Source organism: Fistularia commersonii, chromosome 34 (genome assembly GCF_037954325.1).
Source record: "Fistularia commersonii isolate RoL2024-O1a breed Wild chromosome 34, RoL_Fcom_v1.0, whole genome shotgun sequence".
NCBI classification, from domain to species: domain Eukaryota; kingdom Metazoa; phylum Chordata; class Actinopteri; order Syngnathiformes; family Fistulariidae; genus Fistularia; species Fistularia commersonii.
Genome location: NC_141317.1, coordinates 4,273,843 through 4,391,991, shown reverse-complemented (window position 1 = coordinate 4,391,991; position 118,149 = coordinate 4,273,843). Strand labels below are relative to the sequence as shown.

Here is a 118,149-nt window from a genome sequence, read left to right as displayed (position 1 = left end):
CACGGATTAGTTTCAATTCCTATACATTGTTTGGTGTTTGGACAACAAGATAAAAAGGAGGGCGCAATTTGTTTTTATAGATGAACTCTTGATCTGCGGTCAGTTGTACTTGGAAACCTCCAGAAGTCTAATCCTTTAAAAAGGGCTAGGGGGGGGACGATAATAACATGGGACTAAGGAGAACAATTAATCAAAATGCACAGGCTGGCCCTGTCCAAAGAGAGCTATTTTTCCATTTTTTCCAATTCTTTTATTTTGTTTATTTTGATTATTTAATTTCAGGGACTTTTGGAGGGGTGAAGAGGGCGCTGGGTGGAATTTTTTAATTTAATCTAATTTTATTTTATTGGTTGTTATGGTACTCAAGCATCCTGTGTGTCCAAGTGTCGTTTTCCAAAAAAAAAAAAAAAAAAAAAAATCTCCCCTGAGATGGTCAGCGTATCTCGGCGGAGATGTGGGCTGTCCCCCTGGCAGTTGTAGGAAGTTAAAGTGGTGACTTGCACAAAGGTATCCAGTTCATGGTCAGACACACACACACACACACACACACATGCACACACCAAATTCCTCATTGCCTAGCAACAATTCAATGCAGGAAACAGAGAATGGCTCTTCAGCTGTTTGTGCAGACAAGGAGGGTGGCTCACAAGTAGGCATCCCCACATGTCACTGCTGTTATTACAGCATCAATAATGTATTTATTTCCAGGGTTATTTCAAGATGCATCCCTCGATATTTTTATTTTCTTTTCGTTAAGGTTGGGTAGCTGAAGCCAAACCTTCTGAGAACAGATAGATGGGTGGTTCACGGACCATATCAGTTAATATGAAGCCTTTGTGTTGTAGTCAGCCTGTAGTACAATGACGCTGTCAAACCTCTAAGCATGTCCTATAAAAGTTGTATGACTGTACATATCGTCCGTTGTTTTATAATCATTCTAAGACGTCTGCAGGGATGTCACATGGAAATATTGTCGTTGATGTGAATATTTATTTGGTTGCTATTTTTTGCCCTTTTTTGACATGAATATTTGTTTAAAATCTATTTTGGAAATTGAAATTGCTTTGTTTTGGGTTTTTTTGCTGTGTTGAATAAAGCTTGCCCTTGTCTGGCACCATTGATTTCTCTTCTCGTATCTTTACATGCATTGCCGTGAATTTCCTTCACCATGCATATAGAAGTTGTTGTCTGCCTGACTTTGCAAAAATTCAAAACGATCATTATATCGTTGCAGACAATTCACTGGCCTCTTTGCATAAGGTGTCTTCCACCTTTTTACACAACTTTATGATACACAAGATTTGAGTAGTAGTGTTAAAGCAGTAAGTTAACTTCTCTCTATTACAAGTGGAGATCTAGTGACCATTTGTTGGAAATCTTGACTGTAACCCTCTGTTGCTCCGGCTCATCCCCTCATCTGTCTTCAGACACACCGCATCTGGTTGCCGCCAGCTGCAGAGGTGGCCGGAAGCGGCTGGAAGCCAGAACGTGGCCGAGGTGCTGGCAGACTTACCGGCTCAAGAGCCTTGACGCAACCGCCTCCTCCAGTTTCAGACTCCGGTACTTAATCTGCTCTAATGACGCTGAGTGGTGAGCAGCGCCGGCAAATTAAAGTAAATCTAATGCTGGTGTATGACACAGACACTCTTAGCATTTTGTTTCCTTTTTTTTTTTTCTCATATATTTCCTCCGGTCACGCTTGTCATGCGGGGTAAACGTCACCTTTCATACCAGTCATTTAAAATGCAAGACTTCAGATCTTGTATTCTGTTAGCGCTGCGATACTGGACGGTGTGGATTGCATTTACAGCAAAAAACTATCGATTATTTCTCGACTAATTATTCCATGTTTTTTTGCTAGCGGTTAAAAAAAAAGGGGAAAAAACAAACAGTGCAAAGATGAATCATGGGACGTCGTCACCTGAGGTAGAATCTGAAGTTGTACTCACGCACACCGGGGTGTGAGGACATGTAAATGGGCCACATACGCTGCTAGTCTTTCTGAATTAGGCCAACATCTGGACAGGCACGGCGAGTTCATTTGCCCACTCAGCTGTGCTTCGTTCCTCGAGGGCCCGTTGCGGAGAAATGGCACGAAGGCACAGTCCAGTAAGCTTTGAGGAAACGACCGTGCCAAGTCGGTAAGTCTTTGCCATACGCAGGCACATTGGAATGGCTCTTTGTGTCCCGGTCAAATAGTAGGTCACTTTGGCCAAGGATTACCGTGTTGCCATGGACAAAAGCTGGAGAGGAAAGGCATTTACCCACACAAAGCCAATTTAATGGGCTGTAAAGCCCGGTGGATTAATTCTAATTCACACACATTTTCATCTTATTGGATATCAATTTACATTCATAGCCGTGATAACAATATTATCTCGACGCTTAATTTAAAACAATAAAGTTCGAATCTAGTTTGAGGGGCGAAGATACACGATACCTGTATCGGGGAATGGGATGGGATTCGCAATGACAGCTTGGTATAATAAGCCACAGTTCACGCTTTTTTTCGGGGTCTGGGCAACGGCGCACAAAGGGCGCTGTAAGGGAAGGCACACAATCAACAGCCCTCAACGCTGCTGTATAATATTAACATCATGGTCTGAATCCTCAGATGACTCTCTGAAAGGACATAGCTGAAGAATAGCACAGTCCAGAAGTAACCTGTCCCTTTGTGTTTCCCCCCTTTATAGCGGTGTGTTTCAAATCTGTTATGCTCTGCTATGGAAAAAAAAACAAAAAACAAACAGCCAGGATGATACAACAGCTGCGTTCATGAAAAAGACTGCCTGTCACAACTCACATGTTTGGATAGACGATAATCTGAGGTGTCCAGCTCACCGCTCTCTCTCGCTCTCTCTCTCTCTTTCTCTGTCTCTCTCTCTTTCAGACACCACATTCTTTGCTGCAGTGCAGGGCGGCACAAACCATCCAAATCTGCTCACAGAGAGTGGTAACATGTGATAACATAAACACTTGTGTAAAGAGACTTGGACCGTCACTTGGGTGTAGTTGAGTTATAAAGGGTAAACATTGGCCTGTGAACATTTACAGATATCGTATCATATGTTATTGACACAAACTTGAAAAAAACACACATACATAAACCCACCCATTAAAGTGACCTATGCATTCAATTTGTTGGTTGTCACATCACTCAAGATACAAAAACAATTTCTCTACAACATACCTCTTGGTTAAATTACATTTATTTAACAGAGTTTTTTTTTTTTTAGACGTGAAAACTCACACCGAGGCACCAGTATTTCAATGATTTATTGTTCCAACCTGTGGCGTTGCTAAAAGGAATATGACAGTAAAAATAAATTTAGAAAATAACAATAATGTATTAAACAAATGTGAGAAAAACATCTGACTTGCTTCAAGAAATGAGACCATTTTAACCAATTTAACCCCTAAATTATTGTTGTAGTATCTATATATAGTTGTGAAAAGGAATATCCTTTATTTTTCCCACGGCCTGGATGTGTATAGGTTCATGGAAAATCAAGATGGTCCTCCCACATCATTGCTTACATGCTGAAGTCTTTAAATAAAGCCCTCGCCACAAACCGAAAAAAAAAATCCCTTTTTAACCCAGTGCACCTGCTTCTGTCCTGCACAACTAAACATTTGGTTTCTGCTCCTCCATGTGTGACCCCTGACCCTAATCCCCACCCAGAAGCCTGACCTAGTCTATGGCCCCCCTGCAGGTCCCTCTTAACCTCGTGTCTCCCTGGCAGCACCTCCAGTGGACTCAGTCAATGAGGGTAATTGTTCAGTGCTGGATACAATAAACACACTGGTTTCAACTTGGATTTTTAATTTAAGTCAAGAATCAAGACCGCATTCATCAGGATGAGCAAGGGGGGTATCTGTGACACCAGTTGTGCACATTGAGCTGATTTGATGAATTATTATATATTTCAATCCTCCCTCTCTGCTTCATCACCCCTGCCATGTGCTTGTCTAAGCCTATTTCCAATTACATTTGCGGATACAAGTTGATAATAAATAATGATGTGGTTGCTTTTAACATTGTGATTTTCCTGGTTTTATTATTAAGAAGCCTGGTTTTTAAACAGTTGCTGTAAAAAAAACCTTGATTTATTCTTTCGCTGAAATTTTGGATCCAAAAAATTTGAAGGAACGCATAATCGACTGCTTTATGCATTGCGTTTCTTTGTTATCACTGGGTAACTGCACACAAAGGCCAAACCCTGCTCTGCTGTGCACAATGTGACACAGTCTGAGCATGACAGGGTGAGGAGGAGCGATGGGTTGTACCCTAAAGACACGGAAACACAGACAGAAGCCAACAATGTGGATTCAGCAATTGGACATATTCTGTTTGTGTGTGTGTGTGTGTATGTGTGTGTGTGTGTGTGTGTGTGTGTGTGTGTGTGTGTCTACAGAAACCAAAATAGCATGGCAAGATTCAGAACATTGGCTGTAAGCACTGTCCCTTCAGCTGCACCACTGGAGATATTAGCAGGGTCCAGCGCTCTGTCCTTCATGCTAATTCAAAATCCAGATTTGGACAGCAGGGACAGTTATTGCATAAACAAAACACGGTGTGTGGTTTTACCACCATCACTGTATTATTTTTACTCGGGGATCATGTGCATAAACTCTAATTATACACATGTGAACTAATAATCCATGTCTGGCGTTGTAATTCATGGATGGACCTGCGCTGTGAGGCAAATAGGCACATTAGCAACCAGTGCATTCCTCCAAAGAGAGCACCTCTCCATCAGTGATCGGCATGCGTGTGTGCGTGCAGCTGTTGTCCTTAAGGTCCCCGCAGCTATGAAAGTAGTATTATCAGTGAAGGGGGTGGGATGGAAGACGGACAAAGGGGAGGCTGATGCTACTGCAGGCAGCACTCTGCTCATTTTTGTCTCTGCCACTCCTCTTTGGGAAACCATGGCTACAGGGGGGTGGTGTGTGCCTTCGGTGGTTTGAGGGAGTGTGAGGTGTGTGTGTGTGTGTGTGTGTGTGTGTGTGTGTGTGTGTGTGTGTGTGTGTGTGTGTGTGCTCGGGCCAGGATGCATGAAAAAAATAAACAAAAAAGACAGAGGGCCCTCCCATCGTGCAATAACTCTTGCCTCCGGGGGGGTTGGGCAGAAAGCACTCAGTTAAGGTTGAAGCGGGAAGGAAACCTTCACCGTGCGGTGGCTGAATTATAAGCTGACCGTTGAATTATTTCAAAATAAATGAAAAATATGTAATGTTTCCCTCACCGTAAGATGAACACTGGGGTGTTTTGGGGGGGGGGAAACACTGCACAAATCAGTGACAATGATCCATCCTGACAAGGGAGCTCTAAAAGCACAGACAACACACAAGCTCTCTGGGATTGTTCTTGCATGTATGTACTCAAAGAGCGGACTGATGCATGGAGCAAATGTAGATTACATAAGCGCTCCTTTGGGTCTGGGAAGTCTTTCCAGCCTTGTTACCCCCCGGGGGGAAATGATGATCGGACAGACGACCCTTGAGGATTCATATGTGAGGGCTCTCGTCAAAAGAGTTCACATTCGTAAATATGACTGACCGCGATATCGGATATTGATATATGACAGCCAGAGATAACTGGTAAAAATAATCGAGAAAGACCGGCAAGGAAGAGTATCTTATCACTTTTTCTCCCTTCTCTCCATGATCATGAAAACACAGATGATCCTCAGAAATAAAAGAAAAATATTCTTCATACCTTTAAAAATATGGAAAGTAGTTAGAATTAAAGGTGTATTTTTTGTTTTTTATATATAATGCAAGGTATGGTCTAGATCCTGGAATCCATTCTGTTACTATGCAACACGGCCACTCCCCAGATATTCCTTTAGTGGATCTTTATTCCCCCTCTGCCTGTGTCCTCCTTCTCTAAGCTTGTCTCTTTTACTTATAAAAACCTCGATTTCTTTATCCACTCAAGGGGAGGAGGTTCCATTTGCTGAAAACAGACCCGTTTTTTTGTCCGATTGCCCTCCTTTTTTTTTTCTCCTCTGCTGGTGATTGTAGGCAAGAACGCCAACATATAGCCAAATATTCTTGATGTAATAACAGAGGAAATTGAGGTTTAAATTATGTTTAGATATTACCACAAGGCACAAAATCAATAATGTTTATGAAAAATAATTCTAATATTGTGTATACTCTGACTCGGAAGGGGACTGTGAATATGAAAGTGGATGACTCACTGGTTTTCCTGCCATACGAGGACACAGCGGGCAGGTTTACTCACGCATGCACCACCTCTGCTGTAATTGCCTGATTCTTTTTTGTGCTTACTCTCATAAGACGCTATTTGAATTGCAGAGCGAAGTGTTTGTTTCTACATCAGGTGCCGCTGATTCATCTGGTAACTGTAAAATCATAAACGGCATCTTATGTCTTTCTACGTCAACAAACCAAATGTAAGGAAGGTCGTCCATCTCTGAGTATTTTCCCTGTTGTGCACATGCTTTTTACACTGCAATCTGATTTTAGAATTTCAGGAAATACAAACTAAATCCTGATCAGCCAAAAAAACGTTTGTTGTTATTTTGAGTCCGTCCCAATGTAACTCTTCATATATCTTGATGAATTTTTGTGACCTGGTTCATTAGAGCAAAGGGAATCAAGGATTTCTACATGTCAATAATGTTAAATATGAGAATAATATGATGATTTCCGATAATGTAGGTATATTTCTGCAATCAGTGTTGCATCCGACCAGCGATACATCATTTCCTAAACTAACAACAGCCAAAAATCATGACGCATTCTTAAGTGATTATTAGCTCGGCTTGAAAAATAAGAGGTAGAAACAATGGTAAAGTGTAGCATGGTGGCACAGTTATTAGCGCTTTGCACCTCTTAGCAAGACGGTCCCTGGTTAGACTCCTACTGGGCGCCTTTGTGTTCACCGCTTTCCTCCCACAGTTCAAAAACATGCAATAGCTTCATTGGAGACCCTAAATGTCCCCATTGCATGAGAGTGAATGGCTGAATGCCTCAGTATGCGATGTTCTCCATATGGCCTTGAGATGCACGGGTGACCAGTCCAGTGAACCCTGCCTCTCACCCAAATACAGCTGGGATAGTTTCCAGTCCCGTTGCGACCCTGACTGCAGGAGAGTGGCATAAATAAATAATGGATGAATACATGTAAAGAGTAAGTAGTGTTATCAGATTCTGTGCCAGTTTTGTAATGGGCCCACTGGCCCTGAAGTATGATACCGTAGTTGACCCCTGCGAAGGGATTTTTAAAAGCTAATTTCAGGTTATTGCATATTTGGATGAAATTTTTTAAACTTTTTTTGGTTTGTTTTTAATCGTTTTTAAGTTATCACAATGTATTAGATTGTTAAGTACTACAAGACTTCTGATTTTTCACACGCTGAATGAATTGGCCCATAAATCTATAAAAATACTTTTTTTCGTAGAAAAAAAGCACTGTGTCCTTTAGCTTGAAACATGAATAAAAATATTTACACCAGAGGAAAAAAAAAATCCAGAAAGCTATTACAGTTCCTCAGAATGCCAAAAAAAAAAAAAAAAAGCGATATTCACATTTGTAAAACGATCGAAAGGTTGTAGTAGTTGTCAAGACAGCCGACAGTAATTGCTCTTATAGAAGACAAGTCTGGGAAGCGGATGTTCAACACTGAGGATTCGGACGGACAGACTAACAAAGACTTTCCAAGACAGCTGGAAAAATACTTAGCCAGAATCCTATTTCAGCCAGAATCTTGTTTTAGTTCCACTTACTGACTGTTTCTCGGTTGCCTCCAAGGGGGTGTTGCTTCATTTAGACACTTAACATGATAATAGCATCATTCAAATTTGTAATGAGGTCATTACAGGACATTGTCTAGGATCTCTCACAGAGAACAGACAATCGAGCTGCTGTTATCAGAACCGGAGGGTCTGCGTTTTAAAAACGCAGACATGTTCATGTATATCCATGATACCGTCCGGGGCACCCTGTGACAAAAGCAATCGCGGCACGAGCACCCACACACCAACCCCTCACTATGCCGTTCTAAGGCAAACAACCCAAGGCACAGTGAATGAGCATGTCAGCGGTGTGGGCTGACATTCTGTCACACAAAGAGTGTGTAGGGAGGTAGAAGCCTCCTCGGCCTGCCCCTGTCCATTTGCCTAACAGAAGCCCTGAAATGCTCTGGCGTGTCCCGGATCATTTGAATACATTGATCGTGGGGTGCAGAGACTTTACGTAGCAGTCAACTTTGGCATTAAAAAAATGGGAGAAGATATAAAAAGCGCCACGTCTTCAAAGGTTCGAAAAAGTAGGCTAGGTATAGGGGAGTTGATCCTCATTTCAGTGAAGGGAGCATGCCCCACTCCCAGATATACAGGTATGTCTGATTGGGCGCCTTTAGCAGTAGATGATTAGAGGATGAGGAGGCAGGCAGGCAATATGCCAAAGTTCTACCCACAGCCTGAGACACACTAATTAGGGAGCACAGTGGGGAGAGGGGGCGAGAACAACCGCTCTGCATTGTCACATAATGATTTTCTTATCATCTCCAGTACAGGAAACACTGTGCATCTCTCGTCTGACGGGGAGGCACATCTGTGTGTTTCTCGAGAAGCGTCTCCCGGGCCGCTGTCTAGTCGCACCCAGAAACATGAAATCAACAAAGTCTTCCAGCTATTTTCAGACGGCGATGGTGAGCTGCTTAAACAGTGAGCGAAATCATTTGATCGAAATTACGGGAAGCAGACGCAGATTAGATTTAATCCATACAGCGAGTTTATATTTACAGCCATCCGTCTTTTTTCTCCTGATGGATGATTAATCCACCCCACTGTACTGCCCTCTGTAATCATCTATACATATTCATATTTGATTATGTTTTAGTAATTCTTCGCCCCTGTGTCCAGATGTCCATGTGGAAAGCAGGACGTACCTGCAAAGCGTGATAGTCAATTGCAAATCAGAAAATCTGGATCCAAAAGTGAGAGAGCCAGAAAGAGTAATTTTAATTGCATTGCACTTTATTGAAGATAGTTTCAATCACTTATTTAGCAATGCTGAAAAACCATCCTTTGTGAGGAATATCGAAAAATGCAGCCATTTCACAGTATGATACAGTCTCTAATATTTTACTGAACAGTGTGAATTTTGAATTAGCGGACATTATTTTATTTCAAATACTGTGTGTTGCTGGCTCCATTTTCTTCCGCTCGCAGTCCGTTCCGCTATCCTGAATGACAGTTGTTTGTTGTTTTTTTTTAAATTTGTGTTAAAATGACAAATACAAAAAAAAAATACACTGTGCACTTCTGTGCGTCCTTTTTAATTTAAACTGCATTGAACAGAAAGGACTAGCAGATTATCAAAAAGATACACACAATGTAGGACAGATAGTTATTAGGAAACAGAAATGGATGACAGAGGACAAGGGATGATGATGAGAGATGGATGAAATAGACTTATGAAATATGGGAGGAAAAGTGAATGGGGATCGGGGGTGAGACAGAGTGCGGGGGGTGGTGATACAGTTGACCAGATGGGGCCTGCTCTGCTTTATGAAAACGGCAGATGCCCTCAGATTGTTGGCTGCGGAAATGCCTCCAGCCGCGAGAACACAGAAATGCAGAAGACGCCGAGCTTCATAACTCTGCCTCGTGTGCGCTCTTTTCAACAGAAGTACAGTTAAAGATATTGTCTCCGCAAAGAATAACAGCACCTGGGATCGGAATGTCGCTCAGCCATGACGGGGTGAATTGCGAGATTAGAAAACGTACAAAAAGACATGTACTATTTTTAGCAAACAAATGCCTGTTTGGAATACTTGAGTTGCACTCGAGCAGAGGAACATTTATTCATTCGTTCATGATCTGCACAGCTTATCCTGCAGTCATGGTTCACGGGGGCTGCAGCCAATGCTGAGCTGTCATTGGGCGAGAGGCGGCGTACACCCTGGACCGGTCGGAGACGTATGACCATTATTTTGTTTTTGGACTCTGGGATGAAAACCCATGCAGACGGGTGAGAACATGCAAAGTCCACAAAGAAAGACCCGGAGTTGAACCAGGATACTTCTTGCTGTGAAGCAGATGCACTAAGCCCCCGTGCAGCACCGGCGTTTTAATCTGCAATCAAAAAGTCATATTTCAAGTCAGCGTGCTGAAAAAATAACTCGATAAATTAATAAATAAAAAACGACGTCTCTGTGTTGTAGAGGCAATTATGCCGCGGGTGTCGAAACATCCCCGAAAACCGCAGAAACACATGACTCATCGTCTCGGCAGATCCGGTGCTCTTCTCACCGACTTCTGTCCGGTGGGGTTTGGGAGATGCCACAGGACTCCAGGTTAGATGACACAGCTGCAGCCCCATTATCGCTCTCTAGTGGACAAAATGTGCAAAACACACCGAGATTTCAGAGCAATCATTTTAGTCTTGAGAAGCTTCTTTAACACCGCTGTGTTAACTGGGCTCTTATGAAGGCGTACAAATAGCTAAGTGTGTGCGTGCACACACACACACACACACACACACACGCGCGCTTGCTTGTTTTATAATTACGTCGGCTCGTGTCTCGTAGGATATTTTTGTTTGAAATCCCATTTAAAAAGACATGATTTTGAAGGCTTTGAATTCCCACGACGGCATGTAAACAACTGAACAGTTTGTTATATAAATGAATAAATGGTGCAATGACTATTTTCAGTGCTGGGTTTAGTGAATTATTGAGCTCCTCAGGAAGCTGGATGGTGGACCAGACTGACAGGAAATTGGTGTGAGAGACCCATCTTCATAATCTGTTCTGAGAAGAGAGGAGATCTACAACTACTCGCCCCCATTTCCTGTGAAACTCCAGGTGGAGAGACTCCGAAGCACAAAAACGAAGTCACCGAGAGGCCGAGTGAGGGAGCATCACACTGCAGACTTGCTGATGTCGACACAAACCTAAACATCGATATCTTAGCCCCTAATTATTATCACTGCGATAATTATATTATAGCAAATAAAGAAAACATGAAATCACAAAATCCGCAATTTTCCTTGTTTACAGTCCATCGGTGCAGTTCATCAATGTACTCTTCTCCCTGTCCTATCATTTTTTTCTCCTTTTTTTTCTTTTCTACTTCTTCTTCTTTCTTCAAGTGTTTGATATTTCCAGAAAATTTCTCATGTTGAACCTTTAACATCTTAATCAAATATTTGGTTCTGGAATTAGACAATGGCTCTTTGTCCTATGACAATATTTTTGATGGTTTTGATTTTGTCTGTTTTTCTGACTGAGAGCCTCCAACAATAGAAATGCAGTTCAGCCATTCCTTGGAGTCTCTCCTGGATTTATATAGAGACTTTTGGTTGCAGAAGTGCTATCACAGTCTGACTTACAATGATGATATTTGTTCTCCTTGGAAACAAGTGAATCAGCCATTTTCCCTCCCAGAGAATTTTTTTTTCTCTCAGTGCAGTCCAATACAGACTTTTTGGTTTCACTTTGCTGCTGGTCCAATTTTCTCTTTTGAGGTTCTTTTTACTTCCTCTTAAGGTTCAGGGCTCGCTGCTCTACAGCCTTCATGTTGTTCGGCATGTTCACACAACTTCTGCTCTGGTAATGGTCATGTACAAGTCTGGCTGAATCCTGGACCAGCTTCATGAACTTTAGATTTTCTCTCAACTGACCAGGTTGTTCATCATTACTGCATTCTGGGAAATCTGTTTCTGAAATCTGACCTGCTGCTGCCAGAGCAGGACCAAGATTCTGTCAACGGTCGCAACATCCATTCCATCTCCACCGTCTCCTCTCAGTGGTCCAATGACCGTCCAACTCAGAGTAGTCTTAATGACATTGTCTACACTGCAGGTGACTTGCAGTGGTTTCTGTGCCTTTGGTACATTGGTTCCAATCAACAGCTCAATTTTGGGGTCACTCTCTAGTAAGTGAACATCTCCTAAGTGTGGCTACTTCTGAAAATCCTTTTGACACAGAATATTTCCCTCATGCATTGGCATACACTACTGGGTATAGGTGTTGGGCAAATCACAGTATGTCTCCCCATCTCACAGCTAAGAACAACCTTCCTCTGACTAATTGTCCTTTTTCCTGAGAGGCTGAGCCTGTTTATGAGGTTTACTTTGCAGAAAACAGCAGTACTAACATAATCCAAGAGGGCATGAGTAACCAGTTACTTTTCTTGGATTTAATCTGCACTTGAACACTCGGAAGCTTGCAGTCACCAACTCCAGTGAGTCCACTGCAGTGCTTGGCTCTCTCTCTGTCACTGGATCCTTTTCCTTTGAGTGGCTGCAAAACATCATGGGGTGTTTCAAACTGCACACTTTACATGAGAGTGGCTTTCAACGGTCCTTGGTGACGTGTCGTATACACAAACAACCAAAGCACACTCCCTTTTTCCCTCATGCGATCGTCTCAGCGTGAACCCTTTCCTCCAATCGAGAGCAAAACTTAAAAGTGTATCCCTCCTCACAAAACAGAGTTTCCTGATTGATGAGATTCGTGTCTGGTCTCCTTCCCTTTGTTTCAGAGTAACTCTTCTCTCTGGTAGTCACAGTTGTGGCAAAACTACTTCCTTTTGGTGAAGATCTAGGTTTCGAGCTGGTTCGATTCGTGCCTCTGTTTAATGGTAGTAATGCATCTTGAATGTCCCCAAACGCCGGGTACGTTAGAATCCTTGCTTGGCTTTCGATGAATGAAAATATTATTGAGCGTATGCTGCTGAGTACGCCTCTCTTGTATTTCACGAGCAGTTGTCCTCCAACAATCTCTTCGTTTGTAAGACAGCTTTTTTACTATTGTCACCATATATAGCAGGCATATCCATTTCAAGCATGTACTGCACTTTGTTCATCGCATTCGATCGGCCTCTAAGAAATAAGCTGTAGTCTTGGAGGCCCTTACCTTCCTCAATGACAATGACTTATTCAAATAAGAAGCTGTGACCTTTTGTTTGTCTCCAAAATGTTCCTGTCGTAGGATTTTAGCCTGAGCATAGCCCTTGGCTGGATCCATATGTTGGCAGCTTCTTTCAAGGTCCCTTGGACGACCTCTGGTGAATTGCTCAAGGAAGTACAGGCAATCACTAGAAGTGTTGGACTTGCTTTCAACACTATTTTCAAAGGCTCTCATAAATATATGATACTGCGATGGATCACCATCAAAGACCTGAATATCTCTTTTGGGCAGGGATGAAAGTTGCTGCTGTTGTATCAACACCGACGTTATTTCATTCTGCCTTTTCAGAATATCAAAAACCTTGTTTTTCTCCCCATTGCCTACTGAAACTTTAGCATTGAGATTGGTCCCATGTTGCATCAGATCATTCTGGGCGCTGTATTGAGGATGTACTGGGCTCGGGTAGGTGGCGCTTTCAAGTAGGAGGCTGAAAGCGAGCAGCGTTGGTCCACTTATTGGATTTAGGCCTCGTCACCTGATCGCCGACTGGGATTTCTGATTGCTGTTCAAGTGTTTCCAGCCATTGAGGAATGAATGGGGTGACATCGATATTGAACTTCGTTTATGCTTGTTCATTTTTAAGGTAAGAGTTCATTTCATTTGACCGATCTGTTACACTGTTTTTAGAGCCACTTATGCTAGCAAGCCCTTAGCACATTCACTTTAGCCAAGTGTGAAATATCTTTGTCCAATTTGAGTTTCCTTGCGTTTCTGTGTTTGCTGCTCGTCCCTCCTCCCGTGCATGCTTATCCTCTAGAAGTTTTTGCTGCGCTATCAATGCACCTAAATCAACTTCTGTTTTAATGCGAGCACAGAAGGTGCCTGATACTGAGGAAGTCTTGCCACTTCCAGAACTTGCTCCACTTGCAGCACTTTGTGCAGACAGTTCACACTAAACTGTATAGATAACTCTGCTCCTACTCTCTATATTCAAATTCAAAGTACATATTTATACATTTCAGGGTTTTATGCTGTTAAATCTCTATTATCCTTTTACCTCAGTACCAGTAGATTGTATCTGCGTACACTTTATTCTCTATAGTTTGTTTGTTTGTTTGTTTGTTCATTGTGCACTCTATTATTGTGGTAGTCTCATGTCACAGAGGGAAAGCGATAAACGTCTTCTCGATTCTAGTATATATGGAGAAATTGACAATAAATCTGACTTTGACTTTGATTGTCTGCTTTGCACATTTGATATACTATCACCTGGCTTCACATCATCCTTTACGCCTTCATGAAATGCGATAGGGCGTGCGTCCTGTGCTGCTGCCTGTGGGATGTCATCCATTTGAAAGTGACAAACATCATTTGCTGCTGCAACCAAATCATTTTCAACAGGACTGGGAACACCTTCCTTTTCATCCAACCACTGAATTACATCCTTCGTAAATGTGATGCTGTCATATTCAATCATTGAAAACTAATCATGTTTAACAATTTCATCCTCAGGTAACAGTGGAATTATTGTTTGATGCAGGTTAACCGCAGGGTCAAGGAGCTGAGCTGTTTTCAACCAGGATTTCAACTCTCGTGCATTTTAATTTTGTTCCATGAGCTTTATCATTAAGCCTTTTATTTTGTTCTGAATTGTTTTACGTTCATTTTGTAGACTTTCAACCTTATTTGCCCAGGCCTTTGCAGTAAGTTTGACATTTCATTTAGCATCCACTGCTGCAGGCCCAGTGTTTTCCACTTGTTCATCGATTCCACTCAGTGATATGTACAGTGAACAACAGTTAACAATACCCCCAGCAAAGTTTCCGATTTTCCACCGATTGTTCATTTCACATCAGTTAGATGTAGAAAACACCACAGATAATCACTCTCAACAAGCAGGACAGCGTGCCTCTGAGGACTTTTACATGCAAGCAGCGCTCCCCAGTTGATGCGCTGTCAATCAAACTGTATTCTATCCAACATACACAGCATGATACAGTCCCACCGGGCTAGAGTCTCTTGTGTTGCAGTTATGCACTATGTGGCGTGATCCTTATGTCCACAAATGCCATTTGGGTGCAGATTTTTTGTTGACAAAGTTTGAGTGACTCCAAATCTCAAAAACAAAGTCACTGAGAGGCTAAGTGAGGGAGCGTCACACAAACAGCAGATCCACATCTGTGTTGGCCAACTTCTGTATTTATACCAACGCCAAAAAAACAAGCAAAACCAGGCTAGGCACAGCTTGCTGTTCCAAACGTTCAGTCCGTGGGTAGAGTTTGCAATTCGATTTGGGGTCGACAAAAATTACGTTCACCCAACTCGTCTCTGTGCAGCTGCCATGGTGAACAGGTGAATATAAAGCCCGTTCAATCACCGCTCCATGACCAAACTTCCCCGTGACATGTGAGAACGATGTCAATCTGACAGCTGATGTCAACACAAATATAAACATCATTATCTTAGCATATAGCCCCTGCATCCAGGGGCTGGACAGGAAAAAAGTTCATCATGCTCTGTCTCTACATTGAAGTGAATGGATAATTAATTGGTTTTAGAGATTTGTGTCTCAAAGGTCAATGCGAATGAAGATGAGCGATCACAATCACAATAATATGAAAATATATTATTGCTGATTCTTTAGTCCAGTATTTTCTGTCCAGTAGAAGTAAGATTTATTGACACATGCTGGGTCAACAGATAAGGCTGTGTGTAAAACATACATTTTTAAAAATTGAACCATTTGCCAGCCCTTTCGGACACGCATGTGAAAAACAAAATAATGCATACTAGATTAGTTAAAGCTTTGTCTTGGGAAAGCATTCTTATTGTAAACTCCAGCACCACTCTGTAAAAAGTTAGTGAATTATTATTTTCTTCAGCTTTCATTTGCTATGCCAGTTTTGTGTTTTTGCATTTATAGGGATTGTTCTGTTTTGTGTTGAATCTGCCTACTTTGGGGTAACCAGAACTTATCCAGACTATTTGATCAGCGGGATATTTGAGGTCAACTTGATAATCGGACTTATTTTCCATTTTGCTACACTGTTTGAGTCCCATGAAATTTGAGATACGGCTGCTGACTGAGACATCTGAAACCGCAGCTATGGCGTGGCGTATTGTGGGCCACCACTCAAGTCAGCCTTGTGGTGAATGTTGTTCCAGGGAATGACATTTTTGAGTCTTGTAGCCGCAGATATTTCAATGCTTAGAGGTGATTATTCCAGCAAAGACTCTTCTCAGCCGCTTTGGGACTTTCTCTCCCTCCTCGCAGGCGAGCGTGGGCAACAGTATGGGTACACGCCGGGGTCCCGGCTCTGGGGCCGTTACATGGTGAACAGCAGGCAGTGTCATCTTATGCATACAGAATATGATACGTGATACGAACAGATTTATTCATTTGTGATTTAGATGAGGTGTGTTCCAAGCAGACAGATATAAATAGTTTTAAAATATATTCAGTGTATAGAACATCAGTACTTTTATGGGCTGGGGTAGTTTCAAGTCTCTTGAAGAATTAGTTATGGATCGAGGGCCTGAAAAGTTCGGTAACCGCCTGAATTTGAGAGCTTGTAGGTTTCTTTAGTTATTGGAATTTAGCAGTATAAATTTACCAATGAATACTGGGAATTTTTTAAAAAGAAAGAAAAAAGATTAAATACACACATCCATGCCCATAATCATTTCACAAGCTTTTTGTTGTTGTTCTTTCTTTCCAGGCACAGATGACCACTGTGGAAAATGAAAATAAATGTTTTTGCCAAATCACTTTAACATTTAACATTTAATCATGTCTGTAGTTGTATTGCTATAAACTCCAACATAAATTGATTCCAGCCTGCCGGATAGTGAGGAACAAAGTTCGTTGTGTTGTTTTTATGATTTAAAATGATTTATGAATATATTTGAGTCAGAATCTCTGGTGCTGATAAAAAGGAACATTGAAAAGTTAATATTGAGAATTGGGATGTGATTGATTATTCTTATTATATCATTCACTATATGTGCATATTTTGGGGCAATCCAACATAATATGATATTACTTGGTCAATTGTGGGTGTGTATTCTTAAAACGCATGGCATTGAATGTGCGATGAGAACATCTTGTTCTCCACCAACCAAGCACCGTTTCCATGCTGACATTATGATGCATAAATGCATTGCTTGTTCAACTTAAAATTGCAATCCCGAATTGCAATCTACTTTCTTTTAAAAAAAAAAATGTCACGGAAAATGATTCTTTTCAACGCCGGAGGAACCATGGCTCTTTAGAAGGGTTGATGATGTTGCCACAGCTAATCGTTATGCTTCTATTCTCCATTTCTGTGACAGATTAAAAAGGACATGTGCTGCCCTCTGCAGGACAGACTTGAAAATGCCGCAGTAAAAGAGAGCCGGGTCCAGGTGAGTGTGTCGGTTTGAGGTTTAGTGGAGCCCGCATGGGAAACTACACTTGATGACGACAAACTGTGTGCTCGATATCAAACGGGTTCCCGTGTAGGTTCCGGAACCGGTTTCGGACAGACAGGCTTTCACTTTGACAGGAAATAAATGACTGGGACCACTTATTTTTAATTCTCCAACCAGTTTGCGTTCTCCGAGCCGAGAGAGCATATCAATACACCCCCATGACTTCCGGGTCCTGACGTCATGCCGTTACGTCTCGTTTGGTCTGTGACGTACACACGTTACAGTTCCACGCCATGTGGCGTAAACAATCGTCACCGATTGGTTCGACTCTAACGATAACTTCGGGAAGGAACGCTTTCAAGTTGTACAAGACTTATCTTTAAAGGTAGGTAAACTATTGCGTTGACCCTCCATTACAACTGTTTTCTGTCAAAATGTCCAAATATTTAAAACTGTGTGACCAGGATTGGTTAAAGTGAGTAACGAAATAAGTTCTCAACCAGTCAAAGTTTGAACAAATAAGAAAAGCATCAGAAATACCGTACTTAAGGGTTACTGGTTAATTACGATCATTGCCTTTAAAAATACATTTTTTTTGGTTAAACAACACTCATTTATTCGAAGTCATGGTATTTTAACATCCAAAAAAATGTCCCTCAAGAATCTAAATCTGCAACTTCTGGCTTCTGTGTTGACCACACACTCCTGTATGGAGGGAATTGCCAACGTGGTCCAAGGTTACAGTGTTTGCATTGATATTATGGGTTTCCTCTATCATACTGCTTTCCCAGATAATGATACTGTGAGAAAGCAGAGAAAGCAGAATCAGGACACGGGGTGGGGAGTTTTGGACAGCAGAAGTAGTTACCAGGGTTTTGAATACATCTATTGCTCAATGTTAATCAATCAATGTTTCATAGGGCATAATGGTTAAATTACCTTTTGAAACTTGTGATATCATCTTTGGGAAGTAAAAGACATTCAGGAAGATGATGAAACAAATTAGGCGCTAATGACTGCATTTTACCAGGTTTTTTTGCTGGTACTGTGCTCAGGTTCACATTCAGGGTTCAATAAATGTATCTGACATTTAGGTGTGGATTCTCTTGAGGATTGTAATTGTGCATATGGATTATTGAGAGGGTGTGTGCACGGTAGCAGCATCTCATTTGTCTCAGACTGAAAGAAATGGGTTGCTGTGGTCCTTTTGTACATATTCACACTGGTTACCTATGACAAAACAATACTTAGGTCTATTACTTGTTCACATAACCAAGCTTGTAGAGATTCATGAAATATAGGCCAAAATGTTATGCATTCTAGTTAAGGTAGTGAATGGGAAGAAAGAAAAATGTAGCAGGATTAGTAATACATGGTATTTTCAAGCAATATCCGCTCTGCATTAAGGACGCCCACAACTCTTCGCCTCAAAGTGCATTAGCAGAATCAAAATGACTGCATGAATCTTTAATAGTATCGGGGAAATACATCAGCTCAAATCTCAATTAGAACTGACAACCTAATCTCAAACTTTCCAAATGGACACAAGGTTCTTTTCATGCAGGGGCTCGTTCATTTGGGGCTGACAGTAAATAAATACTCTGGCCACAAATCCAAACATAACTTTTATTCAAGTATTAAAATGTAAAGCACATTATTTTTGAATATCAACAAAATACCAATCAAGACAGTCAAACACAAAACTCCCCATTTCACCTCAACAATCAATTTTTACTGTTTATCTTTCCAATGATCCCCTCTCCTGTCTCCTCGTGCTCATGTAATGCATAGAAATGTTTGCACAGTAGCTTTAGTAAACTACAATCCTGTGTCCCAAAAAGATTTCAGTTGGTCCCTTAACTAAAATATGATGGGGGAGGGGTGGGGTTGAAAACAGAGTGTTTCATGTATGTATTTGATTAATGACAAATAGATCACTAGCCAAGCAGGTTACTGAACTTAGCAAAGCACTTTCACACGGAGAGCTTATCAATTTTGGGGCGTTGGGGGCTCGGTATTGGAATTGCAGCTGCGTTCATGAAGGAAACACTAATTGAATACACATTCGAATACATATTTTCATGAACGGTGTAACATTTGTATACTTGTACAAATAATATTTGTACCTAAAGTCAGAAAGTATAGCTTGAAACGTAATGCTGTTTCCCTATCAAATGACATTGAAATACACCCAAAATGCTTACCATTCATTTGTAACATCATGCTTGATTTTATCAAAAGTGAATATCAGAAAGGCACAACAAAATGAGATCCTCACCCAGACAACCCCAAAGTATACTAATTGTTCCCACAGCAGTTTCTTTTGCTTTTTTTTTAAACTGTGTATCATAGATTATCTATTTAGATAAACATATTTACAGCAGTCGCTCCATTTTCAATGAGAGCGTTAGCAGGCATTTCTCCCAGTTTGACAGGGACAGAGGCATAGGTATTTAAAGAGCTTTTGTGCCTTTCATTTGGTTTAGTGGGTTATATGCCCTTAATATTTGACATCGTCATAAATCTGGTAATTAGATGAGCACATTACTAACAACCGGGGTAATGGGCTTAACACCTGGGAGACATCTTGAAATAACATTAGTGACCAGGGTCAAAAAACCCAGGGGATGTCCTATGTATGCAGTAAAAGGTGATGCAATGAGAAATCCTTTATAATATTCACCCCATTTAAATTAAATAAAAGAGGGAAAAGGTGAGGAACTCACACAAACAAGGAGTTCTCTGCAAAAATGACATCAACTTGTGGCCACCAAGCTAATAGCTGATTGCTGCAAGCAAAACCTCGTACTTCACTGAAAAACTGACTCCCTCGCCAAAGTGCCTGTGAGTGCTTTAGATTGCAATAACTTCAGAAAAAAGACATTTGTATGAGCAGTGCTATTCTGTTCTATTATCGGTGTACCATCCTTACAACAGTTTATCAAAAAAAATTCAAATAACAGAAAAATGAGGATAAAAAACAAAAATGTGTGCTTATAAGAAATAAAGTTAATCTGCAGAGTAGAAATAAACATTCATAAAACCTTATCTGTCTTCATAACAATAAACAATAAACATGAATTACTGAATAATATATGAATTACCATAAATCCCAACACAGCACAATGCTCTAAAACAAGTGCGATGAGATCTGTTCTACAGCCAACGGTGACAAGTCGAAGGCAGCGTAATACTAGAATGCACTCCACTCAAAGTATTGCCGGCCACATGTAGCACTGGGTCAAGCTGGATACGGAAGGAAAATGAACAGAGGTAAAACTAGTGGAGTGATGTCGGGCTCTGATGCAGCACCTGTCTGCTTAGGGCGATTTCTTCAGCCGTACTTTTGGGGAAACGGCAGTCTCGCGGACCGACCTGGAGCTGAGTCATGTCCACCACAAGGGCACTCAGAGTCCTACAATGTCCTGGAAGAGTCTGTCAGTCTCTTGTTGTCAGTCTGCCGTGATGCCTTTCTCTCTGAGCTCCTCTGTCACTCGCACCAGGTAAGTGGGGTCTGGGTAGCCAAAACTGTCAGGAGAAATAAAAAGGCATCACTGCGCCTGTAGGAGTTTAAGCAGCAGAGGTGCTGACTATCTACTGTCATCAACAAGAGAAAATTCACTTGTCAGGAAGTTGAATTGCATCTGTCAATCTCTCCTGAGCTTATTCCACAGCTGTTAAGTTGTTGTCGAAACTATATGCAGGATGACTATGTGATATTCATCTCTAGCAAAAATCCAGTACATACCAGCGAGGCCCGCCCCATACTGAGGTCTTGTGGTGAATGTCATTCCAGGTGATGACATTTTGCATGCCTGTAGTCATGGAGGTACCGATGGTGAAGATAAGGCGCTGCTCGAAGGCCCGGCGCAGCAGGCCCAGCACTCGGTTCCCCTCAGGGCTGTCAGGGAGGTAGGCCACACGGTCTGTTCCGGGATACCGCACACCTGGGTTAGGGTGTTCTGGCTGTTGGCATCAAAAGCAAAGAAAAAAAAATAGAATAATGGCATTGAAATACTCCTAAAAAAGAATAATCATGAAAGTGGATCAGAAGCAGCTGTGGTTTCACACTCACATAGCCTTTAAAACTTTCAGATCAACTCACACATGTCACTTTTAGAATTCAGTAAGGAGAAAGCTTAGTTCCGTGTCCTATTGATATTACCAGGGGTTTTCCTCTGTTATGCTTGACAAACAAAAATTATTTAAACAGGAAGCTGGAGTTTAAAATGGAAAATTACAACTCTAAAAGACTAGCATTTTACATCGACAAACTCAAGAAAAGACACAGGCGCTTTCACATTTGTTCATTGCGCAAAATGTGTCATGTAACATTGCTCTGCCTGTAACAGTAAGATGGGAGAAGTAAAGGAAGGTGCAATACAAAAGCACACATTTACCCCACAACACATATAAAAAGTAGGGTGGATGAAATCTTCCCCCTGTAAAACAATTCAATAATCTTAATCAGGTACATTTGAGCTTGATTTGCCTCATTATGGGATTTACAAGAGTCTTCGTTAAGCTGGTCAACTGACCATGAATTAAATTACAAACATATTTGAATGCAGTTGTAGGGAACACTGACTAAAAAGTTGTTTCTGGATGTTTCGTCTTACATTTATAACTTGTCAAATTATCTACCATTAAAATCTTTTATCACATTGTGCTTTTGTTAGTGGCACATTAGAAATTGCCCATCTTAAACTGTATCTACTGAACACATTTTCATCTGAAGCCCAATTTCCACAAGGGAAGAGAGGTAGAAGAAAGAAGGTTAAAGGTCTAGGCAAAGTGCTCCCGTCATTAAGGAAACAGGATCATTTGCTCAATCTGAGGTGATCCATTCCTCAGTTTTCTGGGTCCAGGTCTATTGAATATTAATTCATATGCATAGTTAGCTAGACATCTGAGGGATGGTTTTCTCCACATTAGTATATTTGATGTTTTCCAGCACTTATTTACCTACAGCTTGCTGCTTAAACATCACTGACGTGACAACATGTTATCCCTGGGATGGAGAGCACCGCATGCTTTAAGTAAACTCACCGCCTGTAAGCCGGGAGGGAAGCTGTAGATAATGCAGATACACCCATAGCCTTCATGACCAGGAAGCTCCAGATCAGGATCTCGCTCTACAATCATATTACCGTTGGAAGGCTGGTTCCCGATCAGCTGGCCGTATACCAATCGACACACAGGACATGCCTTCTTCACTTTAAAGGCTTGGTCCAGGCAGGAGTGGCAGAAGGAGTGGCCACACCTTTCAAGCGTGGTCTTTTCCACAATGTCCCCCATGCAGATTGAACAAGTGTTATTGTCCTCTGCCTCGCTGTGAGATGTCATACCAGAGTCCGTGTCTTTCCTCTGGGTTGCCTCGTGAAGCACAGAGCAAGCCTCCTCATCACCGGGCTTCCTGAACCTCTGCTGCTGCCTCTGAGAGCGTCGCGGCTGGGGCGGCGGCGGCTGAAGCAGGTTTCCCTCCCCGTTCGGCTCCAGGAGTCCAACGCAAGGCAGCAGAGCCCTCTTCCTCCTGGGACCACCCTCCTGTTTGCTCATTTCCTTGCGGGCACAGCGGCATAAGTCAATGAAGGCTTTTCGTGTCTCGCTGGAAATGGGTCCATCCATCACCCCGGCACCAGCGTTCCGAGAGCCTTCCACGGGCTGCAGCCTGACGGCGCAGCAGCCCCCCCTCTCTCCTCGCCTAATGATACCAGCACTCATCCCCTGTCTGTGCTGGAAGTCAATGAGCCAGGGCCTTCCAGCTGCAGCCAGGTAATCCCACACCGCCTGTGAAACCAGCACCTCATCACTGCCCTGGCCAGCACGCACACTCATTTCATCAGCGGAAACTGCAGTGGAAGACAACACACAGATTCATCAGCGCAGCACCATGTTTGAACAAAGGCATGAAGAAACACCACTTGCTCTAACTGTTGGTTGTTGAAGTTCTCCTAAATGGTGTCGCTATTTGTTGCATTTTTTTTTTTTTTTAAATCCAAGTTGGGTAATGTGTTTGTTTGGTTTTAGTCTCTTTTAGAATGCTTGACACAACAAAGCAAAAAGGTAAATATATAAATGTGTGTGTGTGCATACATATACACACACCTAACAGCTGAATTTGTTAACAGAATGTTATAATTTAATTAGAATTAATTGCAATGACAAGACGGATGTAAAGTAGATACAACAGCCAATATCGCGGCACTGCTGAGAAGCTATCAGCTGTTCACAGATCCAGACTGTAAACAAAGGAAACTAAATCCTGTCAAATCTCAGTCCAATGACAGCCACGCACACAAACACACACGCACACGAACACACACAGAGGCGCGTTGTTTTAAGGGCTGCGGGGTTACCTTGTGATCCCATAAATTCCTTCAATATCAAATAAAGCTTCCTGTTGAACAGAAAAGAGAGGGAGAGAGGCTGAAGGACTGGAACAAACGTTTATCTCGGCTGCTCGACGACGCGACGGCTTAGCCGTTCTCCGCAGCGGCCAAGGAAACACTACGATTTCGCAACATGAACCCGGACTTTGCAACGTCCCCCGCTAACATTTAGCCAAAGTGTTTCTCCCCCCTTTTCGATACCTCACCCTTCTCCGTAGCTAGTCGCCGCCTGACAGGGAGGTTTCGGGTCTGTATTTAAGTTCAAGAGCTCTCTCTCTCTCTCTCTCGCTCTCTCTCGAAGGAGGAGGAGGAGGAGAAGAAGGAGGAGGAGGCCTTTGTGGCGTTCCGGTGCAGTTTATCCACCAGTGCCTCGTATGCTAACTGTCAGGACATGATCTCCTGCTCGGGATTAGCTCTCCGACGAGCTTCTCCTCGGCGCCGCCGGCGAATATCCCATAATACAAATTCCGCTCCCGGGTCGCCGGTCTGGCTTCGTGTCCGCCGTCCGCCCTCGCCTCCCCTCCAATGTCCCCCTCCTCCCCGGAGCTAAACGTCTACCGCCGAAGGCGAAACGTAAACAGCCGCTTATCTGGCCCCAGCGAGGTGTCAGCGGTTGATACGCTCCGTCCGTCTGGTCGTATCTCCCGAGGCTCCGCTCCTGACCGCGTCCTCCTCCTCCTCCTTCCCCCCTCCCCGCGGCCCGAGAGACGGCGACAGGGTCCGCCGAGAGACCGGCCCGGAGAATGTGACCAGGAAGTTCGTCACCAGAGGTGACACCATAGGCTGACAAGTGGTGGCACATGTTTTGTTTTTATTCATGTATTTAATTTGGATGTATTTGATTTTATTTTTATTTTTTTTATTTTTGGTCGTGATGAGCAGCTTTCATGTCAACGCGACACTCAGCACACACTCGCTCATGCGGATCTGCAAATACAAATGGGGGGGCAGCACGTCTCATTGCATTTAATTTAAAAATCTTTTTTTGATTAACCCTCACTATATTGTAAAATGTTTATTTTACCAAAATTGCATTTGTGCACAGTGAGAAATACATGAACTTCTCCAGGAGCTGAAGTACATAGTTGACCAAACACTCTTGGATCTCTTCTTGTTTAACTTCTGACCATTTTACATTGTTTACAACTTTTTTTTTGTGATCCAAAAAGTAGATCGTGATGGATCAGACTCTGTGGAGCCAGTTCTTGATTCCCATTCCCCTGTGCTGAAAGGTGTCAATGTTTTTCTTTTTTTTCTGGCAACTTCACCTATCCTATAGTCAAGTAATACAAGCCCATTATATTGGCGCCAAAATGTTTTACCGCTTTTGTATGGCAAAGTGACTATAACAGAGTTAATCCTAAAAATAATAATCGGAAGAGGAAATGCATTCCCACATATGACCTTTTCAAATATGAAAGCTGGCATCCATGAAGTTGCAGTTTCACGATTCAAATTCTGTTCTCCCACTGTGACCGCTGCAAAGTAATGGACAAGATGTCTATCAAAAACGCTAAAGGGACATTGTATCCCTTTAGTTAGTTAAACTTTTTCTTGCACCCCTTGTAATCTTATAACTGGCATCATTATTTTCTTTCTTTCCAGTGTACAGTTCCTGCATGTTGAAAAGATGTGCTCTGAAGTTTCAGCCTCAGTGCAGTGAGTCCAAAGAGCTGCATTGCCTTGGTAAAGTTTTCCAGCAGTTGGCATCTCTGGTCATTTTTTGTTTTGCTCTTTTACTGCCAGCTTGAAAGCCTGTTCTCCACTAGTAATGATTCCTGTCAAGGTTGCCCAACTATCCTTCTTCACTCAATTACGACCGTTCTCATTTTTTCCTTTCTGCTTTCAAACCCTTTCCTGTGGAAAGTGGTAGTGGTAGATTCTCCCTGTCAGATGTGAGGAGATAAGAGCATGCAGGAGGCTGGACATGACCTAAACACTATTACCCCAGACACCAACATATATTTTTTTGCAGCAACCATACCCCAAATCCCCAAATTATGTTGTCTTTGCAGATGTTTTTGCATCTCCATTTTGCTTTGCTGGGTGTCCTTTGTATGAGTCACTTCTCTGTGGCGATGTGGTTAGTTTTTTGTTTTTTTTTGTCATTTTAGTAACAAAATAAATATCAATGCACACTCCTGCTGTTAATCCTGAGTGGCATGACAGGAACACAGACTTTACGCTTGAGAGCTGGCTGATTAAAGACAGTAAATGTGTTATCCAGCTTACTCTGATATTTCTTATACTATACAGCCCAACTGGCTGAAGCCGAGGTAATTTAGCTTTGCGGTGCATGTCTAAAAGGGGCTTAATATACTTGTAACTGTCCAGCCCCCCTTTGTCTGCTCCAGTTTCATCATGGTTTGTTTTTCACCTTGTTATTGCCTGCAGCAAATGTGCTACCCCATTTCACATTCACAGCAATGATTTCCTTTGTTGTAAATTGTCGATTTGTTCGTAAACAGTCTATAAACAAAATGATGTTTACAAAATATATATTTTATACTTTGTTTTATCCAGGTACCAAAATCATATATTTTAAGATAACCATATTGATGTTTACATCTGTCAATACAAAGAAAGCAATTGAATGCAGTAGCTTTTTTTTTTTAAAGAATGAAAATTGGTCTTGTTTTTACAAATTTCAAGTTCCCTTGTCTGTTAAAATAGATATGAAGTTGCATTCCCTTACTTGCACACCTGGGGCTTGGACACTGTATGATGGCCAGCTCTATGATAGCAACTTTTAGGTTATCCTTTCTTCCCTGGATTTGTCCAACACAAGATAATGTGCTTCGGGTCACATTATCAGTTGTAAACTTCGATGTTGATGGACATTTCAGACGTACGCTGTCGATAGTTTGTGGTTATCTCGATCCAGACAGAGTCCAATTACCAATCTGGGATGTAGTCGAAGTCAATGCATGAATTACCTGCACCTGCCAAACTGTGAAATGATTGTTCAGCATCATGCTATTTCTTCACAGAGACAGCTATTTAAAGTCATGGGCTTCCTGGGATACAGGATACTGTGATTTTCCTTCACAGAAGCACAGATCACAACGGCAAAGCAATTCCAATCTAAGATATGATGTCACCCCGCTGTTGCAAAATGACCTTAGACTGTGATGTGGGATGCCTGTTAATTGCTATTTTTTCCTTATCAGTGTGAGTGTGCCAGAGAATTATCTCAAAACGTGCAAAGGGCTAGTCATTTAACAATGGAATGAATTGACAACAAAACTCGAGTAAAAGATCTATCACATGTTAATCAGGCCTGTGTGGGTGTTTGTCTGGGGTTTCACAGTCCATGCTATTATGCTATTGAGTGTGAGCTTTCTGACCTGACCTCTTAATTTTGTATCTTTGAAGGGTGCGCTGTATCACCAACCTCAGCTCTTCACAAGCTTTTCAGAAACCTTAATGTCGAAAGAAAATCAGTTAGCATTCAGTTAAAAAAAATATGTATTGACTCAATTTTTATCCAGGTCATCTGGAGGTTTTTCTTGAAGCACTCTAGTCTAGCCACCTTGGTTAATCTTATGAGTTCAATTAAGAGACTGTAGCCTCAGACCAGGCCTCAAAGGTTTACTCAAACCTCCCAATTAAATGCTATAATATTCACCTCCATGACCAAATAGATAGCAAGCGGATAGTACATACCCGCCATCCGACATACTGGAGTTGATGACCAGGACTGTAAGTGACATCATGGCCCTAAATGATCCCTTCTTTCTGGATTGGATCTTTCTGCATTGATGAATCGATGAGCACGTATTTAATCCAGTATTTAATCCACCAAACTGAAAATTTTGCACCTGAAATTTAGTAGGATAAGATGGTAGAAATAGCTGATCTCGGATGAGCCTCTCTTTAGGAGAAGAACTTAAGCTCATGGATATGCCTTTGAATGCTTCTAAGATTTTGCAGAGGTTGGATTTGGCCTCAAACACTGCATTTTCTGAGGATTTTAGCCACCTAATCCGTAGCTTACATCCTGAAGAGCTTCACGAAAATCAACCTCGGCTCCACACCGATATAAGGCAAAAATTAATTTAAAGTGTTGCCTCTTTTAAATCTGGAGATGAAATTTCAAACTGTGGGACTAATAAAGGATTATCTTACTTTATCTTTCAGAGACAGGGATTCCTCGGGATATTTTGTTGAAAACTGAACACCGTATTTCTATAAAGCCTGGGGATAGCTGCCGTGCTGTGGAATCAATCAATCCTTGAGGAGCTGAACGTGTTTTACTCCAGATTTGATGTTACAAATAATTTCCTGCTTTTATTCATCCCACCAACGGTGAACCAAGTTGTTTGACTGTGTCACAACAGGAGATTCCTTTGGATCTATCAAGGACTAAAGTTGATGACGGGCCCTGGTCCAGAAAGGGTTCCTCGCAGGATACCGAATTGTCCTCCAAGTGTCTTGCGCCCTCGTTCACAAATGTTTTATTAAGTCCCCAGAGTGCCGTTTTATAGCTCTTAATTTCATACTCATCAAAATTCTAGTATCCAACTAACTTGTAAACCTTTTTCTTTTGCAATTTCAAGAACACAAGACTTAGCTACTTCTCTAAGACACTGATCATTTGTCAACATCATTGTACAGTCATCTAACCACTAAAAATGATCCCCAGCACATTTATTACACCATCAATCTCTGCTCAGCAATTTCAGAAGTTGCATGGCATTCTGAGCATCTTTTGCTAAACCCACCAACCCCTTTCCAATTTATCTCATCTTTCTCTGGTAGACACATTGTCCCAATATCTCTATCATTGATTGCCAGCCTTATACAAGCACAACTACCTCCAAGTATTGGACTCTATTGTCTCAGTGTCCTGCCTATGCTATTCACAAGGTAATGTTAACCAAAGTGTTCTAGGTGCTTTTTATAATTTTTTTGGTGTGGGTTGTTTTTCTTTTTGCAGGTAGAGTGCTTTGACTTGTGGGGAAAACCATAATGAGCCCAACAACATTCAAAGTACAAACCACTGACCGCCTTCTTTCCTACATTCAATCCATCCAGTAAAGCTAAGCCTTAATTCATGATTATGATCTCTGATTATAATTATAATTCTCATATACTAAGCATTTAAATTGTTCTGAGCTCAAAAGTAGGTCAAAAGTTCCATAATAGGCATATCTTGATTCTTTGGGTGTCTATTTGAGGGGTTGCAATGTACCTGACTGACTAACCCTGACTTTCACTGCAAAAAAAGAAAGATATAAATTGTCCATATTGTTGTTTAAAATGCAGTAACACTATAAAATATATGATTATAGTCCCACTGCTTATATGGAGATGGTTCGCAGTGGAAGCAATCCAGGGGTCAATCCAGGTGTCCCTGTCCCCGTTGATGGACTTTACCTCCTTATGGGCACCACAAGGTGTTCCCAGGTGAGATGGGATATACAGTATAATCCATTCAGCATATTCTGGGTCAACCATCAGGCCTCCCACCAGGTGAAACCCTTCTAAAAGGAGGTATATTCATAAGGTGCCTTTAACCACCTCACCTGCCTCCTTTCAACACAAAGGGCCTCTAAACCGAGCCTCAGCTGATTGTGCTCCTCAGTTTATCTTTAAGGCTTAGCCCGACGTCCAACAGAGGAAACTCATTCAAACACCTTGAATATAAGACCTCCTTTTTTCGGTCCCAACCTAGTTTGCGATCGTAGGTAAAGGGTAGAACATGAAATTGAGAACGTTGCGTTGTAGCTCAGCTCCTTCACAATGAAATGCAGATGCAGTGGCTCCATCACAGCGGCTGCTGTATCAACCGACCCATTTCACACGCCATCATCCCCCATTATTCGTGAGCAAAACCCCTGAGAAAATACCATGTATGAAAAATATATGTTTTTCCTGTTTGTCCACTCCTGCCTACCTCATTGCAGTATCTCTGGGAGAAGGGAGAATAATTTGAAAAACTCATAAAATCTATTCATCAATGTTGTCAGAGCTGAACTGAAAATAGAGAATAACTTTAATGTGTGTTTTGGGTTTTTTTTGTTGGATATATTGAATTCTTTATGTGGTTAGGATTTCCCATTGTGGATGATGTCAGAACACATCATTGCATTTATGCTAGAGCGGCTGGCGGAGACCAACTTTGCAGTGCTGCTAGATTTGAGAGAGAACATTAGAGAGACAGCGTGTGTCAAAAATAAGTCCAACTGAGTTTTCATCTGTCAGGTAGTACAAGGGATTGCATTACTGGCCAGTATTATTATTTAAATATAAATCTGGAAAAGGTCTGCTCGTGTGCCTCCAAACTGTAAAAGGGAAGCTTTGATCCGCAGTGTTGTGGGAAGTTAGGCTTTATGGGGGTTGGCATCAATGGAGTTTCATTACCGCCCCCATCAAGCTACTTTCTCCTTTTGTGCTCAGTGCGGTTAAAGCTGTATTTCAAGTCCAACTAGTCATCTGCTTTTCCTCTGCTAGTCTCCTGTTACTTTAATCATCTTTAATCTCTATATTTGCTCGGTTCCAGCTGCTTTCATATCTTGCCATCTTTAACAATTTGATGTCTATTTCTCCCAGCCACCTTACTCTTAAACACATATAACTTTGTAACAGCCGTACAGCGTACGATTGAGATAATTTTTTTTCCATTCAGAGTTTTGTCTTGCTGTCTCTCATTGTTTCAATACTTCTCTCTGAACTGATTTTTTTACTGCATTGTCCAGTTGTTGCTGCCAGTTTTAATGTGGTTTGTCAATGTTGTAGCCTCCCCCGACCACGTTGATAAAGTGCTCCTGTTCCTTTTTTGTATTCATTCTTCATGGCATCTTTTATATCAAATGAGGCCAGAACTTGCCTGTGAAAGTGGCCCTTTCCCCTCATTTATCTTCTTGAATTTATAAATATTATCTGATAGAAAAGATTCCTATGTCCCAAGGGTGTCGACAGAATGACGCAAAATCGCTGCAGACTTCTATATTGATGCAGTTTCCTAGTTGACTCTAGTGTATTTCTATAACCATAGCATACAACTCAACTGCACATGCACTCAGACAGTCCAATAATCCTCCACAAAATACCCCTTGATAGTGAGCGACAACAGTATCCCTCACGACCTTTTAGAAGAGACCTGTGTACTGTCTGTGAATTTAAACTCTATTGCTTCGATATTCAGTTTCTCAGCCCAAACAATTTGCCAGACTACAAAAACAGTTCTCCTTTTTTCAGCCACGCTGGATAAGTATCTTCGTGTCTTATCATAAATATCAAGTGATTGGCTGCCAATTACTTTTGTCACAAACTCACTGGTATTTTACCAGCTGAAACCAAGAGCACGCGTAATACGGCAGTTCCAACTCTTCCTCGCCCTTAAACCCACAGCTTGTTAAATTTCCTCACCACATCTCTCATGCTTATTTTCTTGCCTAAAAAAAGGCAACTTGCACTGATTTTCCTTCACCGCACACTTTTGCTAAATGACCGGATTCCTTGAAACAATTATAGTGCTTTGATTTTTGAATGTGAAGATATTTCAGATATTGTACACGCTTTCGGATTGCACGGTTTGTCAAAACTCTACAGACTCAATTTTCTTCATGCCACTTGACATTTTTTTCACTCAGTAGTCCCATTATCACCTGCACCTCACCCATACCGATGCTGACCAAAGATATCCAAAGATAATTACCATGCAACCACTTAATCAATATTCTGTTACACATAAAAAACCCTGACACTGACTTCTCACAGCACTTGTCATTTTCTTGGCCTTCTCCACATGCTCCTCTGTGTCATGTACCATTGGCAGGTTTTCAGATCCTAACACCCTTGGATAATACTCTTCTCCAGTGTGTCATCAGATAAATTAAGATGACCTCATCACCCCCTCGCCCCCCTTTCTCGCCAAATCTCTACCACTACCCCTGGTGACACCAACTTTGGGTCAATCTCTCTCACCTCACAATGCCTGCACTTATTTGTTGTATTTTTTCCACTTTCTCTCCCACCTGCAGTAACTTCTTCCTTGTTGTCATGTAACAAATTCCAACTGTGCCATTTTCCACTGTTGATGGTTTAAAGTCGGTTGAGAAAACAAGAACATGTTGCTTTGTTAATCACGCACATTATTGCCCTATTTGGTCCATCTCTGAGTAAAACACTGTGGAGAAACTTGTACTTGCGAATGTGGATAAGCTTGTGATTAACAATTAAACATAGTTTCATCCCATTTTCTAAAAATGGTCATGACTCTTTAAAAAAAAATTAAGGTTGTTTCAGGCGAAATGCCAGACTTGAGGTTTTGCTGGTACAATAATCTACTAAGTCTGGCGTTATCCTGAGCGTACCTCTTCTTTTCTTTTGGCCTTTCCCTTCAGGGGTCGCCACTTTATCCTGAGAGTATCTCAAGTCTCAATTTTTTATTCCGCTGTCTTCCTTGGCTCATTAAATTTGCCAGGGTTACTCAGCTCATCTTTCGCTTCTTTCACAAGCCTGAATTGCAGAAATGAATTCAAATTAGTCTAATCAATCTGAATCTCTCAGTTTGTTTCTGCAATAAAAAACAATGTATACAGGCCATTTTTATAGCACACATTTTATCATTGACTCCTGGCATTTTATATGCAATACCAGTTGTTTTGATATAAACATAAAGAGCTTCTTTTTCTCCTTCTTCTCCTTTCGGCTTTTCCCTTCAGGGGTCGCCACAGCGAATCAACCTTCTTCATCTAACCCTATTCACTGTATCTCCCTCTCTTGCACCAGCTACCTTCATATCCTCTCTCACTACATCCATAAATCTTCTTTTTGGTCTTCCTCTAGACCTTCTGCCTGGCAGCTCCAATTCCAGCATCCGTCTACCAATATATTCTCTATCCCTCCCTTTGTACATGACCCAACCATCTCTGTCTGGCTTCTCTGACCTTCTCTCCAACACATCTAACATGTGCTGTTCCTCTAATAGACTCATTCCTGATCCTATCCATCCTGATCACTCCCAAAGAGAACCTTAACATCTTCATCTCTGCAACCTCTGGCTCTGCCTCCTGTCTTTTGGTCATTGTAACAGTTTCCAGGCCATACAGCGTCACTGGTATCACCACTGTCTTGTACACCTTTCCTTTCATTCTGGCTGATAGTCTTCTATCGCATGGTACCCCTGACACTTTTCTCCACCCATTCCAACCTACTTGTTTATTAGTATTTCAGTAATTCCTGCAAGCCAGCATACATTTTGCAAGATGACTGGTAAGCCATTGGGCAATGCAGCCTCGGGGGGGTCATGGGCCAGTGTCTCCCTGAGCGAAACAGAGATAAGAGATGGAAAGGATGTACAGCAGGTCCGGGTGATTTACGATACAGAGGGAAATGTATTGACAGATCCTAGAAGAGTGATAGGAAAATGGAAAGAGTTCTTTGAGGAGCTGATGAAGGAGGAAAATGAAAGAGAGGCAAGGGTAGAAGACGTGACTATTGTAGACCACAAAGTAGCAGAGATTAGTAAAAGTGAAATGAGGAAGGCATTGAAGAGGATGAAGAGTGGAAAGGCAGTTGGTCCTGATGATACACCTGTGGAGGTGTGGAAGTGTCTGGGATGCATTCAGCTGTTTCATCCTTACACTGCGGCTCCGGGTGACTTAGGAAAATAAATTATAAATATTTAATTTAAGTGTATTTTATTTGTGTTAGTTCCTTATTTTAATTTTATTTCTAATTTGGAAAATTATTGTGATCTTGAAATATTCAAATAAAATTATATTTATTATTTTTTTGCCGCTCAAAATAAATGTCACACTCGCGGAAGCTGGTATACCTGCCAGCCAGTATAGTCCCAATTTGTAGATGCTGTGTGCAGAAGTTCAGGAGCAGAAGTCCCATTTACCAGGTAAAATATATATTCATGAAGATATTTTCCAAATATTTATTTTATTATTGTTTACTAACACAGTGATTTTTTTTCCCCAATTTATTTTTTAAATTCAGGTCAAGGCTACACTACACGCTTTGAAAGCCCAAAGCTCAAAATGTTCAAAATGTGTTCATTCCATAAATGAAATTTAATTTTCTCTATAGCACTTGGGGGATTTCATAAGCAACACACTACACACATGTTTAAACAAAGTGTAAAGGTAATAAAAAGCAACATATACAGTTGTACCTATAGTGGAAGGTACAAGGTAGTGGAAACTAGACTGAGAGCAGAAGTTAGCATTTGTGAATAGGAGTATGATTTCAGGCCTAGAAACAGTACTACAGATGCAGTATTTGCTTTGAGAATGCAAATGGAGAAGTACAGAGAAGGCCAGAGGGAGCTGCATTTTGTTTTTGTAGACCTAGAAAAAGCATATGTCAGGGTGCCAAGACATCAACTCTGGTATTGTATGAGGAAGTCTGAAGTGACAAAGAAGTATGCTAGACTGGTGCAGGACATGTATGCTAGCTGTGAGACAGTGCTGTAGGGATAACAGAGGAGTTCAAGATGTTTGCAGTGGTGATGGACAGGCTGACTATATTGGTGGACGAATGCTGGAATTGGAGCTGCCAGGCAGGAAGTCTAGAGGAAGACCAAACTGAAGATTTATGGATGTAGTGAGAGATATGAAGGTAGCTGGTGTGAGAGGAGGATACAGAGAATAGGGTTAGCTGGAGAAGGAGAGAAAGGAGAAGACTGGCCAGCCAATGGGGCTGTAACTCTTTGTCTTGATAACTATTTTTACTATTTTACTTTCTATTCAAAGAAGAAAAAGGGTTGTTCAGGCATGTGTTACGTTATGCTGAAATACAATGTTCATAAAGGTTTGTCATATTTTTTGGACTTGACATTTGAAGAAAATACCCACTAAAGAATGACTACAATGGAAAAGTATTTTCTTTTGCATCCTGAAAACCCATGAGCACTATTCTAGAGTTTCACACCAGTTCTTTTTCAAATCAAAAATTAAAATTAAAATATAATTAAACATTTATGCAGGTAGGAGTTGTGCTTGGCGAAGCAGTCTCATCGGTCGGTTCTACCAAGCGGTTCTTCCGCATGCGATGTCAGTCACGCCGCCGTAAGTGACCTGACCTCACGGTGGCGTTCATTCCCTGCGTGGGTACACAGTAGAAAAAATAAAAATAATAATTAAAAAAAAGAAAACAGCACACGTCGCGCACGTCGCGCACGTCATCCTATTCTAGAAGGCTCCGTTTCATCCGCATCGCGACCCGACGTGCTACGTCAACGTGACATCACGGAAAACTCGCGATGGTTTGCAGGACGACCGTCCAGGCTTTCTGTTGTCAACGTGAAGTGTAACTATTTAGGTCAGTAATACAGTTACCGGGCGTTACAGGTTTTAGTGTCAGTCCAGTGTCTATACAATAATTCAACGAGGGAGATAGCTTGCTAAAAGAATAAAAAAAATGTAAGTAGTGGTTTATTTTGTTACTTATAGTCGCCTCGGTTTAATTGTCGGATCATGTTGTGGAGGTACAGCTATTACTAGCTAACCTAGCTAGAGTATGAGAGTAGCACGGAGTCACTTGACGTGAACGACAGCGCCGATCCAAAAGCGCAGAATCATAAATGTACGGTCAAGGCCAGAAGGGCCGAAGTCTTCTTGTTTTTAGAGATGCTCTGCTATCCACGTGGAGCTAGATAATGCCAGTCATTTTGGCTGCAGGATAACGTTAGCAACGCAAAAGCATGGTGTCATCATTAGCTTGTCAGATTGAGCTAACTTTGGTTAACGCCAGCTTGCGGCGTCCCTGTCACGCACGTCGCTTTCTTCCGTATAGTGTCCTTTCCCCTCTTTACATTGGAAACCCATACATTTTACTTTTGTGTAATTATTTTGTGCTATGTACCCCCAGTTTAGCAACTACAACAGGTTGAACACTTATTCTCAAGTTTTCCAGATTTTACGGCACAGAGGTTAATACTACTACACTGTCAAGGCGAAACTGGGATATGTGTCCTACTAATGAAAAGACAAATCCACAACTACCATTTTTTAACAACTGCCATTAAACCGTATATTGTTAGATTTTTTGGGGGTGGTGGTGGGGTGGTTCTATTGTTAATTCACATCATCTCCTCTAAATCAGGCACACAGCAACGGCCACGTGGTACGACAGTCGCGATTGTGTTTTCGTGGATTTCTGTGTTAAGGACAGCAAAGGTGTGCAAGTACAGTTTGAGAAGACCAAGTTAAACTTCAGGTAAAATAAGTTAATGTCATGTAAAAGAAAATTACCAATGGGGCCCTGATTTCTTTGATCTCACATGTATAAATCAAAAATAATTTTTTGGGTTACAGCAGATGGTTCATAATTTTACAATTTAACCAAATGTATTTTATCTGCAGCTGTATCAATGGAAAAGATAATGTCAAGTTGGAGAACACAGTGGAACTTTTTGGGGATATTGATCCCATAGTAAGTTTTTTCACCTGCTTTTGTTTTTTTTTAGTCAAAAAAATGTATAGAGCCAGTGGAATAAAACTAATCGATATCCATTTCTCACACAGGAGTCTAAACACAGCCGTACAGACATGTGTATTAAGTGTTGTTTACAGAAAGTAGAGGCTGGGAAGAAATGGCCACGACTTATCAAAGACAAGAAAAAGGTGACACTACCATCTTGTTATTGGGAAAAAAAAATGGCAGAGCAATTTTGTTTTGATGGAAACCATTTATAGTGTTCAGACATTGGAAATGAACTTTACATAAATATTTTTTGGCATCAGAGTGAAAGTGTGATGTATTTTCCGACAGTGCAACTGGCTCAAAGTAGATTTCAGTAAGTGGGAAGACTGGGAAGATGACTCTTGTGATGAGCAGTCATATTATGACAAATTCTCAGAGGTACGTATATCGAATGTGAAGATCCTCTTGTTATTGCTTCAGTGGATTCTGAACATTGTTTATTGTGCCTTGGCCCTCCAGATGATGAACTCTGTTGGAGGGAATGATCTACCTGATTTAGATGATGAGGTATGTTTTTTTTAAACAAAAATAAGCATACTCATCCCTGCTGCAATTTTATTATTCTAATGAAGCAATATTAACCAACTTTTTCCTTTTTCAGCACGACAGTGATGATGACAGTAAGTATTTTTGATTTTTTTTTTAAGTAGTTAGACTAACAATTCGCAAGAGTCCTATGATGGGAAGCAGGGTAATGTACCGTCAGTTCTGAAGAAGATGAGCTGAAATGACACGGGCTTTAAATCAACTGCTCTTCACATTATGTGCTGGGAAACAGAATAAAGTCAAGTCTTGATTTTCATTAAGTTTTCCATTGCAAGACCCAAGGTCAACATTGTAGTCTGGATTAAGTCTAAATACATGGAAAATACAGTTTGAGGGTGACTAATTTTGTAGTTTTGTAGACATTACACACAGTTGAGGAAACTGTTTAATATTCTTTAATATGATTCATCTCTGAGGCTACGAGTGTCATTGTTGAGACATGGACTGTTCATGGAAGTTTCTCATCTTTGAAACAATCTTGTTTTCCTTTGTCTTTTATAACATCCTTGGTTTCTCTGACTTGCTTTTTCACTTAAAGTTTTTTTTTTTTATATAGTGACATTAATTATAGGTAAAGTTGAGCGATCTCACTGTTACAGAGAAGCTGACTCACAAAAATCAGCTTATGCTGATATGAGTAATCAGAACCACAACAGTCAGCTGATTCCTTCAATAAATGTTTATGAAAAGTAAAGTTCAGTGTGTAGTCTAGACTCCTTTTACACATCAGTGATTTTTCATCCCCCCCCCATCGCTTGATGAGCATGTACTGCAGTGTCAGGACATGAAGATGGATCTGTAGTCTTTCAATAAGCAGGGACCCAAGAACTAGAGCATTAAATGAGCCGTTACTGTTCTCTAAGCACTTTTTAATTACATATGGAAGTGTGAATTGTAAATTAAGAGTTCATATAATGCAAAGTCAGCATTTTTTTTTCCACAACGTTCTTCCCCTCTACCAGGGCACTGAATGTAAAGGTCGAAATTTATGATCTAATCAGTTAAATAAAAATATCAAACGGCATTATATAATTGTACATCAGATCATCAACAGTTTTTTTTTTTATAGTGCGTTCTAATGAACAAATCATGTTTAACAAGTTTCAATTAATCTTTATGTAAACATGATAAAGGTTTAAAAATGTGGGCAGAAGAATTCCAGAAAGCAGTCAAAATTGTAATTGTCCTGAAAACATTTGTTGTAAAAGTTATTGTTTTTTCATATTTTTCCCCAACGATAACTACTGTCCCACCTATAACACCATAATCTAATAACTCACTCATGCATGTTCCTTCTCCTTTGTCTTTTAGACTTGCCTGACCTTGAATCAGTGCCACCGCAGTAGTGAAAGCAAAACACGAGGGGGTTGAAGAAAAGGACGAACTTGAGTTGGGAGCCGCGACGGTGAAGAAATCTTATCTCTTTAGTTTCCAAAGCGAAACCCGTCATGGGAGTCACGTTGAGTGACTTTGGAGAGAGATGTGCACAGGGTTCGTGGCGACATACAGAGCCGTGCTTCGCTGTTCTGTTCTGCATGGACATTCTGTGTCCGTTCAAATGAAAATTTATTGTTAACTGACGAATGGGACGTGCTGCTGTCTTAAGCCTTTTTTTTTTTTTTTTTTTTTTTTTTTTTTTTTTTTTGCAATGCAAGATTGTGTTGTGATTTCTGAGAATGCAAAGCAACCTACAATACCTTTTTATAAGATGGCCTGTTTGTGTTGTAAGCTGCACTTATGTGTTCATTAAATACGTTCTAATGTCTACACAAATCTGCAAATATTTAACAGAAAACTTCTGATTTTAGTCATATCTTGGCTCATTAAAAAAAAGAAAAGAAAAGCTTGTGCATTTTACAGCTTTAAGCGAGTTGTAAAGTCCTTGTACATGCTTTTGAACTCCATGTTTATCTGCCAGTTGTTGAAACATTGTAGCAAATTAATTTTATTTTCATTAAACAAAGTTCCAAATTGAAGGAAGTAATACTGTGTACTTTTAAGTTGTTCCCAAGCCGTAGGCGTTATAGATGTTTGTTAATCAGAGAACTCCAGAGTCATCCTTCGGAGTGTTGAAATGCGTAAAACACTTTGTACTCTGGGGGTTTGGTTTGACATTTCTAATAAATCTGGTTCACTGTTGAATACAAGGCTTGGGTGTTGAATTGTTACTTTTTCAGCTCATATAACTCTGATCCTTTGCTGAGGGACTACAGTATTGATGTTACTGTATCATCAGTCAACCATTCTGAAAACAAAATGTGAAAAGTGCAAATTCCCCTGCTCACTTTTTAATGGGAATAAATTGAATTGTGCTGGCACATTGCTGCTGCTACTGTACTGTCCCAGATGCTTCCATCAGGGTGGGGTATTGTTTCCTCAATGATTGCACTAATAGATAGCGTTTGTGTTTTGTTCCATCTGCTATTGTGTTTTTAAACAAGTCGGTGGCAAGTATTGCTGCAGTGTGACATATAATGTGTGCAGTGCTAAATGAAATTAACTTATTAATTTTTTTCCTTTAGGACCTTTTTTTTTATTCAGCCTAAGTGAAAAGGAATTTCATAAAGCAGCTTTCAAATGTCAGAATTATCTATGATCTTGTATGATCTAGTGAATACAAGAACAGTAGTTAACGATCAATAATGCATGTTGAATACATGGATTCCAAAACTCCAAAAACCATCTGGTATTCAATTTGCAAACTAAGGTTATTAAAAAATGTATTGCTCTTAATAAATGCTTTAAACGTTGACCAAGGTGATAAATCACCGTCTTCAGTTGTGGTGCAATGCAAGTGTAGCACGTCAATGCCCTCGTCATCATGCACTGTATCATTATCATGTTAAGATTCAGCAGCGACGAAGGCCCCCATGCTTCTTACTTTGAATTTTAAGTCGATCATCTTCTATAACCGCATGCAAAGAGTCCGGGACACGGTTTGTAAACGGGTGTGAGATGTTTTGGGGCACCGCATTATTATGTATGTGTCAGCAGTCTCCACCCAGGGAACAGAAAAATACAATGCAAGCACCTTTTAAACACCCTCCCTGTAAAACTGTGGGCTTAAAGCCACAAAAGGTGGCTTACCACCGATGGAGGGAGTCATAAGAGGAACACAGTACTCATCACAATAGAGATGTACAAACTAATAAACTTGGGATCACACCAACACCATCTATCATGGAAAAAATTGACATAAAAAAAAAAGTATATAGACACGTATGATTACAACCCCAACTTTGAAAAAGTTGTGACGCTGTGTGAAATAAAAACAATGCTATGATTTGAAAAATTTCACAAGCCCATATTTTATTCCCAAAAGAACACAAACAACATATAAGATGCTTAAACAGACATTTTAACAGTTTCATGGAAAATATTCTCTCATTTTGAATTTGATGGCAGCAACACATCCGAATAAAGTTTGAACAAGACGATGTCTTGATGTTGTGTTGCATCCTCTCTTCTCTCAAAAACTACCCGCGTATGTCTGGGAAGTGAGGAGGACAGCTGCTGGAGTTTCAGGAGAGGAATGTTTTCCCATTCCTGTCTGATGCAGGATTGCAACAGTCCAGGGCTTTTGTTACCGGATTTTTCATTTCATGATGCGCCAAATGTTTTCTATTGGTGAAAGGTCTGGACAGAAAGCAGGCCAATTCAGCACCCGAACTCTTCTCCCGCGAAGCCATGCTGTTGTGATGGATGCAGTATGTGTTCAAGCGTTATCTAGGTGAAATATGTAAGGCTATCCCTGAAAGCGATGTTGCGTAGATGCTTTAAAACCTCCATGTTCTTTTCAGCATTGATGGCGCTTTCACAGATGTATAAGCTGCCCCGGCCAAAGGCACTAATGCAACCCCATACCATCGGAGCTGATAACAATCTGGATGGCCCCTCTCCTCTTTAGCCCGCAGGAAGCGACACCCACGGCTTCTGAAAATAATTACATTTTTTCATCGCTCCACAGAACAGTTTTTCCAAATGATGTCTCTACATCAGGTTAATAAATGGCTTCTTCATTGCATGATAAAATCGCATTTGTAGATTGCGTGGCGAGCCATGTTCACCGACAGTGATTTCTGGAAGCGTTCCTGAGCCAGTGCAGTGCTTTCCGGAAGAGATTCACGCCTGGTTTCGATGCAGTGCTGCCTCAGGGCCTGAAGATCACTATCGTCTAGTTTTGACCTTTGACTTTGTCCCTTGCACACACAGATTCCTCCTTATTTTTCTGATTTTTTTGACAATATACACTGTGGATGGTCAGATCTTCAGTGTCTTTACACTGAAGAACATTTTACTGAAATTGTTCCACAATTTGTGGATCAGATCGGTGAACCTCTGCCATCTTTATATGCAAGAGGCTCTGCTTCTCTGAAATGTTCCTTTTATAACCAATCATGTTACTGACCTGTTGCCAGTTCAAATAAATGCTCCTCCTGTTGTTTTTGACTTGTTTGTTTTTTGATTTTGATTTGATTACTTTTTCCTGCCTTTTGTAGCTCTTGTTTTAACTTTTTCCAGATGTGTTGCTTCCATCATAGTGAGCCAATATTGTCCATGAATGGATAAAAATGTTTCAGGTTCAACATCTGAGATGATATGTTTAGGTTCTATTGGGAATAAAATATTGGTTTATGGGATTTGCATATCATAGCTTTCCATTTTCATCTACATTTCACACAGTGGCACAAATTATCCGTCTTTGGAGTTATGTATATATCTAATTAATTATTATATATTGCTTTTTTTGAAACAACAATCACCACATCAGTGGTTATTTTGTTAACTGTATATGTGAGGTTTTTTTTTTTTTGTTTTAATGTTTTAATTTTTTTTTTTTTTTTTTTTTTAATGTAATCTGTTTGACTAAAGAATATTCAAAATATTGTCTTTATTCAGCCCTTTCCAACACAATCCCTCTGGTGTATCTTTAACTTGTAGGCAAAAAAAAAAAAAAAGACAAAAAAAAAGTCCACTCCAGTCCATGGAAAATGAAAGATTTAACAGTAACATAAGACAAACATCATAGAAAGCAGCAGAAACTGTTACTGCCAGCAATTTGTTTCCGTGCATGAATGAAGAAAACAGTGAGCTCAGCATAATCCTTTCAATGGGCTGCAGCCGTCCCTCCAGCTGCCCTGGTCAGCATGATGCTCCAGTGCTGGAGCTCAATGCTATGCCTGCTCTCCCCTCGTCCTCTCCAACCATGGATTTTCCACCGCTTTATCCGACATGAGCCTCCGGTGCTGCCCGTCACACACAATGTAAAACTCTGCCTAATCAGTTCTGCTGCCACAAACTCAATTTGTACCAATTCAGAGCACAAGAAATTGAGAAACCACTGGTACTTTTGTGCTCAAACCGCCATCCAAATGCAGACTAATGCCTGTGTGTTGGAGGCACTGTAAAAAAAATGGGGAAAAAAAAATGGGGGAAAGATTTTGCGAAGGCGTATTATCGCCTGCTCGCACAGATATCACAATGACTGTATAAAACACTGAAGTCACCAATAATTTTATTTTCTACGTGCACACTTTTTCTTTCATGCATCCAAAGGTGCACACATTCTCCCGCAGGAGCCTTCGAGAGCCAGCGGGATTATCTGCCAGCTCCTTTAAACGGGCTCTAAGTGCTACTTTTAAGACGGATACATTAATACAGGACCTCTCGCCGGAAAATCCTGCAGTCCCACTGTCGAGGTTTTGATGGCAATCGGAAAAATCATCAGCTCCAAAACCTCTTCGGCCGGTTCTGACAAATCCTAAATCTTCAATTAACTTTCGCTAAAATGGCCGACCAAGTCGCGAGTTTGGGCTCGCCGAACCTTCAGTTCGGCACCCGGGGGTCATCTTTGTGGAGCCGACGGCGGGGCCTGGCGAGAGAAGGGTTAAATTATTTTGTTTTGAGTTGTATTATTGTGCGCTGGCCACTCCCCTGGATTTAGCCGGGCCACCATCGCCACAGGGTGTTATAAAAAGGGCTGTGAGCTCCCCCTGCCCTGGTAAAGAGGCTGATTGTCTGCAGGACATGCTTAACGTTTGTCTCTCCATGTTCTTCTACTAACAACCAGAGGGGCTGGCACATAGATGCTTAGAGACTGGTGCATTGCTCCACTTAGGAGCTCTCTATGACAGAGACTAGAACTTGGAGGGCAGAGCAGCAGATAACTGACAGTTACATGTCGCATAGTTCATGTCCTCTTGCAATTTGCTTTAGCAAAACTGTTTGACAAATTTTTTTTCTCGTCCTTTGTTTTTTTTTTTTTCCACCCGACAAAAGCGTCTCGAAAACGAGTCGGTATTCTGAGGGAATACGTCTATTTTTAGTCGATTAGTTAGTTTTTCTGTTCATCCCTCCATCGATCTTTGCCACCATGTGGGAGTTTCGGTCAATGTCGTTCTGGCGGGCCGTGTTCGCCGAGTTCTACGGCACCATGTTCTTTGTATTCTTCGGGCTGGGGGCAGCCCTACGCTGGACCACTGGGCCCCACAACGTTCTGCATGTGGCCTTTTGCTTTGGGCTGGCTGCTGCCACTCTCATCCAATCCATCGGTCATATCAGTGGAGGACACATCAACCCAGCGGTAACCTTCGCCTACCTAATCGGCTCTCAGATGTCCCTGTTCCGAGCTTTCTTCTATATTATAGCCCAGTGTCTCGGAGCCCTGGCCGGTGCTGCCGTGCTCTATGGGGTCACGCCCAGCAACATGAGGGGAAACCTGGCTCTCAACACAGTAAGACCACCCGCTTTTCGTCGATGAATAGCTTTCACGGTGTTCTCTTTTTTGACATCGCTACAGTCACGTGAAATATGTCGAGCAAGAAGTCGACCGTCCTCCGCGCAAAGCAATGAGTCTTTGTAAAAATAACTGAAATGTCATTTACAGCGTTTGCTATCGCGTTGTGTTCTAGCTGCAGCCTGGCATCAGCCTTGGCATGGCCACCACCATGGAAGTGTTCCTCACCCTGCAGCTCGTCGTCTGCATCTTTGCCGTGACAGATGAGAGGCGCAACGGACGCCTGGGATCCGCCGCTCTGGCTATCGGTTTTTCGGTGCTGATGGGGCATCTCCTCGGGGTAAGAGCCGACGGCGCCGTCGCCGTGCCGAGCGGGCGTCACGTTCAGCACGATTGCACCTCTAACTTCTCTTCTTTGAACCTAGATGTACTACACCGGAGCGGGAATGAACCCGGCAAGGTCATTCGCGCCGGCCGTCTTGGTTAAGAATTTTGTCAACCACTGGGTAAGATAATGAAATCCACGCGACCCTCCAAAGTGGTTCATAACCGCAATGTGAAATATTGAAACCTCTCCGTTTTTCGCGACCGCAGGTGTACTGGGTGGGACCCATGATAGGCGGCGCCATGGGTGCTCTGCTGTACGACTTCATGCTCTTCCCACGCATGCGTGGCCTCTCCGAGAGGCTCGCCACGCTGAAGGGCATCCGGCCCCCCGAGGCTGAGGGCCAGCAGGAGACCAGGGGAGAGCCCATCGAGCTCAAGACACAGGCCCTATAAGCCTGGTGAAGAAGATTGGCTTTCTGACCCCGTTCCTCACTCTGCACCCTCAGTTCATGGTCCATCCTCAGCCCACTCAGCGTTTCTGCACACTTACCTCTTTCCCACCTCCACACATGCTAACAAAGATTCTGAATATCTTTTATAATCCTCGTTCTGCATCCAGAACCGGGCTTGCCGAATCACAATGAAGGGGTTCTCAAATCCCTGACCATCTCGCCTACTTGCCCCTCTACCCAGCCCTCCTCTCCCTTGTACTGCAGGACAATGAAGAAGGGCTAGAGGAAATCTTGCCACTGAAGGAAGCACCCTGTGTCTTGTGGTGTGCGTGTGTGGGGGGGATGGGGGTGGGGCTGGGGCAGTTTTCCTGGCTGACCAGGTGGCTCTAACTGCTCAGGACAGGGTCCCTCTATCATTTCTTTTCCCTCTTTCTGTTTTTCTCCTTATTTTCTAGTCTGCTAGGAGTGAAGCTACAGTAGAGCAGTGGACTTCTGCATGCTTTTCCATTTTGATCCAGTGTGATCTCGCCATTTGTTTTGTTTTTGTTCAACGAACCTTGGGTATATTACATGTACGTAATATAATTCACCAGTATTTATTTAGTTCATATTCTTTTTTTTTCTTTTCTTTTTTTAGCTACATGCGCGTGTTTGAGTGTGTGTGTGTGTGTGTGCGTGCGTGCGTGCGTGCGTGCGAGAGAAGGAGAAAGTGCGTGAACGAGTGAGAGAGAGTAAGCATTTCGTGTGCTTGTGTATGCTTGTGTGCTTGTTTTCATTCTTAACTTTTAATTGCCGCAATCCTTTGTCCGTGTTATGATTTTACAAGAAATATCATACCAGCTTATTTTAGGGAAAGATGCTGCCCTCAGTGATGCTATAGAAGTTGGTTTGATTTTCACACGGAATCCCACTTTTCATAGCAGATGGAAAATAATCCGCGTTTTCAGTCGATTTTCAAAGCTAAAACCTGTGTTTCACCTCGTGAAGCAAACTTTCGTATTCTAATAATACAAACACAAAATGTTCAGCCTTCAGTGAAGTTCCGATATGGGTAGTATCGCCCCAAATTTTTTACACATTGCTTTTATAGCAAATCTGCAGGGTTATTTTATTTTATTTTTTTAATTCTTTGAATCCTAATGGGATAACTCCCAAGGTATTTTTGTTGGGATCAATAATCTTAAAATTAATTTCAGACATGACTTTTGTCCTGAAAGCTTTGCTTTTAGAGCAGTGCTTATTAAACATTCATGTACAGGTGTGTTAATAGTTGGTTTGCTTTTAATTCTGTGTGTCTGCCTTGGAAAAAGAAAGAGAGCAAATCTGATAAGCTTTAAAGAAGAACAAGCTTTCCTATTTGATTTGTGTTGTTTGACACGACTGAAGAGTCCTTGTTACTCAAGGTTAGAAATCAAAGAGTGCATGAGGTGTGGTGGCTTCTCGCTGGTGTTGGCAAACACCTGGTGCCTTCTCTTTTTCTACGCTGAGCTGGCTGGCTCTTTAGGAGTGAGATCGTTTCATTGGACATGCCTCTCCAGGATATTTGGGATAAAAGAGAGGGTCACAGTGAGGCGACTGAAATCTTTAGTGTGTTTGTACAACTTTATTTACATTCACTCGGCACGAGAGAACGACCTCTGAAGCCGACGCTCTGCATTGGTCTGGTGTCCCCTTCTCTCATCCATCCCTCCTTCATTCACCCTACCTCCTCCCTTTATTTATGTAGCGGCCACACTGTTCTGCTCTAATGAGGGGGCATCAAAAGCTGCTGGGATGGAGGGAGGGGGACGAGGCACTGACAGAAGTTCACATTTTGACATTTGCCAGAGCTGTTACCGAACCAGACATGTAAGCTGACTCTCTTTCTGCTTCCCTCAGCATAACCTTTTCAGTGTGATTTCCCTGGCAGTGGTTGAGTAGAATTGACATTTAGCGACATGTTGAAATTTAGAGTTTGTGTTCTAATGGAAAAGCTTTGTGATGTACAGTGTAAAGTTTTCCTTTTTTTTTTAAAAAACAAAAAACAAAAACATTTCATGGTTATTGAAACTAGTTGGATAGGAAATACAATACGCAGGTTATGCAATGTCTCCTCTTTGGCTGATGGATTATGAAAGTGATAACCAATTATGTTACACATCAACATACATTCATTCAATGGACAGCCTTCATGGTACAGGGAATACTTTCCAATCAAATGCAATTGATACATTATTTTTATATGTCAAAAAAAAATTCCTAAAATTCTTATGTTTCCCATTTGTTTTCTTTGTCTGTTTCTTTCTCTTCGGCTTTAGATTAGATACGATGCGAAAAGGTGGTTCCGAACGAGAAAGACATTAATCGACATTAAAAAGAAGAAGTTGCGATTGTGAGATGAATGCAAATAATTGCCAATTTATATGAAAACTAAACAAATAATCATCTGCATATCAGGTGAGGTTAATATTCAATAAACACTGCGATGTGTTTTTTTTCCCCCCCGGTTTATTTCCTTTCAGGATACGTTTCTGAAATACATTTTAAAAAAAATTCTTGCGATATTGGGGAAAAGACATATTTCTTTGTCATCCTATATGAAAATTAACTAGCTGCGTGAAAAAATAATAGCCAATGGGTCACTGAGTGGTTTATTCAAATGACCACAAGATAAAAAGCGTTCATTAAATACACCTTGACACTTATGCACACAAAGCACCAAGGTGCATAAAAAATATCATTTTTGTTTTAAAATAACAAGAAAAACTAATTAGCGAAAATCACATCTGAAGTATTTAAAAAACAGATATAACAATATTGGACCCTTATCTGCGGTGCATGTTGTATCTTCATTCATCCACACTGTCATTTTTTTAAATATTTTTTCTATGAGTGCATCTTACACAGCGATGCCTCTACATCAACCTATAAATTCAAAAATAATGATAGAAGAGAGAACTTTTGAAACCCCTCGATCTCTATCTTTATCCCTTTTATCACTGCAATCCCTCTAAACTCAATGTTAAAAAAAAAAAAAAATTCACCAAATTGATTTTAAATGCCAGCCAATTTATTCAGCAATTCTTGTAAAAGATTAACAAAAGTAAAAAAATAAAATAAGCATATGGCAAAATAATACAGACTTCCAATGCGTTACTGATGAACACTGCAACCTATAGACAATAAGTGCTATCGTTTCTGTAATGAGCATGAAATTTTGCATTTAGCAAGATATAGTTACTGGCTTCACAAACACTTTGGGTTATACAGAGAAATATGACTCTTATAATACATTACATTCTGAAATCATCTGGAAAAAAGAACCCGCCACATTCTGCAATATATTTTGTTACTGTGGAATTACTTGAAACTAAGCGATGATGTGTTAGCATTGTGGCTCTATACATATAGCCATATAAAGTTCTTACTTTAGATCCCTCGATTCAACCTGTACAGTTATAAACATATTTTCTGAAGTGCAGGGGTTAATTCTGTACTTTTAGCAACAGAACTAAACATTTTTCCTAAAAATGGGGAAGAAGACACACTCGCCCAACAGCAACTCTGCGTCCTCTTCACCATGAAGTTCTTAATCATCTTTTTTTTTTTTCTTTTCCTGTGCTTGTTCAGTTGTACTGGAACAAAATGAATCCAATAATGAAAAAGAAACGACACGTAATCTGTGGCGCTCTTTTATAATAATAACATGTTAAAGAAGGTGTCACTCTGACGTGCCATACCAGACAAACTGCCGTGACAGAAAGATGTCAAGCTGCCAGATTCCTCAGGAAAAACTCAGAAAGGTGTTTAAGACTTGGTCAATATTGTCATCCGTAGGTCTAAAAGAAAGGCACCAATTGGAAATGACAAATTCAAAAACCTGTTAAACATCAGTTTTGGGAAACTGGAAAAGAGTCCAATAAGAATTCAATCCAATGTTTCAACTTACATATCGGGAAAAACCAAAGCAGAGTTTGGGTCAAACTCCACAGCGGGAGAGGCTGTAGTTTCCATTTGGTCTTGCGTGATAGATTCTTGAGGGCTGAAGGGTTGCTGGAACTGCCTGGGAGAAGAATGAGACTTAAAACCACATAGCAACACTGGACGAATATGATCATGGGATGGCAGTGGGGTCTGACTGACCTTTTAATTTATTTAAATCAAGATGCACATGAGGTATTAAAAGTAGTCTGCCGTGAAATAGGGTGCGAACAGTTCAAGTAACACTCTCAGAACTCCAACACCTACAGTACAGTATGCTGTGTCAACTAGGATTTCAACTAGGGGTTGACAGTGTAAGTGGTTTGGAAAGTGTAGAGGTGTTTTTTTTCGCCCATTGGTGCGACTTTGGATGATACAGTGATGGCCAGATTGTCTGAAAAACCCATTATGTGTTTGACCTGACGAGGTTACTAAGGCTATGGAGAGAAAAAGCTTTGCAGAAAATAAGACTGCTGCGTCTTTCACTAGAACTACATGGCTTGTAATAAAACTGTAAGACAAATATAACATGAAAAAACAGCTGTATTTTGCAAGCTTTGTGCAAGGATGGTAACACAAGCGGCCTACTATTTCACCTCAGCTAAAATCACATTCCAAGAAAAAGACGAGAGCCTTCTCCTCCTCACACACCAGGTTAATTGGGAGGGCAAAAAAGGCCTTTGTCACGCGCAACGTCCCTTTCTCAGGGGTTTTTCCAAAAAAAGATAATACTTGAGAAAAGTAAAGTTTTGTATTAGTTTTTTCTACAGCAATGTTGGCCAATAAATGTTTGTTTAAAAAAAAAACACCTCTGCACTGTGTAAAATATGTCCTGGTAACACAATTTGAGAAAATAGTTGCTGACAGCTATTCAGGCATCATGCTAACACCACTTCTGAGGGACTTATCTTGAAATGCTAGGAATAACTACATAACATATATCACCACTCTCAAACAGTCTTAAAATAACAAGTTAAGATAATTTTCAATGCAATTAAGTCGGTGACACTCTTTAATAACCAGGTGAACACAGTAAAAAGTGTTGTGTGTAGGATTTGAGACTTACATAGGGTAGGAATTATGGGGACTTTCCGCGTGAGTTGCCATGAGGGGAACGCAGGGTGCAACAGAGCCGGTATCCCTGCAAATGCAAACACATTGACATTTACAGTTGTGACCTCAATGCCAACTGACTAATGTGAGCTGTTTTTTTTGTGCCGGTTGTCGCTGAGCAGCGTGACGGGCGGATTGTGAATCACAATGGAAATGAAAGCAAATGGTTTCAAAATCATGAGAAAATACACAGAACTTTTTTGGCATTGTTTTGGTAATGTTCACTTCAGCCACAAGAGAGCAGCAGAACGAAAGTCTCACTTTTCCTCCTAGAGAGAGGCTGAGGACACGTAGAGAGTACAGCTGACGACCTACGTACATGTTGAAGCCAACAGGATTGTGCAGGGACATACTGGGATCTTGGGTTTCAGTGCCAGGTTCCCTGGAAAAGAAAGTGATAGATGAAACTGTGCAAATGCTTTCGAGTGGCAAACTTGTATCAAGATCATGTATCATACCGTTGAATAATACCTTAATACGTACGATGGATTTTTGGGAATATCAGGAATTGAAATACACAGCTTTTCTGTCTAAATCTGATGAATATGATTGATTGTTAGAACAGTTATTTTCTTGGACTGTCTACTTCAGTTTCAGTATCATTACATCATTCCTTTCATCCGGACCGCCTGACTCTCGGGTAATTTGAATTTTTTCTTACATGCCCACTTTGGTGTGGAGTGTCACAGGGATGTATCCCCCGCTGGGTGATGGCTGTGGCACTTCTTGAAATGAAAGTATAATATGTGTGTTATTTGTCTGCTTTCGGGTGCACGTACCAATAAAATACCTCCCACGTGCATTAGTACAATACCTGAGTAGTATTTTTTGAAAACTTCATGTTTAGGAAAGTCAGGATACAGAAAGGTTATGTGGCCTATGTCTCGGATACGGTCCCCAAGGGTACGAATATCAAGGTCTCTCTTTGTAAAGGGTTGGATGTTCTGGATTCTCTGTGCCCCATCTAGTAGAAAATTAGAAAAAAGAAACCAGCAAATTTTTTTGCTTTTGTTAGCCCTTCCAAGATCCACACAAAGGTAAACCGACTCGAGGATAAAAAAAAAAATCTGAATTGTAAAAATTGTTTCGATTTTTGACAAGGAGAACAACTTTCATTCCACTAATGTTTGTTTTAGTAATTTATTAGAAATAAATAAGACTGCTGAGGAAACACACACAAATTGTATGATTGGTCATTGGTAATTTGAAAATGAGTGACGAGACTTGATTATTCTGTCGATATATATCCCCATGTATCACTTGATTATCTGTTTAAAATAGCCTTAAGCGCATCAATTTATATATTGACGTCACAGAAGCTTTAACGAATTAAGATCGGGAATCTTTGGTTAAACATATTTCCTGCACATCTACTGTATATGTTACAGATGTCCACTGTGGCAGAATCATAGGAAATACTTACTCTCAGTAGCGGACACATAGGCAATTGTAATGCCTCCGATTTCAGAGTCGCTGAAGCGAAGCAAGAAGGTCCCATTGGGCCTGTCTTTCAGAATCAAGTGTAGATGCTGCTTCCCAATGAATCCAAATATCAGCCTGATGGAGAAAGCACATTGGAAACAATTTCAATTTAGAACAGAGGGCACAAGGTAGCTCATATCAATTACTGAAAGAGCAGGAGTGCCCTTACCCATCGCTCCAGTAGGTTCTCAGGTGTTTTTTGGTGAGGTCCATCACGCCCTCAAACCACTGCCAGAAAGTGAACAGTCTACCAGGGAGAACCTCCTATAAGATTGAAATCCACTCTTAGATATGTGTGTATGTGTGTGCGTGTGTTTGTTAGAGTTCCAACACATCAGAGCAAGGACTCGCACATCGAACAGATATACCTTGTTAAACTGAGCCCAGGAAACCATCATGTTGCTGAAGTCGTCCGTAAAGTCGGGTTTGTCAAATATTTTCTGGGCCAAGAAGAGTTGGTTGAAGTGGTCAAGGTTGTGGCGTGTCTGTACCTCCGAAGTGAATTTACTGTTGAGGGTGTCGCACATCTGTCTCCAGGGCACACGTTCTGGCACCACGAATGGCACTCTGTCCTAATCACAACAACAGAAAAAGGTTGATATGGTGAGAACGCTGCTTTGTACCAAGGGACAACAAAGATTAAGTAAATAAGTGGGTAAAAAAAAACAACAAAAGAATAATGGACTTCGGGGTGATTCCCAGTTACCCCTTGAATTAAACCTTAAAGTCTGCCCTTCAATTCCATTGCAGTTGTTTCAATTCGAATTCAATGTGATGGCATGCGGAGCCAAATGATGAAGATTGTGTCACCATCCAAATATTTCTGGGCCTAACTGTACATGGAACGTAGAACTCACAGAGCAGGCTTTCTTTTTTTGTGCAGACGCACACACCTTTTTGAAAAGCAAAACAGGAAAGGGTTTTCACTTTCCTGATATTTCATAGGTAAAATCTAAAATACATGACATAAGAGGAACAACAGCAGCCCAAAAAAAGGGGTGGCACAATTATAAAATCATTTATAACCTGCAGGAAAAACCATAGGGACAATGAATATCAATGAAAATACAATGAAAATCCTATAATGTCAGGTTAGAATAAAACATGCATGGAACATAACAATATAATAACATTATCATCACATAGCTTTAGTCGACATATAATTAAAAATTCATATTTTTTGACAAATCGGGCATTTCCTTTAAGTTATATAATTTTTTAGCCAGACTGCTTTTCATTTCTATGCCGATTCATTTGATCTTGTGAATCTTTAATGTAACCTGTCTGTTTTGGTGTTCGTGCATGTTTGTGTCATCTCTAAGCTTTAGGTTTTCGATGCATACATTTGTTTGCTGGATATGTGCAAAATTTGATATATCTCACAATTATGTTTAAAAGCAGCCCCCGACTGTATATTCTTTTCAGGTTATCTAAGAGGCAACTTAAGAGACATTTTACTATCGCCGTACTTTATCCCTGATTTTTATTGTTATTCATTCATTTGTTCAAAACTTGAAAGTGGCCACTGGTTGCATAATGCAAAATCAGTACATGGCATCAAAACAATCTTTGTATACTATCTTTAGAGCTGCATAGACAAAAACATGACAAAAGATAAAGAGAGGCACGATCTACAGGAAACAGGTAGTGGAGCAAAGCAGACAAATAATGGGACACTTACATGTTCTGAGAATGCACAGTCCCATATGATAGTAGCTAGAGCATTGTTGTCTTGACTCCCATGGACGATGACAACAACCGGCAGTGAGATCATCTGCAGTGACATAAATCAATATTGAACCGGTTCTCACTGCTTGATACACAAAGCCATCCAATGAACATGCAGTCTGAGAGGCTTGCTCAAAGGCTTTAGTGTGTTTAGTCTTGTTTTATAGACACCCTTATCACACAGTAAAAATGAAAAACACCACTGCATCACTGCATTGGTGAAGACTGCTATTACTTTTTATGATATATGGCATTACCCTAACAAATCATTATAGTGACTTGGGCAACAAGATGCATGAAACATTCAACCAAGAGTGATGATAATGGAAAAGGCCAAACTTGTATTCTGTGTGGTGTGTCGCATCCAGTGATGATGATCTCCGTTGTGAAGAGAAGGGCAAATTTTTCCTCTGTCACAGACTCTGATCCCTTTCTGTCAGCCCTCTTAATCTTCTTGATGGACTGCCAAATAAAATAATCTATTTTAATTCCATGACTCTTCCAACAATGAATCCAGTCCATGCGTGGGAACAGTACATACCATATTCCGAAAGGTGGCACATGTGGTCTTACTAGTTACGTTGTGTTCAAGGATTGCTGTGTTATTGATCAGTTCCCCTACATTGTCACTGTTGTTGACCAAAAGAAAAAATATTTATTCATTAAATAAAAGCGGTTTTATTCATTACATCATCCTCTTTATAAGTACACAATTTGACACAGCACAGCTGCTATTGTTGACTTTTACTATTCTAAATGCACTTGCAAAAGTATATAAACATTTAGAGAATTTAAAACTCTAAAAAAAACTTTTAAACTAAACAAATCTGTACTTCAGAAAAAGATAGATAGAATTAAAAAAAAAAAACAATAAAAAAAAAAAAAACACAAACATCTCCAAACATTTGTAACTCATCATGTGAGCGACTTCTCTGCTCTATTTACTCTCTTGCTACTTTCAACATCATTCAGCAGGATCTTTCTTTCCTTTTGGCTGTTCCTTTCAGGGGTCGCCATAAAAACATCATCTGTCTTTATCTTAACCTATTTTTACTGCAATCTCTTCTTTCACACCAACTAAATTCATGTCCTCAAATGTCCTCCATAATTAAGCAGGGTGATGGGAGGCATTTGTTTTGTTTTTGCTGCCCTCTTTCCAAGCGTGCTCTATGCAGCAATTAAGTACCGTGTTTTCACGACCAGAAGGTGCACCGTACTTAAAGGCGCAGTCTCAGTTATGTGTGCCATTATTGTATGTAACACACACATAAGGCGCACCTGCTTATAGGGCGCGGGTTTTATATACAATCCACGCCCAACTTCCCCCTTAAACGTTCTCATGGTGTCCTCTACTACATCCGCCTTACAACAACAACAACACACACATACAAGCATACAAGTGTGCGTATTTAAAAATAGAGCGGGAGCAAAACTGAGTTTGGTATCCATTTTTTTTACCGGTAATCATCATCAATTGAACCCATCGATGTCCTCATCCTCTTTTTCTGATTTGAACAGCTTCACTGTCAGTCACTTTCTGCGCCGCGCGGCTCCTCGGAAATGATGCCGGCTTTTGCGAGAGCTCGAACAACAGTGCCGGCAGACAGGTTAGCCCAAGAATCTACGATCCATTGGCTGCCTTCCACTCTTAGTGAAACCGTGGTCTCCAAAAAGACTTTTCGTACCCTGTTGTGCGTACCGCTACCGTGCTGGTCCCCTTCCTCTGCACAGTGTGACTAACCGGGATATCGAAAGTGAGCGGCACCTCGTCCATGTTAGCGATGTGGCTGGGCTGGATGTGTTTGTCGGCAATGTGTTCAGGGTTGTTAAAACAACGATGTTCTGAATAACGCACATACCCGATTGTATATATTTTATATACAATCAAAACCCCAACTTTCCCCTTTAACGTTATCATGGTGTTCTCTACTACGTCCGCCTACTACGTCTGCCTTACAACAACACACACAGGGTTGCACTGCACTATAGGGCGCGCCGCACAATTTGAAGAAAATCTAAGACTTTTATGTGCGCCTTATAGTTGTGAAAATACGGTAATTTCCCACTGACAGGGATTTTAACACCAGTCCTTTGAAAGAGTTACACCATGTTGGTCAGTATGGCAGTTGGATCTGTTACTGTATCATGTTTGTTTGGAACAAGTGCAATGTAAGTTGTATTCTATCTCCTAAATTCAGGATTGGATTTAGGAAATTCAGACATCATTCATGTCTCACCTCGGTGTACTGAGTGCGGTGGCTGATCCCAGTTTCCTGGCCTGCAGTTCATTGATAATTTGCGCCTTTAGCACCACAGGCTTCCCAGGAGCAACTTTCTCCCCAAGAAGATATCTCACAGTGGTGGAGAACTTTGATTGTGTCTTAATAACCTGAGGTGGCTGCATATCCACAATGAGAGAACTGAGGGCAAGATCAGTTATGAGTGATGAATATATTTTTTCTTTAAAAGATACACAAGAGTACATTATTCATTTATATCTTTTAAGTAAAAGACAGGGGACAACATTTACATTTTTCTTAGTTGTTGATGTTACAAAACCTAGGACAACATTAACTAGCACTACCTTTGAATCACAACCTGTAGAAGTTGCTCCAGCTTTTCTTGTAGCTCAGGGATACGTTCACTGATTAACATCAGTTCCTGCCTCAACTTTCCATTCACTCCAAGCAGCTGCTCACACCTGACAAGTTACATGTATCATATGACATATATGAATGACATTTGATATAGTATATAAATTATGAAAAACTGTAAAAAATGTTCAATGTCAGTGTTAAGGTTGTAAATTAACTAAAGCATTTTAACCTCCTGAGACCAATGTTCCCACTAAGCCGTGCATTTGTGCAATTGTGCACTGTTCCAGAGTTCTCTGCACACAGCAAAGCTGAACTGTTAATAAATTAAACACATTTATTTTATTTACAGTTCGGCTTGGATTTTATTTCATCTGCACCATAGATTTGCTGTGCACGGAGAACGCTGGAGCAGTGTGCAATTTTAAAGAACATAAACTACTATGAAGCATGGAGCTCATAAATTGTGATATGGTTTATAACTGAAAGGAAAGAAAAAAAACCCCTAGCATGTGGTTTAATGTAATCGGTTAAATGTTACAGTCAAATGTTCTTCATCTTGACAAACCCTGTTGTATAATGAAGTGCAGTTGTTTTTACATGACAAAGCACAACACAGGAGCCAGCCACCTCACCTGGTCTGCAGGTCATTGAGGTTGTCATCGAAGGGATGTCCGATGGTGGCCTTGTACTGATCACACCTCCAAGCTTTCAGTCTGCTGAGAAGTCTGGTCTGACACTGGTCAAGACACTCCACACACTCCTGAAGCAACTGGAATCGCTTCTGCAGCCATCAACACATGTATTCATGAATTTTTATTTAAAAATAATATTACACACCATGCAGAAGACCCGAAGGGCTTTGTGATCTTTCAAGTTAAGGTCTTAATGAATTCCTCAATTGGTGGATGAGCACACATGCAGATGCATGAACTTTGCAGTTACAACAATGTATCCTGCTCACTCCGGCCATGGTGTTCACGTTGTGTTCCATCTGCTGGATGCGATTCTGAAGTTTCTGGACATCTGAAGAGATGGGGTCGAGACCATTCTGTTGCATTGTCCCTGCACAAGCACCAAATAATGTCACATGTCTATTCCCACCACATTACCAAAAACAGTGAGGAAGACTGAACTTAATCTACACAAAAACACCAATGTATGTCTGTGTTGGATGTGTGAGTAACCTGTGTTTGTACATACATATGCCATATACTGTGTGTGTATGTGTATGTGTATGTGTATGTGTATGTGTATGTGAGTGTGTGCAACCTTGCAAAGACTCGTAGTTCTGTCTCTCCCAGTTGAGCTCTTCTTGCAAGTGGTGCATTTTCTGCCGAACATCCTGGACCTCCAGAACCTTAAGAACCAGGTGGTCTACGTCCTGATTGTTGGGCATTGTAGGATCAACAGTTGCAAACTGTGGATACTGGATATTGGGGTTCGGCATCTGTGGGGTCTACGGACATCAAACAGCACTTTAGATACAATAGGCAGTCAAATACAATAGTCTATCTCATCAATTTATTTTTTCAAAATTAAAGTAAAATGAGGCATGGCTTGAATCTGAAAAAAATAGTATAGACAAAATAACAAATCACTTAATTGTAAATGTTGGAATTGTCAGAGTCAGCATGATGCAGTGCTATTGCAATCTTAAATATTGCTACATACTGTGATTTATTACCCTTTTTAAGTTTAGATTTTCTGTTCTAAAAAAACATTTTGTCAACATATTTTATCCACCCAAGTAACAGTGCTGCTTTTTCTTCAGACTCACTTACTGACTGCAGAACATGCAGGCATTTCAGCATACAGACTGACTGGCAATGATGGAAACAGCTGCGAAACAGTCTTACAAGCACTGGAATGTTCATCAGACGGCACACAAATATTGCGGTACGAATACTACAGACCCCACGGCAAATAAATAGATTGTTTTAAAACCCACGTCCTTTTAAGACGCCCATTTTTTTCATCCAGCTACTGCTATGAGGAAACTGAAGGAGACATCCTGTTCTCATTCTTATTATAGTGCAGAGGCAGTGGGAGCCAGTTATGCCCTATAAACTGCCAAAAACCAAACTTTTTTTTACAGAATTATCTTCAAGGAATAACCTTTAAACATCAACAACAGCCATTCCACGGAGCTGCTAGATTTGTGGGAATTAATAGTAATTATAATACTTGGATTTTCAATAAAAACAACATGTTGGCTGTAAAACACAGAAGTCAAGGAGTGCTGTGAGCTTTCAAGAGATGTAGTGCAAACTTCTCCTTCTGCTGGTTGAAGAAATCAGTTTCATGACTACCCCAATTGTCAAAAAGACTTGTATTGGTATTGTTATCAGATTTCTCATCGGCCTGAGAAGCAAAGTCAAACTTGGTGAAGAATGTGTTTATTAAACATGTCTTACAGCCCCGAGCAGAGCCCTCTCTTTCCGAAGGGTGTCCCTGACCATCACTGCAAACTGCAGAGGCTGCTTCTGAAATATGGTCTGTGAAATAAACAAAACATATTTCATTAGTGAAGTGCACACATGACTACTGTAGTTTGCTATTGTAAATTCCTACAATAACACATTTATAATGGAAACAGGCCAGGATTCATGTGGAAGAATGTTTACATATACTGAAATTGAAGGAACTCATATGTTAATCACAAGAGGAAACTTGGATTTTAATCTTTGACCGTTTTAATGGATTTTAATCTTTGATGTATTATCTTAATGTACTTTAAACGACTTATGTAAGCTTTAACAGTCTGAAGCAGGGGTGGGCAAACTACGGCCCTCGGGCCACATCCGCCCCATTGGTCTTTTTAATCCGTCCTGACAAAGATTGGCACAGAATTCATACTTGATGTGAATGATTGGATCAATGAATGTGGGAGCTCAAACAGGAGATTATTTAATTTTTGGAGCTACTTGAGACAACTTGAGAATTGTCCTGAGCTGAATGATACAGATAGGCTTTGTGCTTTAGCATTTACTATGGACATACTGACACACATGAATGAGCTGGATGTGGAGCTACAAGGGAAAAACAAGTTTGTCCATGAAATGCAAGCAAACGTCAGAGCCTTCAAAACCACGCTGGTTTTATTTTCAAAGCAAATGTTCAGACAAATGTCAGACGAGTCTGATATGTACTTTTAACAAATGCGTTTTTTTTGTATGTATCATGTCTCGTGCTGACCTGGCCCATCTGTCAAATTTTAAAAGTATATGCGGCCCCTGAGCCAAAAAGTTTGCCCACCCCTGGTCTAAAGGCTGAAACTGCAACAATTTTACTTATCAAGCATTCTTACACATTTGAAATTATGAAAATGTCTTTTGGCTTTGGTTATGTGAGCACTTTTTACAGCTGCCAGAAACTTCTGAGGCCTAATATTAAGGAATGCTTTGGAAAACTGGTACTCCTTTGTAGGGATGTGGGGAAACAAAGGTCATGGATAGACATACAAAAACAGCATCTAAGTACTTATAGCACTGGTTGCTATGCAGTTATAACAGCAAATATTCATTTAAGCAAGCTGTCAAAGCGTTTCCTGCACTCAACTTACATGATTAGCAAAAAGAGCTTAAGAAAACGGAGACATTATGGAGGCCCAACTTTTAACTTGAAAATAATTTTGATACTTCTTGAATTTTAAACAGAAAGTGAAACTTGTTCCTACATGATACTGTTCCATCTGTTCACAGTTCACTAAGCAAATGGATTTAAAAAACAGGCATGTTGACGCATGTGTCAAGTAAATTTTCTGCCTGGTTAAATTATCGGCATATATGCACTCTGGTCGAGCATGATGTGTAATTCAAATCTATCAGGGATAAAGGGTGTTCCTACCATGTTCCTACTGATCTGCATCAGCTTCATCTTGTCTACCACGTTGGCGTTTTGACAAGAAAATGACTGCAGCAACATTATTATGTCATCCAAGAGAGCCCGAGCCTTTCCTTTCTGCTCCGCATTGTCCAGCGTAAAATCCTCCCTGTGAATTAACGCATACACAAACACAATGTACATTACACAAAGAAGGTGTAATGTACATTATCGTAATCCTTGTACACACTGGGAAAATGGGGAGCGTATGACCAATCAAACACAGAGATACACACATATGCAATACCTTTATATCAAAACACACATGAACATATTCATTTCATTGACCTTTAAGTGCATGGCGTAGCGTGAGCAGTCTCACAGGATTTAGACTTTAATATTAGTGGAATCAGAAATCACTATTTTGCTGGAAGTCAGTGGTGCAAAAAATGTCTTCTGTGCCAAACAGCTATGATGACAGAGGATATCATCATTTGCAAAATAGGAATTTCAGTTGAAACTACAAAATGCATGAATCGAAAACCCATCAAAAAATCTGGAAAACTAAGGGAGGCAAATGTAGTGATGCTTCTGCATATTTCATTTCAACCAATGGAATCAAGGTGACAGATCGCTTTCCAATGTGCAGAGGCACATTACAGAGGATAATCTATATTGGGCCAATCCATGAACCTTGCTGTTTATGTAAGTATGTATGTGACATGAGCATATGTGTGTGTGTGTCATACCATCTTTGTTTCTCAATCCAATCAGATAAAAAATGTCGAACTTCGATGGCGAATGTCGTGGCTGGGTAGAGGTCATTGATGGTCTGATCCGGTAGGTACTGTATCAGCTGGCTAACAAGACTCCACTGGGCCATGATCCGTGCTGCACAGGTGACAACAGACATGCTTTACTATCATCAAGATATTATTATGGTTTCATAATTATCCAACCTGATAAATTTGGACTTGGATTGCCCTAAAAATTGAGTTCGGCCACCCTTTGCATGTTGGTTATCAGTTTATTTGTTCTGTGTTAAATAGTTATAAAACAAAATTTACTGATGTTGCTGTCTCCTATACTGGTCTCCTTGGGAGCTGTATGTATATATGCACGCACACACACACGCACGCAATATCAAATATGGTTTCAAGAATTTCAGCATACTTCTGTTTTTTTCAAGGACACCCAGAGTCAATTTATTAGACTGTTTAAAAACATGACTGTTTGTTTATTAGTATGTTTGGAACTGACATACTTTGTTGGTGTGCTATAAATTGTCCAGACTTCGCAGCTCACATGACACCAATCTGCTTTCTGTTCCTGATGTAGTGTTTGTCCATTTATTTTTGAGAGGCTTTTAAGTCCCTAAATGATAAAAACAGTGCTGACCAACAACATTGGACATTCTAGAACATTCAGAGATCAGCGCCTTGACAAAATTTTATCCCTGACTAAATGTTCCTCATTAGCTGGGCACAGTTTTGTCCACTGCAATGTAAAAATGCAAGCAAATTTATCTTACTACTCCCTAGAGATCATGAAATAGTAACAGGATGCTTGAGGCAACTGGTCTTTGACCTTTTGATGTATACCTTGTCCATCATTTGGTTTCGTTTACTTGAAGTGAAATAATCCTTTTATAACAATACATATCTCTTCAGAAATCTTAACATTTCCCTAACAGTTAACATGAAGAAGCACTGATTTAAGTACTGTTTGCATTATAAAGCTGGGATATAATATTTGGCTTGTCTTTGGATTTTAATCCCATAATTGGGATGGCTTGGGTCTTGATGGTTTTTATCCTGCTACCAGCTGTGTAAAAACACCTCAGACATTGAAATCTTTCACATTCTTTCTGCAAAATGTGAAAAATAACCAGACCACGATCGTCAATGTGAGCACATTGATGCTATTAATGACATATATTTTTTCCAGTCAGTAAACAAAAATTATGAATATATTTACATATACTGTATATTAAATGACAATGAATCTCAAATGATCCTTGAAATCAGACAAAATATGGGGTTGTTTTCAACCTTAGCTAAGACAAATTTATTTGAGGAATTCTTATCAGATTCCAGCTTTTGTTTTCTAGTTTTCTTCGAAAAACATACATTGTATGAAAAACACTGTTTGTAATAAATTATTCTGTCATGTATATATCAAATAGTAACACAGCAAAAATTAAAATGTTAACATAGATGCTACATTTTTGCCTCAATCATAAAAATACCTCAAAATGCCACGTAATTAATTAAAATGCGGGACAGTCAGTTTTAAGGGTGGAGGGAGGATGAGGCTCCCGGGGCAACATCAAAATTCACAGTACAAAAACAACAATGTGTTGAACAAGATATTTACTTTAAAGTATTTGAAATTGTTCAAATGTTTCGTGCTACTTAGGTCAGCTTTGCACAAAACCAGCCGCTGCTTCGAGTGAGCTGAGGAGCGATGGGTTTCTAGATCCCTTCTGCATCCTCCATCCACCTGAGAAGAGAGGACTATCATTGCCTCTTGCTGGCAGAAACAGGACAAGTTTGAACCCAAGGTGAATTTTGAAAGAAATCCTGATCCTTTGACACTTTGTCTCACACCTGAAATTTTTATCGCAAAGCTAAAGATGTTTCACGGACTCAATGGTATGTTCCAACATTCCAAGGTGCGTTGTGTGCGTGGGCATGAATACACATCTGTAATCTTCAGCCAGAAATCTGTCCTATTCCCTCTGTAGATTTGTTGAATACAAGGCTAAATGTGTAACCCAAGATTTTTCTTCAATATGATTCCTTAAAGCAGGGGTACCAAACTCATTTTAGGTCAGGGGCCACATGGACAATCTATTCAAGTGGGCCGGACGGGTAAAATCATGGCATATAAGCTATGTACCTATGTTAATAAAAAATGAAAAGGAATGCCCGATCCAGGACTTACTTTCACGCTTAAAGGAAGGGAGGGGTGTGTAAGACTATGACTGAACATACATGGTATCGTTAAACGAGCTAACACTTTAAATACTGGTATGGGATTATTCCCATTAAAAATAATTGAAAATGCACAAGGAGCTGAAAGTATGTGACAGCCTTGGGAACCCTAAGTTTTGTCTGACACTCAGCAGAGTAAAAAGTCTCTGTCTTGTGAGGTCTTTGAGAAGCTGTGCAACATGTGAGGAGAATCATTTTCTATGAAGACAAGTTTACTTTATAGCGTTCTCTCCAAAATAATGGAAAGTCCATAATGAAAATAATAGGAAGCCTGTTTGTAATAATTCAAACTGCAGCTGAATGCAAGTAGAGCAACAGGCCAATGATTATAGTTGGGGATCACTTCCAAGTGATGAGCACATTAGCCAATGCATACTTCTGTGCCACATCACTTTAAATCATTAATTAACCATAAGGATGAGTTATTTTCAGTCATTTAGGAAGATAATACTATATCAACTATCATTACACTCATTAGGATAGTTTAAATTCATGGGGTGGGAGTTATTTCTAATATTTTGTTATTTAAATCCATGTAACTAAGATCATAACAAAGGAATACAGCACAGCCTAACAGTCATCTCGGCTATGGCTGTTGTATCAAGTTGTGAGTCTCTCAGTGGTTTTTTTCAAGTGGATCTTTCTGGGAGTGTTTTGTGCTAAGTAGCTTAGGGAAACTGGAGGAGGCTCCTGATATGCAATTACTGGAAAGAAAGCACTCTGCATGTCTCATGTTGGAGGATTCTCATCTTATAGAGTAATGTATGAAGTAGCAAACACTCTCAACCTCTTGCCCTGTTTTATCAAAAAACTCTTTTGTTGGGCATTCTCTATGTTCTCTATGTTGAGGAAACAGTAGTCCCGGACACCAGTGATGTTTACAGTAAAAGAAGAGTATAGCCAGGAAGCAACAACAACATAAAGGACTATTAAGGGTGTCCTGGACATAGCCTATAAACAACCAAAAGAGGACAAGTGGCCCCAGATCTGTGCATCATGTGCATATTACTGTTAATGTTAATAAAATTCAGAAGGTGTCTTGGATGAGATCTGTCACCAAAGCTGGAGGTTTGTTCATTAAGACAATACAGCAGACTATTTATCTTGCAAAAACATAGGAGTGTTCTTATGATATACTATATGATCTTGGATTTCTGTAATGCAGCGGCATGTGCATATTTAAGTATGTATGTTTATGGTTGTCACAAAACTATTTATGTATTCATACTGATTACTAGTTTTTTAGCATTGTCAAATTAGACTTAGACTGATATATAAGGGTTATACTGTGAGTGCATGTGGTGAAGCAGTGAAATAACGTTATCCTTCTGCAGCCTGCAGCTGATGCATGTGGAGTCCATCGTGTGGATTCACTGCCAACACTTATGACTTTGCAGATTAAATCATTTGGACATCGGTCCTGCTTGCGGGTTACTCCACGGTGTTGAGTGAATCCGTATAAATTCAGTTAAATTTCAAGTGCGGAAGTATTCGTTAAATTGCACACCAGGGTTTTATATGAGAATCAGTATGTTCAAATTTACAGTTAACCTAAACGACGATCACGTCTGAAAGAGCGAAATCCTGCTGTGTTTATTCACAACAAATTATTCTTGTCTATCATCCTCACTGGAAGCAAACTGTTGGAACAACCAAGGTTTTTCTGTTGACTTCAGAGATATAAGACACTGCGGTTTTCTCGTACATATAGAGAGCGAACGATCGGTGAGCGTGATATGTCTATGCGAGGAAAGAGGAGTGACAGCTTTGAGAAACACAACATTTTTGCGCCATAAAACAGAACAAGACGGACAAGGTAGTTGATACATTTTGCAATTACCGTGAACGCTGGTGGTGGAAGTCATGGGAAATGAAACGGCAATGAATTTTAGACACCCAAACATCCCGCGATAGTTTGTTGTCTGTAACGGTATCTTAAAAAGTGAATAGTTATTTCTAGTGACGTTTCTACAGTTCTAAGTTTAAGACGCGCATACCCATTGTCTGGTTAAATACGTGAACAGTAAAGTAGTTGTAGCGATTAAAACAAATGATATGGAATTGTTAAGGAAAAAAAGTATCTTACCTGTTGTAATTCAAAACATAGAAATCCTCGACTTCCGTCGGTTCTTCCTCCGCTCGAGCCTGCCGACTAAGTTCACACGGTGAGTCCGACCCTCCGGTTTTCCGTCAACATGACGACCAACGCCAGGGTTTCCCCGCGAACTTGATGTAATTCTTTTGTGTTGATTTTATGGCAATTTGAAGAGTCGAACTTTCCGAAACGCCACACAGCGGGGGTGGAGAGGGGCGGCCGGCGGGTCAATATGCCTCGCCTCACTTCCTGGTTCCTTCGAGGCTCGCGTGAATGAAACGCCCGCTGTACTTCCTCTCGTCACGAGGCGCGCGCGGGCGTCCAGAGACACTTGGTGTCAGTCACTTCTTTATTGTTGTTGTTGTTGTTGTTGTTGTTGTTGTTGTTTGTAGACCGCAAATAAAGTTAGGGGATCCACGTTTTTAAATTGCACAATGCAGTTACGTTTAACCTCGTTTTCCGTAGGTTGCGTGATGTCTGTGGGCGGTGTAATGTTGCTGAGTCATTTTAACGAACACTTAACATTTCCAGTAAATCTTCACTAACCGGCAGACAGCCGCTCTCCATAGGGCGGTGTGTGTGTGTGTGTATGTGTGTTTGTGTGTGTAGCGAAGATTGCTCTGTTGGTGTTTCCGCTGACAGCCTGAGCTCAACTTTATCCCTCAACCGATCCGGAACTTTGCATGCTTCAACCCGCCCGTTCCCGGCACGTCGACGCCTCCGGATGGCTTCGAGAATGTGCGTTTTTCTCGATCTATCGCTTGTCGATTACACGTATTGGCGATATAACAACGAATATCGTACCGGCGAACCTGCGAAGAACAATAACATAAAGCCATTGAAGTCACGATATCTCGGAACGTGTGTGCGTGTGTGGGTGTGTTTTGTTTCTGTGACCCGAAATAACCGATGAAGTAGAGAGTGAACCAACAGAAAGGGTGTGTATTCGTAGTTCTACTGTATGTGTATAAAATAAAATCATGTAAGAGCCTTCCTCTGTGAAATTGTTAAACGCTTTCATTAAACAGAATGACAGACAGCTGTCTGTCAAATGTTCTCATCGCTATTTTCTTTTCAGATATATTATTGAGAATGGGAGGTGTCGTGTCATGTGTCAGTGCTAGAATAAACATTTTCAAGTGAATTCCAAGTGTAATCATGCCCATTGATCCCAAGGTACCATGATGACCTCTGAATAAACTCGGATATTTAAATGTGAGGGGGGTTAAACCCAAGCAGATGCCTTGTGAAGTCAGTTTTCTGCTTTGGCCACAGGAGGGGACTGCAGCCCTGTGTGAATCCTGCAAGTCCTCAACATGGTGAGGGTCTGTTTGAAATTAGGTGCCATCATAGCGAGATGACACATGAGCTACTGCAGACTACCCAATATGAAGTAAATCTACCTGTGCGAAAAATCCACCCCCTTTGATCCTCCTCTGACATTGCTAAATTCAGTATCTCTTCTTCCCGATGACGTCTCTGCTATGGTTGTTCTTCAACGGCAGTATTTTATACTCATCTATGCCTATGCATAATTTATTTATTTTACCAGGACATTCCACCTGCCAAAGCCAATTTCCTGAAAAATGTGGCTGACCTTTCTCAAACAGAAACAATTGGGCTGCGGTGGTTTCCTGCAGAAGATCCGGAGTTTTCATTGTTCGTTGCATTTGTTCATTTATTTTTGGCATCGGATTGATCTGGTTACAGATGCTTTTTGTTCTCATTTGAGGCTGGAAACCATGTTGAGCTGTAATCTTCTTCATCTTAAGAATGTCTCGTCAGAAGTTGTTGCCAGTTACACCAGCACTGCTCAGTATGCGGGCTGATATTTACAATGACAACTAACTCAACACCATCAAGGAAAGAACCAGTAACTAAACCGGTGCAATATGACATTGATTCCATTCATGTAGAAGCACTTTCCATGGGTCGTATCTTTACATCACTGCTTGCGGCTCCTATGTCAAGGTGAGAAGTCACGAGAATATGTGTTAAGAGTTTGTTCATCTAGCAAATTAGCTTTTTCACATTTTCAGTAGCCTGTTATTTATTCTGAAAACCCATTTCCTTGACTATCATGTCGTGATTGTTGTTTTCTACATTACCACTCTGCACAGGTTTGTTATCATTTTGGGTATCCTCTTAGGAAAAAGGCTCTTACTGCAGGGTTCTAACATCTGGAACCAATACAGCTGTGCTGGCTATCTATGGGACCAGGGGCTTGCAGGCTCGGGGCTGGAGGGGCGAGGGGTTGGGCTAGTTGCTGCTTTGGCCCTGGGGGTCCGTGTGTCCCTGACTTCAAAATAGACTTGATTGCTAACAGCTGGCAGTCCTAACTCACCCAGTGTCAGAGCTCTCCTCTGATGTCAACCTTGTCAGTATCAAGGCCCGGACAATGGAAGGCCAGCAGCAAGGAGGAGATAGGGAGCAGAAATGTGTCCATGTGCAATGAGAGAATCAAGAATGACCCTTGTATGAAAGTTATTTCCATAAAGTGAAAGGTTTCATCCGTTTCCCTACTCCCTGTCTGTCTATCTATCTATCTATCTATCTATCTATCTATCTATCTATCTATCTATCTATCTATCTATCTATCTATCTATCTATCTATATGGATAACTGTAGATGATATTAAAATGTTGATCAGCTCATACTGGATATTAAACCTTTATTTGCTGTTTCCATTATATCCTCATACATTTGACGTCAACACTCAATACAGAACATTTCACATAAGAAGGTGAAAATTCCTACATAAGCATAACTAGATTTTACACCAAAAATGGCTGTCAAAGAAAAATGATGGTAATTGTAGAAATGCAAATGTAATTTGACGATTATTTTTATTATTATTTAGATAAAGTCCTTTCAATAATCTGCAATGAATTTTGAAAATAGCTTTGATTATAAATCACAGAAAGTTCAGAGTGACTGAGCAGAATCTTGTTATTCACCACGAGTGTGAGTAAATGGGACAGCAGCTCATTAGCATCTTTTATTATCCAATTACAAACTCTGTTCGCCTAATTACCTCCAATCAGTAGGGAGAGGAAAATGAGTGACTTCCTGGAGGACAGGAATTACTCGCGAAAAAAACATGACAAAGTGAAATCTGTGTACAAGAAAGTGACTCACAGGAAGTCAGACCCTGAAAATATAGACGGCGGATGGGCGCAGCATGCAATGTCAACTATTCCCTCACAGCAACACCAGTGTGCTGGACAATCATGGGCCCTATAACTCTTATTTAAGACCATTGCAAAAATAGAAATCAACAAAATAATGCAATATCTTAATTAGTTATTTACTCCTCAAAACATTTTGCATTCCTACTGTGAACTAATTTTGTGAGCAAAGAAATGTGCAGCTCCTCATTCTCTTTAGTCAAATTGCACAGGGTCTGTCTGATCAATGACATCCTGCAAATTATGTTATTCAGTTTGCGACAGAAATAGGTAGGAAATAAATGCTCAACAGCTGCAGAAATGATTATCCTTCATCAGAGGATGAAGGGCAGCCACTGCACAAGGATGAACTTATAACACAACAATGCATCATTATTAGAGCATTAATTACTCTGTCATCAACACCAGCAGTCGTATTCTGCAGAGAGGCGGTCAAAGATTAGCTCTGACACCAGCTCTTTCCTGTAATGGAGGAGGACTGCTTCCTGTTTTCCTGTTTCCAGCTTTAGCTGCACTAATATGTCTTATTAATCAGATTTACTTCCCCCAGTTAGTTTGGGGTCTTTGTGAGATGTCAGGAAACTCCAGAAATAGCGTAGGGCAGGCCGCTGGGACACGCTGTTGTTTACAGACAGTGACGGGGATGAAGGACCTCTGTGCTCTTGTGCTGGGTCTGCAGCCTCAGGGGTATGCTAGCACTGCCTCTGTTGCGGTTATGGCCGATGCACCACACGTACAAACATAGTATGAGTGCATACGATGAGACGTAGAGACACTGCCTGTCTTTCCCTTCATCTCTCTAAAATTTCACCCCGCACGCACCCTTCGAACCCGGCCTCACCCGTCGCAGCAAGGCTTGTTTTTCATTTCCAAAAGCGGCATCTTCATTTCGACCCCCCGGACGAGTTTCTTTTTCATTTTGACTTTACTACTCACAGTGCGGTCAATTTATATTGACCAGTGAGCAAATCCAAAACGCCTTTACCTTAATAAAACAATTTAGCAATCAGTTTAAGTATGTGTGTTGACCTTTACATTGGGGTCAAGCCCAGCGCCCGGCTACATGAGGTAAGCACAAGCACCATGTGAGTGGTGCACTCAGGTCATTTGCAATCCCTCGACTGCTGAGATCACAAAAAAAAAAAACAATAAAGTCAGGAACTCAATGCAATACTGACAAATTTTGTTTAATATTGTGTGATACTCTTCTCTTAAAATACAGTCTTTTCTGAGGTAGACCATTACATTTCAAGAACATTATCATCTCCAAAACAGACATCAAAAAGACATGAAATAAATACTTTCATGTACAATATGCCGCAAAAATGAGGTAGAAATTGTTACAGAAATTGTACAATAACCAAGAACAAAGTTACTGTGAAAACAGATCAAAAAATGAAAAATTAAAAGCAGATTTTGTTGGACAAAGTTGCAGGAACTCTCTTGTTAGGAACAATGACAAATAAAACCGTTATCTATTTACCTCAGAGGGATCATTATAATTTCACTTCCGTAATTACATGTGAACAATCACTCGCATTATCCCGACTGTACCGCTCGAGGCAGGGTTTGCTCTGTTTTTAGTTTGGTTTTCTAAGACAGTGATCAGTATGCACGGTGGGGGTCACTGATTGATCAGGCTGTACGGCATGACTGAAGCCACCAGCTGGAGAGGGAAGGCTGTACTGTGATATAGGGTTGCTGGACATCAATCAGACCACTTCCACTCCAGAGGAATCAGTATAAGGGACGGGGGAGGGGGGGGAGAGGATACAACACCACATGGTCACTGGAGCTCATGGCCAGGGGCTATCCAATCTAATGAGATTGCATTGGTAAGAGAGAAAAAAAGAGAAAAAGAGTGATGAGGGAGAAAGAAAGAGGCAGGAAAGGGCGGTGGGAAATATTACATCATTCTGTGTATACCTCTATGGGACCATGGCAACAGTCTAACATGTATAGACCCAGTACCTGTGGGCTAATGATGTGAATTTTCCTGCTTGTTAAACAAAACTATAGGGTTGGTGGAAAGGAAGTTTTCTCTGGATTGTCTAAATGTCAGGTTCTCAGACAACATGCACACATTAACAGGAAAATATGTGACTACAGATATTGACAGGAATTATGAGACTTCTTATACAAGGTGATTTTTGTTAGTAGTCTTCTCAAACATAATGCACTCAGAGGTTTCCTGCGAAAGCATATGTATGAATGGGTGTGTGTTTGTGTGTGTGTGTGTGTGTCGCATTTACAATTCAAATAATACTTTGCAACCATTAAAAATGTAATCGACAAAGAGGCGTATGCAGGATATGTAAAACACTAACAGAGAGTCAGTAGGCAGTTTGTCCAACAAAAAGATGAATATTTTCTGTTCTAAAAAGTTTTTTTTTTCTGAAGACAATCATCATTCCACCATAAACTACAATGAAAATAAAGGGTAAAAGGACATCAAAGAAAAATTATTTATATATTCATATATAATATTACATGGATTTATGGCATCAAATATCCTTTGAAATACCTGAATTACATTCAATGTTACTCTTGTAGCATATTCAAGTTTCTCTCCCGAGGTAAAAACCCAGCTGCAGTGGGTAAAACAAGACTGTCAGGTTTCTCCTCGCTTCTTTATCTTTAGCTCTGCGCCACTCTCTACTAAGACCCTAAGATTACATACATTCTTTATTTTTTTTATTTCTGAGGTAAAGAAATTCTTCCTGAGCATTTCAAACAAGACTACATACTAAGAAAACAAAAGGAGTACGTGAAATAAAAGAAGACACGCTGTCGGAGAAGCTGTGCGCAGGTGGGCTAATTGATGTAGGATTCTCAGGAAAACTGCAGTCATGAGGAATGTGAAATCGATTAAAAAAAAAAAACTGTATGTGGAAGTTAAGAAAATCAATCCAAAAGTAATAATGCACTCTTTTCGTACCACTTGAAATATCTGTAGAGTACCGAGGGTCAGTTCTTTGCAGGTAAATGTGAAGTACCTTTACTCTTAACAGGTTGAGTATGACTGCAAGGTTTAACGTGAACTACCGAAAGGCAGCTGTGTAATCTAACATAAGTTATTTGACTTTCTTTAAGGGTAGTACAATCTAACTCTTTTGGTTTGATGAGCAGCTACCAAGAGGAATACTTTTTTGTAATATTGAGAGCCAGTCTGATTCCAGAAATATTCTTAGTGAAGCTGATTACACATTTGGTTTGAAATGTTTTTGGTCAAAAAAAAAAAAAAAAAAAAAAAAAAAGACAACAAAAACTTGCTGAATTTTGCAGATTCCAAATCCAAAGACTAACTTCAATTTAAGTTTAACATGGAAGTGGACCGGCAATAAATAGGATCCTGAGACCAGCGGAAAAATGGGGGATTTTCCAAACCCTGATTATCCATCATCTTGGACCAAGTCACCTAGCAAACAAGTAATTGATTTTATCTTTGACTAAGGCTAAACAGGATGTCCGAAAGTATCCAAATAGCAATCTAGTTTCCCATTGGCCAAACGACTAATTCACTACGATGCTTCGCCACGCCAATTCATGATCCTTTCCTTTGGGAAAAATAACATATTGTGTATATTCATAGTAAAACCAAAACAGCAAACCGTGGCATGCTTATGCCAGTAAAGCAACTTTTACAAGCTCTCCAGTATCTTTGAGATTGCCTGACACTTCTGGCCGCATAAATGCTAATAACAAAACAACAACTAAACATTCCCAAGGCTTGCCATGTCAGAGCAACAACAGGGTCACGGGGCAGTCCGAGTGCAGTGACTGGCTGCTTTCTCAGTGGCTATACATCTTGCTCCACTCTATACAAGTATCCAGTTCTTTCGTGGTAGTGTGTGGGCGCACCTTACAGAGGGCATTCTCAAAGTCTGTGAAGGCAGGGGCTTTGGAGGAAGCGGAGAGGCCATGCATCGCCCCTGTTGGTGCTGAGGCTGAGGAGAGAGCTTGCTGGCTGAGTTGCAGTAGCTCCCACACTGAGAAGCCCTCAGTGCGCTGCATCACGGCGTTCATTTCCCTCTCGCTAAGGCCGCAGCCCTGAGGCGACAACGCCTGCAGCAACACCTGCCTTCGCATGCCCACGTCGGGCAGGCCGACGTGATAGCGCTTGGCGAAGCTGCGATGCACCACGTCTTGCAGCAGATCTGGTCTGCCAGTGGCACAAACAAGAATCACCAGACCCGTGATCACTTGGGCTTTCTCAAGGGTGGTAAGCAGTGTCTGTCTCAGCCCCTCCTCTTCCATGGCCTCCACTTGGCTAAGCAGCAACACCGATGGTTGCCGTGCCCCTGCCACCTGCAAAAGAGACCCCAGAATGTGCTCTGCCTCAGCTTTTCCTTTTGAGGCAAGCATGGCTCCGCTCAAGCGGTAGAAAGATGCCCCGAGCTGCGAAGCCAAAGAACGAGTCAACGTCGTCTTACCCCCTCCTCGGGGGCCAAACAGCAGGACGGTTCTCGGCGGGCGCATCACCGGACTGGGCCTCAACACGGGCCACAGCAGGTCCTCCTCCAGGGCAGCCTTGACATGGGTGAGCCCAGCCAGTTCACCCCAGCCAAGGGCCGGGCTGCAGTCCAATAATTCCCCGTTGACAACGTCCAGCATTCTGGGGTCTGGGCTCTTCAGAGTCTCAACAGAAGAACCACACAGCGGAGGGCGTTTGTGAGCCTGGCCGTGGTGTTGCTGCTGGGTGAAACCTTGCTCTGCCACCGCATTCTCCCCTGTCATGCCTGCTGGAGGGCTGTACTCCCCTGTTGTCCCATACGGCGGGGATATCAAGGGCTGGGAGGAGGGCTTACTAGGCTTAAAGTTCTGTGGATCTGTGCTGCCCGAGCCGCTGAAGCCATTTCCTCGGCACTCCGTTTTGTCATTCACACTGTAGGGTGAGTTTCCGCCAGCCTTCAAGGGGTCATAACAGTACTTCCTATAACGAGAACTGTCCCCACTTTCGTCTTCTTCTACACTCATCTCAAATGCTTTCCTTTTTAGTGTCCCTCCAGACTCAGATGTGCCAATGTTGGTGCTCTGGTAATTATAGCTGCCTCCTACCACGGTAGGTCTAGAGGGAACAGGAGTAGGGGCAGGCAGACCTGAGGGAAGGTATGTTGCAGAAGGGTGGCTATAACTTGCAGCAAGGCTGGTTTGTGGAGGGTATGTGCTGGGGGGGTAGTTGTAGACGGGTGCTGTAGGGCTATAGCTGGGTACAAGAGTAGGGGTGGATTGCAGGGTGTGGAGGGAGGCAGGGGGAAGTGCTGCGCTTGGTTGTGGACAGTATCCTGAGGAGAGATAGGTGCCATTGTAGCTGGAAGGGTACTCACTGGAACCACTGCAAGAGCTGCTGCCGCTGTAGCCAGAGTCTGAGAGATTACTGTTCACCACCGACACACTACTAATCCCAGGAGGACCAGCAGTTGTAGCTACAACCTTGGAACCCGGGAGGCTATCGTGACCTCCGGGCTGCACTAGGGAATAGGAGCCGTCCGTGCTGTGTGTCAGCGGCCAGGGCTCCAGTTCAGTCTTCTGGCCATTAAGGCCCCCAAAGGCCCCTGGCTCCGGGTAGGCTCCCACAGCTGGTGGGCGGTCATACGGTGAGTCCAGCGCACCGGAGTACTTCTCAGCATAGCGCTTCAACAAATTGGAAGCCGTGAGGGCAGAGATGTCGTCATTGGCCCAAGCATAGTTGTAGGAACTTCGGCTGCGACCAGAATAGAATTCTGACTTGTGAGCCGGGGAAGAGGTGGTGGAGGAGACGTCCAGGTGCTGCTCAGGCCATTGGCTGAGGGGCTGGGCATGCTCTGGGTTCCAGTGCATCTTTAACAGGCCTGGCAAAAAGACAGCTGTGATTACAAACATGTCAAAAGTAGAATACTATACAGTTGCAGGAGAGACAACATCTCAGAGAATTAGTCTAAGAACTGATCCTCCTGGTAATCATATGAACATAGAGAAGCATTTTTTTCTCTCTTCTTGCTCTCCAACAACAAGGAGAGAAAGATATTGTCGCCTTTAGTATCTACAGAAATACTAACCGGACCTTTGAAGTGGCATATACTCTATGCCACTAACTTATATCATAATATATAATATATCATGTTTCATATATCATAATAAAGAAGGCACAACAAATCCAAGGCTGTATTGAAATGATTAGATAAGTAAAGTAGGAAGTACATTTTAAGAAGAAAGATTCAGGGCCATAATCTTATATGACTGCTTATCTCACTGTCATGTGTGCGGTTACATGTGTTAGCCTCCTTCTCTGTATGCAACCAGTGACAAGTACTACAATTACTACCCTTTCTTCATTCTGGAAAGTAATGTTTATCTATGTTACCATTAAGCATAATGGCAGGGGAGGAGGGGCTCAGGTTTCTCAGGGTGGTAGGGGATGGTAAATAGCCGGTGAGAGGAGAAAGAGAAAGATACAAAAGTGAGAGAGTGAAAGCAGCATTTGTTTTGGAGCTTTCCATCTTATGTTGGAGTTGCGATAAGATCCCACAGCTCTACCCTGTGCTGCTAGCATCTGCAAGTCTCCCAGAGGAGCTATTGTTATCTCCCTGTGCATGTTGCTCTGAATGCCTGCTCTCTCCACCCTCCACCCCCATTTACCACCCACCAACCCACCCACCATACAGAGCTCTGCAGGCCCGGTGGCCGGCTGGACAGAGGGAGGGAGCGGGGCTGGAGGGTGTTTGTGTGTATGTGGACAGTGGTGTGGAGAGTGAGAGAGAAAGAAAGAAAGAAAGACAGAGGGGGGTTGGGTTGGGAATTGCAGCATAGTGTGCTATTCATCAGCACACTCTCCCATGGAACATTGGGAAAGTGGAATGTGTGTTCTTAGGGATGACTTCAGCACTGGTTGAGCTCTGATTGATCAAGAATGCTAGACAGCAAGAGCATTGCTAAGCTAACAGAGGAAAGGACAACAGGAAAAAAAAAACACTTTGGTCGTAGAAAACTAATTTTCTCCCATGTGCCTCGCACCAGTTGCATTATTCTCAAATTCGAACATGCAATTGCCTTTGCGGCGAAAAAGTAGCATGTCGCGAGTATCGGCCTCGAATCGATCCAATATGAATATTCCGTGCAAAACTACATTTGTAGATATTTGCAAATTTGGAAAGTGTAGTTCACATGGTCAAAGAATCACACATTTCACAAGGATTTGCACGGGGTCTTGCTGCACTAGCGCTAGCTTGACATTCCACACATAGCTTGGCATTATTGAACTGTCACGATTTACCCTGAGGTGAGGACTACTCCGGCCAGAAAACGGAGAGGTAAAAAAGGAATAAGGCAAAAGCCATCATTACTGGTCACACTGCCTTCCTTTTAGTGGATGCATGATGATTCATTATTCATGGGTGTCTGTGTGTGTGGAGCCGGTCTTCTTATTGCCATTTAAATCAAATCTCAATATCCACAGCCTGTGAGTCTCCTCCTGCGCTCCATCTCACAAGCTCACTCCTAAACTTTGGCCTCTTTCTTTACCCTCTTTCCAAACCTCCCCATGTGTGTGTGTTTTCAGATTATACCCATTATTTATTCACTCAGATGAGACCAGTAGACCAGATGGCCACTGGATTATCATGTCCTTCATATTCAAATCCACTGCCTTAAGTTCCGACCGACCAAACTAGTTCAAGTACTTCACTAAGCTTCGGTCATCCCGCGGTGCCACACACTCACAACAACTGATAGAAGATGGTTCTCAAACTCTCATGTTGCATTTAAGCGAGCATGCTCCGATGGCGGAGTTGTCCGCGTCTGGATGACCACATATTTTTTGTGGTCTGACTTACAGGTCTTTGTCCAGACAGCAGAAACCATATATGTCCTGAAGGCCCTTCCCATATGCAGCCTGACCAGTTTGTGAGCAACCCCAATAATGGGGCCTGTGTGTGTGACAGAGATGGATGAGAGCCCAGGGGAGCTCATAAAACCTGCAGCGGCGAGGGATGGAAAGAGGGAGGGATGGAGGGAGGGAAAAAATGGACAGCAGGCACTACGTCCTCTCTAGGCGGACTGGAGGGGACATTAGAGGACTCAGTGAGGCAAGCAAACTGCTGTCCACTCCATTAACAGAGTAGCACCAATACAGAATGGACTTCTCACACAAACCCCCCCCCCCCCCCCCCCCATGCGCCAACCGATCAACATGATGGCCAGCTGCCCATACCTGAAGAGGCCATTCACTGTGCAGTCTGAGGAGCCTGAGAATTATTACTTGGTAAATGGGGTTTTTCTATACCGCTATATAATCATTTCTTCGTATACTTTATAAACTTAAGAGTCCACCGCTCGGCCCCGATAAATACTGCCGTTAGCCCATCCCAAGCAATTAGATCCTGCCTTCTGCTAGATTGTGGCTTTTTAGAGCGAGCTACATTAAACTGAGTAAGGTCTAATCTACACTTCTGCTTAAATCAGAGCCATCATGTAGATTAATTCACCAGAGGGACAAGAAGATAGCTAAGATTAGAAGTAGGAAATCAGGACAATGTGGATATACTGTCAGCAGTAGCGCAATCATTGGATTAACCTCGATGTATGCCTCAGCCCAAGGACGCTATTGTGAATTATCCACCCACTGCTAATATTATTTGTAAATGTTGTAATCCAGCTGTAAGTAGTCTAGTATTACAATATTCACTTACAGAATGAAGGATTTCTGAGCTCCATGATGATTCAGTTTTGTGATCATTTCATTTCAAGCTTCAGTTACTTCAATTCATGTATCATATTCAAAATAGAAGTGGTTTCTGGATTTGGAAAAAAAAAAATAAAAGCGTAAATCAAATGCTTCATGGCGCTGATTGTATTCAAAAATGGGCAATTGAATGGGGTGACTTTTGATCATTTATTAATATTTTCAGTTTTTAGTAAAGCAACCATTATATCCTGCCAAGACAGATCAGTATCAACTATTTAATCACTTTTTTTTTTTTTAATCACATTGATTTTAATAAATATGGATTGCTATTGGTTGTGCTAAAGTTAAGTGTCTCATTATTTGACAAGGCTGGCTCACTGTTGACCAGTGGACTTAGCTCCCTGCCAGGACATTGATATGAACCTCGGGTTTAATGAACATTTAACTTCCCACTGTGTGTGTCTGTGTGTGTGTGTGTGTTCGGCCCCAGGAGAGACAGATGTTCCTCTGCTGACCGCCTTACTGTCTGTGCGGCCATTGTGGTGGACAGCCATCTAGCAGACGTGCAAAGCTCGGACAATCCAGTTGGCCCTGAGACAAAGGCTGAAGGATCCTATTGTCAGGGGCCTGTCTAATTATGGAAATCTTATTAATCTATTCTGCAGCAGTCCACTGACAGCTTTTGTGTCAGGCTGGGATTTATTGAGGGACCTGTGTGAGCTGCATCCTATTGAAGGAGCGCACGACGAACAAAGTGGCACGGCTTCCTTCAGCTGAAACTAGCTTTAAGGAGGACCTAAAATTAAAATCAGAGCACTAATGGCCCAGGGGGAGTGTGTTACGTTCATTTGCAATGTCGTCCCTCAGATGCTCATGTACGCCATCTACAAAGTCATTAAATCTCCTCTTGGTGAAACTAGAATACCTTTTGGCTAATAAAGACTGGTAGTACTCGAGTCAGTGTTGTGGTTTCCTATAAAAGACAAATCATTGGTTGAGGTGAAATGTAATCTTGGCAGAAAGCCCGGAGACTGAAGGCTCCGGTGCTGTTTCACAATCCCCCCGAGGTCCCTTTCCCCTTCTCCCTTCCAGGCACTTTTGTTTTACCTGCCCCGAGGAACACAACGGACACGGGTGCAACAAGCCTTCTGGGAAAGTGCACTATTAAACTGCGCCGATTGTAAACAAGAGCGCAGTGGATCAATCCAAGCAGGCTCTGCACAGGGTGGAACAACCAGCCCCCCACCCCATCCATCGATAGCCTTTGAAAGAAAAGCGACCAACATCTTCAGCTCATCATCACACAGACGAACAGGCTAAGTAATGTTAATGTAAAATTAATCTATAAATCCTTTAAAACTTCAGGTCCGTGCTGTTGTTGTCCATATACAACAAAAATCAGTAACAGGGCTCGGCATGATGTTGATGCCCTGTGTGTATTTTCACTTTTTCAAAATTTCAAATAAATATCTTGATTTTCTGGTCGCTTATGTTTCATGTGTTGCACTCTGAGCCATTTGAGCTAGAATTAATATTGTACACAGAGTACAATAATTGAATTCTCATTGTCTGGACTTAAAAAAAAACTTAAATGTGAAATTTGCCCCTCCCAGGCGACAGTAATTAATGACAGACAATACTTCAACTTCGTTTTTTATCTCTAAACACATCCATATTAGCATGGCTGGTAAGATACCCAAGCAAAATTCTGGTTTTATTAAATTAATGTATAGAATTATGCACATCAATATTGATAAGAGGTTCCCGTACCAACGTAATCAAAATCCTATTCATACCTATCCCCGCCACCAGCTGTGTCTACATATAAAAAGGTATTAAAGGTAAGAATTTATCATAAAGAACTAAAGGGTTAAAATGACAACAATAATAGCATTTAAATTTTCGAATGTCTTTTTCCGCAGTCGATACTTGGGATCTGCTTTAATTTGATTCTGCCGGTCAAAAGACCTGTAAAGACTGTAAAGAGTCGCTCTCTGTATTCAAGGACGTGGATCGTAGTGAAAGAGGTCTCTGCATGAATAGGTTCATATAATACCGAACACAAAGTGCTTTCATTTTGTTTTCAAAACGAATGCTCCAATGTCAAATGCCTTTTGTGAATGCAGCATCAGCTGTAGTGGCATTTCAATTTTGACATCTCAGACACAGCAATTTTAAAAGAAAAATATGAAATGAATGATTGCAGCCGAGCTCCGGCACAAAACAACCCCATGGACCGACGAGCTATGACGGACAGAAGGTAGCGATAAGGGCAGTTGTTCTGTATTCATCAAGCACAAGCCGATCAATCCGATAGCGGGTGAGATCTCCACTGGTGTGACATGAATATATAGCTCGCACTCATTTCCTCTTCCATACTTTGATATGTGTATATTTTAGACAAACGGCAGACAAGTCACCTCATGATACGAAGCTGTGAGTTCAGTGCAATACGTATTAGATTCATAAGGCACGACATGCTATTTATCGGAGTTTGTTATCTTGATTTCCCCTTTCCGTCCAGAACCCACTTCAGTCCTCTGTTCTCAAGTTCACCGTGATTTATGACACAAATTTCAAGCAGGACATTCTCACTACGCCGCGGCCAGCCTGCCACCGCATAATACTTGGTATGTCATAAAAACACCAATCTGAGAGGCCAGCCACATTTCACAGAGTGGCAGCTGGAGAGGCTGGAAAAATTGTCTCTGGGCGTTCTCTCATGTTGCCTTAAAAAAAAAAAAAAAAACTTTATGAGGCTTTGCTCAGTTTGTGTCAAAGGTTTGCGGACTGAAAAAAATGATAAGGAATTCTGCAAAGCTATTGCGGAGAATAGCCAAAAAGCTTTTTCTAAGAAACGGGACTTGAGACTTTTGCACGCCGCCTTCCAACAGATAATGTGGACGACAAACAACAGGGATCATAATTTATAAGCCATGTATAATTGGCTACTGCTAAGGAATATTATTATAATTCTATGCATTAGTCACAGGGCTTCAATCAATCAAAAGAAACACAATTCCACTCTCCCGCTCTGCCTCTCCTTCCCCCTGGCTCATCTGCTCCGTCTTTCATGGTCCTAAAAAGATGTAATAACAGAAGAGTGCGGGAGCCCTGGTTAGGAGTTTTCACACCTGCTGCCCAGAGCGCAAGCGGACGCAGCTCTTTTTACACACGCCTCGCTGGTCCAATCCCGGGAAGAAGGAGCACGTCTCCTGCAGTGGCATTGAGGGATGTCCCCTGTGTTCTCCCGCTATCGCTGTACCTTCCGCTCGCTGCGGTTGGAGCCATTTGTACTCCGTGTTTCGAGTGGCAGTTTTTGTCCCCTATTTTTTCATCCCCTCGGGGACTGTTTCAGGCCTGCTGTCAGAATGGTTTCCATCTGTGTTTGCAGCGAGCGGTTTTCTTTAGGGGTGAAGGACGATATGACAACATAATGTGCGTTTTAACGATAGCTAGAAAAGCAAACATATATGCATATTAAAGCCCCGGCGCAATAGCAAATGTTGAGGTTAAATGACAATCATTATTAACAGCTAATCAATTAACAGAATTAAACAAGCTTCTCGAAGGGAAAATCTTTAGTTTATTGGCAGCAAATAAATATGCGGTCATTAAAAGTTGTTCTGCAGAGATGAATCTAAACTGTGTGATGGCATTTGTTGAACATTGATTAATTGACATTGAATAAATTAACATGTTTAGAATTGCTAATGACGGTGGAGCGAAAAGCAAAGTCCCATCTGAGAGTATGCTCATTTTACGGCCCCTTTTTCACTGCGCTCTCCAAAACTAGAAAGCCTACGGAATAATTGCTGGATGTGTCACTTCATGCTTGTAATTTTAGAAACAACTCCCCCATCCCCCTTGCCTGCTAACGCATGTCCACAAATGGCAGAAACCCGTCCACTCCCCCTCTCCTTAAAGAAAAACAGGGTCCCTATTTTCTGTGACTGCGGGCTGGCTTTAGGTCATTGTGTCCACTAATATATCAAAGAACAGCTGTCCTAAGGCTCCGCGATGACCGGTCCCCGTTTCCATCTGTCTCGCACACCCTATCTCCGCGGTATCTCCCCATTTTCAGCCCTATCTTTTATTTACAATCCTCTCCTTTCCTCATTCTCCCTCTCTCCCGTATTTCTTCCATTCCCGGTGAGCGTGCCGGGGACTGGGTTGGACACGCCGGTCCAACCCTCTCAGCAGACACTCTCCGCTGTGGAATGTATTGTTTTATGTTATATATTATATCTCGATACATCCATATTAATGACAGTTCAATTGGCGGCGGTGCATTTTACGATCACTGCAATACAAACACCTAATGGCATAATGATGAAAGTATGTTATTCTTTGAGCGCAGTCATTTAGTAATTAGCTGTGCTGGTGTGAAAAAGATGCCTCATTGTCAAGCTTTAAATCCTGCTGCCTCAGGAATCCAGTGAAGTGCTCCCATCCAAATGAACCTCACCGCCCTGGTTCTTAATTGGGCCCTTAACAGGAGCAGGGGTCTCCTTAATGAGCTGATGAACCCTCGAAGAGACAGAGCACAGGGCCGTTGGACTCGCAGGGCCCTGGGTCCCTAACCTCCTTTTTTGAGGAAAGAGCTGCATGCAAGCATACACACATGCACACAGAGACTGGGGGCTAATTAGAGCCCATTCAAACCCTACACTAATGATCCCATCTCTTATTCACACACACTTTAGCAGACTGTGTGTTTACTCAAGGGCCTCACAGGCCCCTCCAATGCAGCACTCATACGGCTGTGCCTACAATGGGGATAGACACTGGTGCGGCCCTCCAACCTGCTCCTTCAGGGGCCACCGTGAGATTCACTTCTTTTTTTTTTCTATGCAAACTACTCCGTGACTCGGGCGGAGTCATTCACAAAGACACTCGCACCAAACACATAAACAGAGCCAGAGAGAGAATGGAGAGCGAGAGAGGGGTCAGTTAGAGGAGAGTTATAAAAACTGCCAGATCTGGAGTCCTTGGTGTAGTTATTCATTTTGCATGTGTGTGTGTGTGTGTGTGTGTGTGTGTGTGAGTGAGAGACAGAGAGAGAGAGAGAGAGAGAGAGTGGGTGTGTGTACATGTGTGTACGTGTGTATGGTGTTTTAAAAGAAAAAGTATCACTACACCAGCAGGGGCCCCCAGCAACAAGAGTTAGGGCACTCCTGGGTTGGTGGCCTGGGACTGATTTAAGAGTGTGTTTGAAGTGCAGATTACAGATTCTTTGCACCAAATCCCTCCAGGAGTATCCATGGCCCCTGGAATCTCTCTCAGGTTTCTTCTCAGGTCCAGTCATGGCTGCTTGCCCCAGCTTGAAGTCCTCTGGACTGGCCAGAGAGCAAGACGGCAGCCGGACATGTCATGAAAAGGTTAGATACAAGCACACACACACACACACACACCGGCCAAATCTACACATTTGAGTACTAAGAAACGGTCATGACAAAAACAGCAGAAGCGTCTCGGCAGGTGACCCCCGACTACGTGTCGCTATGTGTGCACCTACACGACGCTCTGCGACGTAGCGGGCCGGGAATGGCAACTGCACGAATCTGAAGAAGCGTAAGGAAGTGGGAAACCTCTACATTCTCATAAAGGGGAATTCCAGCATAGAGGTGAGAGTCTTCACATGTCCTGCATATGTACGGTTAGACTTGAGCTCGGCCGAATCGTGACTACGGCCTTAAACCGAGAGACGAGGAGCTGCACAGTCACAACCCAGTGCAGCAGCGTGTTTGTGTGCCACCAGTCTGAGAGTAAACAGTGCGGCTACCTAACACTGCCCTGTGTGTTCATACGATCGCTCTGTCTACATGCACGCACACACATACACACACTAGCCCGCTGTTTGGAGACAAATCCAAACCTGCAAAAGTGCCGCGGAGCAGAGCTACGGCGTACGTGAGGGGAAAAAAAAAAAACTAAAAAAAAAAAACATCAAAAAATTCGGACGCAGCAGATGAAAACCAGCGTTGTACGGCCCCGATCAAAGACGCAAACCAGACACAAAGGCTTCTGCACAGTGTCATGAAAGCTTCCCAAGAGGGAACGGCTCTAAAGGCATGCAAAGTATTCCACCAGCAGTTTGTGACATTCTTTGACTTGCTGTCCACTCCGGCAGCGGGGAGTGTGTTCGGTCAATATGGACTAGAAGGGTGCAGGGAGTTAATGGAACAACCAGTAAAACAAGCCTTGATGGGAAACAGCGTAAGCATGTATCCATGTCCTTGCAATTTATTGGTCTATCCGTGTTATTTGAGCGACCCCGGCCTCATTTGATACCTAACCATCATTGTATTTGGAAAAAAAAACAACTAATACAAATGAAAAATAATGCTCTGGTGACTTGAGACAAAATTAAGCAGGAGCAACAAAAAGCAAATGCATCATGTTCACCGTCAAACATTCGCTCGAATCGACCCTTTTTACCTGTTTTCGAGACACACCTGTATACTACTCACGCGCCGCTTCTCTTTTTCTAAATCTCCAACTTGTAAATTTCATTAATTAAGGGGCCGTTTGTAATTTAACCATTCTGTTTTATTTCTGCTCCATGTCTTGTAAACGACATGCCAGTAATTCCCCCCTGAGGTGAGTTATAGAAAAAAAAGGAGGGGGGCTCTCGAGGCCGCGGCCAATGAAAGCAGTCCCATGCTGGCTGGCAAACAATACTGTTTTGCAGAGCCAGTACAGTGGACACAAATGAAACATGTTGGGAGGGTGAGGGGTTGATTGGGGGATATCGTACATGTCAGTTATGAGGTCAGAGCTGAAGGGAGAGAAGACAGAGAGACAGGAAAAAGGAAGCCAGTGAGTTTGGAGTTAAGTCATGAAATGTCTTGGTAAAGAGACACTGGCAGGACACAGGGGTTCCTGCTGCTTAAACCATCAGCCTGCCTCTGTCCCTCCTCCTTCCCCCATCTATATCTTCTGCCTGGTGATGATACATTCAGACAGGGCCAGTGCCGGAGGTTTAGTATTTCCACAAACACAAGGCGAGAAGAAAAAAAAAAACATGTTTCTGCAAAGAACCTTGCACATTTTTCATTTTTATTTGCAAACTACAGGACACGGTGTCCACTTTGCTTATTTTTGGAAAGGGGGGGGCGATTGATTCAGGCAAAGTCCAACTAAAGCCAAGTACAGCAGTCTAGTTTGCATGCAATGGGGTCGAGAGAAAGAATGGTGCAAAGTACTCACTATAGGGGACAATAGGACTCAGCATTCTGTGGAGCTGGTCTCAGTAAAGAGGAATGCTGTTTTGTGAATGCCAGCTACGGTTAGCGTCCGCTCGGCTGTAGTCCATCACTGACATGAGCTTGCGCTGACAACAGAACGGCCCTGAGCGAGAGAGAGAGAGAGAGAGAGAGTTGAAACAGTTACAGGCTGCTGCACAATGTTTGAACAAACACTCACATGTCAAGTAGCCCGTTCACACACACAAGCTCAATGCAACGACGACCGCGGCAGGATTCACCGAGAGTGACAGAATTACCGACCAACCTGTGAACCGCTTAAATATAGAGGGGAAAAAAAGTACGCTCACTCACATACAAATTGACACACAGAGGGGTATTCATTATAGTCAGGCATTAAGCTGATTGTGAAGCTGCGTCCCGCCTCTAAAGAAGGCTTTCTAAATCTGCCTCACAAAAAGGCTCGTGCATACCATTGCTCTGTGCACTGAGGCAATAAAGACTGCATTCTTTGGACACCGGACACTTACATAGAGCTGCAAAAAAATATTGGTGAATTTTTTTGTTTTTCTTCATAACACTGAAGTTGACCTTCTTTTATTCTGTCAAATATACTGCAGTACCGCTGTCATAAGTGATCAAAACACTGAACTGCAAAAAGTAATACCCGGTTCAGATTGAAAAGATTAGGTTTTCAAAACAAAACAATGCAAAATGGGAAATTTTCAAGTCCATTTCAACTTCGATATGTGTTGCAAAACATGACATTTTTAAACATGCAGATTAAACACAGTCTAATCCACTGCTTTCTATTGTGTTTACTGTGAAAAGAGGCACCGACAAAAGCGATGACAATTAAATATGTCTTCATTGAAAATGTCAATTTATTTCTCATTAAAACCAACATTAGGTTGGGTATCCACATTCGTGCTTGGTTTCTAAACAGTTTGGAAAAAATATATCAAGTCACTTCTTTTTGAAAATCAAATGTTATTTTTCACAATTGTATAACGGCCATATATGCAAAAATCACTCTACCAAATAAATATATATATTGAAAAAAATTGAGCACATTTTTTTGATGTGGGTTCTGGGAGGGTATTTAAAATGTACAACGAGAATGGCAACAGAGACTAAGGCACATAAAGAGAAACATCTCGGAAGAAACCAATCTTTATTTATTCATGACAAATTATGCAATGACCGCACGGCTCGTCCCTGCACGCCGCCCGCCTGCGCGTAACACCGCCTCTGACCCGCCTGCTCTGACAGTCAACTTTTTAACACTCGGCGTAACAGAATGAGCAGCCCGCAGTGAGAGACTGATCACGTTCGCTCTCTGCTTTCAAGGCAGACTGAGCTGTCCACACACCGTGCAGGAAAAGGTCTACAGAGAAATGTCTTCTGATGGAAGGATGGCTGGAGCTGGTGCTGCTGCTGCTGCTGCTGCAACCCACTCAGCCAGCCTCTGCCAGAGGAGCAGGGAGAGCAGCATGCTGTGATACAAAATCAACACACAAACACACACGCTGGAGAAGGTGGGACAGCCTTACCTATTCATGCCTGCGTGTCCTCCATCAGATCTGAAAGCACTAGGATAATCCCTGGAGCAGACCGGACTCGGGGTGTTCACGGCTATGCTTTTTTTCCACATATGGGACACAACTCTCCTCTCCTCTCCCTCCCTCCCTCACTCCCTCCCTCCCTCTCTCCATGTCTCTCTCTCTTTCTCTCTCTCTCTCTCCTGCTCTGGCCAGTGACAACAGAGTGTGCACTCAGCTCCCCTCCCCCATGGATCTCCCATCCCCCTCAGCCTCCCCTCCTTCTCTCTCTTTATGCTAAAAGTATTTAAGTAGGGAGGGAGAGAGGAGGGCAGCTGGGAGGGTGGGTGACTGACCAATCATGCTCAAAGGAAGAACAAGGGTGATCACACTGAAACTTGGACATAGAGGGCAGGGAAGAGGGAGAGAGACTTTGCAGTTAGAGGAAAACAGGCCGGATAAGTTTGTCCAAGCCCTGATAATCTAATAGTTAGGAAACAGCCAAAGGCCCGGTGGTCAGACTGTGGTAAAACACGTACGCACACACACCATGGAAAAAAATCTTCAATAATTCCTTCTCGGACTAATAAAGCGAGTGACGGCCGGTGTTGGATAATTACTGGTACATGTAATCAATCACTCAACTTACCAGAAAATGGCAACACAACTTGATACCCGGTCAGGTTCTGTCAATACCTTTTGTCAAATGAGTTACAGACTAGAGAATCTGGTTGGGGACATTGTCCAGAGACGTCTGTTCACTCATGTAACACAAAACAGGACATTGTTGCCAAACTTGCTCTCACCTACCACATAAAAGATTGGTTTAAGAGAAGGGTGGGAACTGTTGGAGGAAAAAAAAAAAGAACTATCAATTGAGTAGGCCTGTAAACTGACTCTTTATTTTAAGAGTTTTTTTTTGTTTGTTTGTTTTTAAATCAAATTAATTCATTTTCTATGCCACATATCTCGACCCCGGTTGAAAAAAAACTTAATTGAGTTTATTCATCTTCAATTCCTGGTCAATAGGTTTACAAGGGGAAAAAAAAGTGCTTCTGTTGAAACATTTCTATAAAGGATTTTTCACCCGCCGATTTTTTTCAACAGAGACATTATTGCAAATAAGTGTCCGTAATTTCATGTGCATGCCTCACGGGCTCTATCTTTTGGTCAGGTGCTGCCTCAGTTTCATTTACTCGCTCTTCACACACAGCTGTCAGGCTGTTTTTAGTGTCACACCAAGAGCCACATGGCCCAGTCATCTACTCCAGTTACATGGAGCTCGAACACCAGTCAAACTAGAGGGGAATGCGCGCACGCACAAAGACGCGTGCCCGCACACACAACCAGAAATACTCTTTTACAACTGAGCATGTGGAGTGATTGAACCAGCTGATTATAGAAAAGGACATTGTGATTACACGTTTGGTGCTCCAAGCATCCTGTTCACCATGTCACGTGACAGTATTATGGAAAGTGTGTGACATGAAATGAAAGCTCCTAGTTTAGGATGAAGTCATGAGTGGAATTGAAATAGTTTTGGTCATTTATTATAAATTTCTTTGTCAAATAATTACAAAGAGTGGTGGAGCCAGGTACTTTATAAACAAAGAAATATTTTGTTTTCATTGCACACAATTTTATCAGACAGCTTTTTTTGATCCATTAAAACATCTACATATGTAATCTCGATATTTTAATTTCAGCAAGAATGATTATCTTTACGTCTGAATTCACCGCTTCATCGACAGCCATTGTCCATTAAATCCAAATTAGGGCCTTATCGGTAACAAACTTAATCTCAACACATGTCTGGAGTCTCTGAAACATCTGAAAAATCCTCATGACAGCTATTTTAGGGAATGCCCCAGTGGTCAGTGACATGGCTCAAATTGGAATGTAGGGCAGTAAACCCATTGGAGGAAACACTGCGACTCATTAGAGTGGTTACAAAACTCAACATACCCAGTGAGCCCCAGTTCACAACCACAATTAGACTCCTTAATGTTTTCCTTAATATGGGCTCCTCAATACATTTGCTAATGGCGTCTCAGTGGGGGGTTATGTGAGGGTATGGTTGAGTAGGGATTTTGAAAGCAGACAACTCTGGCGCTCTATCACTCTATTGCCTTATTAGTGCTGAGGCAGCAGTATGTGGACACAGGCAGCATGCTGAGCCCAGCACTACTGAAGCACAAAGACTTCAGGGCCCCAGGACACGCCATGAGCCAAAACTGAGGAGAATGAGACCGGAAAAATAAGCACCGATAAGACAGAGTCCGAGGAAGGTATGACCGAATTTGAAAAAAAAAAACTCCGCCGTCACGTCGGTTAGTCTCGACAGGTGTCAGTCTTCCACGACGAGTCTTCACATCCAGGAGACACCGGAGGATACGGTTTATTGTCAGGTCGGAGAGGTGGCTTATTTGCCTAGTGGTTGGAGGTTAATGGAGAGATATGAGAATTGGACAAAACAGCCATGGCAGGCTGAAAATGACGCCTGAATGGATAAAGGGTACAGGTCAACACACCAGTGTCTGACCTCATACTCTGGGGCAAGTCAACAAAACACCTCCATTCAGCAGGCTGTACGCCCAGCGATGAACTGTGTTAGCGGGTCAGCTGCTTTCATCAAGCTAAACTGATGATTCAGGCCTGTATTTCATTTGATTAAATGGAAATCTGCATGTGGCACAACCCTTGAGGGTGATTTGCTCAGCAAAATATTAAGCTCAAAGGCTTAATCGCCCGCATTGTTCCTCTTCTGATCAAGAGTGAGTCACAGTTGTAGTTTAAAAAGGTTTAGTGTGAAAGGCCTCCTCGACCACCTCGGGCATCGTATCCGAGGACCGTCGAGAGCAAAGGTTGGCGGTACTTACGACAGTTCACGCTGTCTTTCGGTTGTTTGACAAAATAACATGTCCAAGAACTTTACAGACGTGGCAAACACCAGGGTTGCAGTTTCAAAACTCGCTAATGCACATCCGAGCGTCGGTCTCTTTAGATGTTTGACTGCTGTAGAAACATCTAGTCTCACGGTTTCTCAAATTTACTCAAAAGTCACCTACTTGGGAAAATCATGAGGCCTTACTGAAGAGGTGTCTGGCATGTGGTTGAAGGTCCTCGGCTGATGTGTGATTGTGGGCGTTTGGAATTCATTCAAATGAGGTAGAGGATAAAGAATGCAGGCAGGGAGCGGGGCTGTGCACGGGGATCGTCATCGTCATCCGTTCCTGATTTTGTTCGTAGGTGTGTTTTAATGGGAGAAACTCCTGTTTCCACCGAGAGGGAAATGCACTGAATTCGGGAAAAATATTTCCTTTCACTTAATTGCTTGAAAATATTTGTGAATCAAAATGACTTGCAAATGATTGAAATATTGAAACATATTATTTTCTCACATTAGATAATAACAACATGGAATGCTTGCGCAGCATGTCTACAACACACACACAGACGCATACACACACATGATTTGCACAGTGAGGTGAGGGTTGCTGCAGGCATTTAAAGAATACACAGCCACCAGGATGGAAATGTGTGTGTGCACATCATCTGCATCAGCAGCGGGAATCTGCTAAAGTTTCATTATGTTTGGCGTGTGATTTAATAAATCCTTCATAATATCTCATATGTATTTGGAGTTTTTGCATGTTTGTGCTGCTGCCGTTTGCGTTTTCTATCTATCACTGCGGCGCCCGGGAGCGCTGTAGATCTTCCGTAGGGTTTTTTGATCTGTAGAGTGATTTTCAACAGTTAGGTCATTGTCACCGGCGTCCAAATCAAAACAATGACTCTGTAGATTTGAAAGTTTTGTTGTTTTTTTTTTTTTTTTTTTTACACAATGAATAGATGCTAATCTAGGGGCTTGAACACTAAATGGACCAGACCTCGGGTATCAGGGTTAAAGTCCGACCTCAAAAGACTAATTGTTTCCAGGACTGCGGCGACTGACCTGGACTGACATACTCCTTGAGGGAAACTAAACATCCAAATTTCTGCAAGCAGGCCTGAAGGCAAGAAAAAACACAAATCATGTTTTGTAGAACCCGTGATCTCCCTCTTGTGATTGCCTATGTGTCAAATGAAACAACCAGATAGTGAAGGGAAATTTACATTAGCAAATGAATATTGACTGTTGCATTTGTGTCTGTTTTTATACGTTACAGATAAATATATGTGTAGGCGTGTGCATGTGTGTGAGCGTGCTGGCGGTGATAATCAGTTCCAGGCCCCCGAGGTTGGTCAATATCATTTCATTAGAGGATAGGAGCTAGTGTCGGGGCTTTGGTCGAGATTAGGGCAGAGAGGGAAACTCTACCCCGGCCCCAGTTGCCCTGAAGAGGGACGGCGAGCGGTGAAGGAAAGAGCAATGTGTGAGTTTGGTGTGTGTGTGTGTGTGTGAGAGATGGAGGGGTGGGGGGTGGGGGGCATGGGGCAGGAGGATTACTAGTGGGAGGTTCAGCTGTTTATTATTCCAATTCTATCTCTAACAGCTGAAAATTGGAGAATTAGGCGGCAGCCCTGAGCAACCTGGGGATCAATGCAGAGGGGTTAAACCCTCTGGCATGGCTCCACACACTGACAGCGCTCACAGATACTGATGCAGCACATACACACCACAGAGGTCATTCACAAAACTTAACAGACATATTAGATTTACCGCTGTGAAGTGATAAGACACCCACAGGCTTCACGGGTTGCTGAATAGCTTCACTTCAGATGTGGTGTTTGACAACCAATTCAGTGCTAGTGGGCCGCCGACGGTCTTTTCAAGACAGAGATTAAATGCTCTCAGTCACTTTTGTGCACTTTCCATTCCCACTTTTCGCTGCCAACATAACTTGTGAATGGGGTGGAACTTTTTCATCAATACACTCAATGATTTCTGTTTCTGAATGCAACAAATAAGAATCAACAAATGGACTTTTCCTGTTACAAACACTGTCAGCAGTGCCAAAAGGTCTGTGGGCACATCCATACGTCCAGATAATCTGGAGAGGGACAGGTAACGCAGGCACACTGCGCAAGCCTGCAGTCTGAGAAGAGAGGGAAAAAAAAATGCCACCATGGACAGTTGAAGTTTGAGGAGTTGAAATTATAATATAAATAGACAATGATACAATCTGTTGAATTTAGCAATATCCTCTGAATACATAGATTTGTTTTTTCAACCTCCGGTAAGCAGGCTGATGCACGAACCAGAGCTGATACGGTATAGTCATCGAACTCAGGCTCGATCTAGTCACTGGGACGGGGATTATCCAGTCACGAGTGAACATCGCCAACAAATTTAGACCCGGTCGCTATGACAATTTGAAAGATTTCCTTAACGGGAAAGACATTTTTTCAAATCCATGTACAAATGGTATCAGTGTATATTCTGATCCGAGGGGGAAGAGAAGCCGGGTCTAAATCACCGGCGGTTACTTGGTATGCACACGGAATATCATTTTAATGCCAGGTGTGAAATCGCGCAACGAGAGCTGTCCAGTCGTGACTCGAGACAGCAAGTTTAACCGGGTCCAACATTAACTCCAGATGTGGAGCTCTTTCCCGTTGAACGACTGTGTAGATCATGTCACAATTTGTTGACAGCTCTCACTTGAAATTGGGCCTGGCCGGGAACGCTCTCTATTTCATTGCGTATTCTTGACTTTTTGACTTCACGAAGAAATGAAAAGCTTCTGATCCAGGCAGGGCTAACATTCAAGAACACGTCCATTGCTACTAAAATAATAATAAATGTATTTGGTAATTTGTTTGCTGCTGATATTTTTTACATTTTTTCTATTTTATTTGATTGAAATTTGGCCGTGGCTAGAATTTACTTTTTGCTGAATGGATGAATAGTCAGATGGGCTCGTGAATCCCAAAAGGGGCCCTTTTCATCAAATATTTAAAAGAAAAAAAATATTCTATTCAAATGACATATACTTGAGAAACATCCATCACTGTCCCGAGAATTAGAAAAAGAGGCTCAGAATTGTAACCGATGCAAAACGGAGCCTTGCTTACAGAGGCAAGTTGCGGGTTGATGCTGAAAGTCACTGACATTAATTAGCAAAAATGCTTACTTAATGAAGACGATTTCCTTAAATAATCATATGCATTTATTCAGTGATTAATTCACTGTGAATAGGTCAGTCACAAACCACATGAATGTATTCATAATTTCAAATATCTTCTTGGCGAGTCTCTCCTTTTGGTTATTCCAATGAGAGAGGCTCGGGCTTTTTGCCCCACTGTTTACAAAACAGTTTAAATATAACTTATTCATTTATTCACAAAACCATCTGTGTCTACAATCTGTACCTTGTGGAGGAAAATAAATAAACCGATTGAAAATGGATTTGAATTAGGAGAAAAAATATTATTTCTTCAAAGACAAGCGTTTTTCGATCGGCTTCGGAAAAGAATGTTTCCGACGAGGCCAATGCAGGGACACGATGGTTTCAACAGGCAAGAAACACGAGTTTCATAGATAAAGCGGCAGCAGATCAAGCGTACGTGCATGTTTGCAAGCGGGAACGAAAGCGCCGCATGCACTCGCACATGCCGGCCTCTGCATAAGCAAGGGAGCGTCTCCTGCATTAGATAGGAGAAATTAGATAAGCACACAAATTTGATTTCAACTTCAGCTCTTTTGCGTGCGTACGTGTGCGCGCTGAAGCCAAATCGTCGTGGTGGTGTTTTTCCCTGCTCCAAAATGGAAGAGCGGTCAGTCCCAACCCGAGAAGAGAGAATTAGTTTTCCCTTTTGTGATTGTCACAGACTGCAATCGTTCTTGTGGCTCTATTGGCTCCCTCTATTTTCTCTTCCGTCAACAGAAATTGCTGGTGAGCTAATGGCTATTCTATTCTCCCCTCCTTATTAAACCTTTTCTCCAGGGTCCAACTTGTGCCCAGTGTTCAGGGAAGCAAGGGCAGCAGAGCGGGGCAGGGCTCACCAGGGTGTCTTTTCTAAAGTGTCCAGTCTGTTGGAGAAGACCTCGACAAAGAAGAAGCCCGGTGAAAGCTGCCTGTTGTCCACTTAATCCTAGCTATGGCCCCGTCTCCATTGACAACGCGAACCCGAACAATGGTCTCTTTCAAGAGTTGTTCTTCACTGACACACTGACATAGCGACAATAGAGGAAGACACTTAAGAAATAGAAAAACCTTGTCCGTGATCATACGTGCGCTTTCTTCTCAAACGCTGCAGGAAGAGAAATACATCCGTACATTAGTGGCTATAAAAGACAAGAGTTTTGAGGAAAAGCTTTATCGCTGGAAAGATAATTATGATAAGTCTTCCATGTGTCTGATCATGGGTACAATAAGCAGGAAGCTGGAATCGCCAGATTTACCAGCCGGAAAGGTGAAACATGCGTCACATGTGATCCCGTATGAAATATTCTACATCAGCCTCACCTTGATTTTCTCGCTTTGCTTTTTTTTTTTTTTTCTTCTCCCCTTTTCTCTGACCGCATATGCTGACCAAAAGAAAGGGAAGATGAATGCTCCCATTTCAGATGCCGAGGCCCCCTTCTCTCATCTTCTCGGATCCGGTTTTCGCATTAAACTTGTAATGGCATACGACCCCTGCGAGGCACAATTCTCATTCAGGTGGCCCATGTTATATGAATGAGATTTGGTAAGATGCCAATATTTATGCACATACATTCATATTCCGCGCCGTTTTCATCATTGCATCCTCCGCGGTTGTAGAGGAAGAGCAGCTGTCATTTGATATATCAAATTATACAGGGGGGGGGGGGAACCACAAACAACTGCTTGTGCACGCCGAAGAATCGGCTACAAAACGCAGCTACGGAGACGCCGCGGCGGCCAGACTCCAGCCGGCTTGTAATGAGCTCTCGGCCGCTCCGTGCAGCACGACACGGCCAGCCGCCTGCACGGCCACAAGTGCAGTTGTTGGGAAGGTCATCCGTCAGTGAATGAACTAGGCTGTGGCCATTTCGCATCCCCAGGAGTTTTGCAGAGAGAGGCGTCTCTGAAGGACACTTTCCCTCCTCTCTCGTGCTCTAATTCAATCTTTCTGACAGGGTAGTGGTGTCTGCCTGCCCAGTAATCTTTGTGTAATTGAGTTCCCAATCAGCCATCCATCAATAATGCATCTGGTTCCACGAGGAAAGAGACCACATTGCGCCGGCCCTCTGCGAGGCGGAAGGAGACGGGATTCTGCTCAAACAACCAGAACAATCTATTACTTCCCGGAGATTAAAATCTCCACTCACTATCCTTTGTGTGTTTTTTTGTGTCACACCAGGCATGTGAGAAATACAATGCCATGACGGTGGTTAGGCTGTCCACAAAACACCCTTCTTCAAGGCTAAATTAGAATTCCCGGAATCAGGAATGTTTTTCGGATGATCTCCCGGGATGTAATGTAGTTTGAAAACAGATCTGGTGAGATGGACCATTACCCATAAACACACACAAACACACACACACACACACACACACACACAGACACACACACGTGTGGACGGCTTCAAAGTCCACCCACACACACCTCTCTTTTCAAACGCCAGAACATGTGAACATGCCAACCTGTCAATTAGTGACTCGAACCGAGGTTAAACTGTACGTCCGTCGCAATGATTTTTGATAAAACTGTCAGGAAGACCCCGCACCCTTTCTGGCTCCCGTCACCCTTTTTCGGTAATTTGCAAAAAAAACGCCTGTTATTCATATTCATATCCTCACCTTCATTTATCTCGTCATCACTCTTTTCAACGTGTGATCTGGGAACACCTGTAACTCTAAATGGATACCAGGGTGCTGCCTGCATTTTACGATGAAATATTTCAATCAGCTTCGCTTCACGAATAGTAATTGTTGATCATAAAGACTAAGTCACTAAAAAAAACCACTATCTAATATTTAGACTTTATCCTTTATCCTTTATCCAATTAAAAAGACCATTTGTTATAATCAGCACTTGCATTATCAATTTGGCTTCATGAATAGTAATTGTTTATCATAAGGACTAAGTTACTTGAAAAACTTAAACTTCAAGACTTTAAAAAAAACTAAAAAAAAACAGATCATTTTTGATTATCAGCAGCTGTATTATCAGTTTTGCTTCATAAATAGTAATTGTTAATCAGAAGGACTTGGCCGGATTAAAAAAAAACTACCCACTTTCTAATATTAAGAATTTACCCTTTTAAGAAAAAAACACAGATCATTTGTTATCATCAGCAGCTGCATTATCAATTTCACTTCATGAATAATAATAATTGTTGATCATAAGGACTTAGTCACATTAAAAAAAAAACACTTTCTAATATTTAGACTTTATCCTTTTTAAGAAAAATTAACTGCTCTAATCTGCACTTGCATTATCAATTTCGCTTCATGAATAATAATTGTTCATCATGAGGACTAAATTACTTGAAAAAAATCCAGTTTGTAATATTTAAACTTCAAGACTTTTTAAGAAAAAAAAAAAACACGGATCATTTTTGATTATCAGCAGGCGTATTATCACTTTTGCTTCATAAAAAGTAATCGTTAATCAGAAGGACTAAGTCACATTTAAAAATAAAACCATCCACTTTCTCATATTTAGATTTCAACCTTTTATAGAAAAAAAACACAGATCAGTTGTTGTTACCAGCAGCTGTATTATCAATTTCACTTCATGAATAGTACTAATTGTTGATCATAAGGAGTAAGTTACATTTAAAAAAAAATAGATGTCTGATATTTAGACTTCATCCTTTTTAAGAAAAATCAACTGTTCTAATCTGCACTTGCATTATCAATTTCGCTTCATGAATAGTAATTGTTGATCCTAAGGACTAAGTCACATATACTACCCACTCTAATATTTAGACTTCAACCTTTTTAAGAACAAAAACAGATCATTTGTTATTATCAGGAGCTACAGGCCCTCTCGGTTAACTCGTCCTCCCTGGATCTCTGTTGTGCTGTCCCTTTACCCTTGGGTGCGCCAGATTAATGGCTCATTTAAGTCCCCATTACATCACATTATACCATGCGCTCGGTACGAACTGTACATGCCCCGGCAAATAAATCATCGCGAAAATGTTAATCAATTTCAATAAGTGACTGTATATAATCTCTTTGATCGTAAGGACGATGACAAAGGTTTATCCTGATATTGCTGTCAGTCAGAGAGTGAGTCTAATAGCTCGGTAGCTGCCGGCCGATCAGGGCACCGTGTCTGGGATGCTCGGGCGGGGAGAGTATTATCGGTACTGCCATTTTACACAACCTTGAAGCGGAGAACGTCACATTGAGCACGGATTGGAAAAAAAGCACTCGCTGGGGCTGAAATCTTTGTTCGGCTGGTGATCGGTTAAATTACAGAAAACTTCGAGGCTGGCTCGAGCGGTCGTGGAAAAAAAAAAAAAAAAAAAAAAAAGAACAAAAACGGCTTCTGCGCCACATAATAATATGACAGGGTGAGGTTAAGAAAATTCTGTGGATTACAGGCACGTAAAAGGAATAGGTGTGGTTCACACCGCACAACGGCAGCGGTCCGAGCTGGAGGTTAATTCAATCCAACACATTCCATTTTGAGGCTGCTGTCAGGCTCGGGTCCGCAGTGTGACATTGTGAGGGAGGTGTAATTACATTTTGGTCCAGTCCAGCGACTCAGCGCCTATTCAGAGGTTGCTGTCAGTGTCCTGCTCCTATAGACCACAACGACCAAAGGAATGTCCGGTGCGCTGGACACACTCCTTGGACAAACGGGTCTATGAAGGACGCCGCGCTATGTCGGTTTATGTGCCGCGGCGGACGTATTTTTAAAATTCAATAGAAAAGAGGGCTTTCCTAATGGAGAAAAGGAGTATCGGTTTAAAACGTCGACGTTTGTGTGCTACTTCGATCCGGAAAAGCATAAAACGCACGGCCAGTTTAGACTGTTGAGTAAAATCAAGTGTGTTAGTATGATTTCCTATGTCTGTGGGTTTAGTGTCTGTGCAGGCTTTGTTAATATATGTGTGTGTGTGTGGGTGTGTGTGGTGGGGGCTGGTGCTGTTGGCCAACACCGATATCTTTCCCCAAGGAGGTCAGTCATTATTAGCTCTGCAGCTATAAATGATTTTTTTTTTTTAAATAGGAGTTTTCTACCCACTGCCCCATTGAACCCCATTGAAAACAAAAAGGTTTCTCTTACTTAGATGTGAAACTAAATTTACATACAACATTTTGAACAAAACAGTTTTAATTCTTTAATAATCTCGATATCTAAGTGTGCCAAAGTCAATAACTCCTGTTAATGTTCCCGTTTGACCTTCAGTCGGATCCATAACATGAACGTGTCCTTTGGACAACTGATCATAAAACAGGATTTTTATTGAGGATATTTTGAAATTTCTCTCTTCTCAGGTGCAATTTTCATAATTGGAAAATTGTTTTTAAGGGTTTTTCAGGAGGCCTCAGAGGATGTTGTTTCTTTTCGCACAGAGATCATTCATTAAGCCTGAATACTTATTTTTGAACTTACTTTAGAGGGAACAGACTCCCTCTTCGAGCAATTTGGTTTTTCAGAGGTCCTCTAAATGAGCAAAGGCAAATGGAAACAGCTTTTTTGCATTTTCATTAAAACATTCATATTATGTTTTCCACAGTTACGTCTGTGTGAAACGCATCAGCGCAGGCCATTCAATTTCGAAGGCATATTCGGGGGACAATTTCAAAACGACTTATTGGAATGCCTTTCACATTTGTATTAGTGTGTGCAACAGTCTCAGCACAGCAAATCTGATTTTACTCCCACAGCATTTCCCCAGTTTTGACAAGTTAGTAAACTCCAAATGTAGAGACTATCCAAATCTTAAGTAATTAAAACATATTTATTATGTGAGCATCAATACAGAAATGACCTTTTAAAGACAGCTTGTTGGATCTACATCAAACCTGGCTTTATGGCACCCAGATGGAGCATCTACCGCACTGACACGGTCCACAGTGACTGAATGTTACCAAATACTTTCAGCTCAATTTCTAAATTGCAACACAGATCATAAAGCCACCGCCCGTAATGATGGTGCAACTTCACTTGACACCGAAATTGACCAATGTGACAAATACTATCATTAGATTTAACATGTGAGATCTGTGGTCATTTCTACATATCCCAAATGTTTTGGTGCGAGTTAAAAAATTAGCAATCGATGTGAAGGGCACTCGCCGATGCTGAGCCGGAAGGATAATTATATTTAAGAGAGTGATGGCATGATATTTCTGACAACATCAGTTGTTAAGTCTGGAATTTAAATGTATTGTCCATTTAGTGGAAAATATGTGCAGATAGCGGTAGCTTTGGGTCTGTGAGCCACTTGGTTTCAAAAGTGAGGATAGTTTGAAGGGAGGAAACCAAAGAATTTACTTTAAATTCAATTTTTAAGGATCATACCATATAAAACAGAGCTTCCGAATGTCAGGAGAATTGAGAACGGTTACGCTGGAAAAAAACAAACGGCCCTTGTTGATTTCCCTCCATCTGTTTGATGAAAACAGTTTAACATGAACGTTAAAAATCGAACTTCAACAAACAGTTTCGGGGACACAACCGCTCATTAAGTGAACCTGAGCACAAAACTTTGTGATAGATTCACAGCTTTGCTGATGCTCTCAGTTCATGTGTGGCCATGTTGTACTTGTCCATTGTGTACTATTGATCAGGCTGTAGTGAAACTTGTGACTAAAGCTTAGTCCTATCCCAGCAGAATAAATCACAGTATTGACCCGGTGGTTATCAATAAAGGTAATGACAAACATCTGGCCCCACCTTTAATGGAATCGACAGAGTCTTCCTGGCGGCAGCCCAGCATCGGCCACACATAGATTGACTTGATCTTTCCAATGGGAACCCGCTCTTAATATGCAAATAAGAGGGGAGAAATGTAATCTCCATTTGAAGCGAAGCGACGCTCCTATTGAATAAGGAGCAGAAAATCTCCATCAAACACCAAAGGAAAACTCTTAGAACGCCGGCCGACAATAAGCCTATTTAGACTGACTAAGGTTTATTCTGTCAAGGAGCTCCGACACAGTGTGTCTATGTCACTGGTGGAATAAGTGAAGAGATCAAATCAATGGTCACTCTACGAAGGCTCCAGAGGTGCTGAGCTGGACTTTTGGCGTGCCCTGCACCGGCAGCACTCTTGTCTTCACTCTCCTGTGTGCGTGTCAAACCTGGATCTTCGCTGGATAATGTTCCATCAGGGCCTTCTGTGACAATAAGCTTGTGTATGCTAAACATCTAAAGAGCACTAACAGCATGCAAAGGTTCAAACAAGCCCTGCAGCACGAGGGCCCGTTCTCAAAACCATTTATTTGCACATAAAGTAAAGTGGTAACGACAGGGCGACATATAGTAACACACGGAAAAGCGCAAGGACCTTACGGAAACGTCTTTAGCGCCATTACATAAAAGAAAAGGCAAATGTTCTACGTGGAGAAAATGTGAAAGTGCCGCAAACGCACACTTTCCACTTGGTTTTAAATGAATTCAAGTTCCGGATCCTCCCCCCCGAAGGTTAAGCCTCTTTCCAAAGTCAGGAAGTCGCTTGCAAGGGGCAAAGTGATCTCGGCTCTGACTGAAAACCTACTAATGTATATTATCTAACATTAATTGAACGCCATGTCTGTTATATTAGACAACGAGGGCACATAGAGATGTTGTCACATTTTTTTTTTTCCCATGAGTAATTTAGCCTTGATGTAAACAAATAAGGAAAGAAGAAAGGCATGAACAGATGAGTTTATTTTCTCTAACCCACAGAACAATAAATAGTTGGTTTAACTGAGAAATTGAGATCACGGGCTCTTTGAGAAAACTGCCGAGCACCGCCGTATTTGTTAAAAAGAGCAACATTCGGCTATTAAAACAAGGATCGATACGTAGCTGACAGAGGAGGTAGGGTATTTTTTGACGCATTTACACATGGAGATAGCAGGCAATCTGGGAAAAGGGCCGCCAAGAAATTTATTACATAAAAGGGACAGCAGCATTACTGAAAGCACAAAGCAGGTTGATACCCTGCAGCCCAGTTAGCGTTTCACTTCAACATCAAAATCAAATAGAACATGCTCAGCAGACTAATAGTGAATGACACAGAATTGCACTTTATTGACAGTATTGAATTCCTAAAGGTACTTGAACAGCAAGCAATTACCGCTTTCTATCACATACAATTTAAAATAACATCATTTTGCTCTAATGGAAATGTTACATCTGACATTTTCTTTCACGGGCCGAACGAAGAAAGAATGAAGCCGAGGGGCCAGGCAGAGAGAAAAATGCTGCGCTCTGAGTAATGTTGAAGTCGCGCTAAATGAAATAGTCGGGGCTTGATGATAAAAGAATGGACAGCCGGTAGGGACCGATCGAGTCAAAATAAAACAAGGGAACGACTTCCTATCAGTCTCTTCTTGTTTGTAGCTTTCTAAAGGGACAGGAGCCGGTGAAAATTTATCAGCGGATCATAAAACTCAGTCATGTGTCTCCAGGTTTCTATCATCCTTTCTTTTGGGGTTCCACTTCATTTACCGGATGGGCTGGAGTCCAATAACGAAATGACTCATAAAGGAGAGAACTACAAATACTACATGCATGGTGGAAAAAAAAAACATAAACATTTACAAGAACAATTTCATGATGAGAGGTTTAAGACCTTTCTGCTTCCAGGATCACCTCATTAAAATCTAAGGGAACACATGTATGCCAACGCATGTACGGTACAATACGTGAGGATGAGTAAGAACTTCCCAAATTATATTTAATCCAGATTAAACCAAGTCAGATGTACCGGGGCTCCCGCAAAGACACGGAAAGTGCGCAGGACATCATTATCCCTCAAGTCTTGGATGAGGGTGGCAAAAATCAATGTTGGTGCCATGGCTTGCAAAGCAGACTGACTTGACAGTTGCATCACAGTACTGGCATTCGTTTCCACAGAACAGGATAATCAATCTGTATCAAACTTCAATAAAATTATGATGTGACTGCAATTAAAGTGTACCTCCGGTTTGACAGTCGAGGAAGAATCAACTGTATCGGTTTTCTTTTCACGAGACACAATGGTCAAATATATAAAAATATATATATATATATATTAGGCAATGGGAGGAAGCTCTGAACCTTCTACTTCCCTCCCAATCCTGTTACTGCTGGGATTTGTTCTGCTGCCCCTATAAAAGATTAGTCCTCAAGGAAAAAGAATGGACTTGATTAGCTAGACAGCAATTTAATGGGATTGTCAGAGGGCCTACAATAAATCAGCTTTTGTGATTAAATGGGATCTCCAGTAAAAGTTGAATGTCTCCAAATCAATAACTATTGAGTGTTTCTCCCTTTGTTCCAGGCAAAGGTAAAAAAAAAAAAAAGAGAGGGAAGAAAAATCCCAAATTTCCGGTTGGATAATGACCCCTCAGCCAGTGGTGAGAAGAAGCTTACGTGGTGAGCGGGGAAGCAGAAAAAGGGAGGGCGAGCAGCGGCGGCTAAACCCGGACAAAGCGGTTCGATAAGGAGATTTGGAATAAAAACAAAACGTCAGGGAACAGCTGAGGAATTTAGTAAAAGCAAGTGAACTTGCGCAAAGGTGGGTATACTCCAATAACCGGCCCCCTGCTGTAAAATCTCAAGGTACCTCTGTAATGGCTAACCACTGACAGCGTTGCACTCCCCCTCTAAGCCCGTGTACTCACGAGGATACGGCTCGGGTCAAACACTTGTTAAAAGAGCTGGGTTCTGTCTATTAGTGGGGAAATAAGACGGTGTGGAGAAACAGAGTATCCAGCCGGCCCATGACCCCGGCACCGGCGGCGAGACGCTCCAGTCAATTAAGCGGCAGAGCTCTGATTCTTCCATACATATTAACCACCAAACACCAGGAAGTGCCCATAGATCATAACACCAGGTTAAATAGAAAATATTATTGACCAAGGGGTGTTTTTCCTGATGAAACAGACGAGGGATTTGGCTCTTGCGGTGGGTAACACAAGGTTAAAAGATTTATTGATTCTTTGAACCATATTGGGTTTTTTGTTTTTTGTTTAATGCAAAAAAAAAAAAAAAAAAAAACGGCCTCTTCGCCAAAGCATGGCAAATGCATAGGACAAAACACATTCGCTTATACCTGATAGCCGCCCCCGTGAAAACGACGAGCGTTTTCCTCGCCGGCTCAAATCTGGTAACCATGTGTATGTCTGTGACCCTGCTCTGTATCTGGGGTGCGGTGTTGGGCACTGACTCACCGCCGCACTTCACACAACATCATCTCAGGGGGGCTGGACGAGCGTTCCGAGTCCTACCAGCCTGCTCTACATTCCTCATGCTTTGATAATGGAGTCGGGGGGATGTGGGGTGCCCATCATGTCTGTCCATCATCATCGTTCTCCCTCTCCTCCACCTCAAATACTCCCCTAATCCCCCCACACAGCAACACTCGGTCTCTCTCTCCCGCTCTCTCTCCTCCCCCAGCTCAGAGGAATTCTCCAGCTCTGGACAATGTTTTGTTTCTTTACAGACCATATTCATGATAGCAACAAAGACAGCCAGCGGTGAGAGTTTTAAGCCCCATCCTCCATATGTAACTTACTCAGATCGGGACCGCTCGTCATATTTAAACCGCGTGGGTTGACTGTCGAGGCCGTGAAAGGTGCGCTCTGACTCCATTCAACATCTTTATTATTCAGAAAGGTTTTGCCGGACACGCCGTCCACGGAATTGCATTTACGAACACAAGGACGGCAAGCAAGGAGATGATAGCCTTGAACACTGTTCAGCAGACAGCAGAAAACATTTCACACAATTGAGTCATTGCGCATTAGCCAGAACTCAATTCTGTCGCCCTATTCAACTCTGAGCCTCACTGAGTCATGGTAGCTCTGCTCTTTGTCTCGTTGTCCATTTCACTAGCTTTCACTTTGGCATGATCACAAGTGTGCACAACATCAATGTAGCCCTCGGAACTTTGAAGGTCTGTTCATTTTCTAAGTTCCGAGCACAACGCGCGGATCTTTTCAAGGCAAAGAGGGACAATTCAGAACCTAAAAAGAAAAGGGTGTTGACAAAAATGAATTCATACAAGTATGAAACCTTTCCCAAATCGTAAATCTATTCACTCATTCATCACTGAAAGCTCTTTTCGAGACCAGCGGCTCTGAATCGTTGCAAACGGTTTGACTGATTTTATGTCTCACGATCTCATCAAACGTATTTATTCTAGACATTGCATGTCTACCTTTAACTCACTCTCAGGTGATTCGCCTATTTTACTCAGATGCAAAAAAATAAAACCTCAAAACTGTGTCGGGACCAAAAGTCATTACAAAGTCATTTGTAAATAAATGCAGCTATTTGACCAGAATCAGCCGTACACAACACACACACACACACATCTGTTTGTATGCACATACACACATATTTTATATATATATATATATATATATATATATACACACACACATATACAGATATACATATATATGTATATTTTTTTACACATATATAAATACATATATGTATATATGTATACACATATATATACACACACACACAAATACATCTGTTTGTATGCGCACACACACACACACACACACACACACACACACACACACACACACACACACACACACACACACACACACACACACACACACACACACAGATAATCTGCTCTGTTCAGTTACCAGGAACATTTATTTTTAAGATCTGGTTTGGCTGAAGTAAGAAAACCTGTAACTTAGTTCCCAAATCAGAGGAAGAAAATAGATGTTGGCGCCTGTCCGTATGGACTAAAATCGAACACTTGTGTAACGTGTGATCGGTCAGTCAAATATAAAAATCCAATGCAAGTATAATGAATAAACGTGGTGTGCGTTTCAATGAGATGGTATGAAGACAGCTGGATCACCATGGCCAGCCACTGACCTTCAGGTGCCATTTGAGGGACAAATCCATGATGCTTCTTTTACAGCCAGACCCCCCCATCCCACCCCAGCCCAGCCCAGCCCCCCCTCACCCCATGCCTCTGTCCGTAATAGCGTGGCTCATTGCCATTTTCGGCTGTAGGACATTTTATGATAGCCATTCCTATGATTGTAGAGCAGGCCAGCGGCGGCAGTGGCACGGCTGAATAAGAGAAACAAGGTGCGGGCTGACCCTGAACCAACACCTGCACTATTGCTGCGGCCACATAAAGGAAGAATAAGGAGCAGTGGACAGGCGAGATTATGACAGGACAGGTGTGAGTGTGGGTTAATCCCAGGTGTTATGGGCAGGTTTTAATATAGATGCGCAGTCAGGATGTGATCGAGGATAATTGCTTTTGGGGTTGTCACAGATGGTGCTGGTTGATCTGTTGACTGTGGCCGGGCCAAACCTCTGTCAAGGACGTTACTACCGCTCTGTTCTTATCTCAACCTCACGATGTCAAATCAGCACCGATGCTGCAGAAGCATGACGAGGTGTTCCGTTCTATTTCCTGTGTTATTTAGTTTGTCGACCAATCGTATCCGCATGATGCGCCGTAAAAATAGAATATAACAATGCCTCGTCCTATTCGGTGAAACATCATGTTTAGGGACAATTCGAATTGGAGAAGAGATTGGGAAAAAAAATGCTGATGCAAACGGTAAATAAACCTGAGACACGTAAACAGACACTGTCTGTAGGAATTAGTGCAAAAGAGGAAAACAAAAATGATGGACTAACAACCGATATTATGTACCTGAAATACCGGTATTGGACGACATCGTGCCACATGCTGCCATGATTATTTGCCGGAAAAACCATGTGCGCGTGTACAACGCATCCAAACCCTACAATTGATCTGATTCGATTTTCACTTTGCTTAATCTCCTAGCTCCGAGCAAACCGACCGGAGACGATCCGACGGCGAGCGCAAAAAAAGAAACAGACTCGAACAAGGCAAGCAAGAGTGACAGGGAGCTGCAACAGAATGATAGAGGTCTGCACTTGCCTCTCATCTGAGCTATTCTGAGTGGCTACCGTGTCAGAACACGCCCCAGATGAGGTCTCTCAAGGTGGAGAAAGAGCTGTCATAACAGGATGCCTAGAGGGCCGTTCGATCACACCGACAGCTCTGAGAGGTGTTTGAGAGCTGGACACACACACGCACGCACACACACACACACACGTCTGCATATGACTGGTCCTGATTATTGCCAGATTACAGCCCTGCAGACAGACAATCATCATTCAGAGGCCACCATCTTTCACTTTCCATCTTTTTCCCCTCTTTCACCATCTTGTTTTCCTCTTCTTCTAAGAGAACAGGGGAGCAGGGAGTGCCGTTGACAGGCTGACTTCAATAGTCATGCTGACAGCGAGAAGATAAAAATGTTATCTCCAATATGATGATTCCACGTCAGCGCGTGCTCTGTCGCAGCCGTTCAGGTGAAACATTTTTCGGAACACGGATCTGCAGCGAAACGCGAAAACTCCTACAAGATAGCCCCAAATTTCAACATTTCCCCTGTCTGGTATGGTGTGACTGTAACCCATGTGTTGTGACAGAAAAGGCTGCAAAAATGTCAAGACAAGAATGATTGGGAAAATAGAATTTAGAAGCCTTCTTTCTGCTCCCCTTTTTCAATCTCACGCGATGTTTTTCTCCACTGTTTGAGCGTGTTTGTGCCATCCAGTTGGAGAACACAGATGGCCCGGTGTTGTTACAGTGCGTCGGGCCCCGGGGACACGTGTCCGAGAACGAGGCAGCGCTGTACACAGATGCCTCGTCTCATGTGATGCACGTCCCATTAAAAAAGGAGGCCGGACGGCATCTCCAATCAACAGATCACCTTTTCAAGCATTCCTTTGTTCCCTGAACTCCAGCAGCTGGTTGCAATTTGTTGGCAGGACAGGACACAGCAGTGCAACTTGCCAGTAAGTCCATCATGGTGCTGGGTAAAGCACGTGGGTGGAGTCACAAGCGATGGGTGCTGTAAATTACATGTCTTCTTGGTGAGGACGAATCCACACGTCCTAAAACGCACCGATAACTTGAGTACCAAAAATCACGCCGCGCCAAATGATCCCATGGGAGGAACTTGCGTATGCCACACTTTAAGGCTCTCGTTTTTTTTTTGTTTTCTCCTTTGTCGACTTGCCGCTGCAGAGGTGATCCGATCAGAGTTTCCCCTTGAAAATCTTGTTGCTGACAGCAATAATAAATTGCAATCTGACCAATCTATTGGTCAGCTTGAACCCCCTAAGTCCTTAAGAGAGAGAGGCTGGGAAAAATCAATTTGCAATTTACATCGGGGTGATGAGAGTTGAGAACACTAAGAAACAGACAGCTCCAAGGATTCAAGTATAATTACATCCCCGGTCAGAACAGAGCTGTAGCTCTAACATCATAATGGCTTTGACAGTCCACTGTTCTGAGTACAAGTCATTCGACACACAGATGGATTATCACACACAGGAAGTGATTCATACCAACGAACAGTAAGTGTATGACGATAACCTCTTAGTGGCCGAGCTTCTTGGAAATGCGGGGTACCTGACTCACACATAATTGTGCTGCGCCAAAGAGAAAACCATTGAGGTTAATTTTGAGCCAGGACGGTGTCTCAGTGGCCAGAGGCTACTGCAATGTTTGGGTATCAAGAGACTGACATATGACGAAACCGGATCTGTGTGTGAGTGTGAGTCTTTTCGGCTATTTTGCATACGCAGCCCAAGATGACGTGCAGATAAACGGTTTCCGTCCTCCGTGCGTCTCACTCACAAACACATGTACATCACACATATAAAGTGTCTCCGCACACCCGTGCGGAGACAGAGCCAAAAGTCATACGGAAACACAGAAGCGGAGGGAGGTGAATGAATAGTTGTGGTTTCGACTCCGTTTTGTTTTGTAGGGAGACAGAAAGAAGAGGCAGAAAAAGGAGCAGGCTCAAAGGGTTAAACGTTGGCAAAAAGTGGGGAGGGGACAAAAGGCCCATTGTAAGGGCCAGAAGTGTCCCCGGAAAGGAGGGGAGAGAAAAGAAAGCCACCACTGGCTGGTCCCCCATTCCCATTGTCAGCAGAGGGGAGTGCAGCCACGCATGACAGATGTCCCTGGCCATTGTTTCCACAGCAGCCTCCTCTCTGCCTCCTGCTTCGCCTCTGGAATTCCATGAGACAGCCTCCACCTGTGAGAGTCGTTCAACGCGCAATGCCTCGCCGTCCACGCCGCCCGTCACCGCGGCGCGCGGCCACGCAGACCCGCAAGGCGGGAGCGGGCCCGCGATCCCTGAGACGGAGTTCTAGCGGCTGTGAAAGACTCAGGAGAGCTTCTCGCTCGCAAAGGGCCCGTCATTTATGGTACCGGACATTTAATCATGACAAGAGAGAGCGGCGGTAAGCGCAACAGAGCGGGAGATGAAAATAGGTAATTTTCCGATACCGCTACATGAAATCTGACATTCGCAAACTTAAAGATCAATAGCGATAAGGTCAATTGCTTTTGTAACCGTTCTGAATTGTTTCGTAAAACATTTCATTTTGCCTCAAAAGCCTCCGAGCAAAATCAATGACCAAAGGGCTGAGGGAAGCACAGGTGAGAGTCCTTTACGAAATAAAGTCGAGGTAAACCGTTTCCACGGGGGCGACGGCGTTCGCGTTTTCTCTATTCAGCGGCCCACCATGTGGCAGAGCGGGAGAGGCGACTGACAGGCTGTCAGTCAAAGCAACAGTGTGCCAGTGGGAAGTGAGCGGAACAATGGCCTTGTCTGGTTAATGGGTGAGAGAAATAGCAGACAATCATTCATTTCCATGTCTTACTACCACACTGTCTGTTCTATGTCCTATTCTTCATTTTAGTCTGAGCTGCATTCTGCAGACACACTCACACAAACTCCAATCAGTTACCCAACCCCCGCTAACATGTTAACATTCATTTCAAACACACACACACACACACACACACATTCCAATGCATAAGTATAAGAGACAGAGAGAGAGAGAAAAAGAGGGGGGGGAGAAAGAGATCTAACCAGAGTGGAAAATCTTTTTGAAAGCAATGAATGTTTACCATCCTGATCAATGCCTGGCTGAAATATCATTTGTATCAGCGCTTAAACAAACACTGCTTCAGGACTCAACCATCAGCAATGTTACCCTCCCAGGTCATCATATATTATGGTACAGAATCAAAATGTGAGTTATTCTGCACACTGCGGATTAACAGTGCTTAAAAATTGGCTCATTTGCAAACAGAGTGCGACAATAAAAGTACAAAAAGAGGTTGACTCAAGACAGACTAAACTTTGAAACTAAATAACAGTGACTATAATGAGAAAGAGAAAACCATCATTGATTTTCCTTATCGTTCACTATTATTTCGCCTCATCGGTGTATACTGTATGATTCATTGGTATCGATAATCTACAATAGAAAGATTTGAATGATCTCTTTTATTTCAGAACTCTGAATGTCAACTTCAGAACTGTTGCTTCTTCCAGTTCTATAAGTATCCACAAAGTACACGTACGCCCCCTCAGTACCGTTTATTTATGTAGGAATTACGTAAATGGAAACTTCAATAGTTCATTGAAATATCCATGAAGTTGTAGTGATTTACACACGGTGTGATAGCCTGCTGGCATTCCGCCATTAACACAGAAAATGAATATTTTCCAATTTTGTTGTTCCGCTGTGCCTGAAACATGCGTACCCCATGGGCTCGTCATATGCTTAAGCTCTAATATTTCCAATAAATCAGTTCCTCATCGTCAACAACATTTGCTCCAAACGGGAGCGCGACTCAAACACCCGGAGACACACCGACCTGGGGGCTTTCAGGTAAATGTCAACCAAAAAAAAAAAGACAAATTAGAGTCACACGCTCGTTCCCCAACCCGCTCGTGTTAAGAAGCATGTCGGGTGTCACAGCTGAGAGCTCGGTCATGACAAGAGGAAAGGATCCGCCCACAAAGAGTATTTATTCTTCCTAACTAGCCACCATAACTTGGTGGGTCTGACCTTCAGTCCAACGATGGAGAAAATCATGACATATGGCCGAGTCTCCTCATCCACAGGATGACCCTGGATTGAGCCAGCAGACCCCTGGGTAAAATCAAATGAATGCATGTAAACATTTAGCCCCCTGCGCACTGTGCTGTGATCCCCTAAGCATGAGCTTAGGTGACCCCAGTCAACATCAATCAGACAGAACACAATGGCAAGAGGCGCACAGGGGAAAAGTGTGGTCAACTGCGCTTTTAATAAGCAGACCCGGATGGCTTTGTGGACGGAGATGGGTTCTGTCCTCCCCGAGCGGAGTCAGGCTCGGACAGTCTCGCTCCCTCAACCACGAGCAGCAATCATGAGGAACCCTCAATGCATGAGCTTTAGAGATGAGTAGATAATCTACTTGGGCGGACTTAAGATTAATCTGCCATTTCTGCTCTCCAAATCAAATCACAATGGGATATATATAGGGCTTATACAATGATATAATGATTTCAAAGCATGGACAGAAGGAGGAACCTCATAGGATGACCCGTCGTATATTTTTTACGGATTCGGCGGCAATGTAATACAACAAGTTTGACTAAGTTTAGACGGAGTTTGCATAGCCAGAATGGTCACTGCCTCCTGCAGGAGTCTTGAACAAAACTGTTTTAATCCAAAACATCTTTCGCACGGTTTGCGCTATCTCCTGGCAACATGCGTCAACTTGGACAGAAAATGGCTGTTTTGACAGCTGCGGGGACAGCATTATCCTATTTCTCTGCGTCCCGAGATATGAACTATCAGCAGAAGGGGAAATGCAGGGGATGGCCACGCCTTCCCTGCTGTAACATGCTGCGGTTATGTTGTCATTGTAAGCTTTCACTCTATCTGCTAAGCCACAGACAGTTAGTAAACACTAACTGGTGCGATCCTGTCTTGATGCCTCGCTGTCAGCAGGACCACGGAGTCTGTTAACGCACTCTATCTACATAACGACAAGCACATGTAATCATATGCACGCGCACACACACACACGCACACACACATGCTCTCACACACACACTGGATATTGTTTATCCTCTGATGTGTGTGGCTGTCAGCTCTGACAGCCCTGACCCTTCATTTCATTACCACTTCTCCTCTCTGCCAGACACTTACAATCCCATTACTGTCCACAGATCGGCCCCAACCCGAGTCACAGCTTCACGGCACCGACACAAAACACATCGATCCAGCATCTGAACCGGCGAAAAAGAAAAAAAAAAAAAAAAAAAAAAAGAAACACTGACAGACAGAAAGTGTCCCAAATTTGCAGACTTGGTTAGTAAGGAAGCGCATTCAGTGAACACGCAGATGAGTTAAATGAGACAACACATTATACAAGAGGATTTTACTTTTGAGCGCCTTGAACATGCTAACGTTTATTTTTGAAAGAATGGGTTTCCTTTCAAAATCACTCTTTCAAATTAAATCTCTTTACGATTTGTCATTCCAGATTGTCAATCAAGATATGACTTGCCTTTTAAAAGAAAGGGGGAAAAAAAAAAAGGCACCGTGATCATTTATGGATGCTGAAATTGCTCTCCTGCTCCTTCGGGCCAAAGATACGAGGCTATGAAAAGCTATAAGGCAATAACTTGATGGCCGAGGCTCTGAAACCACAGCGAGTCCTCATGAATCCTCCGAAACCTGCTGAAAACAGACTTCCAAGGCTACTGTGTGATGTTCGCTGCCCACGCGGATCTTCTTCTTGTTTTTTTAACCAAATTGAGTGAAACTACAAGGACCGTACTCTTTTCGATACAAACTGTTCAACCTGAGGCTTATTTGCCAAACCTGTGTTTGCACTCATATCACCCGATATGACAGCTTCGCTTGGAATGAACACACACTGATGTTACTTGAACGACTGCTGAACAAGAGAATTATTCTATGTATTGCGACAACAAAACGTGGAAGCAAATAATGCAATAGGAACACTAATACATGTCTGATATATGTGGAATATAAAGTTAAGAAAATTAGAAAACCTAAAATCTACAAATAATTCTGGCCGGTATTTCGGACTTGAACGCAATGGTTATCGGATGCATGGAGTTCCATCGGTGCCCGACGCGCTGCAGTAAATCACACGCGGGTGATAATAAACAAAGCAACCCGACGAGATGTCCGCCACAAGCTATCTGTACTGCTGTGTGAGAGCTGAAATGAGTAGGGCATGTTTTCCACCCAAAATATGGCATAAAAAAGTGATTGTTTGTTGTATAGCCCCGACTCGTTACCATACTACTTGGATCTGGGGCATTTTCCGTGTTTTTTCAGATTGCTATATTTATACTTGTACAGCGGAATGTCATTATTTCCGTATCACGCTGGGGGTTGTGAGGCGATCTAAGCCGCTGTATTCTCTCAGGCTTCGCTTTGTTTCTTATTTCACATCTCTTCCCCCGACCGCTTCCCTCTGCGATCCGCGGCTGAGCATCCGTGCCCTGAGTGCGCTCGCTGGAGCACAGGGCCCTTCAAGAATGGAGCCCATTCAACAGCCTGCCTCCAGATGCTCGGCAAAACAGTCCTCTAGGCTACGAAGGGGAGCAGGAGAGGGGAGAGAGCAGGAAAGGGAGATAGCAATCTGATAGCCTATCATTAACAGCCAAAATAAATTGAGGAAAAGCTGAACCACTGCCCTCAGCGGTGACATTTAGGGGTGATACCATTATTGTTTTGTCTCCTGTGGCATTCCAAAGAATTGCTATGTTTCACCAAAAGACGGTATTTGTTGTAGCGTGTAAGTTTAGTGGCGGTTGTGAATCAGACATGGACCTCCATCCACATGGGCGTGTGTAAACTACTCTCGATCTTTATCTAACTCCCACCATTTAGAAATGAAAAATAAAAAAGGAAAATTAAATTAGCTGTGTAATTTGCTTCGGTTCCAAATTCAACGGACGTCATTTGCAGTTTTAATAAGAATCATATATACCAAAGCAAGAATGAAGAAAATGAAAACTCAGTTCATGAAAATGTTCTTTTCACTTTGCACTTTGCATTTCACGTGTGCGTGAAAGAAATATTGCATCATTCTTAGACAAGTTGTTGCATCCCAGCCCCTGTAAGCAGACCCTCAGCTATATGATCGCTGCGCTGATCTCCTCTTCAATCTACCAAACCGTCTGCATAGCATCTGATCAACTGATCAAATATTTGGTCCTCCAAGGCCTTTATCTCAGTATATCAGGCAAATGCTAAGGTCGGTTTAATTCTTTGAGTAGGTCTACAGATAAACCTCAAGCAGCAGATGAATGCTGATTTTTTCCGTTACTGAGAGATGATACAGATTTTGTTGAGCAATTTCAGCAATTCAAAATATTCTTTTGGAAAAAAAAAAAAAAAAAAAATCATGGCATGGTTTTCTCCAAATAAAACTTTTGTCAGTGACAGTTGAAAAATGTGAGACATACCGTGAAAATAAGGTGATGAGACCAAAAAACTTTTACTGAGATAGTTTGGGTCTTTGAGGTTTGCTGGCTGGAAGCAGTCGGTGTGGAGGCCGAGACTGACACCGAGGGGCCGCAGCGGGGAAGTACAGCAAGAAGCCTTGCACCTGAGCTGGAGTTGCCTGGAAGAGGACAAAAAATACATAAAAATGTCAAAAACAAAATGTTAGTATAAACACAATGTTATGTGACAGTAGATTAAGCCACTAATCTACTAAACTACTGATTACGGAGTGTGACCTCCGCAATCAGATGCCAAATAGTTTAAATATAAAGACACCCAACATAGAATTTCTGACTTGACCATCTATGATGGTTGAAGGTTTGAGTCAATCTGTGTGTTTCCCCAAAGCAAACAACAAAAAATTGTATTGAAACTTTTAATTGTACCCATGGCACCCATTTATATATATCTTGAAGTCATCTTATTCATAACGATCAACTGTAATTCTTAAATTCCGTTTGTTGTAAGTAGATTTTTGTGCATTTATTTGGCACAATGACCATTTAGGTTCTGGTAAAGAATTAGGAGACACAACAGAAAGTATTTCCGAGCACACAGCTCCTTCCTGGCGAAACTGAGTGTTATTTGTTGATGTTCCAGTTGAACGTGAGGTGACACGGGCGAAACTTTAAAAGGTGATGAGGGAAGGAAAAGCAGTACCTTGGAAAATCAGAGCTGCACATGCAACCCCCATCCACACACACACAAAGGTGTTCACCCTGAACAATTGACCTGAAGTTTGATGTCATATCCATTCATACATGACAACAATAATAACTGGGATTCAGCAATATAATTCCCTTCTAACAGGTTATTATCAAACTCATCAGTGCTGTCTGTTAATTCATAGTCCTACAACATCTCTCGACGACAAACCTGTAAAAACATTGATCAAAAACCTACCAGGGGTTGGATTTGAGCAGACATCAAAATACCAGAAAATGTACTTGACAATATCCAAATAGGTAAGTAAAAACAAATCAACCAAATTTAGATCATGTTTGGTAAAAGTTGAGGAAAGGAACACGACAAAAAACAAATAGCTCGTGTTTGTCAATCGTGTCTTACATGGTTGGACTCGTCTTGGCTCCTGGAGGGTTGAGATCAGATTATGTCCACAAAAACTGCATCCTCGTTCACCCTTGCAAAACATCAAACATATGGTTGGAATTGCTGGTTAATTTCTGTCAGGGGGGAAAAAAATCAGATTACCATAATTTGAGTTCTTGGATTTTTAAACCATGATCAGGGAGTTTAAAAAATATTTTTTTGAGAGTTCTTGGATATTTAAACTATGATCATAGAGTGTAAAAAAATTATCAATTTTTTGAGGGTTCTAGGATATTTGAACTATGATCATGGGGTGTAAAAAAAGAATAAAATACATTTTTTGAGAGTTCTTAGAGTTTTAAAGCATCATCATGGAGTGTAAAAAAAATCAACTAAATTCATTCTTTTGACTGCATTGTTAATCACATTTACAATTTTTATTCAAATGTAGTAGCTATTCATTTTGTAACAAAGGCAGTGTTTTTCTAAAACACAATAGCATTTGGTGGAGATAAGTCACCAATCAAACCAAATAAATTTCCTCACAGCAAAGATGCCTAAACTAGATGAGCAATTAAAAAAAAAAAAAGAAGATAAATTATAAGCGGATACTGATAAAAGAACGGCATGCGAGGCTATAATGTGATAGTCTTGCAGAAATAGTGTTTACAGGAAGCAAATTCACACGTCAAGCTGGGGTGTAAAGTATCAAGGGGAAAGCATTCGGAAAAGCATTTTTGTTGAAATCTTCTTGTCGTGGCAACCGAACTTAATTTTTTCTTCACTTGACGAATACTTATACTTCAAGCGAAGAAATCCAAAATGGAAATTTCACATTTCAAGTGAAGGAATTAAAGTCCAGTTGCCACAACAGGAAGATTTCAGCAAGAATTCTCCATGACCTGGATGACTGAGAACCTCCACAGACATTAGGAAAGAAAGAGGGATTCAAAATGAAGAAGCACTCATGAAAACATACAATGACAAGCAGCACCGCATACATTAGGTTATACTCTTCTTCTTTTCTCTTCAGGGAAATCAACCTTCTCCATCCAACCCTATTCTCTGTATCCTCCCCTCTCACTACGTCCGTAAATCTTCTCTTTGGTCTTCCTCTTGACCAGGGGTCAGCAACCTTTAACACCCAAAGAGCCACGAGGACCCGGTTTCCACGGAAAAGAAAACACTGGGAGCCGCAATTACTTTTTGACGTCTAAAATAAAGGTACCACTGTATATATTGCTTTTTCTTACCTTTACTCGTCATATAAACAACTATAGTGTGTTGCTTATGAAATCCACAAAGTGCTGCAGAGAAAATTAAATTTTATTTATGTGATGAACACATTTTGAAAATTTTGAATTGTTGAAAGTATAATAACGGGTAGCCCATCCTTAAGGGTAGTCAAAGCACCAAGGTGTATGATTTTTTTATTTTTTTTGTAATGTCTTTCTTTTTAATAATTGCATTTTAATAACTTCTTGAATTTATTTTTACTCAGATCAGCCTTCCACACCAGTTCCGAAACAGCTTTATTTATCTCTTCTCTCTTTGGATATTTTTCAGCAAAGGCTCTGTGTGTATTTTTGAAATGTCGTGCGACGTGTGACTTTTAATTGTTAGACAGTTTTTCTCCACAAATTAGGCATACTGGTCGGCCACTCTCGTCAGACGTAAATGCAAATGAATCTGCCCAGGCATCATTAAATATTCTATTTTCTTCAAATATTTTTCTTTTCTTACATTTCTCCATGTTTTGCTTACCTAGGTCTGAAAGTTTCGACAACTTGACAGCGTTTTGGCGGGTATGCCGGCTTCCGCGAGTGTGACGTTTATTTTGAGCGTCGAAAAAAATAATAAATATAATTTTATTTTAATATTTCAAGATCACAATGATTTTCCAATTTAGAACTCAAATTAAAAAAGGAACTAAAACAAATAAAATACACTTCGATTAAATACTTACTATTTATTTTCCCGAGCCGCTCGGAGCCGCAGTGTAAGGATGAAAGAGCTGCTTGGGAGCTCCGGAGCTGCGGGTTGCGCGACCCCTGTTCTAGTCCATACAGCATCGCTGGTCTCACCACTGTCTTGTACACCTTTCCTCTCATTCTGGCTGATAGTCTTCTATCACATAGTACCCCTGACACTTTTCTCTACCCATTCCAACCTTCTTGAACCCGTCTCTTCACCTCTTTTCCAAACTCTCCGTTGCTCTGGACTGTTGACCCCAAGTACTTGAAATCCTCCAACTTCTTGATCTCCACTCCCTGTAGCCTCACCTTTCCACCCGAGTTCCCCTCATTCACAAACATAGACTCTGCCTTGCTGCGACTAACCTTCATCCCTCTCTTTTCCAAAGCATACCTCCACCTCTCTAGATTTTCCTCTACCTGTTTTCTGCTCTCACTACAGACCTACAGCGATTCCTGTCTAACCTCATTTGTCAGCCTGTTCATCACCATTTCGAACAAGGAGGGGCTCAGAGCTGATCCCTCATGGAGTCCCACATCCCCCTTGAACTTCTCTGTTACCCTTACAGTACACCACACCACTATCTCACAGCAAGCATACATGTCCTGCAACAGTCTTAACATCTAACCTCTCTATTAGCATTCTCAAAGGAAATACTGCATCTGTAGTACTCTTTCTAGGCATGAAGCCACACTGCTGTTTACAAATGCTGACTTCTGCTCTCAGTCTAGTTTCCACTACTCTTTCCCATAACTTCATTGTATTGCTCATCAATTTTATCCCTCTATAGTTGCCGCAATTCTGCACATCACCCCTTATTCTTAAAAATGGGGCACCATCACATTTTGTCTCCATTCCTCAGGACTCTTCACACTCTTGAAGATTCTGTTGAATAATCGAGTCAGAAAATCTACCACTGCCTCTCCTAGACACTTCCACATCTCCACAGGTGTTTCATCATGTCCAACTGCCTTTCCACTCTTCATCCTCTTCAATGCCTTCCACACTTCACTTTTACTAATCTCTGCTACTTTGTGGTCTAGATAGTCACCTCTTCTACCCTTGCCTCTCTTTCATTTTCCACATTCATCAGCTCTTCAAAGAACTCTTTTCATCTTCCAGTCACTCTTCTAGCATCTGTCAATACATTTCCCTCGCCATTCTTAATCACTCGGACCTGCTGTACATCCTTCCCTCTCTATCTGTCTGTTTCGCCAACCTGTATAGATCATTCTCTCCCTCCTTACTGTCCGACCGAGCATACAAGTCATCGCATGGCCTTTGTTTTGCCTTTGCTACCTCTATCTTTACCTTACGCTGTATCTCCCTGTACTCCTGTCCATCTCTTCAGTCCCCTCAGTGTCCCACTTCTTTTTTGCTAACCGCTTTCTCTGTATATACTCCTGCACTTCCTAATTCCACCACCAAGTCTCCTTATCTACTTTCCTTCTAGATGATACACCAAGTACTCTCCTACCTGTCTCCCTGACAACATTAGCTGTTGTTTGCCAATCATCTGGAAGCTCTACCTCATTACCCAGAGCCTTTCTCACTCCTCCCATACAACACTCCTCCCTTTTCAGCTTCCACTACTTTGTCATCTGCTCTGCCTTTTTCCTCTTGATCTTCCTTGTCACCAGTCATCCTACAAACCACCATCCTATGCTGTCTGGCTACACTCTCACCTACCACTACTTTGCAGTCACTGATCTCTTTCAGGTTACCCCGTCTATACAAGATGTAGTCTACCTGCGTGCTCCTACCTCTGCTCTTACCCTATGTTCCTGTCTTTTCTGGAAAAAAGTATTAACTAAAGCCATTTCCATCCTTTTTGCAAAATCTACCACCATTTGTCCCACTGCATTCCTATCCTGTATGCCGAATCTCCCGATCACTTCCTCATCCCCTCTATTGCCTGCACCAACATGCCCATTGAAGTCTGCACCAAATACTACTCTCCCATCAATGGGGATATTCTGCATCACTTCATCTGGCTCATTCCAGAACATCTCCTTCTCTTCAAATTCACATCCACCTATATCCACCTTCCTTCTCTGCATTATGTCGTCCAACTCGCCACCTTTTCTCGTCACAGTCCAGATATTCAAAGTCCCTGCTCTCAGTACCAGACTCTTGCCTTTCCTCTTCTCTCTCTGCTTCCAAACACGACTTCCTCCTTTCCTTCTTTGACCAACAGTAGCCCAGTTTCCATTGGTACCCTGTGGGTCATTGGTACCAATGCTGGTTGTTGTTAACCCGGGGCTAAACTGGGCTGGTATGAGATTATTAGGTTTTATTGGCATGCTTTGGTTTTAGCAAAGTTTTACGCCAGAAGCCCTTCCTGACACAAACCTCTGCATTTACCTAGGCTTGGGACGGACTCAGGGAGACACAGTGGGCTGCATTATACATTAGGTTATACTTCTTCTCCTTTCGGATTTTCCCTTCAGGAGTCGTCTCAGCGAATCAACCTTCTCCATTTAACCCTATTAGATTATACTAGATTATACTAACATATAAAAATGTCTGCGATAGGCTTCTTCTTCTTTTCCTTTCGGCTACTTCCATCGGGGGAAGCCACAGCCAATCAGCCTCCTCCATCCAACCCTATTCTTTATGTCCTCCTTTCTCACACCAACAACCTTCAACTACTGTTATATACCATCAAGGTCTTGGTATTTGTGTCAGACACCACGATTACTTCACACCTGCTACTGAGCAAAATCCAACACTGGGTTCTGACCATTGACTTGCGCAGACGACAAAGGGATCAACTTTGATCCAAGCTGCCATAATGAGGAAGAGGGCCGTCAGCTGTGGGAGGCGACCCGGATGACACTCTGGGACACTTGCTGTCATTATAATCTAACAATATCATCATCCACCTGAGCACAGTCCTTGTGGATTGTCCTGGTACGGACAGTCTTCTGTGGCTTCAACAGTATCACCCTTGCATCTCCTCCAGAGAAGCAATACAGCAGATAACTGCACACGAACTAAAGTTCTCCACGGTGAGTTTGCACATCTGGACCTAAGAGTAGCGGTTGTTATCTAAAAAAACGTGCGTGTCTAAAGCGTTTGTTTGCGATGGCGGTCTTGTGCGGTGCCGATTAGGTGATCTTCGGATGAGCCTCATCATGTGGTGGATGATCATTCTGATTCTCTGTGAGAGCAGCAAAGAGATGGTGCTGGATAAAACTGGAACCACTGGAAGGTGAGTTGAATGCACACTTGAAAATCTAGAAACGAAGCGTCAAATCGGGACTTAACTTATTAAATTGTTGTTCAATTGTCCAACGTTTCCGTCAGATGGCACTCACATCAGACGGTAAAGGGACAGAGCAACATTCGAAACTTCAAAAGGCACTCGGAGGGGACGTTCACCAGTGATTTCACCCGTTACCTGGACAAATTTAAGGCTAAAGACTTTGTGGAATGGCTGGCCAGCACCAAACCACACGGGTGAGCAGAAAGGCATCATTCACAGCAAAACAACAATTTTAGCAGATCCGCCGTAGGACCTGCGCTCAAGCAAAGACACTGAAGTAGCATGTCATGTCAAGACAAACAAGCTGAAGTTGAATGAATCCTGCGCCGCTCTACATTAAACTCATGTATATTTATTGCAGGTGTCACGAAGGCCTGTTCCAAATTGCAGCAGATGTTTGAGCCGGCGTGGACAATATGTGTGCTTTCTACTGTCAAAAAATAAATAGATAAAAATCAACCCTCGGCTACTGAAAAGTTTATTCAACACATATTTTTTTGGGGAGGTAATTACCATTTGAAGTTTCAGAGGAATTTCTCACCCAAATATAATATTTCAAATAATGTGATGTCATCCTCGCACATTCTCGCCTTACAGGTAAAGTGGTTTGTGTTTTTTTTTGTTTATTTTGTTTATATTTATATCTGCTGTGAATTAAGTGAAATGCAACTTGATATAAATATTTGAAACAATTCATTATTCGTCTTTGAATACGGAAACGCTTTTTTTTTTCCAGCGTGGAATTAGATGGTTTCTGAATGAAAGTCTTCTCAAATTGCAGTTGTGATATCCGTACACATCAGTGACCACA

General features: G+C 41.9%; 6 protein-coding genes and 1 long non-coding RNA gene across 10 annotated transcripts; 4 read left to right on the top strand and 3 right to left on the bottom strand.

The window, feature by feature from the left end:
• Positions 1-18,918: 18,918 nt before the first annotated feature.
• dtx3 (deltex E3 ubiquitin ligase 3) lies at positions 18,919-24,380 on the bottom strand. The gene is made up of 5 exons (XM_086141178.1): positions 23,902-24,380; positions 23,663-23,703; positions 22,353-23,155; positions 21,052-21,269; positions 18,919-20,831 (listed from the first exon to the last, which is right to left on the bottom strand). Exons 2-5 carry the CDS (start codon positions 23,673-23,675, stop codon positions 20,756-20,758), a joined length of 1,110 nt encoding a protein of 369 aa, XP_085997304.1. The 5' UTR covers positions 23,676-23,703; positions 23,902-24,380; the 3' UTR covers positions 18,919-20,755.
• Positions 24,381-24,403: 23 nt separating this feature from the next.
• LOC147214294 (uncharacterized) lies at positions 24,404-26,941 on the top strand. The gene is made up of 3 exons (XR_015104338.1): positions 24,404-24,465; positions 24,868-24,927; positions 25,301-26,941. It is a non-coding gene; the product is annotated as an uncharacterized LOC147214294 (long non-coding RNA).
• A 7,991-nt stretch (positions 26,942-34,932) lies between these two features.
• ptges3a (prostaglandin E synthase 3a (cytosolic)) lies at positions 34,933-38,827 on the top strand. Its single transcript, XM_086141568.1, has 8 exons — positions 34,933-35,076; positions 35,759-35,872; positions 36,019-36,088; positions 36,181-36,279; positions 36,428-36,517; positions 36,599-36,646; positions 36,741-36,759; positions 37,997-38,827. Coding segments are annotated over exons 1-8 (477 nt in total). The 5' UTR covers positions 34,933-35,074; the 3' UTR covers positions 38,032-38,827.
• Positions 38,828-43,036: 4,209 nt separating this feature from the next.
• On the top strand, positions 43,037-44,400 carry mipa (major intrinsic protein of lens fiber a). The gene is made up of 4 exons (XM_086141343.1): positions 43,037-43,418; positions 43,597-43,761; positions 43,847-43,927; positions 44,016-44,400. The coding sequence occupies exons 1-4, from the start codon at positions 43,059-43,061 to the stop codon at positions 44,199-44,201; spliced, it is 792 nt and encodes a 263-aa protein (XP_085997469.1). The 5' UTR covers positions 43,037-43,058; the 3' UTR covers positions 44,202-44,400.
• A 410-nt stretch (positions 44,401-44,810) lies between these two features.
• stat6 (signal transducer and activator of transcription 6, interleukin-4 induced) lies at positions 44,811-64,559 on the bottom strand. Of its 3 annotated transcripts, none has more exons than XM_086141341.1 (22): positions 63,985-64,559; positions 59,652-59,793; positions 58,927-59,071; positions 57,495-57,575; positions 56,350-56,536; positions 56,042-56,142; positions 55,713-55,861; positions 55,068-55,184; positions 54,721-54,903; positions 53,025-53,112; positions 52,823-52,945; positions 52,437-52,529; positions 51,124-51,327; positions 50,925-51,019; positions 50,697-50,830; positions 50,088-50,237; positions 49,935-49,998; positions 49,593-49,655; positions 49,227-49,301; positions 48,129-48,242; positions 47,920-48,018; positions 44,811-47,814 (listed from the first exon to the last, which is right to left on the bottom strand). In XM_086141341.1, the coding sequence occupies exons 2-21, from the start codon at positions 59,783-59,785 to the stop codon at positions 47,964-47,966; spliced, it is 2,355 nt and encodes a 784-aa protein (XP_085997467.1). In that variant the 5' UTR covers positions 59,786-59,793; positions 63,985-64,559; the 3' UTR covers positions 44,811-47,814; positions 47,920-47,963. The 3 variants fall into 3 exon arrangements, with proteins under 3 accessions (XP_085997467.1, XP_085997466.1, XP_085997465.1); XM_086141340.1 differs by adding an exon at positions 61,279-61,404 and having other exon boundaries at positions 44,811-48,018; positions 63,985-64,558; XM_086141339.1 differs by having other exon boundaries at positions 44,811-48,018; positions 63,985-64,558.
• A 6,180-nt stretch (positions 64,560-70,739) lies between these two features.
• fignl2 (fidgetin like 2) lies at positions 70,740-84,764 on the bottom strand. 2 transcript variants are annotated; one of them, XM_086141175.1, is made up of 3 exons: positions 84,605-84,764; positions 83,056-83,196; positions 70,740-73,012 (listed from the first exon to the last, which is right to left on the bottom strand). In XM_086141175.1, the coding sequence occupies exons 2-3, from the start codon at positions 83,078-83,080 to the stop codon at positions 70,974-70,976; spliced, it is 2,064 nt and encodes a 687-aa protein (XP_085997301.1). In that variant the 5' UTR covers positions 83,081-83,196; positions 84,605-84,764; the 3' UTR covers positions 70,740-70,973. The 2 variants fall into 2 exon arrangements, with proteins under 2 accessions (XP_085997301.1, XP_085997303.1); XM_086141177.1 differs by lacking the exons at positions 83,056-83,196; positions 84,605-84,764 and adding an exon at positions 82,285-82,405.
• Positions 84,765-116,864: 32,100 nt separating this feature from the next.
• Positions 116,865-117,536, top strand: LOC147214289 (glucagon-1-like). The gene is made up of 4 exons (XM_086141119.1): positions 116,865-116,886; positions 117,013-117,081; positions 117,185-117,284; positions 117,380-117,536. The coding sequence occupies exons 1-4, from the start codon at positions 116,865-116,867 to the stop codon at positions 117,534-117,536; spliced, it is 348 nt and encodes a 115-aa protein (XP_085997245.1).
• The last annotated feature ends 613 nt before the right edge of the window (positions 117,537-118,149 follow it).

Coding starts and splice junctions, on each gene's coding strand:
- dtx3 (XM_086141178.1), bottom strand. Junction 21,270..22,352: donor TCCCTCCCGGCTTACAGGCG/GTGAGTTTACTT, acceptor TGATGCCAACAG/CCAGAACACCCTAACCCAGG. Junction 20,832..21,051: donor GTATGGGGCGGGCCTCGCTG/GTATGTACTGGA, acceptor TTCTCCTGACAG/TTTTGGCTACCCAGACCCCA.
- ptges3a (XM_086141568.1), top strand. Junction 36,089..36,180: donor TTGGGGATATTGATCCCATA/GTAAGTTTTTTC, acceptor TTTCTCACACAG/GAGTCTAAACACAGCCGTAC. Junction 36,518..36,598: donor ATTATGACAAATTCTCAGAG/GTACGTATATCG, acceptor TTGGCCCTCCAG/ATGATGAACTCTGTTGGAGG.
- mipa (XM_086141343.1), top strand. CDS start 43,059: ATGTGGGAGTTTCGGTCAATGTCGTTCTGGCGGGCCGTGTTCGCCGAG. Junction 43,762..43,846: donor TGATGGGGCATCTCCTCGGG/GTAAGAGCCGAC, acceptor CTTTGAACCTAG/ATGTACTACACCGGAGCGGG. Junction 43,928..44,015: donor AGAATTTTGTCAACCACTGG/GTAAGATAATGA, acceptor TCGCGACCGCAG/GTGTACTGGGTGGGACCCAT.
- stat6 (XM_086141341.1), bottom strand. CDS start 59,785: ATGGCCCAGTGGAGTCTTGTTAGCCAGCTGATACAGTACCTACCGGAT. Junction 59,072..59,651: donor TGGATTGAGAAACAAAGATG/GTATGACACACA, acceptor GTTAATTCACAG/GGAGGATTTTACGCTGGACA. Junction 55,185..55,712: donor CTCAATGACCTGCAGACCAG/GTGAGGTGGCTG, acceptor GTAACTTGTCAG/GTGTGAGCAGCTGCTTGGAG.
- fignl2 (XM_086141175.1), bottom strand. CDS start 83,080: ATGCTGAGTCCTATTGTCCCCTATA. Junction 73,013..83,055: donor GAGTCCTATTGTCCCCTATA/GTGAGTACTTTG, acceptor TCTTTTTGCCAG/GCCTGTTAAAGATGCACTGG.
- LOC147214289 (XM_086141119.1), top strand. CDS start 116,865: ATGAGGAAGAGGGCCGTCAGCT. Junction 117,082..117,184: donor ACGAACTAAAGTTCTCCACG/GTGAGTTTGCAC, acceptor GGTGCCGATTAG/GTGATCTTCGGATGAGCCTC. Junction 117,285..117,379: donor AAAACTGGAACCACTGGAAG/GTGAGTTGAATG, acceptor CGTTTCCGTCAG/ATGGCACTCACATCAGACGG.